Source organism: Dermacentor albipictus, chromosome 5 (assembly GCF_038994185.2).
Source record: "Dermacentor albipictus isolate Rhodes 1998 colony chromosome 5, USDA_Dalb.pri_finalv2, whole genome shotgun sequence".
Taxonomy (NCBI): domain Eukaryota; kingdom Metazoa; phylum Arthropoda; class Arachnida; order Ixodida; family Ixodidae; genus Dermacentor; species Dermacentor albipictus.
The window spans coordinates 94,886,022-95,030,200 of NC_091825.1; the positions used below are offsets into that span (position 1 = coordinate 94,886,022).

Here is a 144,179-nt window from a genome sequence, read left to right on the forward strand (position 1 = left end):
CACATATGCTAGCAATACCTGCCCTCAGTGCGACGATTCAGCCAACTTGGAACACATGCTCTGGCGGAGCTCCTCGTAACGAGGGACAGATCAAGCAGACCAGTCAAGATGGAATACCTCACTGCGAAGTCCCGACTACCACGACCAAGTCTGGGCCATCTAGGGAGCCTAGGATGCGGCGGCCAGGCATGGCCTGCCCGTCCCAACGTGGGACAACCCCGAATATCAATCCCGCATAATCACGCGACAATCCCGTATCTCGGGACTGTCAATAAAGTTTTCCCATCCATCCATCCATCCATGCCAGTGGCGCGATTGTCACCGGGAGTAAGGAAGACCACACATTTTCGCGAGGCCAGAGAGAGAGAATAAACATTTTTATTAGGTAAATGCAGCTAGGGAGAGGCGTCCTCATTCCAGAATGCCTTGAGCTCGGGCCGCGTCCTGGGCCCTCGCAATCAGCCGTTGCTGATCCTCGAGGTCGGAGCTGGCCAAGGCTCTCTCCCAAAGCTCGTTAGTGGGGTAAGGGTTCGGATGATTTAATGGTGCCGCTCTGCAACCCCCTACTATGTGCCTGAGGGACCCGGGCTCTGCGCAGAAGCGGCATTGCGGAGAGAATTTTGTAGGGTCTATGAGGTGATTTCTGGTTGGGTGGGGGAATGTACGAGGGCCGTTTTTTTTTTTCAACCTCCGATCGCTCCGTGCAGGCGCTACGCGGGCAGCAGAAAGCGGACATGCGCTGTAGGCAACTGCGCAGCTCTCGCGCTACACACTCCGCCATTGTTGACATTCAGGCGTCGGCCGGCATTGTGCTACAGCCACGTAAACATGGCTGCCATTATTCTTGCTCCCGCCAAGTGTGAATTGCGAAGTGTTTTTCGTTTTCTACAGGCTGAAGGCCATGGTGCTGCAGAAATCCATCGGAGAATGAGTCGAGTGTATGGGGAAAACTTCATGAGTGATGGTGGTGTGCGTGAATGGTGTCGAAATTTTAAAGATGGACGTAATGATGTGCATGATGAAGGGGGCCAAGGACGCAAATCTGTCGTTTCAGATGACCTGGTTCAACGAGTTGACGGTATGGTTAAAGAAAACCGCAGATTCACTATTACTGCTTTATCTACGGAATTTCCAGAAGTTTCAAGGTCTGTTTTGTACTCTATTGTTACTGAACGGTTACGCTACAAAAAACTTTGTGCACGTTGGGTCCCAAAAATGTTGACGGACGGCCACAAAACTCGACGAATGGCGTCAGCTTTGGAGTTCCTTGAGCGTTATCAGGATGAAGGAGACAACCTTTTGAAATCAACCGTGACTGGGGATGAAACCTGGATTCAATACGACACACCGGAAACAAAACGACAATCACAACAATGGATGCATTCAAATTCACCAAACAAACCAAAGAAATTCAAAAAACCTTCAACAACAGAAATACCATGGCTACTGTGTTTTGGGATCAACAAGGTGTGTTGCTTGTGGAGTTTATGGAGCCCGGAACCACAATCACTGCAGCTGTTTATTGTGAAACTTTACGACGTTTGCGTAGAGCCATTCAGAACAAACGAAGAGGAAAGTTGACCGCTGGAGTTGTTCTGATTCATGACAATGCCCGTCCACACACTGCTGGAGCAACTCAACGGCTTCTCGAACAATTTGGATGGGACATTTTCGATCATCCGCCATACAGTCCAGACTTAGCACCCTGTGACTTTCATCTTTTTCCTGGACTGAAGAAGTGGCTTGGTGGGAAGCGCTTTCAAACCAATGGTGACCTTCAAACCAACGTCAAGGACTACTTGAATTCATTGGCGGCAACTTCTTTTGAAGACGGTATTGCAAAGCTTGTCCACCGATATGACAAATGCCTCAATCTCTTCGGTGATTATGTCAAAAAGTAGCCGTAACTGTACTAATATTTTGGTAGTAAAATTATTGTTTTAGATGAACTTGTCTTTTATTTGTAGCCTATCGGAGGTTGAAAAAAAAACGGCCCTCGTATTAACCTGTAGAGCTCGGAGGAATCGCTCCTGCTCTCTAGGTAGTGACTTGTGTGGGGGTGCATATGTTCTGCGGGTTAGCTTGTAGTGTTGTGTGATGTCTTGGTAAGAGACTAGAAGGTGCATGCGCTCGGGTTCAGATTCCTCGGCGTCGGCTCGGTGGGTCAGATCTCGAGCCACGTGGCTGGCGACCTCGTTGCCAGGAATGCCATGATGAGCTGGTGCCCAGATGATCATGACTGGTCTCGTTGGCGGCTGTTGATTGATGATCCGGAGTGTAGTGGCATGAATTCTGCCGCTAGCAAAGTTGCGGCACGCCTGTTGGGAGTCGGTCACTATGATTTCAACCTCTGTTTGGGAGAGAGCGAGGGCTATGGCCGCTTCCTCGGCTTGGAGGGGATTGTTTCGTGTGAGCGAAATGCTGCTCCGATGTTCTGTGTTGACGACTACCGTGGCTGTTGTGGCTGCGCGTCTGGAGTAAGAAGCCGCGTCAGTGTAGGCTGTAGAGGGTAAAGTTCCGTATCGCTTGTGTATGGCCAGGGCGCGGGCCTCCCTTCGCTCTGCGTGGTGCACTGGGTGCATATTGCGAGGTAGAGGACGTACGGTGATGTTTCTCCGGATGGCATGGGGTAAGCTCACAGTCTGAGGCGGCGGATGGCTCGGAGGGGCAGAGAGCCCCAGGCTTAAGAGAATGGACCTCCCTGCTTCCGTAATCGCCAGCCTTGTTCGCTGACTGGATAAATGTGCCTCGATCAGCTCCTCGGCCGTGTTGTGCACACCTAGTCGTAGTAGGCGTTCTGTGGACGTACTGATTGGCAGACCCATCGCCTGCTTATATGTCTTTCTGATCATTGTGTTGATTTTCTTGAGTTCCGTCTCGTTGAGTAGTGCGTACGGAATAGCGCAAGTTATTCGAGACACGACGAAGGCTTGGACAAGCCGAAGCGTGTCCGCCTCCCCCATGCCTCTTGTCTTGGTTGTTATTCGCCGGATCATGTGCGTAACTTGGGCTGTGTATTCTTAAGCTTTTGAATTAATATTGTATTGGTGCGATCCGACTGGAAAACCATTCCCAATATCTTTACGCTCCGAGACGGAACGATGGTGTGTCCCTCCAGCTGTATGTTGATAGTGGACGAGTCGCATCTGTGCTTCTTTCGCGGTGAGACCAGGAGTAGCTCCGACTTTTGACTTTTGGGGGGCGCAGCTGAGCCCGCATGACTTAGCATAGTCGCTCACCACGTCTGCAGCTTCCTGCAAGCAGTTCTCCATTTCCCCGATGGACCCTGTGGACGACCAGTGAAGTAACGGAACGTAGCCGGCAGGTAGTGGCAGATCAAAGAACGCTTTATTGCTTGGTGTCGTTATTTCATAACGAAACAGAAAAGGTCACATGACTGGACATGATAGCAAGAGTGCGACACGTGTAATCCGTCTTGCTCATGCTATACATCAGCACGCGGGCTTGATAACGCTACATCACGCGTGCTCGATAACACTACATCCCTTCCCCCTAAGCTGGAGTAAGTGAGACGGTCTGGGGGCTTCCGTAGGCGAGTCGAACGACGTGGTGGCTGTTGGTCTTCGGCTTGAGAGCCGACAAGCCGTGCGTCCGAACCTTCATGAGCTGCGGCCCGCTCGGCGCTACACTGAGCTTCGTCGCCGGTGTGGACTTCGCTCGGCTTGCTAGGTGACGAGCCTGTGCCGAGCCGTGGCCGGAGTTGGTCTACGTGGCGCCGCTGCGGTCCCTCCGGTGTTTCCAATGTAACCATGCGTGCTCCCGTCGTGGACACTACTGTCGCCGGCATCCACTTCCGAGCAGACTGAAACTGGCGTGACCATACTTGCCTGCCAGGTTGATACCGTGTTGGTGTTGTTGCTGCTCCTAGAACAGGTTCACCGGAACAATCATTTTCTGCCACCTTTTTGTCTGTCAGTGAAGCTGTCAGCCTGGTTCGGGGACGGAAGCCCAACAGCAGTTCGGCGGGCGATTTTCCCCCTTCCAATGGTGTCGTTCTATAACGAAATAAAATCTTGATTAGTCGCTCCTGCAATGTACCTGCCGGATTCTTCCGAAGCCCTTCCTTTACTGTCCGTACAGCCCGTTCCGCCAAACCATTTGACTGAGGATGGTATGGGGCTGTTCTGATGTGTTTCACTTGGCTTTCCTTCAAGAAACAGGACAGAGTGGCACTTGAAAACTGTGGTCCGTTATCAGACACTAAGCAGTAGGGCAGGCCAAAACGTGCGAAAATACCTTGAAGTACTTGAATGGTCGTTTCCGCTGTGGCGGTCTTCAAAGGTATGGCCTCAATCCACTTCGTCTCGGCATCCACCAACACAAAAACTTGGAAGCCACTGATGGGGCCCGCGAAGTCCATATGCAACCTGTACCATGGTTTGTTGCTCGCCGGCCATGGAGACGGAACTTCCGCAGCCGGCATGGGCCAACATTGTATACACTGAGGGCAGCTCTTAACCAACACTTCGATGTCCCTATCTAGTCCAGGATACCAAAAAAGCGCTCGCGCTGTGCGCTTCATGGCACTGATACCGGGGTGACTTTCGTGCAGTTCCTTTAGCATGCATCGTCGCGCCGCGTCTGGCAGCACTACTCGATGGCCCCGGTAAAGCAGATCGTGACAGGCCGTGAGCTCGTTACGGCGAGAAAAGTACGGCATCAGGTGTTGCTGTGCTACCGATAACTGCCGCGGCCAGCCATGTGTGATCCACCCCCTGATCTGATGCAGCGTATCGTCCGATCGGCTCAGTTCCGCTAAGTGCTGAGCGGAAAGGGTCATGGAATTTAGGCTCCGCGTATAAAGCACGTATTCCATGGGTTCTTGCCCTCCTCGGTCACCTAAGCACGGCAGTGGAAGGCGACTGAGAGCGTCTGCGTTAGCATTTAGCTGTCCTTGGCGGTACTCGAGGTCATAATGGTAAGCCGACAGTAGCCATGCCCATCGTTGAATTCTCGCTGCTGCCATTTGCGGTATCGGCCTCTCCGGGTGAAACAGTCCTGTCAATGGTTAGTGATCCGTCACCAGAGTAAAATGCTTCGCCAACAGGTAATCTCTAAACTTAGTAACGCCGAACACCAAAGCCAATGCTTCTTTCTACAATTGCGAGTAATTCCGCTCAGCAGGTGTCAGTGCCCTCGAACGGAACGATATGGGATAGTCTGTATTCCCAATTCGGTGTGACAGCACCGCGCCAACTCCAACTGGCGAGGCATAGCATTCAAGCCGCAACGGCTTTTCGGGGTCGTAGTGCACGAGCAGTTCCGCTGCCACCATAGCTCGCTTGGCTGCCTGGAAGGCTTTCTCGTGTTCGGCTTTCCATTGCCATCGAACTCCTTTAGCCAGCAGCCTATAGAGTGGGACTAACGTGGTTGCAAGGTTAGGTAAAAACTTGGCGTAATAAGTGAGCAATCCCAAAAAGGATTTTAGCTGGCTCACCGTCTCCGGCCTTGGTGCGTCGGTGATGGCTTCCATATTCTCAGGAGGGCGCAGGCCAGTTGCGTCGATCTTGTGGCCCAGAAACGAAACTTGCTTCTCGCGGAACCTGCATTTGTCACGGTTCAACTTGAGTCCACTGTCGCGCAGCCGCTCGAAGACTTGCCGGAGAGTTGAGTTGTCGTTCTGCTTTTCGGCTATAATGTCATCCAAGTACACCTTGACGCGCGGCAGGCCTTGCAGAACGGACTCGAGGCGGCGCTGGAACAAAGCCGGAGCCGATGCAATTCCGAACGCGAGGCGGTTGTATGCAAACAACCCTTTGTGTGTGTTCAACACGGCCATTTCTCGTGCCTCGTCGTCCAGTGGAAGTTGATTATACGCATGCCGCAAATCCAAAGTGGTGAACAACTCCCCCCCGTACAAAGATGCGAAGATGTCCTCAATTTTCGGTAACGGGTACTGTTCCAGATGTGTCGCCTGATTAACGGTTAGCTTGAAGTCGCCGCACAGTCTAATATCACCGTTTCGCTTCACTACGGGCACGACGGGCGTAGCCCACTCGGAAACTCTCACTGGTGAAAGTACTCCCTCCTGTACTTGGCGGTCAATTTCGGCAGACACCTTTTCCCTAAGCGCGTACGGCACTGGTCGAGCCTTGAGAAAGCGTGGTACAGCGGCCTCCTTTTTGTGTAGTTTCACGGGCGGCCCCTTGCAACACCCCAACTTCTCCTCGAAAATTTCTGGAAATTTAGCCAAAAGTTTCGCTGTCGCTGCGTCGCAGTGAACCACATTTACGCTCTGCGGCGCGCATTCTTCCAGTAGCGGTATGCCAGCACTCCGAAAGGCTTGGATGGTGTTCCGGCCGCACAACAGAGGCCCGTCGCAATCCACTACCACCAGCGAGATGTCTACTTGCGTATTATCGCATTCGACTTTCATGGCCACTCGGCCAAGGACCGGTAGAGGCCCCAGGAAGCATGTCAGCCGCAGTGAAGTTTTCTCCAGTGTCGGCCACCATCCGCGATGGTTTTCGAATACCGTCCTTGGAATTACGCTTATAGTGGATCCTGTATCCACCAACATGCGCAGTTTTCGGCCTTCCCAGATGAAATCCCTTTCGAATGGCCGTGCGGACTCGTTACTACTGTAGCTGTGAGTCACCAAAGCGTAGAGCATTTCTTCTCCGCTTTCGTCACTGCCGTCTAGCTCTTTCACAGCGTACGTGCCTGAGGGGTTAGCGCGACCACTAGAGCACATCCTTGCCAGGTGTCCCTTCCTGCCGCACTTGTAGCACGTCGCTTTCTTGTGTCTGCACACTTCCGAAACATGAATCGAGCCACATCTCGGGCATTGCGTAGCCTCGGTCATGGATCCATGTCCACGTCCGGACTTCTGCGGATTTATCCTGTGCTTCTGTATGAAGTTCGCAGCACCGTTGTCGTTGAACCTCCTCTCCTGCATAGCCCGGACATTTGTTTCTGCGGTTTCCGCTGCTAGAGCGAAAGCTTCGGCCTCTGCCAAGGTCAACTTCTTCTGAGACAACATGTGTCGTCGAGCTTGTTCATCACGGATTCCGCAGACAATCCGATCCCTCAACATGCGATCCAAAAACTTGTCGAAACTGCAATCTTTTGCAAGACGTCTCAGGTCGGTTATGTAGTCCCGTACCTTTTCGCTTTCCGCTTGGTTCCGCATGAAAAAAGCATAGCTTGCTGCTATCTCGTTGACTTGGGGATCGAAGTGGTTGTCCAGGTGCTGTACGACGGCCTCATAGCTCAGGTGGTTCACCGATTCTGACTGGCACTGGCCTTGAAGTACGCGAACCACGTTGTCACTTAGTGGTGACACAAGAAGCGCACGCTGTTTCCCGGGATCTGTGATGCTGTGGCCCTCAAAAAAGGCTTCCAAACGGACCCGGTAAGTGTTCCAGCTACTGGTGGTGTCGTCGAACTCAGGTGGCCTGGACGTCATCGTGCAGCCGGTCCTATCCCATCCTCGTCGCCACTGAAGTAACGGAACGTAGCCGGCGGGTAGTGGCAGATCAAAGGACGCTTTATTGCTTGGTGTCGTTAGTTTTATAACGAAACAGAAAAGGTCACATGACTGGACATGATAGCAAGAGTGCGACACGTGTAATCCGTCTTGCTCATGCTATACATCAGCACGCGGGCTTGATAACGCTACATCACGCGTGCTCGATAACACTACAACCAGATGGTAATGTCGTCAGCATATAGGCCATGCCGGATCCCTGGGATGTTATCGAGGAGCGGCGGTAGGCCTATTAGGGCGATATTGAAAGGGAGAGGGGATAACACTGCGTCCTGTGGTGTGCCGCGCCCGCCCAGTAGGAAGGGGTTTGTGGCTTTGTCCCCGACCTTTAGGATGGCTTTTCTATCTGAGAGGAAATCTCTGATATAGGAGTACGTCCTGGCCCCACAGCCCAGCGCGTTTAGCCTCTGTAAGATTGCTGTGTGCTTGACGTTATCGAACGCCCCTTTAAGATCTAAGGCGAGGATAGCCGTGGGGGAGTTGCGTGTCGCTGGTACAATCACCTCCTCTTTCAGCTGAAGTAGGATGTCTTGAGTTGAGAGGTGTGGACGGAATCCTATCATCGTTGTTGGAAGTTTCCCCGAGTCCTCCAGGAATGGTTGTAACCGATTGAGAACGATGTGCTCTAGGAGCTTTCCTACACACGAAGTGAGGGAGATCGGTCGTAGGTTCTCAATGGCTGGTGGCTTGCCTGGCTTCGGTATCAGACGAACCTCGGCTATTTTCCAGTCCTCGGGAAGGTTTCCTTTCCTCCATATTTCATTAAGATGAGCGGTAAGCTCTAGTAGCGAGGGGCTGTCAAGATTTACGAGTGCCTTATTGGTAATTTGGTCCATTCCCGGGGCTGTGTGGCGTCTCAAGCCCATTATCGCCGCTGTTACCTCATGTAGATGAATGTCCTCATCTAGGAGCTCGTTAGGGGTGCCGGTGTAGGGTGGCAGAGGCTCCGATGGCTGTGTGGGGAAGTACTGGGCTTTGAGAGCCAAAAGGAGGTCCGCCTCATTTCCAGGAAATTGGTGAATTACTCGGGCCATATTGTGGTGGGATTCCGTTTTGCTGATGGCCGGGTTGATTAAATACCTCAATAACTTCCACGTCTTCGAAGTACTCAGTCTTCCTCTCAAGCTGTCGCAGAGGGATAGCCAATTCTCTCGGCATAGCGTGGTAGCGTATTCCGCAGCCTCTTGCGTGAGTAGTGCTATTCGCCTCTTGAGCTTGCGATTTAATCTTTGCCTTTTCCAACGCTTCAGCAGGCTACACCGGGCTTCCCACATGTGGAGCAAGCGGGCGTCGATGCTTGGAGTTGTGGTGGATGTTTCAAGCATTTTGGTGTGCGCCTTCACATCCTTCTGAAGCTAGTGATCCAGTCCTTAATTGACTGAAGCTGTTGGCTCTGTTCGTTCGCAGCTCTTTCTTCTCTTATCTCCCGCAGCTTGGTCCAATCCGTGAGGCGAGCCGTGCCTATCCTGGCTTTGTATTCGAGCCCATGGAGAGTGGTGGCTAGCAGCGCGTGGTCGCTGCCTAGGTACTCCTCCAGATTGGTCCAGCAAGCTTGGGGGATATTTCTGGTGAGGGTTAAGTCGGGGTTCGTGTCTCTTTGAACACTTGTGCCGAGCCTCGTGCTATTCTTTGGATCGGTGACGAGTGTGAGATCCATGGCCAGCGTGAAGGGCTGCCACAGATTCCAAGTTACCGCGCCCTGTCGATCCCGCTGCCTGAATTTGGAGAGCCTGGAAAGTAAGCCTGTGCAGAATGTGCAGCAAGAAGGCAGCGGGGCATTCTTCGTTTCGCGGGAGTCGTGGCGTCGCAAGGCTGTGTATAATTTTAGAGTTCTTCAGCGTTCGCGTGCGAGACAGACTTAATGGTACCGTTCCTGCTGTGCTTTCGAAAAACTGCGTTCTTGAAGTCTGCGCTGTATCGCTGGTTAGGTATTTTTTTGTTATCATCATGGCGTTAGTCATACTCGCCAGCACGACAGAACGTGCGATTTTTTTTAGGCCGTAGAAGAAGCAACGCGCGCTCTCGTGGCCCGAGACCCGTGGTGCGAGCCGGCGCGCGACAGCACTGAATCGGTCGTGATCTTTTCGAAGAACAAACCGGCAAGGTGAAGACAGGCCTCTCCTTCACGGAGAGGAAGCTTGGAGAGCGATGACGGCCACGGCAGCAAAGAAGCCTGTGCTAGTTCAGCTCGACATGGAATCCACCGAGGGCGGTACCAGCCCATGGTTCAACAGGAAGGGCCGCTCGATCGTGGCCATGTTGACATCGGAGCCTGTGAACGCCGACCTGTTCAGCGAGCTGGCGGCCGAAGGCAGCATGGGCGCACTCGTATCCTACCTGGACACGGAGCAGCCCACCGTGGGCAAGGCCACCCTTCTTTTCTACATTCTCCTGGCCCTGGCGCTGGTCATGCTGTTCGTGCTGCTTCCGGTAGCCTTGTTGGCCTTGCGTCGCTACACTTCTGCCGTGGGCCTTTTACCGTGCCTTATCTGCGTGCTGCTGCTTGTTGGTTGCACCGCGATCCAAATCTTTTGCCTCATGTGCATGATAAGCACCTGGAACGGCATGAACGACGGCTTGGGATCCAAGGCACCGGAAGCGTACGAGTGGACATTCGCATTGCTGCGCAACTATACCCAGCTTACTGTGCAGATGCTCAAGGAGGCCAAGGACCCGGACAAGAACCTCGACAAGACCCTGACATCGACCACAAACAGCATCAAGTGGCTCCAGGGAAACGCGACAGCGTGGGAAGACAACTTCGCCGGGTATTCCGCGCTGAAGAGCATGGTCACTGGTCCGCTCGTCTTCCTCCAGATGAGTATGCTTGGCATTGCCGCAGTGACAGCGTTCTCCTCTGCGCTGCTGGGATGCGCCGCCTGGACCCGGCGTACGAAGAGCCTGGTGAAAGGCGGCAATAGCCCCAAGTTCGTGGCGGCTGTGATCGTGGCCAGCGCAGTTTTGCTGCTCGTACACCTCACCATCGCTCTACCGATGATAGCGCGCTGGTTGCCCGCTTGCGTGTTGGCCGACACGTACCTGTGTGCACCGTACCGAGCCGGTTCGTTCGTTGTCATCGACGACGGAGTCGCCCGTGTCTGGCCTCTCAGTAGCAGACCCGATCCGTTCTGCCGGTTGGTGCCTAGCCAAGTCACCACCAAGTGCTCCACCAAGGGCAAGGCGCCGATAAAGAGTCTGCCGGCATGTCCTAGCAAGGCCGGCAAGAAGACTCTTGACGTTCCCGAGGACACCGTGGTGCTAGAGCAAGTTCAGCAGCAGCCTCCGCCACAACCGAAGCCCGCAGTTGCCTCTAAGGCTAAAGATAAGATCATCGGCGACTGCTTTTATCCTTACAAGATCGTCGACACGGACATGACGGCAGTATGCCCGCTGTTCACGGACGACCTGGTTGCCCACTGGACTGCGATGGTAGTGTCCGCTATATTCGGCCTGCTCGGCGCAGTCGCGGCGATCGCGCTCGCCGTTATATATTTGGCCGTCGGCGAAAAGAAGAAGAAAGTTAAGTCTGTCAAGAAGGTTGTCAAAAAGAAACGCATAAAAAGGAAAAAGAAAGAGTCCCCGCCACCTAGTCCGCCCCCGCCTCCTCCACCACCTCCGCCACCGCCTCCTCCGCCCGAGCCTGTGCACATCCAGTTGGAAGTTCCGGAACCAATCCCGGTGCCTGTGCCCGTGAGGCGCCGGCGGCGTCGCCGCAAGCCAGTAGGGCCCGTCATCGTGATGCCGCCGCCAACATGCTCGCACCCGCCCCCACAGTTGCCACTTCCTCCGATGCCAACGCTTATCCCTGCGCCGCTCTTCCTGCCTCCGCCTATGATGGGCACAATGCCGCCGTTCCCGATGGCACCTGCAGCGCTCCCGCCTCCACCAACCGACCCGCCGCCGATACCGCAGATGATGACGAGCTGCTCTGGCGAAAATCAACAGTCGGCCGTCGCCTACACTAACGTCAACGTGTACGGTGGTGGTGCTGGAGGTGGCTTTAGTTCATGGCCGTACGCGCAGACTGCTGTACCTGCAGTCTACCCAACCAGAGCGGGATACGTGGGGGCGATCTCGCCACAACCGGGGCGCACGACTTTGGTGCCGCTGCAGGAATCACCGCATGTGGTGACGCAGACGTCGGTGACACGTCTAGCGGCTGGCAAATCACCGGTGACCACGTCAGCAGTGCCTTAGCGACGTGTTCAAGGTGTCACAAGCGCGACGCAGCCAGTGGTCATGGAGCGCAAGACTTATCTAGTGCAGCAGCGCCTCGCGTGACTGTGCCGGACCGCTTCGGTTCTGGAGAGTACTCAGAGAAAGAGTAGCCGGCGTGTTGCGGTTCTCATAGGCGCGAAGTGATAACGGAGTATTAAACGTGGCGTCACTAGCAGATCACAGAGCCCTCGTTTTTCTCATGACTGATTGCCACGGTTAAAGGCACAAAACATGGTAACTATGAGCAGACGGTGCAACGCGTTTCCTTTCATAGATCTCTGCGGAAGTGTTTAGAGAAGAGAATAAGCTTTGAGGTGTAGACATATATTCTTTTTTTTTGTGACCACCGAGCAGGTATGCATCTGCGATGAACAAGCGAGTGAAAATACAAGTTAATCACGCGCGTAAGTGAATACTGATGTTCTCAGCGTAAAATTTATGATTTTCTGAGCGTGGCTCAGTATCCGATGTTACAACTGACGTTGGGCAAATTCTTTTTGGCAACCAGTCCTTTAGGCATGTCGGCGAGCTCCTCTCAACTGCCATGGTGAGACTGAAGTTCCGTGCTATAGTTTCACCAGAATCTTCGAGATTCTCAATCGTATCAATAAAAAAATCAGGAGGGGCCATTCCACTTTGTGAAGGTGGATGACCAGCGAAGCTGTGGCGCATCACACAGGGTTAGACAAAGTTAAGAGTATTTATTTTCATAATTTGGCAATGGCAGTGACTATATTTTTGTGATTACTGTGGTATACACTGATTGGTTCGGTTACAACCTTAGACAGAATTTAGGTCAAATGTATACAAAATGTATACAAGACCGCTGCTGAGTAGTTGAGTGACTTGGATTGGTGCGCCACTCTAAACCAAAGTTTTCTAGCACAAATTGAGTGAAGAATTTGTTGTTTGGTTTTGAAATGTCCACATTGAAGTATTCAACGATGATCACAGGTCTAGTGGCATTACAGCTAATCTATGCAGAGTCACTCGCATTGTCCTCTTGCGAGTCAAAAGGAGAAATGTGCACACATTGTGTCCTTTGCGTATGTGACAACGCGTCCTGCTCGTGGCTCCATTAGCTGCTCGCAAATGACTTGAACCTTACGGGGCTATGAGCCATTGCTACCGCGGATATGAGCCATTGATGATCACAGATTTTGACATGCCGTTCTCTATGTTGTATGCGTAATTACAAAGAATGTAAGCACTGTTCGTATCACTTTGCCGAGTGTTTGTAGCCTCTGCCTTACGGGATCATGAGCCATTGCATTCTTTTGCTTGCTTAGGGGGGTATAAGTCATTCCTGATGATGATAGTGTTTGCTCGAACACATGAAGATATCACGGAACCCTAGCCATAAACAGAGAGAATAAACATATTTATTGGGTGAATGCAGCTTTGGAGAGGCTTCGCTGTAAAATGTGAAGTGGACATCGAGGTACGCCAAGCGTCTTTGACCATGAAGTAATCATGAAATATTGGCGAAAACCGTGAAGAAAGCTTGTACACTTTAACTACGCCACTTGTTTTCAACGCACAAAGAGTCGAGTATTGCAGCGACTTCTCACTTGATATCCTCACGGCTGAAGGAGCACGGCCCCTTCGTCCACGGAGTAGAATTGAAATTGACGGGTCAATTGCTGGAGCACCGCACTATGGAGCGTCTTTGTTTTCGGCATTTTTCGCGCACTTCATGTAGCGGTGAAGAAGAGTTAGTGAGAGAGAGAGAGAAAATAAAGCGGAAAAGCAGGGAGGTTAACCAGATGGGTACATCTGGTTTGCTACGCTACACTGGGGAGAGAAGGAAAGGAGGGGTAAAGTGATAGCAAAGTATCGGTAAAGAATGAAAGGAGCATAGACATACAATCACAGCTAAATACTGTGACTGTATACCGACCCCTCACAGCACAGTAGCACTTGTAGCACTATAAACATCTGTTCAGGCTACAGCCGCTTCTCCAATTCTGTTGCCCTTAAATAGAGCAAAAGTGCCCTCGTTGCCCTCCGCTGCGATAGCTTGTGATTTCGGCATTCTAAAACAAGTTCCTCTGTTGGAGATCATTGATCGAATCACGCTATCGCGATTGCGAGCGATCGTCTCTGTAAATAGTAGCGATGACAGTCAAAGAGAAGGTGTTGAGTCTCCTCGCTACTAGAGTCATCACTCGAGGCGTCGTCAGTCCATCCGTTTCGGAATGCAAAGGACTTAGTGAAGGCCATGGCACCATTGCTACAGGGAGACCGTCATGTTCAACGCCTCTTCCTCATTTTTAACATTTAATTTAATCTTTGATAATTTAGCGGAATCATCAAAACTTAGAATGATCGCTTAAAAATTATAACGCGTCAGTCTGCCAACTGGTCTTGGTGCTCTGACATGAATTCAAATTCCGGTTACGGCCAAAATAGTGATAATGTTTTCAGTGTAATTGGGATTTCCCGTATCGCGCGTCGCGAATGTGGTGTCACCGGTAGCGCGATTTCCTTTTGGAAATCTATTCGTAATTTGTTTGCACGGGAGGAGGTAGCCCTCCTTGTCTAGTAATGAACTTCTGCGGAACACCAAAACTAGCTTCAGTGTTTTTTGCTCCTGCTTTTAATTTCAGGATACGCAGTTTCATTGCTCGCAACGCTATGCTGAGTGCCAGCGGGGCTATGCCTGCACTAGCGATGAAGAATAAAAAGCGGGAAGGGAAATGGCTGCGGCTTTTAAAGGCGACAGCTTTATTTGGCGCTTCCTGCACCTTCTCGCAAGCGCTACTGCGTTATCACGCTTTCAAAATTAGATTTCATTTAGCCCAGTGCGTCATCCGTACTACCCTTATTTCTGAGTGCTTCTATGTGTGTGTATATATGGTTAAGCTTCTCAGAACAGAAACAGTCCTTCTCTATAATACAGTGCGTTGGAGACAGACCACACTGACGCAAGAAATGTTTACAGCCCAACATTAAAAGAAGCCAAGAGAAAAAGGAAAAAAAAAGAACTTCAGTCGTGGATTAGGAATGACTCTCGTCTAATTCAAAGGAAACGTGTCAAACTTAACCGCAATAGCGGCACCGTCCCCTTTCTTTTTTCTTATAGTGTTCCGGTGTAGGAAGTATTACGAGAGCCAAATACAGAGTCACTAACTTGTGCTCCCTGCCTGCGCTATCTACTCGCGTGTGCGTAATTAGTGGTCGATTTGCATATACATATGCTCCATAGCTCGACCGTTGTTCCGCACACATTACCACCACGTTCACTTCGTTTCCTTTACAACCCCTCCTTTCCTCTCTAAGGGTAGCAGCACAACAGACACTGAAGCTCGCTCGACTGACATCTGTCGATTTCTAACGTCAAATTGTTTTACAGCGAGAGCAAATTGGCCCTCGAGGCTGAGTTTGCTCGGTGCATCCGGTCTGTTCAGCTATGTAGCAGCGTGGGTCTTCAATCCATGATCCTTGCATTGTTTACTGACTACAAGTAATACATCGAAAAAGAAAAGCTTTCTCTATCCTTCAGTCCGTTTTCTGACTGCTTGGGTCATCATCGTCGTTGTCGTTGCCCCTGATTCGACTAGCTTGTCCAGGGTCGCAGTAGCTTAGAGCAACGTTGGAGACCCATGTATGTGTACAAATGTGCTGGTGGGGGGAAGGAGGACAGGAGTAACTGTTCTCAAAGTAAATAAGTTCAATGCTGAAGATCAGTTGAAATCTGCCGCTATTTCTTTCTATCTGCCCAGTTCATTTGTCGACAAAGACCCTGCGTTTTGTGTACGATGGTGTCGCATTCCTGCTACACGAGGCGAAGAAGTCACCAGCAGGCATCTCCTTAGGACATCGGTTCTCTCTGCCTCTGCATGACATGCAAAAGCAAAGAGAACGGCATTGCTCTCACACTCACATGGCGAAAATCTCTGTCCTTATGCCATCCACCGCGTATGCGTGGACACTATAGCATCGTCATCGCAACCACTAAATCCGTCCCTTCATCTCTGTCAGTGTAGTCGCCCCTAGGGCCTTGATCTTTCCAGTGATTATTCTGACAGTGGCTACAGACAGTACCTCCACGGTGTTGGTCTATATACGCCATCGTCGTGGCCTGTCGCTATTTGGTGTCCGTGAGCCCCGGCAAAATTCATTCCTTGACTTGAGAAACCAAAACCAAAAGGCAAGGAAATGAGCCCACACTACGGAAGGTTGAGGCAGAGACAACGGCATCGCTGTCACACTCACATGGCGGAAACCTCTGTCGTCTCAGTCGCCGATGGCGACTGAGATGGCGACTGAGACGATGGCGACTGGGACACTCCAAGCGAATTGTCTCAGTCGCCGATGGCGACTGAGACAATTCGCTTGGAGTGTCCATTTAATTGCTATCGCAAAGAGAAAAGATACAACAGTTTCTTCCAGAAGGCGAAACACTGCAACTGACAGCAAGACTTGACGCTGCGTTTGGGCTTCAGGCGACCAGGTGCGACGCTACACACCCAGCAAAACCCCTCTGCTGTTCAACAGGCATAGTACCATGGCACAACCCGAACGCGCCGCACCGCTGCCGCGATGAGCAGCGCCGGCAGCTCGTTATACCGACATGGCTCCTATGAAACGATTCGATTGAATTAGCTCAACGTTTAATGTCCGTTCCTCTTTGACGGTGTGGCGTCCGCACACTGCTCCTCAGCACAAGCGGTAATATGCGTGCGCTTAAGCACCGTGTCAGCAGCGAAAGCCAGAACGCTGCCCTGCAGCTCCGGCAGAGCTGACTGAGCAGAGCGAGACTAGCTGTGCGATCCACTCGGGCTTTGTCGTATTTGCGGCCAAGCTGAGTGCGCGTCACTGGAGACCTTCTAACCCTACACGCGAGGACCGCGCATTCTCCGTTAATATGAGGACGTCCCGAAGAGACGGCGGAGTGCACAGTCCGTACAAATGCTATCGCAAGATTGTCGGTCACTTAGGCAGCCTCACGTGATTTGAATGCGAAACGAATGCCCGACCACCTTTCCGAACATCTACGCCCCCCCCCCCGGCCACACGCATATATATATATATATATATATATATATATATATATATATATATATATATATATATATATATATATATATATATATATATATATATATGTATATATATATATATATATATGTGTATATATATATATATATATATATATATATATATATATATATATATATATATATATACATATATATATATATATATATGGAATAATTACTCACTGAAGTGACGGCCTCGCATGAGTATTTACAACATCTCATAGTATAGGACACAGTCCAGTTTCGCAGCCTGAGTCCCCTCGCATCACCAAGAGACTGGCGTCTCTCGGATGAGCCATACGACAAGCGGAATCAGTGAAACACGTTAGGGAGATGCATGTGCTTTGTGCATATTAGGTCGCACAAATATACGCATCAATGAAAAGAAAAAGCACGTAACGCCTCCTGAAAGTTTCAGTACACATAGATACAATCAAGAAATGTTTTCCCGACGAAAGGTCATGTGAGAAGATAGGACATAACACACTGGTGTATAAAAATTGTACAATATATAACAATTTCTGCATGAACACAACGTACGACAAGAATTATTAGCATAAAGCAATTAGACTCCATAACGCAATAGTTTAATTGCTTGTCAATGCATGCCTTATGCCATTGGTTTCGTTCATTTCCCGGCGGTGGATAAAGGATTATAGGGTAACAAATTATCATGCGCACAAATCAACAACCATATTGACAAATAAATCAATAAGTAATAAGATAAAGCGACATCTGTTACTTATTATTAAACATATGTTAAAATTATGGGGTTTTACGTGCCAAAACCACTTTCTCATTATGAGGCACGCCGTAGTGGAGGACTCCGGAAATTTTGACCACCTGTGGTTCTTTAACGTGCACCTAAATCTAAGCACACGGGTGTCTTCGCATTTCGCCCCCATCGAAATGCGGCCGCCGTGGCCGGGATTCGATCCCGCAACCTCGTGCTAAGCAGCCCAACACCATAGCCACTGAGCAACCACAGTGGGTAACATTAAACAGATGTCACAGCGACATCTATGACATCCGATTACCCAAGCATCTGTGTAAACTGCGCGTGATATTCAATTGAATAAGATTACTAGACTGTATTAATGAAGGCTGGCATATAGACGACTAGGAGATTTGACGCGCGTAACATCTTACAAGTTAACCTCTCGGTTCGTCATGGTTTTTTTTTATGCGAAGCATATTACGAGGGCTCAACCCAGCTCCTCAGGCGCGGCGGTGACCATGAAATCACGTGACACCGTGACGTCACGACAGAGGAGAAGTGGCTTTGGCTCAACTCTTGCAAGACGGGCTGGGTGGGAATCGAACCAGGGTCTCCGGAGTGTGGGACGGAGACGCTACCACTGAGCCACGAGTACGATGCTTCAAAGCGGTACAAAAGCGCCTCTAGTGAATGCGGTGTTGCCTTAGAAACGAGCTGTTTCTAAGGCTCAGGCGTGCGACGCTTGCTCAGGCGCACATTTCGTTGCCGCGCCGAACGCTGCGTTGCTCGACGCTCACCGCGTCCAATGCGGGGCGCGTAGTCGCTGGCGGGTCGACGGGAACGCTGTCGCGTTCCACTCTTGAAGGCGAAGCAGGGTAACGCATGAGTTGTTTCTTCGTCTAGCCGAACCAAATATAGCCAAGGAACAGCAGTTCACCAGGCTAAACAGTGGTTCAACAACTAAAATAAAGGCTAGTATGCTTCGCATCCTGGGCTTAACCTTAGCTAAGCCACAGCCATTTTTTTTCTCGCCCTCGAGCCTTCTTCAACAGAATAAAAGTTTAGCTAGTTTTGGTGCGTTACTCGAGCATGCCACTCCATGGTCTCGCGGCGACGAAAAGGTGGACGAAGAAGATCACGTGACGATATGCGCGTGGATCCCGCCTGGAAGATCCATGCTCGCGTCCGACACGATCGTCCCTTCACTTCTGATTCTCTGCGGGGATTTGGTCAAGTATCGGGCGGTTTGATTTTCTTTAGTTTTGTTTTGTATTTTCCTCTTATTGAGAGTTCCTAATGTCTCTTTCTTCTCCCGGCCAGAGATCTTTCCTCTGGACGGCTTCGCTTCCCACTAATGACATAGCTATAGAGGCTTTCTTGCGCAGTGGCATTAACAGCGTTCCAGTGGCTCTAGTGCCGACCAATGGGGGATTCATCCGCGTGAAGAATCCCAAGGTGATTCAAGAAGAGCTGCGGAAAGCAACCCCGCATTTCCAAAGCATAACCGAGGTCCGCCAATTTGGCAGAGGGGGCATTCTTTGCTGTTCGCCTGACCAGACCTGCGTGTCCGACCTTCTGAAGTGCGAAATGTTCGCGAACCACCCGGTGAGGCCTTTTATTCCTGCTCATCTAGCTTGCGTTAAGGGTCTAGTACGTGGAGTCGACGCGAGCCTGTGTGCTTCAGAGGTCCTGCAGATGTTCTCCCCGGCAGGTGCCGTCTCCGTCTACCGATGTTCACGCGTTTGTGAGAATCAAAGAACCCCCACAGAGTCGGTTATTGTCACCTTTGCAGGCACAAATAGGCCGTCAGAGATCAAGGCGTGGCCATTAATATACAGGGTGGAAGCAATTTCTCCCCGCCCATTGCAATGCGTTCAATGCTGGCGATACGGCCATAGTTTTAAGGGATGTCGATCAGAGCTTCGGTGCCGCGTTTGCGGAGAAAGCCACGATGGAAAAACGTGTTCCTCTCAGAGCGAACGATGCTGTTTGTGTGAAGGTTCCCACCCTGCGGACTGTGCGCAATGCCCTGCGAGAGACCAAGAGCTCGAAATTCTACAAATTATAGAACGGAAACGGTGTTCGCGTCGTGAAGCTCGTGCACTCTCATTAGAGAAATCATCTGGCTATGCTGCAGCTGCTGCTCGTCACTCAAAAGCCATGGATGCATCTCTTGGTGATGTTGTAGCTGCTGCCGTTGAGAAAGCTATGGCAAAAGCCCTTGACACTTTATTTGTAAACCTGTCAGAGACCATTGGACAAGTTCTCTCCTCTCAGTTGTCGCAAATTTTACATGTTCCTGCTCGTCCAAGTGTTGCCTCTGAAATCACAGTCTCCGATGAGAACATAGAGAAACACGTATCGGCAGAGATCTCGCCTCGCAGTACTGATGCCTCCGAAGCTCCCGCAACTCATGTAGAACATGAGGGCTTTCAGAGTCACGAATCCGGTTCCGATAGCATGGAGACCATGGATTTGGATGCTAGAACTTATAAACGTCGTGCTTCCCCATTCTCCCCGAGGGCTACTACCCTACACAAACTAAAAGCTAAAAAGAGTGAAAATAAGAGCTTATCAAAGGATGATTTCCTAAAGGATAACATTCTACAAACGGCAGTTAACACTGCCGGAATATCGTCAACATAGGAAGCTTGAAAGTACTACAGTGGAACTGTCGTTCCATTTTTGCTGCAGCCGCTGATCTCTTATATCTCTGTGAGGATCTTTCTCCTGATTTGATTATTCTACAAGAAACTTGGTTATCCACAGAAAAGAAATATCATTTAAAGAATTATCGCAGTTTTCGTCTAGATCGTCCTTCTTGTAGAGGGGGATTAGCATTTTTCATCTCAACAAAGATTTGTCATAGAGCTAAAATTAGTCACCAGTCATTCTCCACTGAAAGTGAGATTCTAGCATTGGATGTAACGCTTCATGGATGCGCCCCATTTTCGATAATCAATGCTTATTTCCCTACAGGAGTCCGCAATACAGGCCCTCTTGATGCCGCGATTGCAGCATGCAGAAAGGATATAATCATAGCTGGTGATTTTAATTCTCACCACGTATCATGGGGTTATCGGTCCGACTCTTGTGGTAAACGATTGTTAGACTGGGTTTCGTCAAATAACCTTAATTGTGTAAATTCGAGAACCCCAACTTATGTATCCGGCACATCGCGTTCGGTGTTAGACCTCACTTTTTCCAGTTCGGGCTGTGTAATCTCCTCCTGGTCTGCTATTACCTCGGCCACAAATAGCGACCATCTTCCAATAACTTTTGATATAACGCGCCCAATTAATTTGGTTGAAAAACATGTCCGCACCTATGTTAACTATGCTAAATTTCAAGTTTCGCTGCGATCAGCTTTAGAAAAACAGGTTGGCCGAAATGATGAAGTTAAGGCAGTTAATTTGTGTCAAGTGCTAAGTGACAGTTATAAAAAATGCAAGTTCAGTATGCAGTCAACAAAAGGTGGTACTTATTCTCCATGGTGGAATCCGGACTGTGCACGCGAATATAGAAGAAGAAAGGCAGCCTGGAGAAAGTTACTGTATAATCAATGTCCACGAAATTGGAATGACTATAAGTTTGCTGCAGCTACATTCAGGCAAACAGTTGAAAAAGCGAAAGAAAATTATAACACCAAACATTACAGTTACCTATCGCAGTCTAGTAATAAAAAAGCCCTATTTCGATTTCTACGGTCTAAAAAGATTGTTTCAGCCCCAGTTAATGTAGAGTCAGTCAGCTTAACTTCCACTGAATTGGTGCAGTCACTGGAGGATATTGCAAAAGGCTTAGAGCACCGATTCACGTCGCTTCGCCCCTATCATATACCGGCACCTGAACCAGCTAATGAGTACGTAACGGTCACATTAGAAGAATTAATGAGAGAGGTAAAGATGCTGCCAGCTTCAGCCCCAGGCCCTGATGGCATAACTACAGCAATGATAAAAGTATTATTCGAATTGTATCCCCAGGATTTGCTTAATTTTATAAATTACTCGATTAAGAATGCATGGATTCATCCAGATTGGAAGGTTGCCAAAATAATTCCACTACTCAAAAAGCCAGGCGATGGATATTCAATAGACAACATTAGACCTATTTCCCTGACCTCAAATCTGGTAAAGTTAATCGAGAGAGTTCTTTATGGTCACGTTGATAGATGGATAGGCGAGAACCAAATATTAAATGATTCTCAAATAGGATTCAGGCCCGGCTGCTCAATTTGGTGTGCTCATGTTGACTTGGAGAGTAGAATCCAACTCGCTCGCCGCAACAACCAGTATGCGGCCCTAGTGACATTAGACATTGCGAAGGCGTATGACAGTGTCGACCACAGCACTTTAATCAATAGTCTCAATAGTGTGAATCTTCCACAGTATATAATTGCATGGATTCAAAATTTCCTAAGCGGACGAACGTTTTATTGTTATCGAAACGGTGTTTCATCTAAAAGTTACAAACAGACAAGGGGCGTCCCTCAAGGTGCAGTACTTTCCCCAGTACTATTCAATATTCTACTAAATCACATCCCGACACATCATGACGTACAGGTATACGTATACGCTGATGATATCGCATTTTTCACGGTATCGAATGATATACATAGCCTATATAAAACTTTGCAGTCGTATCTGAATCAGATTGAAACTTGGCTAAAAGGAATACAAATGTCGCTAAATGTCAACAAAAGTGCGATCCTTGTCTTTCCCTTGAGTTTTCCTATCCGAATAACACTGTCATATGGCCAGGAGATTATTCCGCAGGTACATTCTTTAAAATATCTGGGCATGATTTACACCGAAAAGCTAAATTGGCAGACACACATAGAATACATCGCATCTAAGGGAGCACGCGCTCTTGGTTTATTACGAAGAGTCTGCAGCAGTCGTTTTGGAATGCGCAGGGAGACCTTGCTGATGATTTATTGTATGTATGTCCGCCCCATTCTAGAGTTTGGATGCGTGTTATTTTCAGGAGGTCCTACGTATAAGTTACGTCCTCTGGTTCTTTTAGAACGCGAATCACTACGTCTGTGTCTCGGCCTTCCAAAATTTGTAGCAAATAATATCTTATATCATGAAACTCACCTGCCTTCTCTTCAAACTCGATTTCGTATACTGACAGTCCAAACATTTCTAAACATCTATGCCTCTCCCCAGAGACGCTCCTACTATATTTTTACTCGAGAACCAACTGCATTCTTTGAGAATCAATGGCCCAGACTGCACTGTCCCCAGGTTGTTTTTGTGCAGAAACTATTACAGCCATTACAAATATCAATCCGTGATGTGGCTTTTCAAAATTTACCTACTTCGACAGTAAGTGTTGAATTTGGCGATATATTTCCCAATAACGCTAAGCTTCTACCTATTCGATACCTAAAAGGTTTATTAGATGACCACCTTGAAAACCTCCAAATAAATGCAGTAATAGCCACAGATGCTTCTGTCAGTGAAGAGAAGGCCGGAGTGGGCATTTTTTCGACATCATTAAATTGGTCTTTCTCTCTTCGACTACCCGATTTTACGCCAATATTTCAAGCAGAGTTATTGGCAATCATCCTCGCTCTACGCAAACTTCCGACATCTATTTCTTCAGCCGTAATCTTAACTGACTCCTTGTCTGTTTGCTCCGCTTTATCTGTGCCCAATTCAAGTATCATTCTCCAAGAATTTCATTCACTGGTTCCCCAACATTTACGCCTCATCCACCTGGTATGGGTGCCAGGGCACGTGGGGCTCACTTTAAACGAGTCAGCAGACGCACTAGCAGCGGCATCTCTTAAAGGCCCGGTACTGAGGATCTTAAAACCCTCAGCATACGTCACTTCTGCAAGATTTAAAAAATTTTCCATCCAAGAAGAACATGCCAAATCATGTGTATTAGATAACGTCGATTTTCAGCACCTTAGATTTCCTTGGCACAGCGGGTGGTGTGCAACAAGAAAATTTGAAGTTTCATTTACGCGTCTGCGTTGCCGAATACCACGGCTTAATTTCTATTCTCACAGGTCTGGTTTAGCACCTTCTCCTAAATGTTTTTACTGCAATGAACCCGAAACTATGGATCATTTTTTTATTGAGTGTCGTAGATTCAACGTGCATAGAAAACGACTTCTAGAAGGTCCCTTCCGCCAACTTGGATTAGCCATCACGCTACCTATCATTCTGTCTCTGGGGGCGTCGGCACTAGGACACTGTAATAGGAACGTATGTGATGCCATATATAATTTTATAATGGAAACAAGGAGACTTCCATGCTAAATTTACGGTTTTATTTTCCAAAACAAGAAACCAAAAATATGAACTTCTAAGCTTAAGAAACTATATCATGAAAATTATTATTAACGATTAGAATTAATTTAATATCACATTTTCATTAAAAAAATTCCTATTTAGGTATTCATTCTTTTTCAACCCACTGCCGCCCGATTCATGGCCAATCCCCCGTAGTGGGTTGTGCTACATCTACAGGCTCCAAACCAAACCAAACCAAACCGCCTGGCTTTGTCGCCGTCGCCATCGCAGCGTTCGAATGTTGTCCGCGGTCATGGCGTTCCAGCGGTCCAGTCTGTCCTCCGCGGGGCGTCTTCCAACCAACCGGCTGCTCGTACACGCAGCGACCAATCGCGGGCGACTACTTGGACGTGCAAGACCGAAGCCCATCGCCTTACGAGCACTGCTGCCGGCTGCTCACCGCATCCCGCCGTATGCTGCCTGCGGGTCCGCTCCGCTAGGCCAGCACCCACGTCGTCGCCACCTTGCTGCACCTGGCCCGCTTCCCAGCCACGGCGCACGTCATGGACCACTCGTCTCGGCTGCCGGACGAGCTCACCAAACCCGGCACGTCCACCTGGGGGAAGGAAATGGCCGTTCCCCCAGCGTATGCGGCTGATGGTGGGAAGGGTAGCACCAGCGCAGCGTGGGCAGAACCATGGTGTTGACGCCGGTGAGGTGGCTCTCGAGCGGGCATTCCACCTTACTCGAAGAAGTGACGCCACCTCTTCAGCCGTTTCTGGCCTCGTCCTCCTCAAAGGATGACTGACCGCTGCAGCTGGTGCGCCGACAATGGCCTGCGTCTTCCGGATGGCCTGAGACGAGAGCTAAGGTGGACGCTTCGTCGCCGGCGAAGCTTTCGCCCTCTTCATCAGTCTTGTCGTCGTAGGCGCCGCTGTTGTCATCGCGAAATCTGCCGCGTTATTTGTGTCACTCACGGGATTCATTCAGCGCGCCACCAACGCATTCATAATCATTATTTCTGTCGTTTTTCGCTGTGCCTACGCGTTCAATCAAGCGCGCAATTTTGTTCGTTAGCGTTTACCTGCGTTCGTGTCCAGTGAACACGAAAGCGTGATCCGTTTCCAATTTTTAAGTGCTAAAGTAATTAAATATGTTGAAAATAGCCTATTGCGTCTTCATTTCGCAAGTTGGAATTACGCTGCTATCAAGTAGAACTTATAGCCGAAACATCCTCCTGCGCAGTTGCACGCATGCGCAGCAGAGCGAGGCTGCCCGCATGACATCTTGGCGGTATTGACGAGCCGGCCATGCTCGCGAATTATCCACTAGGTGGCCACGCCTTGTAACGTGACGTTAGTGTTCCTGTATATGCTATATGTTCCCACAGGGAGCATATAGAGGAACACTAAAGCGTCGTATTGTGTCCCTGAAAAGAATAATTTAAAGCGGTAAGAATTGCTATAGCCATCGCTTCTGCACTTTCGTTGAAGAGGATAGAGCGGAGATGACTGCCACAAAGATGGCTGCGTGAAGAACGCAAATGAACGTATACCACAATGACGATATTGTAAGCATCGTGGCGGGTGCATTAATTCGTCATCGCAATTTTCAAAGGCAGTAAGGCGGGCGACCTGAGAAGATATAGACAGTGAATTTCGTTTTAAAAAGGTGTTAACTGAAACTTAATTGCCCAATACTATGTGTGAGTTATACAAACTACATGAGTTGGACTACTCTAGGAGAGAAATTTATTTTGACGAGAAATATAAGTGAGTAATCAACTTATTACCTAAATTGTGCGTATTACCTCTTTAGTTATTTATTTAGAGGCCCATATTGCGAATTGTACAGCTGTTGAGTGAGCAAAGCATTTAACTTGGAACGAAATATAAGTGAGTAATCAACTTATTACCTAACCTCTTTAGTTATTTATCGAGATTTCAATCGCCAGCAGTGATCGCCTTTTTTTACAACATATGAACATGTTCCCGGGAGAAGTTACCTGGTATTTGCCTCACAACCGGCACTCTTTTTTTAAAATTCTATGTGGTCTATTCAAGCTTCCTCGGGTTGTGCTTACGCACAGTCGTTTAGGAAAGTTAAAGGTTACCCTACGATCAATGCAATGTGCTAGTTACATTAGGCGTTGTAACAGGTATAAGTTTGGTTACGTTCTTCCAAATAATGCTGAGCTAATAGCCCGTCAGATTCTTGAATGAGCACCTGGAATATTTTCCCTTCCCACTCGACAGTGTCAACCGGTGGCTTCCAGAAAGATGAGAGACCGGCAATTCGGCAGTTGCTCAGAATTGTTATCACGGAGCTTTGCTGCCCGTATTCCGGATTATACTTCAATTGTTTCCGTTGGATTTATGGTCATTGCTTGGCTGTGTGATGCGTCAGAGAGCCAAGCTATATGTGTCACATACAACCATGCTCGTTGACTGGCCTCGTATTTCTTATGTCGCTACAAAGTACGAATAATTTACTACATCATTAGCTACATTTTTTCATTCCACCTAATGCTAAAAAAAATCGTTTTTGTGGATACCTGAACACTGCAGTGGACTGGCGCTTAGTGACATTACAGACAACTTGCAATATGCTACGCACGCTTGGTGGGCCCGTAGTTTTCCTTAAATAAGAAACCTTGCCCTTCTGGTTGTCGCAAGATTCCGAAGACGACAACAGCTTCATGGTCGCAAAAATGAGCCCCTCCTGCTTAACCGAACTACATACAGTTAGCTTTGCCATGGAATACCTGGTCGCGTCCATCACGACAATGCGAAATATCGATTACCTTCAATGGTGTTCAATACCACAGCTAAACCTTTACTCGAACTATCGAACATTTGTGCGCCATGTGGGGATGCAGGACCACTAAACAATTTCCTCCTCGTTTGCGAATAATTGAATTCAGAAAGAAAGACATGTTTAGAGGAGTCCCTGTCGCCTATTTGTTTTCATCTCTCAGTGTTTCCTACTTTATTTTTCGGTGCGAGCGCCCTTGGTCGTGCCCGAACGGAAGTTTGTCAGATTATGCTTCAGTACACCATTGCTACAAATAGGCTGACATGTTAAACACCTTCTTTTTCCCTCGTTATTAACATTTGATTAGCATCTATTTGTACTCTTGCGGCTTCACCGAAAATTGGCATGATCACTTTTCACGTATTGTTTCGAATTTACAATTATTATTATTATTATTAACAAATATAGGTAATACCAATGGCTAAGTTAGCGGGAACGAGGGATTTCTTTTACGTTTCCGTTGCAAGCCTCAACAAATAATGACTGCTCACAGGCATACCTAAAGTACACCGATCTGTTAATAGAATGGTGAATCGTATTTCACATAGCATCTTATTTACTTTATTTTCTTTGATTTAACCATTCAGTATGCGCCACTGGGTGTTTGCCTGTCCTTGGCCAATCATCCAGAACGGGTATGTCTCACTACAAGAGGCAAACAATCCCTAAGTGGTTGCTCGATATGTGTCCCACTCTCCTGTGCATGCACCTGTCGTCACCATTCCTCCTTCGACAAGTACCGCATGCATCGCCTTCGTCCTTACGACATCACTACGTAGACTTCACACAGCATGCAGCCGCCTGATGTGGAGTTTCCATTTTAGCGCAGCTTGTGAACGAAGCAGTGTATAACACATAAGTATTGCAAGGAGAAAATAAACATTTTGACCTTTGTGGTGGGTATAGATGCACATTCAATGAGAATGCAGGTTTATTTATTTATTTATTTATTTATTTATTTATTTATTTATTTATTTATTTACTTACTTACTTATAGTGGCCCGGAAAGGCACTAGAGAGGGGGTGGGTAGAATAACAGCAAGACAGTAATTAAGACACAGTTATGTCTTACCAGTACTCACCTACGGGGCAGAAACCTGGAGGCTTACGAAAAGGGTTCTACTCAAATTGTGGACGACGCAACGAGCTATGGAAAGAAGAATGATAGGTGTAACGTTAAGGGATAAGAAAAGAGCGGATTGGGTGAGGGAACAAACGCGAGTTAATGACATCTTAGTTGAAATCATGGAAAAAAATCGGCATGGGCAGGACATGTAATGAGGAGGGAAGATAACCGATCGTCATTAAGGGTTGCGGACAGGATACCAAGGGAAGGGAAGCGTAGCAGGGGGCGGCAGAAAGTTAGGTGGGCGGATGAGATTAAGAAGTTTGCAGGGACGGCATGGCCACAATTAGTACATGACCGGGGTTGTTGGAGAAATATGGGAGAGGCCTTTGCCCTGCAGTGGGCGTAACCAGGTGATGATGATGATGATGATGATGATGATATTTGCAAAATCTCAAAAATCAAACAAGCCAAACATATGTACACATACATATACGTATTGCGAGTTTACAATAGTGCATCACACATGTCCGCGGCTCACATAGAGTATGAAATAAGTAATTCGTGAGAGATTCTTTAAACGGTGACACACCTACAATGCTGGCGATGTATGAAGGGAGGCTGCTCCAGTCAGAACTTGTTTTAGGTTTAAGGAATGAAAAAGTAAATTTGTATGGTAATGGGTAGCACCAACCTTGTGCACCTGACTGGTGCGCAGAGATAATTACGAGGGCCGCAAGAAGGATTCTTGTCTGAGTATTGAGTTTTTGAAGTTCATCTTGTGGAAAGCAGAAATTCGAGCTATTTTTCTGCGTTGTTGTAAGTCTTGTAGTTGGAGGGCAGACTTCCTACGTCTAACCGCTAGTGGCAAGGGAGTAATTTGACAAATTAAATCGCAAACCATGGTTTTAGACGCATTCAGCGGCTTCAATTAGGTTACGATGAAAAGGGTCCCACACCGACGACGCATATACTATATTTGGTCGCGCTAATCTCTGGTAAAGTGTCAGTTTTAGGCACGAATGGGCTCGAGAGAACTTTTGTCGTAAGCAGCCGTAAGTGCGATCAGCGTTATTAATGATATAATCAATGTGTGCGTTCCAAAATAACCCATTGTTATGTGTATCCCAAGATATTTGTAACAATTAAGACACTTGTGCTAGAGTAGCCCCGTAATTCATGTTTGTTACAATTAGGTAAGATCACTGGCAAACAGACATAGTTTTACATTTGTTGGTATCCAGACACATTTACCACTTCATGCACCAGTTGTAAACTTTGTCTGGGTCACACTGAAGCGGTAAGATTTACGATTGATCATGCTCTAAATCATAAATAACAAAATCGTCTGCAAACTGTTTCATGGGTCATACAACGCCATCAGAAAGTTCGTTAATGTGAATGAGAAATAATAAATGCCCTAGCACTTTGCCCTGAGGGACACCAGATGTTACACCGCAGGAAGCTCCAACACAATCGTTGACAGTGGCATATTGCTTACGGCTGTTAAGAAAGCACTCGATCCATCTTAGATGCAAGAATTAACATTTAATTTGCTTATCTTAAAAAGTAGTAAATGATATAGCACTTTATCGAAGGCGTTGGCAAACCCAAGAAAAGCTCTATCGATAATAAACCCGTTGTGTAGGGCTGACAGTATACTATTAGTCAAAGAAATGAGCTGTTCAGTTCAGTTCAGTTCAGTTTTATTTCCTTAAAGACACCTTCGCTAGGGGTATTACATAAGGGGTGAGTACAGTTAGTAATGCAAATATAAACACAGGTATACAGAAAAAATTGTACATGGAAGCTACATTTTCGCAAGTGCATAAAAACAGAAATAATAACGCGTGAAAAAGCAGGTTATTGATTAGCCAACAAGGACACATTTTCGAGAAACGATGTCGGGCAAGTGATTGAAGCTACGTGGTGGGGAAGGCCGTTCCAATCTGATGCTGTTCGGGAAAAAAAAAGACGAGGAAAAAGTAGTTGTGTGGGAGCGTGGGCGTAAGACTTGTAATGGGTGCCCAGTTCGTAGCGATATGCGTGCGGGTGGTGTGATATATGGCTCGTGAAATAAGGTACTGTAAAAAAACTTATGAAAGAGGCAAAGGCTAGCAGTAGCGCGGCGACGTGCAAGGGGCTGTAGATCAGATTTTGCTCTTAAGGATGATACGCTTACGTCGTATGAGTAGGAGGAATGGATGTATCTGACGACGCGGTTTTAAAAGGACTCGAGCTCATTAACTAGATAGACTTGATATGGATTCCAGATGGGTTATGCGTATTCAACTTTCGGTCTGATAAGGGATTTGAAAGCTAGGAGTTTTGCGTTCTGCGGGGCGTCACGCAAGTGTCGTCTCATGAAGCCAAAAGTTCTGTTAGCTGATGAAAGTATGTTGGAAATATGAGTACCCCAACTGAGATCACGAGAACGTGTGACGCCCAAGTACTTAAATGATTCTCACAGGAGTAATGTTTTCGAAAACCATGTTGAGCGCCCTTAAAGAAGAGTTAGATTCTATGAAAGCAACAAGGCTTGTGCAAATGGCATGCTCCAGAAGCTTCCTTGGCGCGCTGGTTGGTGATATTGGCCTGTGTGTAAGAGGAAGCTTTAGTTGAGGCCCCAACTTTGACGTGGCCTATTCAGATATATGTAAAACGCAAAAATGTTTTTCTGAGATAACCACTGCACCGATTTTAATGAAATTTGTTTCATTTGAGAGATAAAATTAAATTGTAGTGACTGTTTGAAGCGGAATTTCGCTTTAGGGCTTGAATTTTGTTAAGAAGATTTTCAAAAATTTGAAGAATTGAAATAACAGAAGCACGAGGTTTACAAATTAATAGCTCTGCATCAAGAACAGATATCGCGGTTCAGTAAACAGCATCCATTACATCATTCAAAGCGGACAAACTGGATATGTCAGTTTAGATATTACGTGAATTTGTTACGTTTTGTACTAGGGCTCTGGCAAAGTTGTATTTCCATATTACTATTTCTTTAGATTCATGTGTAACATATCAATATTGTCCACTTTATATGTACTATTAGATGCAATTCACAAAATTGTGATGTCGTTTTTCATTGCTGAGTGAGAGAATTGTAAACTTGATAGTTGCGTTTTCTGAAATGTTAGCCAATTCTTTATTAAAAAACTTGACGACCTAAATCAAACATTCAAAACTAGCAGTCACTATATTTTAAGTTTTTCTTTTAAATGCAACAAACCTCGCCAAATTTGATCAGTGGTTGCCGAGAAAAACGAATTCCCCTTTTACACGTATTTAGATAGGAGCCCCCGGGCTAAAGCTTCCTCTTAAGGACGGAACGAGGGCTACTTGATTTAGCAGCACGTTCTTTCCCACCTTCTAGTCACGTCGAAGTTCGGAGTATTCTAATAGACTGTGTGTATAGGTACATGAAAAAAATATATATGTACAGACGAGTACATCGAAATGTTTTTCAGAAACACTTAGTTAATTTCGTCAGGGCCCGAACTTAAGGATAGCTTCGAATGATTGATTAGTTAAACAATACCAGCTAAATCCACTACAACAGGATACACTGAGATTTAATTGCGCTTCTTCAATAGCGGAATAACAGTGGCGACAGGAAATGACTCCGCGAAGACATCGTTTAAAATCTAGGCAGTCTTCCTTCCGCAGGTAATAACCACTGACATCCGTCAAGGCCGACCATGCCACTTTTGGTGGGATTAACAATACTCCAGAACTTAGACAAGTAATGGACAAGAACTGATCGCAGCATGTCGTTAAAGAAAACGTGTTCGGCTGCCCTCACCGCCTACTAATAAATCCGCGAGATAGTTCGGCATGCCGTACGTTGCAGAGCATGAAAGTAAACAAAATTGCTCGTATCATTGGCAGTTGTAAAGCGCTTATTAAATGCTTTACTAAAGCTTCGCATCGCATATTTCAACATATACGCTGAATCCGCATATTTTCTTTTTTCTTTCACATCGGCGCTGGTTCATCTATTAACTGCGCAGCGAAGCCTCAGCCAGTCATTGTAACAAGTGCTCAAGAAGCTAGGCAAACTGTCATGCAGGACCGGTATTGCTTGCAAAAGTATCGTCAGAAAACCTTTTCAACGCTGATAGAATCTCCGACTGGCAATATTGTGGGTCCGCAGTTCAAGTTTTTGAGAAGCAGTGAGAGCTTCTTGTAGCGATAGTTGTTACTACCACACTCTCCTAAAGTTGTTTTAATGTCAACCTGTGTCCATTAGTAGATGGAATCTCAGAGCCCCTTTGGAGAAAATGTCTAAAACAGTAGGCAAGAAAATTCGTGCGATTTGCGGGAATTTGATCTTCGGACCCACGAGACTGCTCGTGCAGTGTTCCTTATTCATGTACAAAATTCCCACACCGTACTCTAGGACTGCAGCGACGGAAGCAGCGACAAAGTAGCGGCGTAGAGAGTGGACGGGCATTACAGCTATTACCGAAAACGAAACGGAAAATAGACAAAAGAAAAAACAAAATGTCCTTGTTGTTGTTGTCTCAAAACAACGGAATGTCTTTTGCATAACCTCTTAGTTTATCATTTCCTTTTCTTTCTCGCTGTTGAGCTGTCTTCCAAAGAAGAAAATATTTAACAAACTTTGGCGTATTACTCAAGCGTGCTAATTGCCGCTCGCGACGACGAGAAGGTCGACGAAGAAGATCCCGGGCCGACATCTCATGTATTCATAGTTTATTTTACATCTTGGATTATTTGTTTTCCTTTCTTTTTTTTCGAGTTATTTATTTATTAACCAATTTATTTTATTTTATGTATATTGAGTCATATTACCACCCGATTCGTGGCCTATCCCCCTCAGTGGGTTTGTGCCATTACCTGAGGCATCATCATCATCATCATCATCACATGCGCGTGGCTTCTATTACGCTTTCTCCCCGTCGCCATCATGGCGTTCGAATGTTGTCCGCGTTCCTGCTCGGCCAACGGACCAGCCTGTCCTCGGTGGCGCGTCTTCCAACCAACCGGCTGCTCGAGCATACAGCGACCAATGGCGGGCGACTACTTGGACATGCAAGGCCGAAGACGAGCACTGCTTCCGGCTGCTCGCTGCAGCCCGTCCTATGCTGCCTGCAGGCCTGCTCCACTCGGCCAGCACCCCGGTCGTCGCCACCTTGCTGCTCCTGGCCCGCTTCCCAGCCACAGCGCGCGTCATGGACCACTGGTGTCGGCTGCCGGACGAGCTCGCCATCCCCGCCGAGTCCACCTGGCGGAAGGAAGTGGCCATTCCTCCGGCGTAGGCAGCCGACGGCAGCCGGGGTAGCGCCAGTGCAACCTGGGCGTGCCACGGTGTCCACGGCCTCTCGAGTCCCGCGATGCGTGGGAATTCGATCGGACTCGGAAGAGGCGACGCCACCGTCCCCGCAGGTTGTGACCCCGTCTGCCACCGAGGCTGGCTGACCGCTGCAGCAGGGACGACGACGATGGCTTGCGTCCTCTGGGTGGCCTGCGACGTGGACAGAGGTGGACGCTTCGTCGCTGACGATACCTTCGTCATCTTCATCCGTCGCGTCACCGTGGGCGCCGCCGCTGTCGTCGCTCACTCTTGTGCGTCATTTGTGTCATTCGCGGTGCTCGTGCAGCAGTCCACCGACTCGTTCCGAGTCATTCGTGCACTCCTCTGTGCACGGGCGTCACGCAAGCTTTATTGCTCGTTCTTTTTTGTCTACTTTCACACGCATCGCAAAGAAGGGCGCGCTTCGTTTCGAACTGTGAAGCGCTGAAGTAATTAAACTATGTTGAAAAATATTCCGTTGTCTCTGCTTTTTTTCAAGCTGTAATCACACTATTCGCACGCGAACCTTATTGATCACATCTGACCGCTCTCACATCTGATAGCATCTGATCACCGCTGACACATCCCTCGACGCAGTTCGTCATAAGCGCTGAAGCGATGAGAGGCGGTACATTCGACGTTTACGCGGTCGTAGACTGGCTGCAGTAGATTGGCTGAAATTTTCTCTTACGAAGAATTCTAGTGTTACAGCCTTTTGCGAATGCGGGCCCTATAATTTACATTTTTTATGTTATTTCATGCCGCCGCTTCTCCTCCCTTCACAAAATGTTTCTCGTATTTGATGACTCGCAATCTAGGCTTCACTTTATCGACATGAAAGTTACTGCCCTTTGGTGCCTGTCCATTAGGTACAAGGCACGGTTCTAATATAACTTCTCTGCATAAGTTTGAAGCGAATCCACTCGTGTCTAATAGTTTACGTATGTCGACGGATTCGCTGACTTAATTCGGTGGTGTCGACCACGCCGAGAGGGGAGAGGCGATTTCTGCAACCTTCTCCTGCCGCTCTTTTTGCCATCTTCTGATCCTCCAAACAGTGATCTGTTTTTGTGCGTGGTACATCAAGCTGCCCCTGGTCAAGTCAAGCTGTCCTTGGTGTCCAGCTGTCCATTTTCGGAGATTATAGGAGCGAATTAAGATCTCCCAACTCTGTAACTTAAGAGTGGGCTACTGTGACGCAGTGAAGAACCAGAAAGCTTTTCTTATCATTCAATAAATGTATGTTTCATGCCTACTGTGTTGCGGATTAGGCAATAATCGGATGATTTTTTCCAGGTGATAACCGAAACTAAATTTTCCGGACTAATAAAGCGTAAGTGATGTTGAAAGGCGAAATTGCATGTTAACAGGGAACGAATAGCAACGGTAAGAATCGGTAAACATCAATTGAAATCTGCAAGAGAAACGAGATGCAAACAAGCGTGGTCTGGCTTCTCCCCAAATCTACTGCATTCCCACTAGCGGGGGAAATGCCAAGAATCGACTGGAATTGCAAAAGAAATTTAACTCTGTCTGAAGTTTAAGATGATGATGAACTTCTATCATGGCTCGTACCCACTGAGGGGATAGGCCAAGAATCGGATGACAGTAGGTAGCTAATGAAAACTCCTATTCGAAAATGGGAAACGCGAAGTAAAAAAAAAAAGGAACGAAGTAGATTTTGGAATAACTAGACTAGTATGCCAGCGCGAGCAGTCAGACTTACTGAAGAGTGAACTTTTCAAAAGGTTATAATCAAGGAAAGCTAGAATAAATAACGTGCTACTAAAAAGTTTGGAGAAATTTCAGTGAGATGAATGCTGATCTGATAGGTAGAATAAAGCTACAATATAATTAGCAATGTAATAGTTTTGTTTCAGTTAAAACATCGAACACTGCGCAACAAACGTCTCTGTGGCTATAGCCTGGGGTCGAAACCCCAAATGATATTGTTACCGATATACTTAATCCTATTTCAGTTTGCAGGGTGGAACATCGAGTAATATCTTTCTCTGCTTTGCATATCGTCGGCATGATAAAAGTTGTGGTCTGTTGATTCAATTTTCTTACAATTGTGATACAGAGGGGACATCGCCAGACCAGCTCTATCAAAATAGAAATTCAATTGCGGGATGCGACAGCATAATCTGGTGTGCGTGACTTCCAACTGCCGACAAGGACACCGCTGTTTATTCCAGCAAAAACAGAGATGCCAAAAGTCTGGAGATGGTATCAGCGATAATTGCTTAAATCATTTTGTAGGCAAAATCTTCTGTATGTCGATGCAGTGACGTAAGATGTACCTGGTAAAATAGGAATCAAAGGTCCACTTAAAGACGTTTTGGCTAATAAATCTGCCATTTACTTCAAGTATAAACCGCGGTTTCCGGGAATCCTCAGCAAATGAATTATTTGTAATGTTGCTGGAACTAAATTTTGGAACACATTTAAGACAGTCGTATTCATTGCCGAGGAAAACGAAGCACATACCGGCAGACCATACGGAAAACCGCCTGCTTCGTGGACAATCCGCCATAGTGGGTACGCGCCACTGCCTGGGACACAAGACAAGACAAGAATCCGTAATTACGACAGCTGAGGATTGATTCGCGATAAGCTTGCGCAGTGCTAAAACAATCGCCAATAATTCTGTTACGAAAATAGGCGTGCCATCCGGAAGGCGAACCGAAAGGGGCCAACCAGGAGGAGGAGAGAAAATGTCTACGCCAGCCTTCTCGTCTGACAGTGAAGCATCGGTGGCTATTATATTGTTTGTTCCGAGATGAGAAAGGTAACATTGTAATTGCAAATTTAAATATTGGAATGGCATTAATTTAGCCTTTGATGGGAAAATATCGCCCAATTCAATCTGGAAGCTTTTCTTGGATAGACCTCTGCTGGGCGAATACTGTGAATTTACACATTCAGTTGTATTAGCTGCGCCTGTACGAATACGCGCTGAGGGTTGTGTAGCCGCGACCAGTGCATACTAAAAAAAAAATTTACTTGGTTCATTAATGAAAACATATATTGATCTTCTTCGAGGAAACAGACAACGAACCTTATTTTTCTTTGAGGAGAATACTAAATTTTTAGGTACGTTTGGGCAGTTAGAATCCTAAACCTACTTTTTAAACACGGTATTTGCGCTTTCATGTGTATACAGACGGTGTTTGCAACAAACTTAGGGAGTCCAAGGCACAATCGCAGATCTTCCCTTCCGATAGTATCAGAATATTATAATATCATAATAGTTTATAAGCTGGGTTGCCAGAAAACAAGGCGCACCCCAATTCCACGATGGGTCGGGCATACATTTTATATATCATAATTAATGTATGTCTTCGCAACCCATGTCATCGGTTACTGATCTTACGCAATCATCCCAAGGCACAAGTTGCCTTGGACGCGGCTTTTTCAATCTGGCTGTTCCAGTTTATAGTGTCCCATCATACATGATTCCCAGGTATTTTAAGAAAATCACCTGGGGAATGAACTCTTGACGATACAAGAGTGAAGTGTGAGCGGGAACATCTAAAGGAAACAGAAGAAATGCACTTTTAATTTCACCAGAAAACACTAACATTTACGCACGTACGCTAGAGTATTCCAACATGATTAGGTGCGATTTGCGTCACAATAAACGACAAGGCTGTGCACAGGCTAACTGTAATTAACTGGCGACGAAGCGGCTTGAATTACACGGAGGCGAGGAGGAGCTATAGAGACTTATGAAAACAGGTAGCAGTGTAAGAGAGACACGCGTTTAGAGTCTAGACAGAGCAAAATTATCGTACGCGTCAAACTCTAGTTCCACAAAAAATAAAAAATAAAAAAAACGTGAAAAAGAAATTTGTGTAGACGCACGCGAAAAGAAAAAAAAAATAGAGAGATTGATGTAGGCGCAACTGAAGAACGCTTCCTGCGATTAGTGCGATTACGCTAAGAAGCGCATACCCGGGCTTTCGGGGTAACAAATAAGGTTAAGCCCAGGATGCGAAGCATACTAGCCTTTATTTTAACGCCACAGCGTTAAGGAGCTCGTGTCGCAGAAAAGCCGGTGTCGTCGGCGTCGGCTAAGGCGTGCGTCGCTTGCTCAGGCGCACGTTTCGCCATACCCGCCGTGGTTGCTCAGTGGCTATGGTGTTGGGCTGCTGAGCACGAGGTCGCGGGATCGAATCCCGGCCGCGGCGGCCGCATTTCGATGGGGGCGAAATGCGAAAACACCCGTGTACTTAGATTTAGGTGCACGTTAAAGAACCCCAGTCAAAATTTCCGGAGTCCTCCACTACGGCGTGCCTCATAATCAGAAAGTGGTTTTGGCACGTTAAACCCCATAATTACATTATTACATTGTCGCGCCGAACGCTGCGTTGCTCGACGCTCACCGCGTCCGATGCGGGGCGCGTAGTCGCTGCGCCGTAGCCCATTGTCTTACACCCCTTGGCGGGTCGACGGGAACGCTGTCGCGTTCCACTCTTGAAGGCGAAGCTTAAGCGTCCGCTTTGCAGCTGTTATGACGTCATATGGTAGCTACGCGGCCGCGCGCGGCGCAGCAAGGAAGAGCGTGGTTGTGCGGCTAGTATGCTTCGCATAAAAGAAGACATAGAAGTGTGGGTCCACGAGCGCGCGGTTCACGTTCGCATCACGCAGTCGCGAGCCTCGGGAACGTCGAACAGACGCCGGAGTATCTCCCTCTTCCGGCCACGGCATCGATGTGGAGGAATCTTGAAATCGTGGGCTCGCTTCAGTGCGGTTTTCTCAGGCGCGACTTAGCGACCAATCATGGACGACAATTTGGGACAGGAAGACCGCGTTCTCCTCTTCGGCGGGAACTACTATCTGGAGCAGAAGGCTCTCTGCTCTGTAACGCTTTCTGCGGTCGTCTTCCGACTCATAGCACACGCCATGGACTACGTCAAGTGGACGAGTGCTCCAACTTCAGTCACGGCATGCGTCATAGACCATTACTTCTGGCAGCCGGACGAGCGTGTGAACTGCACTTTTCAGGCTCGTGGCACACGTCATGGACCACTGGTTCCAGCTGCTGGACGAGCAAGTTGATCCGTCGTCTTCATCGTGGCACACATCATGGGCTCCGAATTGGCGAGCATGCCAGCGTCAGCCATGGTACCCTCCATGCACCACTAGTTCTGGCAGCCGGACGAGAGTGGGAACTTCAGCTTTCCGAGTCATGGCGCCTGTCGGGGACCACTGGTGATGGCAGCCGGACGAGCACGTTGACCCCTAGTCCTCGTCATGGTACGCGTCAGGGTCTCCGTCAACTCGGCGAGTCTGTAAACCTCAGTCGTGGCGCGCGCAAAGGACCGCTATTACTGGCAGCCAGAGAAGTGCGGCAGCTTCGTACTTCGTGTTCACGGCATACGCCACCAGTGACGGCAGCCAGACGGACGCGCTGGCACCTCGTCCTCGGCCATGGCACACGTCGCGGACTCCGTCAACGTGGCGAGCCTGCCAACCTCAGCCGCGGCACACGCCACTGCATGGTTACAGCATCTGGACGAGCGCGCCGATCTGTGTTCCGATTCAAGGCTCAGGTCAGCAGCCACGGGATTCCGGCGCAAACATTCGTCTTCCAAGCCGTGGCGCATGACATAGACCACTGATTGCGGCAGCATAAGCGGCAGCCTGACTGGTTTGGCAGCGTCGCCTCCTGTACTGGATGCACTGCGCTACAGCCGGAGCCAGTACAGCTTGCGCCAAGCTACGAAGTTGCTGCGCCCGCAGGTTGTCGCCTGTCGTACCTTGCGACGTACGGGACAATGAGCGGATTCAGCAGTGAAGCCAGGCGATCCTGATCTGCCGCCGTTGAGCAGTGTGGCGTCCGCACACTGCTCCTCAGCAGAAGTGGTAATATGCGTGCGCTTAAGCATCGTGCCAGCAGCGGAAGCCAGAACGCTGCCCTGGCTCCGACAGAGCTGACTGAGCAGAGCGAGGCTAGCTGTGCGATCCGCTCGGGCTTTGTCGTATTTGCGGCCGAACCGAGTGCGCGTCACTGGAGACCTTCTAAGCCTACACGCGAGGACCACGCATTCTCCGTTAATATGAGGACGTCCCGAAGAGACGGCGGAGTGCACTGTCCGTACAAATGCTATCGCAAGATTTTCGGTCACTTAGGCACCCTTACGTGATTTGAATGCGAAACGAATGCCCGACCACCTGTCCGAACATCTACCCTCCCCGCCCCCCCCGCACATTCGCACGTATATATATATATGTATATATATACCTGGTATAACTGTTCACTGAAGCGATGGCCTCGTATGAGTATTTACAACATCTCATAGTATAGGAGACAGTTCAGTTTCGCAGCCTGAGTCACCTCGCATCACCAAGAGACTGGCGTCTCTCGGATGAGCCATACGACAAGCGGAATCAGTTAAACACGCTAGGGAGATGCATGTGTTTTGTGCATATTAGGCCGCACAAATATACACATCAATGAAAAAAAAACCAGGTAACGCCCCCTGAAAGTTTCAGTACACATAGATACAATCAAGAAATGTTTTCCTGACGAAAGGTCGTGTGAGAAGATATATAGGACATAACATACTGGTATATAAAAATTGTACAATATGTAATGATTTCTGAACACAACGTACGAAAAGAATTATTAGCATAAAGCAATTTGACTCCATAACGCAATAGTTTAATTGCTTGTCAATGCATGCCTTATGCCATTGGTTTCGTTCATTGCCCGGCGGCGGAAAAAGGATTATAGGGTAACAAATTATCAGGCGCACAAATCAACAACCATATTGACAAATAAATCAATAAGTAATAAGATAAAGCGACGTGTGTGACTTATTATTAAACGGATGTTAAAATTATAGGGTTTTACGTGCCAAAACCACTTTCTCATTATGAGGCACGCCTTAGTGGAGGACCCCGGAAATTTCGAACACCTGGGGTTCTTTAACGTGCACCTAAATATAAGCACACGCGTGTTTTCGCATTTCGCCCCCATCAAAATGCGGCCGCCGTGGCCGGGATTCCATCCCGCAACCTCGTGCTAAGCAGCCCGACATCACAGCCCCTGAGCAACCACGGCGGGTAACATTAAACAGATGCCACAGCGACATCTATGGCATCCATTTACCCAAGCATATGTGTAAACTGGGCGTGATATTCAATTGGATAAATTTACTAGACTGTGTCACTGACTACTTACAGTTAAGATAACTCGTTGCTTTTAATCGCACAATCTTCATCAGTCACAGTCACACCAGTCGTGACTCAGGGCTCGCTGCTTGGACCTCTGTTATTTGTGATTTACATTAACAATGTAGTAAATATTATTAGTAACACCGCCGCCAAGCTGCACCTACACGCCAATGACTGCGACCTATACCGCACTGTTACCAACGCTAATAGCCAACTTGTTTATGTGTTAAAAAAGTCTACGCTACCTACACATAGACTTTCAAAACTTTATTTTTTTACCACTCACAGTTGAAATTCGAAAGAACTTGATGGTTCGCTACGCGCATTGCCTTTTGAAGAGTTCATTGAGCAATTACCTAACCATATCACCTGTTAATCTGTTTGTCTAATCTTATAGTGTCTGTTCTTTTGTTTTGTAGTAAAATCAGCACCCACTCCTGCTGTTTCTCGAAATAGAGACAACAATATGTGTAAATAAGAAAGAAAAAGAAAGTCCCCTTTCACTCTGTGAAGAAGGATGACCAGCGAAGACAGAAGCCCATCGTCCTACGAGCACTGCTGCCAGCAGCTCGCTGCAGCCCGTCATATATATGCTGCCTGCAGGCCTGCTCCACTCGGCCAGCACCCCGGTCGTCGCCCCCTCGCTGCGCTTGCCCCGCTTCCCAGCCACGGCGCACGTCATGGACCACTGGTGTCTGCTGCCGGACGAGCTCGCCATCCCCGCCGAGTCCACCTGGCGGAAGGAAGTGGCCATTCCTCCGGCGTAGGCAGCCGACGGCAGCCGGGGTAGCGCCAGTGCCGCCTGCGCGTGCCACGGTGTCCACGGCGGTGGAGTGCCTCTCGAGTCCCGCGATGCGTGGGAATTCGATCTCACTCGGAGAGGCCACGTCGCCGCCTCCGCAGATCGTGGCCTGTCTGCCTCCGAGGTGGGCTGACCGGTGCAGCTGGCGCGACGACGGTGGCTAGCGTCCTCTGGATGGCCTGCGACGTGGACAGAGGCGGATCCGCTTCGTCACCGACGACACGTTCATCCTCTTCATCAGTCGCGTCACCGTGGGCGCCGCCGATTTCGTCGCACATTGTGCTGAGTCATTCGTCTCGTTTCCGGTGTTCATTCAGCCCTATATCAACGCATTGACAGCCATCCTTGCCCGTCTGTACCCCTGAACCTTGACGCACAATCACGCACGACTTCATGCTCGTTATTGTTTGTCTACTTTTCTACGCATCGAAAAGAAAGGCATGGTTACGTGCGAACTGTGAAGCGCCGAGGTTATTTAACCGTGTTGAAAATATACCGTTGCATCTTTTTTCCTCAAGAAGGAGTCGCGCTGCTTGCAGGCATGTCCTGTGCGTCATCACCGGCATGTCAGACAAACTGTTGGTCGTATAAGCGCTGCAAGGCGAGGCTATCCTCCTGCGTCTCCGCGGTTTCACAGCGGCGATGTTATACAGAGATGGCCATGTTAGCGAACTTTACACTGAGCTGTACGTGGCGCAGTGTGCAACTAAAATGAATAAACTAAAGGCGGCGACAAGGAGTAGAAGGCGTCGTTACCGCACTCTCATCGAAGAGAGTATTTTTGCAACTATTGCTACGGAAAGCGTCACACGAAAGGTGTGAAGCCGACGTCTGTCATATGTGCCAGCTTGTCGTGAGCGCGTTAATTCGCCATTGCAATTTTCAACACTAATAGAGCGGCTGACCTGAGACATGTGGAAACCTGAACTTGTGGAAACAGTGCACTTCGTCTGTGAAGTGCTAGATCGAAGAGGCCAAGTAGATATAATTTATCTAGACTTTAGAAAGGCATTCGATACGGTTAGTCACACGAAACTGTTATTGAAGTTAAGAGTCATGTTAGGTAACTGCAAAGTTGTCCAATGAACCGAAGCTTTTCTAATAAATCGCCGACAGTTCGTTAGTGTTAAAGAAAGCCAGTCTACAAAATGTGAGGTTGTCTCCGGAGTGCCGCAGGGCTCTGTGCTTGGACCCCTGCTCTTCCTTATAGCAATGACCTGATAGCAGACCCATCGATTCAAGTCAAATTATTTGCAGATTGCGTTATTTTCACTGAAGTAACCTCCGCAGCTGACCAACTTAAGCTTAATTCTTACTTAGATCAAGTACATGAATGGTGTAGGAAATGGCAAATGTCCCTGAACTTGGATAAAACTGTATGCATGACAATATCGCACAAACACGCCCCTTTACAATTCAACTACTCCCTATCGGTTACCCCACTAACTCGAGTGACCGAATACAAGTACTTGGGCGTAACTTTGACTGCAAATATTAATTGGACTACCCACATTGACAATATAGTAGGCAAGGCAAATCATAGATTAAGATTTATTCGACGGACTTTCAAACAAGCATCCGCAGAATCCGAGCTTATCGTATACAAAATGCTAGTTCGTCCTATAATGGAATATGCGTGCGAAGTCTGGGATCCGTACGACCAAAAGAAGGCACTAAAATTAGAAGGTGTGCAACGGCGTGTCTTGCGCTTCATTTTTTCAAAATATCGAAAAGACTCGGTGTCACCGCTTTATGAAAAGGCAAGCCTTCATTTACTTAAAACGCGAAGGAAACAGAAAAGGCCTTTTTTACAGCATTATGAATCATATGATTCTGGTAAACAAGGAACGCTACATAACCGAGACAACGTGGCGGGTAGTAAGGGATAAACATTGAAAGTACGTGAAAGAAGGTAGATTTTGTAAGTATTGTTTTAAATATTCTTACTTTTTGCAAACTGTGAGAGATGGGAATAAACTGCCGGAGAGAGTGGTAAGCGCGACAGTCTGCGATAAGTTTCGGGCCCAACTTCAACAATACTCTTCTTAGTTGCGCGTGATCTCAGTTTTTGTTACCCTATAGTGCTGCACTAAGTACCACAAGCTGATGCACTAGGTGTCATGAATTGTTCTGAATATTGTTCGTGTATACCCGATCATATGCACTGATGTGTGTTTAGTGTTTATTGTTGTATAGCATGCAATACGTTATTGTACTCATTCCTATCTTGGCCCTGTAAAGGGCTGATAGTACGTTCAAATAAATAAAAAAATTAAATGAAGGCTGGCATATAGACGACTAGGAAATTTGACGCGCGTAACATCTTACAAGTAAACCTCTCGGTTCATCATGTTTTTTTTTTCTCGCCCTCGCGCCCTCTTCAACGGAACAAAAGTTTAGCTAGTTTTGGTGCATTACTCAAGCATGTTACTCCACGGTTGCAGCGGTGGCGTAGAGGTAGAACACCCGCCTCGCATGCAAGAGGTCCGTGGTTCGAATCCCGGTGCCGGCAATTTTCCACTGGATTAAAAAAAAAATCCGCGTGTTGATAAAATTGCACAAACAGGCCTGGAATGTGACCTCATCCCGGTGACCAGAACCGGTAACGCACTCCCTCACCAGAGCAGGATTGGCCACCCTGGTGCAGTACTTGGCCGCAATCTCCGATATGAACACAACAATCAAACCCCGGCCCTCAGTCCCCAGTCAGACCTGCGACGCAGCAGAGGGTGCTAAGAATCACTGGCTCCGGACAGGCCGCCATTGGAATATGCACCTGGCAACGTTTAATGCTAGAACGTTATCTAGTGAGCCGAGTCTAGCAGTGCTATTGGAAGAATTAGAGGGCAGTAAATGGGATATAATCGGGCTCAGTGAAGTTAGGAGGCCAAAAGAAGCACATACTGTGCTAAAAAGCGGACACGTCTTGTGCTATCGGGGCTTAGCGGAGAGAAGAGAACTAGGAGTCGGATTCCACGGTCTCGCGGCGACGAAAAGGTGGACGAAGATCGCGAGCCGATTTGCGCGTGGATCCCGTCTGGCTTTGTCGCCGTCGCCATCGCAGCGTTCGAATGTTTTCCGCGGTCATGGCGTTCCAGCGGACCAGTCTGTCCTCCGCGGGGCGTCTTCCAACCAACCGGCTGCTCGTACACGCAGCGACCAATCGCGGGCGACTACTTGGACGTGCAAGACCGAAGCCCATCGCCTTACGAGCACTGCTGCCGGCTGCTCACCGCATCCCGCCGTATGCTGCCTGCGGGTCCGCTCCGCTAGGCCAGCACCCATGTCGTCGCCACCTTGCTGCACCTGGCCCGCTTCCCAGCCACGGCGCGCGTCATGGACCACTGGTCTCGGCTGCCGGACGAGCTCGCCGAACCCGGAACGTCCACCTGGGGGAAGGAAATGGCCGTTCCCCCAGCGTATGCGGCTGATGGTGGGAAGGGTAGCACCAGCGCAGCGTGTGCCCCGAACCATGGTGTTGACGCCGGTGAGGTGGCTGTCGAGTGGGCGTTCCACCTTACTCGAAGAAGTGACGCCACCTCTTCAGCCGTTTCTGGCCTCATCCTCCACAAGGGATGACTGACCGCTGCAGCTGGTGCGCCGACAATGGCCTGCGTCTTCCGGATGGCCTGCGACGAGGCCGAAAGGTGGCCGCTTCGTCGCCGACAAAGCTTTCGTCCTCTTCACCAGTCTTGTCGTCGTAGGCGCCGCTGTTGTCATCGCGAAATCTGCCGAGTCATTTGTGTCACTCACGGGATTCATTCAGCGCGCCACCAACGCATTCATAATCATTATTTCTGTCGTTTTTCGCTGTGCCTACGCGTTCAATCAAGCGCGCAATTTTGTTCGTTAGCGTTTACCTGCGTTCGTGTCCAGTGAACACGAAAGCGTGATCCGTTTCCAATTTTTAAGTGCTAAGGTAATTAAATATGTTGAAAATAGCCTATTGCGTCTTCATTTCACAAGCTGGAATTGCGCTGCTAGCAAGCAGATCTTACAGATAACCACCGACACCTCCGCCTGCGCAGTTGCACGCATGTGCAGCAGAGCGAGGCTGCCCGCCTGACATTTTGGCGGTATTGCCGTGCTGGCCACTCTTGCGAAATATCCACTAGGTGGCCAGGCCGTGAAATGTGACATAATGCTCCTGTATATGCCCCCTGCGGGAGCATATAGAGGAACACTAACGTGACGTATTGTGCCCCTAAAAAGAAAAATTGAAGGCTTATCAAGGTTAAGCCCAGTGGATGCAAAGCATCCACTGGGCTTAACCTTAGCGTATCCTTAGCGTTTGGAGGCATCTTGACCGCATACACGCCTGGCGCAAAGACGCTGGCGCGGTTGCGGGCACAGAGACTGACGCGACGGCGGGCGCGCGCCGCTTCATCCCTGGCGTGACGTCACATATCACGTGATGCAGCGATGGTGGCGCCGCCGCCGCGTCGCTCGCGACGGCGCGAACCGAAGCGTGGAGGCCTCCGCCGGGCGACGTCCGACGGCGCGATATGAGGCCCCATCTGCAGCCGGTGTGACGTCATCACGTGACGTCATGTCACGTGACCTACTTGAAGGTCACTTGAAGGTCAATGATGGCCACCGCCGGGAGGCGACCGACGGCGCGATATGAGGCCCCATCTGCAGCCTGTGTGACGTCATCACGTGACGTCATGTCACGTGACCCCACTTCAGCGTCAATGGTGGCCACCGCCGGGCGTCACGCGAAGGCCCGAAACCTACGTTAGTATGCTTCGCATAAAAGTTAAAGCGGTAACAATTGATAGTCATCGCTTCTAAACTTTCTGTAAGAGGATATTGCGGAGATGAAGGTCACAAAGATGGCTACGTGAAGAACGCAAATGAACGCATACCACTATGACGATACTATAAGCATCATGGCAGGCCCAATAATTCGCCATCGCAATTTTTAAAGGCAACAAGGCAGGCGACCTGAGAAGATGAAGATATAGACAGCTTCGTTTTAAAAAAGGTCTTAACTGAAACTTCATTGCCCAATACTATGTATGAGTTATTCAAACTTCGATATCGCCTGTGTCGTATCGCGGAAGGCCTCTACATGAGTTGGACTACTCTAGGAGAGATATGTATTTTGACGAGAAATATAAATGAGTAATCAACTTATTACCTAAATTGTGCGTATTACCTCTTTAGTTATTTATTTAGAGGCACATATTGCGAATTGTACAGCTGTTGAGTGAGCAAAGCATATAACTTGGAACGAGCTCGATCAGAGGATGATACAAGCTTTTGTTTCAAGATTCGATTCCCCAAATGTATAAAAGAATATATTGAGTTAACCCGCCGTGGTTGCTCAGTGGCTATGGTGTTGGGCTGCTGAGCACGAGGTCGCGGGATCGAATCCCGGCCACGGCGGCCGCATTTCGATGGGGGCGAAATGCGAAAACACCCGTGTGCTTAGATTTAGGTGCACGTTAAAGAACCCCAGGTGGTCAAAATTTCCGGAGTCCTCCACTACGGCGTGCCTCATAATCAGAAAGTGGTTTTGGCACGTAAAACCCCAAATATTATTATTATATTAATATATTGAGTTCCACTTATTTTATTGTTGCTATGCATCGAAAAGCGTTATCGAAATAAAAAAAAAGAAAGATTCCGGGAGAGCGCATCCCACGATGAATGTTGATGCTATCTAATGCGGTTAGCATTGAAGCAATGTAACGACGCACGACATTTACAACGACGAAACTTATCGTGTATCAAGCGTGTTTGCAGCCGGGCTACTCTCCCACGCATTCCTTTGGATACGCTGCACACATACTCAGGCCGGATTATCTATATGCTGCGCTTTCTGAATGGTGCATATCTTTGCTCAACGGAAGCGCTCGGGTGCGGCAAGTGCCGGTGTGTCTTGCGAGGCCAACGACATCCTCCTCCTTTTCCTACTATGAGGGAGGTTCGATTCTGCCCGGCATTACGTGGACGCCGCTTGCGGCAGAGACGGGGCTGCGGTATCGACGGTGGTTGATGGCGACTGGTACGTTAAGCGACAGCGTGCTCCACGTGCACGAGGGACGCCTGTACAGCCGAGGATGTTGCAGTAGCGCTCGCTTGTGCGGGTACAAAAGCGGGAGTAATATTATGCGATAACAAATTAGCTATCCGAAATTTTAACAAAGGGAGAATCTCGGAAGGGGCCCTCCAAATTCTACTGAAAAGCTCTCCCAGGAGGGACATAACCTTTATTTGGGTACCGGCCCATAAAGAAGTCCCAGGCAACGAAGCCGCTCACGCGCTCTCCCGAGCACTCTACCACCGGGCAACTCTACAGCAGCCAGTTCCAGGGATAAAAGATAGCATGATCACGTACAGGGAAATTGTCGATCATTACAAAGCCGAAAGAAGAATCTCTCCGCCTCCGCATCGGTCTCTCTCTCTGGAGGACGCTCGCATTTGGCGACGCCTCCAGGGAAACAATTATACATCGCCACATTGGATCAACTTAACACAGACGAGGGACTATAACGACGCCCTCTGCAAAATTTGTAAGCAAAAAGGGACGCTAGACCATATAATATGGGGATGTGCTGGCTCCCCAGGGGCCAAGGAAAACATTGACAGTAGAGAAGCCTGGGAGTCCTTGCTCCAGAGCGAGGCTGAAGACGACCAGCGTCGAGCAATCCGCCTGGCCGTTGAGGCCGTGAAGACTCACCGTCCTCAACGCGCGGGGACTGCTTCGTCCTCCCCCCATACCTACGTGTAGGTTAAGAAACGGGCACCCTAGCTCGGTGGAACAATAAAGTTTTCAATCAATCAATCAGTCAAGAAATTCTGAAGAAGAAGAAGAAACTTCATTAAGAAGAATTGTCCGGCAGTTTCTGTTGTGGTATAGTCTCAGGTGGCGGCTCGAAGTCCTTGGACTTGGGCGGCATCTTCGGTTAGCCGGACGGCCCAGAGCTGGTCTTCCAACTGCGAACTTGTGAGAACACCGACCCACTGACACGTACTCGGTGACCGAAGTTGGCTTGACAGAAGAGCGGCACCTACTTATAGTGTCACATATTTAGCACCGAGATTTTAATCGCCAGCAGTGATCGCCTTTTTCTACAACATATGAACATGTTCCCGGGAGAAGTTACCTGGTATTTGCCTCACAACCGGCACTATGTTTATTTTTATTCTATGTGGTCTAGATTCAAGCTTCCTCGGGTTGTGCTTACGCACAGTCTTTTAGGAAAGTTAAAGGTTACCCTACGATCAATGCAATGTGCCAGTTCCATTAGGCGTTGTAATACGTATAAGTTTGATTACATTCTTTCAAATAATGCTGAGCTAATAGCCCATCAGATTCTTGAATGAGTACCTGGAATATTTTCCCTTCCCACTCGACAGTGTCAACCGGTGGCTTCCAGAAAGATGAGAGACCGGCAATTCGGCAGTTGCTCAGAATTGTTATCACGGAGCTTTGCTGCCCGTATTCCGGATTATACTTCAATTGTTTCCGTTGGATTTATGGTCATTGCTTGGCTGTGTGATGCGTCAGAGAGCCAAGCTATATGTGTCACATACAACCATGCTCGTTGACTGGCCTCGTATTTCTTATGTCGCTACAAAGTACGAATAATTTACTACATCATTAGCTACATTTTTTCATTCCACCTAATGCTAAAAAAAATCGTTTTTGTGGATACCTGAACACTGCAGTGGACTGGCGCTTAGTGACATTACAGACAACTTGCAATATGCTACGCACGCTTGGTGGGCCCGTAGTTTTCCTTAAATAAGAAACCTTGCCCTTCTGGTTGTCGCAAGATTCCGAAGACGACAACAGCTTCATGGTCGCAAAAATGAGCCCCTCCTGCTTAACCGAACTACATACAGTTAGCTTTGCCATGGAATACCTGGTCGCGTCCATCACGACAATGCGAAATATCGATTACCTTCAATGGTGTTCAATACCACAGCTAAACCTTTACTCGAACTATCGAACATTTGTGCGCCATGTGGGGATGCAGGACCACTAAACAATTTCCTCCTCGTTTGCGAATAATTGAATTCAGAAAGAAAGACATGTTTAGAGGAGTCCCTGTCGCCTATTTGTTTTCATCTCTCAGTGTTTCCTACTTTATTTTTCGGTGCGAGCGCCCTTGGTCGTGCCCGAACGGAAGTTTGTCAGATTATGCTTCAGTACACCATTGCTACAAATAGGCTGACATGTTAAACACCTTCTTTTTCCCTCGTTATTAACATTTGATTAGCATCTATTTGTACTCTTGCGGCTTCACCGAAAATTGGCATGATCACTTTTCACGTATTGTTTCGAATTTACAATTATTATTATTATTATTAACAAATATAGGTAATACCAATGGCTAAGTTAGCGGGAACGAGGGATTTCTTTTACGTTTCCGTTGCAAGCCTCAACAAATAATGACCGCTCACAGGCATACCTAAAGTACACCGATCTGTTAATAGAATGGTGAATCGTATTTCACATAGCATCTTATTTACTTTATTTTCTTTGATTTAACCATTCAGTATGCGCCACTGGGTGTTTGCCTGTCCTTGGCCAATCATCCAGAACGGGTATGTCTCACTACAAGAGGCAAACAATCCCTAAGTGGTTGCTCGATATGTGTCCCACTCTCCTGTGCATGCACCTGTCGTCACCATTCCTCCTTCGACAAGTACCGCATGCATCGCCTTCGTCCTTACGACATCACTACGTAGACTTCACACAGCATGCAGCCGCCTGATGTGGAGTTTCCATTTTAGCGCAGCTTGTGAACGAAGCAGTGTATAACACATAAGTATTGCAAGGAGAAAATAAACATTTTGACCTTTGTGGTGGGTATAGATGCACATTCAATGAGAATGCAGGTTTATTTATTTATTTATTTATTTATTTATTTATTTATTTATTTATTTATTTATTTATTTACTTACTTACTTATAGTGGCCCGGAAAGGCACTAGAGAGGGGGTGGGTAGAATAACAGCAAGACAGTAATTAAGACACAGTTATGTCTTACCAGTACTCACCTACGGGGCAGAAACCTGGAGGCTTACGAAAAGGGTTCTACTCAAATTGTGGACGACGCAACGAGCTATGGAAAGAAGAATGATAGGTGTAACGTTAAGGGATAAGAAAAGAGCGGATTGGGTGAGGGAACAAACGCGAGTTAATGACATCTTAGTTGAAATCATGGAAAAAAATCGGCATGGGCAGGACATGTAATGAGGAGGGAAGATAACCGATGGTCATTAAGGGTTGCGGACAGGATACCAAGGGAAGGGAAGCGTAGCAGGGGGCGGCAGAAAGTTAGGTGGGCGGATGAGATTAAGAAGTTTGCAGGGACGGCATGGCCACAATTAGTACATGACCGGGGTTGTTGGAGAAATATGGGAGAGGCCTTTGCCCTGCAGTGGGCGTAACCAGGTGATGATGATGATGATGATGATGATGATGATATTTGCAAAATCTCAAAATTCAAACAAGCCAAACATATGTACACATACATATACGTATTGCGAGTTTACAATAGTGCATCACACATGTCCGCGGCTCACATAGAGTATGAAATAAGTAATTCGTGAGAGATTCTTTAAACGGTGACACACCTACAATGCTGGCGATGTATGAAGGGAGGCTGCTCCAGTCAGAACTTGTTTTAGGTTTAAGGAATGAAAAAGTAAATTTGTTTGGTAATGGGTAGCACCAACCTTGTGCACATGACTGGTGCGCAGAGATAATTACGAGGGCCGGAAGAAATATTCTTGTCTGAGTATTGAGTTTTTGAAGTTCATCTTGTGGAAAGCAGAAATTCGAGCTATTTTTCTGCGTAGTTGTAAGTCTTGTAGTTGCAGGGCAGACTTCCTACGTCTAACCGCTAGTGACAAGGGAGTAATTTGACAAATTAAATCGCAAACCATTGTTTTAGACGCATTCAGCGGCTTCAATTAGGTTACGATGAAAAGGGTCCCACACCGACGACGCATATACTATATTTGGTCGCGCTAATCTCTGGTAAAGTGTCAGTTTTAGGCACGAATGGGCTCGAGAGAAGTTTTGTCGTAAGCAGCCGTAAGTGCGATCAGCGTTATTAATGATATAATCAATGTGTGCGTTCCAAAATAAGTCATTGTTATGTGTATCCCAAGATATTTGTAACAATTAAGACACTTGTGCTAGAGTAGTCCCGTTAATCATGTTTGTTACAAGTAGGTCAGATCACTGGCAAACAGACATAGTTTTACATTTGTTAGTATCGAGACACATTTACCATTTCATGCACCAGTTGTAAACTTTGTCTGGGTCATACTGAAGGGGGAAGCTCTAGGATTGATCATGCTTTAAATTACAAATAACACAATCGTCTGCAAACTGTTTCGTAGGTCATGCAATGCCATCGGAAAGCTCGTTAATGAGAAATAATAAAGGCCCTAACACGTTGCCCTGAGGGACACCAGATGTTACACCGCAGGAAGCTCCAACACAGTCGTTGACAGTGGCATATTGCTTACAGTTGTTAAGAAAGCACTCGATCCATCTTAGATGCAAGGATTAACATTTAATTTGCTTATCTTACAAAGTAGTAAATGATATTGCACTTTATCGAAGGCGTTGGCAAACTCAAGAAAAGCTCTATCGATAATAAATCCGTTGTTTAGGGCTGAAAGTATACTATTAGTGAAACAAAGGAACTGTCTCACAGGAGCAATGTTTTCGAAAGCCATGTTGAGCGTCCTTAAAGAAGAGTTAGATTCTATGAAAGCAACAAGGCTTGTACAAATGGCACGCTCCAGAAGCTTCCATGGCGCGCTGGTTGGTGATATTGGCCTGTATGTTAAGAGGAAGCTTTAGCTGAGGCCCCAACGCCAACGCGGCCTATTCAGATACATGTAAAACGCAAAAATGATTTTTTTTCTGGGATAACCACTGCACCAACTTTAATGAAATTGGTTTCATTTGAGAAATAAAATTAAATTATAGTGACTGTTTGAAGCGGAATTTCGATTTAGGGCTTGAATTTTGTTAGGAAGATCTTCAAAAATTTGAAGTTTTGAAATAACAGAAGCACGAGGTTTACAAATTAATAGCTCTGCATCAAGAACAGATATCGTGGTTCTGTAAACAGCATCCATAAAATCATTCAAAGCGGACAAACTGGATATTTCAGTTTAGATATTACGTGAATTTGTTACGTTTTGTACAAGGGTTCTGCCAAAGTTGTATTTCCATATTACTATTCTTTAGATTCATGTGTAACATATCAATATTGTCCATTTTAGATGTACTATTAGATGCAACTCACAGAATTGTAATATCGTTTTTCATTGCTGAGTGACAGAGTTGTAAACTTGATAGTTGCGTTTTCTGAAATGTTTGCCAATTTTTATTTAAAATTTGACGACCTAAATCAAACATCCGAAACATGCAGTCACTATATTTTAAGTTTTTCCTTTATATGCAACAAACCTCGCCAAATTTGATCAGTGATTGCCGAGAAAAACGAATTCACCTTTTACACGTATTTAGAGGAGCACCCGGGCTAAAGCTTCCTCTTAAAGACGGAACGAGGGCTACTTGATTTAGCAGCACGTTTTTTCCCACCTTCTAGTCATGTCGAAGTTCGGAGTATTCTAATAGACTGTGTGTATAGGTGCATGAAAAAAAATACAGACGAGTACATCGAAATGTGTTTCAGAAACATTTAGTTAATTTCGTCAGGACCCGAACTTAAGGACAGCTTCAAACGATTGATTAGATAAACAATACCAGCTAAATCCACTACAACAGGATACACTGAGATGTAATTGCGCTTCTTCAATAGCGGAATAACAGCGGCGACAGGAAATTACTTCGCGAAGACATCGTTTAAAATCGAGGCAGTCTTTCTTCCGCAGATACCACTGTCACTGACACTGTCACCACTGACATACGTCAAGAGTGACCATGCCAAATTTGGTGGGATTAGCAATACTCCAGAACTCAGACAAGTAACGGACTAGAACAGATCGCAGCATGTCGTTAAAGAAAACGTGTTCGGCTGCCCTCACCGCCTATTAATAAATCAGCGAGATAGTTCGGCATGCCGTACGTTGCAGATGATGAAAGTAAACAAAATTGCTCGTATCATCGGCAGTTGTAAAGCGCCTAATTAAATGCTTTACTAAAGCTTCGCATCGCAGATTTCAACATATATGCTGAATCCGCATATTTTCTTTTTTTTCTTTCACATCGGCGCTGGTTCATCTATTAACTGCGCAGCGAAGCCTCAGCCAGTCGTTGTAACCAGTGCTCAAGAAGCTAGGCAACCTGTCGTGCAGGACCGGTATTGCTTGCAGAAGTATCGTCAGAAAACCTTTTCAACGCTGACAGAATCTCCAACTGGCAATATTGTGGGTTCGCAGTTCAAGTTTTTGAGAGGCAGTGAGAGCTTCTTGTAGCGATAGTTGTTACTACCACACTCTCCTAAAGTTGTTTTAATGTCAACCTGTGTCCATTAGTAGATGGAATCCCAGAGCCCTTTTGGATAAAATCTCTAAAACAGTAGGCAAGAAAATTCGTGTGATTTGCGAGAATTTGATCTTCAAACCCACGAGACTGCTCGTGCAGTGTTCCTTATTTATGTACAAAATTCCCACACCGTACTCTAGGACTGCAGCGACGGAAGCGGCGACAAAGAAGCGGCGAAGAGAGTGAACGGGCATTACAGCTATTACCGAAAACGAAAAAGAAAATCGACAAAAGAAAAAACAAAATGTCCTTGTTGTTGTTGTCTCAAAACAACGGAATGTCTTTTGCATAACCTCTTAGTTTATCATTTCCTTTTCTTTCTCGCTGTTGAGCTGTCTTCCAAAGAAGAAAATATTTAACAAACTTTGGCGTATTACTCAAGCGTGCTAATTGCCGCTCGCGACGACGAGAAGGTCGACGAAGAAGATCCCGGGCCGACATCTCATGTATTCATAGTTTATTTTACATCTTGGATTATTTGTTTTCCTTTCTTTTTTTTCGAGTTATTTATTTATTAACCAATTTATTTTATTTTATGTATATTGAGTCATATTACCACCCGATTCGTGGCCTATCCCCCTCAGTGGGTTTGTGCCATTACCTGAGGCATCATCATCATCATCATCATCATCACATGCGCGTGGCTTCTATTACGCTTTCTCCCCGTCGCCATCGTGGCGTTCGAATGTTGTCCGCGATCCTGTTCGGCCGACGGACCAGCCTGTCCTCGGTGGCGCGCCTTCCAACCAACCGGCTGCTCGAGCATACAGCGACCAATGGCGGGCGACTACTCGGACATGCAAGGCCGAAGACGAGCACTGCTGCCGGCTGCTCGCTGCAGCCCGTCCTATGCTGCCTGCAGGCCTGCTCCACTCGGCCAGCACCCCGGTCGTCGCCACCTTGCTGCACCTGGCCCGCTTCCCAGCCACAGCGCGCGTCATGGACCACTGGTGTCGGCTGCCGGACGAGCTCGCCATCCCCGCCGAGTCCACCTGGCGGAAGGAAGTGGCCATTCCTCCGGCGTAAGCAGCCGACGGCAGCCGGGGTAGCACCAGTGCAGCCTGTGCGTGCCACGGTGTCCACGGCCTCTCGAGTCCCGCGATGCGTGGGAATTCGATCTCACTCGGAGAGGCCACGTCACCGCCTGCACAGATCGTGGCCTGCTGCCTCCGATGGGGGCTGACCGGTGCAGCTGGTGCGACGACGGTGGCTTGCGTCCTCTGGGTGGCCTGCGACGTGGACAGAGGTGGACGCTTCGTCGCTGACGATACCTTCGTCATCTTCATCCGTCGCGTCACCGTGGGCGCCGCCGCTGTCGTCGCTCACTCTTGCGCGTCATTTGTGTCATTAAACTATGTTGAAAAATATTCCGTTGTCTCTGCTTTTTTTCAAGCTGTAATCACATTATTCGCACGCGAACCTTATTGATCACAGCTGACACATCCCTCGTCATAAGCGCTGAAGCGATGAGAGGCAGTACATTCGACGTTTACGCGGTCGTAGACTGGCTGTAGTAGACTGGGTGAAATTTTCTCTTACGATGAATTCTAGTGTAACAGCTTTTTGCTAATACGGGCCCTATAATTTACATTTTTTATGTTATTTCATGCCGTCGCTTCTCCTCCCTCCACAAAATGTTTCGCGTATTTGATGATTAGCAGTCTAGGCTTCACTTTATCGACATGAAAGTTACTGCCCTTTGGTGCCTGTCCATTAGGTACAAGACATGGTTCTAATATAACTGCTCTGCATAAGTTTGAAGCGAATCCACTCGTGTCTAATAGTTTTCGTATGTCGACGGATTCGCTGACTTAATTCGGTGGTGTCGACCACGCCGAGAGGGGAGAGGTGATTTCTGCAACCTTCTCCTGCTGCTCTTTTTGCCATCTTCTGATCCTCCAAACAGTGATCTGTTTTTGTGCGTGGTACATCAAGCTGCTCCTGGTCAAGTCAAGCTGTCCTTGGTGTCAAGCTGTCCCTTCTCGGAGATTATAAGAGCGAATTAAGATCTCCCAACTCTGTCACTTAAGAGTGGGCTACTGTGACGCACTGAAGAACCAGAAAGCTTTTCTTGTCATTCAATAAGTGTATGTTTCATGCCTACTGCATTGCGGATTAGGCAATAATTGGATTATTTTTTTCCAGGTGATATCCGGAACTAAATTTTCAGGACTAATAAAGCGTAAGTGATGTTGAAAGGCGAAATTTCCTGTTGAATGTTAACAGGAAACGAATAGCAATGGTAAGAATCTGTAAACATCAATTGATATCTGCAAGAGAAACGAGATGCAAACAAGCGTGGTCTGGCTTCTCCCCAAATCTACTGCATTCCGACTACCGGGGGAAATGCCAAGAATCGACTGGAATTGCAAAAGAAATTTAACTCTGTCTGAAGTTTAAGATGATGATAATGAACTTCTATCATGGCTCGTACCCACTAAGGGTATATAGGCCAAGAATCGGGTGACAGTAGGTAGCTAATGAAAACTCTTATTCGAAAATGAGAAACGCAAAGTAAAAAAAAACAGAAGATTTTGGAATAACTGGACTAGTACACCAGCGAGCAGTCAGACTAACTGAAGAGTGAACTTTTTAAAAGGTTGTAATCAAGCAGAGCTAGAATAAATAACGTGCTAATAAAAGAATTTGGAGAAATTTCAGTGAAATGAATGCTAATCTGATGGGTAGAATAAAGCTACAATAATTAGCAGGGTAATCGTTGTGTTTCAGTTTAAAAATCGAACACTGCGCAACAAACGTCTCTGTGGCTATAGCCTGGGGTGAGGCCCCAAATGATAATGTTACCAATATACTTAATCCTATTCCAGTTTGCAGGGTGGAACATCGGGTAATATCTTTCTCTGCTTTGAATATCGTCGGCATGATAATAAGTTTTGGTCTATTGATTCAATTTCCTTACAATTGTGGTACAGAGGGGACATCGCCAGACCAGCTCTATGAAAATAGAAATTCAATTGCGGGATGCGACAGCATAATCTGGTGTACGTGACTTCCAACTGCCGACAAGGACACCACTGTTTATTCCATGCAGCAAAAACATAGATGCCGAAAGTCTGGAGATGGTATCAGCGATAATTGCTTAAATCATTTTGTAGGCAAAATCTTCTGTATGTCGATGCAGTGACGCAATATGTCTGGTAAAATAGGAATCAAAGGTCCACTTAAAGACGCTTTGGCTAATAAATCTGCCATTTACTTTAAGTATAAACCGCGGTTTCCGCGAACCCTCAGCAAATTAATTATTTGTAATGTTGTCGGAACTTAATTTTGGAACACATTTAAGACAGTCGTATTCGTTGCCGAGCAAAACGACGCACATACCGGCAGAGAATCCGTAATTACGGCAGCTGAGGATTTATTCGCGATAAGCTTGCACAGTGCTAAAACAATCGCCAATAATTCTGTTACGAAAATAGGCGTGTAATCCGGAAGGCGAATAGAAAGGGACTAACCAGAAGGAGAGAAAATGTGTACGCCAGCCTTCTCGTCTGACGGTGAAGCATCGGTGGCTATTATATTGTTTGTTCCGAGATGAGAAAGGTAACATTGTAATCGGTCATTTAAATATCGGAATGACATTAATTTAGCATTTGATGGGCAAATGTTGCCAAATTCAATCTGGGGACTTTTCTCGGATTGAACTCTGTTGGGTGAATACGTTGAATTTACACATTCAGTGGTATTAGCTGCGCCTGTACGAATACGATCTGAGGGGTGTGTGGTCGCGACCATAGACTATTAAAAAATGTGCTCGGTTCATTAATGAAAACATACATTGATCTTCTTTCAGGAGAATCGTAAATATTTAGGCACGTTTGGACGGTCAGAATGCTGAACCCACTTTTTAAACATGGTATTCGCGCTTCCATATACGGAACGGTGTTTGCAGCGAACTTAGGGATTCCAAGGCACAATCGCAGAGCTTCCTTTCCGATAGTATCAGAGGCTGAATTTCATAAGCTGGGCTGCCAGAAAACAAGACGCACCCAAATTCCACGATGGGTCGGGCATACATTTTATATATCATAATTAATGTATGTCTTCGCAACCCATGTCGTCGGTTACTGATCTTGCGCAACTTTCCCAAGGCACGAGTTGCCTTAGACGCGGCTTTTTCAATCTGGCTTTTACAGTTTATAGTGTCCCATCATACGTGATTCCCAGGTATATAAGAAAATCATCTAGGGAATGAACTCTTGGCGCTACAAGAGTGAAGTGTGAACGGGAATACGTAAAGGAAAGAGAATAAGCGCACTTTTACTGATGTTCCGAGGCATATGTATGTTCTGAATCCAAGTTTCAAGAATACATAAGTAATATTGTAATGATTGATAAAGTGGATGTAGATCTTCATTCGATGCAAAAATAAGAAGTGATGTCATCGGCGTAAACGTGCACATTAATGCCCTGGAGCAAGGAGATGGAGCTTAAAAAATTAATATATTAAATAAAACATGAGATAACACTGGCACTTCTGCTTATACACAGGCGATGAACATCCGCTTTGAAAACAGTAGAATTATCTGTCCCTTAGAAACTCCGAAAGCCATCTCGTGATGTATTTCAGAAGCATGTACTTCTCTAGTTGCTTTATCAGTATGTCACGTCCCACGGGATCATAAGCCTTAGCTAGATCTACGGCGCAGCGCCATCTAGGGTCGGTCACCAATGCTGGGTATTGGCGACGAGCAAGTCGTATGAAACTCTAACGTGCGTACACCATGTCGAGCACCGAGTTCTAAAGTTAGTTTAAGTGGGGCTAAGTATTAAGTTTTCAGAAATGTAGGTCGTCATTCGGCAATTCAAGATTCTTTCTGCTAGTTTAACCAAATTGGATGTGAGAGAAATCGGCCTAATATTATCTAAAGCATATCCACCTCCCTGTTTTTTTTAGGTATCGTAATTACCTTAGCAAGTTTCCGTGTATCCAGGCATTTTTAGAGTAATTTACCATATTCAAAGTTTTTTGCGGGGGCAATTCAAACAGAATCTTTATCAGGGCTGTGGTAATTAACTCCATCTGTACCTAGCTTTGACGAAGGCAGAGAGCGATCAACATCCGCCAGTTCTTCTAATGTGACTTCACTAAAGTCCTCCAGCGGTAATGGTTCAAGGAAACGTGCAATTGCCTCGGTATCTCATCGTGTCATCCTCTTCATTTTCCTAGAGACTGTTCTTACGAGCAGGTGGCATTGTAAAGAAATACATGCGTTCAGACGGAGCAAAGCTATACTAGATATATGCGCTAAACATTAATTCCACCAGAAAACACTTACATTTACGCACGTACGCTAGAGTACTCCTACATGATTAGGTGCTATTTGGGTCACAATAAGCGACGCGGCTGTGCGCAGGCGAACTATATTTAATTGGCGACGAAGCGGCTTGAATTACATGGAGACGAGGAGGAGACTTCTGAAAACAGGTTGCAGCGTAAGGAAGACACGCGTTCAGAGTCTAGACGGAGCAAAATTATAGCACGCGTCAAACTTATAGCTCCACAAGAAAAAAAAACGTGAAATAAGAAAAGATTTGTGTAGACGCACGTGAAAAAAGAAAAGAGAGACACTGATGTAGACGTAATTGAAAAACGCTTCCTGCGAGTAGTGCGCTTACGCTAAAGCGCGCACAACCCGGCTTTCGGGGTAACGAATAGAAGACATCGAAGTGTGGGTCCACGAGCGCGCGGTTCACGTTCGCATCACGCAGTCGCGAGCCTCGGGAACGCCGAACAGACGCCGGAGTATTTCCCTCTTACGGCCACGGCATCGATGTGGAGGAATCTTGAAATCGTGGGCTCGCTTCAGTGCGGTTTTTTCAGGCGCGACTTAGCGACCAATCATGGACGACAACTTGGGAAAGGAAGACCGCGTTCTCCTCTTCGGCGGGGGCTGCCATATGGAGCTGAAGGCGCTCTGCTCTGTAACGCTTTCTGCGGTCGTCTTTCGATTCATAGCACACGTCACAGACTATATGAACTGGGCGAGTGCTCCAACTTCAGTCACGGTATGCGTCATAGACCATTACTTCTGGCAGCCGGACGAGTGTGTGAACTGCACTTTTCAGGCTCGTGGCACACGTCGTGGACCACTGGTTCCAGCAGCTGGACGAGCAAGTTGACCCCTCGTCTTCATCGTGGCACACATCATGGGCTCCGAATTGGCGAGTATGCCAGCATCAGCCATGGTACCCTCCATGCACCACTAGTTCTGGCAGCCGGACGAGTGTGGGAACTTCAGCTTTCCGAGTCATGGCGCCTGTCGGGGACCACTGGTGATGGCAGCCGGACGAGCACGTTGACCCCTAGTCCCCGTCATGGCACGCGTCGGGGACTCCGTCAACTCGGCGAGTCTGTAAACCTCAGTCGTGGCGCGCGCAAAGGACCGCTATTACTGGCAGCCAGAGAAGTGCGGCAGCTTCGTCCTTCATGTTCACGGCATACGTCATTGGCCACTAGCGACGGCAGCCAGACGGACGCGCTGGCACCTCGTCCTCGCCATATGGCACACGTCGCGGACTCCGTCAACGTGGCGAGCCTGCCAACCTCAGTCGCGGCACACGCCACTGCATGGTTACAGCATCTGGACGAGCGCGCCGATCTGTGTTCCGATTCAAGGCTCAGGTCAGCAGCCACGGGATTCCGGCGCAAATTTTCGTCTTCCAAGCCGTGGCACATGACATAGACCACTGATTGCGGCAGCATATGCGGCAGCCATTTTCATTTCATTTCATTTATATACGAGCATATATATTACTTTGTCTCTCTCTCTCTCGTGTTTGTGTGTTTATCAGACTGACTGTTTACGAAATAATCTTTGCATTCTACGCGTTTTCATTTATTCACCACAATTGCAGGTTTCTAAGTTTATACGCCTAACATTATCTAAAGTCCGCCGCCGCCGCCCAAGTTTGGTCAAAATTATCAACTTCTCAAATATTATAATTAGATGAAAAGTGTCAATGGGAAGATTGTAGAGCGACATGAAAAACTCCCGATACAGCTTTCTGTCGCTCAATACGTGCTACATAAAAGTGTTTTTCCGAGCGTGAAAGAAGCTCGCAATTGCACGCGAATTTGCTGCGCGACTGGCCGCTCGAGGCACTTTGCGTGTATTTGCGGGGTTCTTTCACGCTCGGAAAAACACTTTTATGTGCAATGTATTGAGCAACAGAAAGATGTATCGGGAGTTTTTCGTGTCGCTCTACAATTTTCCCATTGACACTTTTCATCTAAATGTGATACTTGAGAAGTTGATTAATTTAGACTAATTATCTGGTTAGGAGGAATGAAAAAATAATAACTTGAGTATCTCCAAGCGACGGCAAACAACATCACCTTGGTTCTGTCCAGCTGCGTGTCATTCGCATATTTTAAACTCTGGCCAAAGTTAGCTAGGACACCCTGTATACCGTATAAACCTCCCAGAAGTAAGTCACCGATGACTCCGATGAAGGCCGGAACGATTATATATATATATGTGTGTGTGTGCGCGCGCACTTTTTTCACATACGTGCAAAAAAAAAGGAAAAAAAAGCGAAGAAAATACTTAATCGAATATAGAAACACGGTACATTGTTATGGGACAGAGCTAACACAAAACTGAAAATAGCCTGCTGAAAAAGTACACGTTTTTTTGAAGGGCTTGATTTCATTAGCGCGCGTGTTTTAAAATTCTGTCCGTACCGTCTTGGACCCTCTATACATAGTAAATGCCGGCACATTCTTCAGAATTCCCCTTTCCTTCGTGTCGATGTGACGTCAGATCGATGGACATTTCAAAACTATTTTGCGGATAGGGCGCCGCGCAAGAGATCGAGAACGGCGCTAGAGCCCTTTAAAGCAGTCCCTGGGCGTTCCCTTCGGGCCATAACGGTCATTCATCATCAGGCGCCGGTAGATCGTTCTTGAAAGAATGCCACGGGAAACGCCTCCAGTTCTTTCGTTCCGCCTCCGAGCCAAAGGAGGCGATGCACTCCCCCCCTCACACACGCCTTTTTTCTTCTTTTCTTTCTTTGGATGGATGGATGGATGGATGCGAAACTTTTTGGATGCGTTTTTTTTTATTCACTCTCTCTAGGCGCCGAGTGTTCGTCTCCGCTAGAAGCTAAAGCAAGTATACGAAAGCAAACACACACGAGTAGGCGTTGACTCGAGGCACGCAGTGCCATCCGGGTGTGGCAGTCCGTCCGCGGGCGCCACTTCTGAAGAAGTCTGGGATTCAACACCGAGAAAGAACTCGGGCCAGTATCCCCAACTGCTTGTTTCTGTTTTCTTCTGTGTGTGTGTGTGTGTGTTGTCTTCGCTTGAAGGAAATCTTCGCAGTCGCGGAACTTTGTCGCCGCGTCCTTGGGAAAGCTACAGTAAGGGGAAATCGCACAAAGAGTCCGGGGAGAGTCCGTTCTTGGCAGATACAAGTCCATATAGTATGCGTTTGGTCTCTGTGCTTATACGTGAAACCATCGTACACTTGAGAAAAGGAACATGTTACCGAGCTGAACGGGTTTGTTGCTGTAGTGCACGTGATGTAATGACTAAATAGCAAAGAAACAACGATAAAGTGATAGAACGGGACAGTGCCGTACGCTACTTCCAACAACGTGATTTTTTTTTTAAACAATGGCACATAATAAACATAGGCCACACGCGGAGTCATCACCCATGCGCAGGGTAGCTAAAGATAGGTGTGTTTACGTATTGCTTATAAGTTATGACAATGAAGCATGATCCGTAACTTCTGCAGCGTTTTTCAGTCGTCCCCTTCTCTCCCTTCCCAGCTTTCTTTCGTGAACTGCTTTCTTGCCTGTTTGGGAAGAAACTAGAGCAGCCGCGAGCCCCACGCCCGCACTCAGATTCCTAGCCTCAACACGGGAAATGCCGCACAGGAGTCTGCTTTCTTCGCAAATCCACGAAAAGGGCGAAGAAAGAGCGGCGGCACATATACCTCCTCCGAGGATTCCCGAAAGGGAAAGGCCGAAGTTTTCGGGAAGAACGGTTCGAGGCGAGGGTCAGAAGGGATCGCGGTGGGGAAAAGCGCGCCCTCGTTTTGCCTCGAAAGGCGACGCAGAGGGAGCGCGCAACCGCCTCGCAGGGGAACGCAGCAGTGGGGGGCGGGGCGCGGGCCTCGGGGAACAGCGAAAGGGAGGCCCGGCGCCCCCCTTTTCTTTCCCCCTGGCCCGAACAGCGCTGCGTGCCGATGACTGAAGAGGAAGGCCCGCTGCGCGCGGTCGGAACATGCCGCCGCGGCCGCTTTCTGCTGCCGTCGGCGCGCGTTCGATCCTGAATTTAGATCGCGGCCCCTCCCCTTCCAGAGACGCGCCTGGCGCGATCTTGCCGCACCCGAAAAAGGCGACGCCTTCGACGTGTGCGCGCCAGCGGGCCTCAATTTAGCTTTCGGCAATTAGCCGCTCATACTTCTTTTCCCGATTCGGGACCGCCTTTCCCGATTCGAGGGGAGTTATAGGAAAAGGCGCGTTGTCCGCCGTTCGCGGTTGCAAAGCGATCGAGACGCTGCAGGAGCCACAGAAGTGCGCGCATGGGGAGGGAGGGGGAGTCCTGCAAGAGACGCGCTTTTGTGGCGAGGAAGTCTGTAAGAAAAGTGGGCGTCGACTGCACAATAAAAATGGAGTTGGAGGAAGGGTGGAGGTGGTACGAAGGAAACCATTAGCAATCAGCCGCAGCGAGCAAATGGATGATCGCACATCGCCACCGCTCCCTCTGAGCGATGCATTTCAACGGTCACTGTTTTAAATTTTGCGATCAGAAACAGTTGAAAAATTGTTCGCGTGCTTTCCCTTTATTCTGTATTTTTTCATAGCAGTAGTCTGAGACGTTCACAGCACAACATTGCCCGTAACAACTGTTACAGTAATTCAAACGAGTAAAGTTCGTCTGGCAAACGGTCTGGAAAAATGGGGCCAATGGAGTCACCGACATCAGCGTTAGGTCCGTTGTTTGCACTACTCGTGCTTACTGCATTTCATAAGTGCATCATATTTTGCTAGATGTATATACCAGTGCTCCGCTGCACACAGCAAAATTTGCCACGTAAGGCACCCGTTGCGAAGCTCCACAGTGCCTCGCAAAGTCCGTGACACTATACTACACTGCAACCAAATTCATTCCCGCCACAGCATGAAAACAATTATCGCTACTTAACTGAACTTTTGGTTGCGAAACCCTTTTTAATGCGTTTACAAGAATATTTGAAAGCAGTGCTGACACATCTTTAACTTCTCATTTTATTTAATTAAATCAAGGTACAAAGCATCGAAACACTAGAAGAAACACTGCCAAGCATCATAGAGCGCCTAAAAAGTTTACCATAAAACTTCCGTCAGAACCCACCTCATAGTAAACGTTGGGCTCATTTCTTGTGCTTCGATGATGTTTTTTGGCCATTTCCTTGACGAGGGGAAAAAATGAAACAAAAATGTAGAAACACGCTGTGCCATCTAGCGCTACCGTCGCAAAGCCCACGCATGTGCGAATATATTACTCGATAAATTTTAAAGGCTTTTCTTTTTCATTGAAGAGCACACATACCAAGTGGAAAATATACAGTGACCCAAGTTGTCCCCACGGTAGGTTTTAAACCCAGCCCAACGCTTTACTAGACTGCGTTGAGATGATTTTGGCCAGACATGTACAATGACCATTTAAATTTCAATGAAAAATTTTAATTTGTTGCCAGAGTTCAGCGGCCGAGGACGACATCGATCTTAGTATTGCGAGAAAGTAATTTGTCTTCACGAAATAAATATAGAAGACCCCAGTCAGTCAGAAACACTTCTCCAAATTTTACCAAATCCACATTTTGGTTAGCTGCCTCGCTGAAAAAGTATTGTGGCTATGGTTCTAAAAATAGTTTACTATATACTGCAGGTCATTAGCTTTGATCCTAGCTAATAACCACGGAGTATCATCCAGTATATGGAGAAAAAGAATAGCAAGAATGAAACATTTCAGAATACCGGCCGAAGTGATTTTTTTTTTCTGCACGTCTATGAGTGCCATTTTCAAATTTTGTAGGCCTGTTGAAATGAAAGTTATTAAAATTTCAGGCAAATACCTTTCCCGTCGTCAACACTAAAAATGCGCAAGAAGGGCTCAAGTTAGGCCCCATTTTAGTAAATTAGCGATACTTTATAAATATTGATTTTAAAGAAAGGCCACCTTCGAATTTCTGAAAAATTTTCCGAATTAAGTGTATTGACTTGAACCAATATTCTCTGGATAATCATGTTGCTTTGTTTTGGAATCACGAAGCGATAAATGTGACCATATAAGTGGGAGCACTGCTGCAACACAACGCCTGGTACTTGCACACTCACTGCTGTTTTTTACTACGTTAATATGCTTCTGGATGGTTCAGAAAGTGTGGATGGACAAATGAGAGTATTTTTGGGTGAAAGCACTCAACATGTTCCTATACAGGAAATCACAACATGTGTGGACACTGCTGCGTAGCAAGGCGTGATAGTGATAAGCAGCATACATGCGTAGACTATGTTGTCTGGCGACGTCAAAGGCAAGAGTACTTAAACAGAGCACTGAATAAACATCGTCATTTTCCTGGTTCTCGACTTGGCATGTGGTTTGATACACAAAAGTGGCAACAAGAAGGGGGGACTCCATGGAAAATTATGATAAGTGATGCGACGTCCCCCAAAGCAACCGCTCACGATCAGCTTGTGATGGCGCCCGACTGGCCGCTGGAGCTTAGCAAAGCAGACAGAGCCTGGGAAACCTACCAGGTTTGGCTGGAAGCGTATTTTGAAGGTAATGATCACCTAGCAACAGTAGGGTGGGCCATTGTCGCATGCATGGACTGGAGTGCTTCCTCCCGATATAGGGCCTTTTTAGGCACATATCCTGTGTTTGATTCATAAGAGCGGAGAGGATCAAAGCACTTTTCTTAGCCAATCGCAAATGTCGTAGCTTGATTGTTGAAGGTGTACAGCACCACTTTCAGTACACCACAATGAGCCAACACCACAATGGGTGAAGCATTGCATCCAGCACGTCCGCAACGCAATGATGATCTGAAAGGAGGAAGTCTAGACAAGGGGCTGTATTTTAAAAAAACTTCTCTCTCTTCAATGCGATGAAAGGCACATTACTCCCAAAATCTGCACCTCATGTCCCACGAGTTGGCTTCACCGCCACACAGTCGTGCCATGCAACAGGGTGACATCACGTACTGAAATGCAATGTGCGAGGCAAAAACCCAAGCTCACAAGAAATGAAATGCTATAGTCACTTTGAGAAGACAAACAGTTACTGAAAATATGCAATTTTACAGATTCAGATACACAGGAGTGAAGACCCCCGTGTATCTGCGATTGCTCTCTTCCACATTAGATCAGCTTGACAGTTCCACACTCACACAAAGCAAAATTCTTGGACATTGGCCTACCCAGGCATCAGCACGAGCAGCTATAAAGCCCTGCTACGTCATATAAAAGAATTAGGATTGTGTGACAAACTGACTGGGTGACAGAATGCATTGTATGGTGTTCATGTATGCAACAATGTGTGACTGTATGGACTTAACAGATTGTGTGAAATTGCTCACACATACTCTAACGTTTCCATTGTTTCTTTTGTCTCTTCTTTGGTACCCTACTCCAGTACAGGGTAGAACTCAAGCTAACCTTCTGCCTTTACTTTTATCTCTCTTGTGCCTTGGTTTAGTGCAGACATAGTGCACGGAAAGCAGCACCAACCTTAATTTGCCAGATGCATTACAAGACAGAAAAGTGTTTATTTTGTACAGATGGAGCATGTTTTGAAGCTAGAGGTTGTGCTGGCTAGAAGCCAGACTGCCTGCCCCGCCTTGAAGGTGGAACTGGTCCACCGCGCATGGGAGGTGTTGAGATGGCAATGTCCAGGTAGTCACCGATCTGGAACCGGCAGGCATTGAGGGTCTTGTTGTCGTCGGAGCCCTTCTGTCCTGAGCAGGTTGTACCAATGTCCCGCATGCGATAGCCCGGACCCCGAACATCTGGGAACACCAGTGCAAAGTCAAAAAAGGTGCCCTTTCGCCGAGCGTCTCGGTTCACTTCTTTGACAAGGCTGGTCAGCTCCTTCAAAGTAGCATCCATCCTGAAACCAAAGCATTCTTTGAGCTTGATGCAAGTAGGGACAATGAATGAACTGTCACCATAACATTCAACAAATTGTTCGTTAAGCTCCACAACCTTATGACCCATTGGATGTGTTAGGTACTGTTCTGCTATTGCTCGGTACATGCCCCACAATGCCACAGATTCAATCTTTCGTAGGATTAGCAATATAATGCTGGAATAAATGCCATGCATTTCAAAGAATATTTGCATGAATAAAACCTAAACACAGCTGTGATGAATTGAGATAAAGTGCAATGTTTACTTTTCCAATGACTGCTCCACTTGTTCATCTCAGCTGGAGTGGCGCTGATAGCAGTGTCCTGACAATCGTTCCTTTTTTTTTATTTACACGGTGCATTTGTGGTAGCTCTTTGAAGCTGACATTTGACAAAGGCGCCTGAGCGCAACAATAGGGAGGTGAAGAAACAGCCAGGTTACATCATTGAGCACTGCTTTCCTCATTCTCACCCAAAAATCTGGGAAGGTTTTTGTGTGTGCTCAATGGCTGGCATTGAGTGCAAGTGATATCATTGTGTGAACGTATCAACTGGGCATTCCTATCATGGTGCATGATCTTGACAATCCATACACAAAAGGAGCATTAAGTTGTCAAGGGGGTACTTTGGACAGAAAGTCAGTGAAATCTTTCTACTATACTCTTCTCAGAATATCTTTTGGTGTTCATGCAGTGCACACTATGGCCTGCTCATAGTTGGAGAACTTGAGCCACCAGCTCTTTAAACTGGAGCGGGAAACCAGCTGGGTGGGGAAGTGTGAAAATGCTGCATGGTGAACCTAAACTAACTGTGTGTTGGGAAACTTACGTGCTACTGTGTTTAGCGAATGCAGTGAAAGAAAGCCCTCGGAGAGCCCTATCACAAGCTATCCAGCGAGGCATAAATGCTGGTAGAGAACAAAACAGCACACGACTCAACGCATACTTTACGAAAGCACATTGTGAACACTGACATAGTTGACAGGAACTCTGTTGAGTCTATCGCAACTTTCAAAAGAGTTTTCAACTCTCCCGAGAGTCGTGGCCAGTATTTTGCAAAAGTAGTCGACATGCAATCACACGGTGCCTCGCAAAAACGTCCCTGAAATGAAGATGCCACTCGAAAGGTGTCACAAGGCTGGCGAAAAGAAGCGAGTAGTAATTAGTGAGCTTGGATTTTCAGTTGTGTAAGAGACTCGGAGCTCCCACGTTTTGACAAGCTGTGCCACATGCACTAGAGGTAGAACTGTGGACACATTAAATCCCTTGCTCGCTTTTAGCTGTTTAACATTAACACAGTGCTGTGAACGGAACATCTGTAACATACTAAACTTGTATGCCTCAGAGCACTTCAGACTGTAACAAACTTGACGGAGTCGGAATTGCCGCAAAATTGGAGAATGGAAGCAGTTTCAAACGGCGCATGTCCGCGGTTGAAGCGGCGCAAAGGCCACGTTCTCGCGAGGCACAGATGTCGCAGCTTTCGGAACTCACCATGTGTAAATCTGCAGCTCGTTGCTGGGCACGTTGCCTCTGGAGTACTCGCTCATGGAATGATGCCTGGAGTTGTTGAGGAACACTCGTAGCAGCAACGGGCACGTCTGCACACAAAAGAAAACGGCACTGAACTCGCGAGACAAGTCGCACCGCTCGCCTCGTTATATCAGAAACAGCGATTGGCCGGCGAGCACATAAATTTGATGTTCGGGTGCTACGAGACGGTTTCCAAGCACTCATATGACCTTTCAGCGACATTACTAACCTTTTCTCGGTCAATTGGCTTCTCATTTTCATTCTTCTCTTCAACGACGGACTCCATACCGATACCGTAAACCATAGAATAAAGAACGCCGTAAACAATGGCGACTGCGCCGGTACCCTTGTTGCCTGCATTGACACTTCGACGCGTTCACGACGCGTTTTACGAGCTGCTTCTTGCGTTATAAATAAACTACTTACTGCAGCTGAACATCGAAATTTTAAGCTAAATTTAATGCTTTTTTTTAACTTGAGAAGTCGTAATAAAAATGGAACAAATGTGCGGCCAGGCTGAAACAGCGCTCGCGCTCGCTTCATGTGCTTGAAAGGCATGGCGGTGTCCTGCGCGTCGTGAAGTCTATTTTTGTGCATTCTGAGCGCCTTTAGTTTTTCGAGCTCAATTAAGCATTGAAATAGCGAGGCTGTAAACATAGCTGCGCGTCTTGCTCGTACGCTTGTGGTTGTGCCTTCGCTTTGCGTTTTTCCCGGTTGTCTGTGCGTGCGCTACTCTCTTCGGGTGCAGCTAGTCAACTGACCCTCAACGACTGGTCAGCTGAGCGATTTGCGTTTACAAACCCCGTCCCGACAGACGTCTCTGGAGGAAAGCGCCTGCTCGCCACAAAGCCTCATCGTGCACTGTTGTATCCTGTCCGAGTTGTGATGGAAACCGAAGTACAAAGAGCCGACGAACTCTTCGGCACCGAAGAAGACCCGCGAGATGCGAAAGCGGTCGTTCCTAATTTGGTAAGGCGTTGCATTTCGGGCTGCTTTTAACGCGTAACGTGCGACTCGGTGTCGTTGATAATCTCACTGCGTCGCAAGTGTGACCTTCCACGCGTATCCCTCGTTACTCAGTGGAGTGGATAAGAAGCTTTAGCTTGTGAACTCTCGTTTACTGGCGGTCTCAGCTGTCCTAAGCATATCGGCGACGTGACAGCCAATAATTCAGGTTTATTTAAGTACGTCAATGGAGAGCTTCACAAAGTGGTTTACCAGCCCTAAATAAGAAGACGCAACATAACATTTTCGACCATTTAACGGAGACAAGAACAGTAATTGGCAGCAGCACACTTCAGTTTTACTTCTATTACGATTGTTTGGTTTCTAATTGATTAAGATGTCGCTTGGAAGCCCTGCGTTAGAAAACGGGGCATATTTTCATCCTTTTATTTGACTGTGTGGAAATAAATCTGTTAGTATCTTCCTGTATTGTTTTGGCTAGCTTACATGAGCTTCTTTGCACACATTGTGTTTTAATAAACTCCTCAATAGTGTATGAAACATTTTATTTATTTTATTTATTTATTTAAACATACCTTACAGAGCCCAACTGGGGCATTGATTAGGGGGGCGGGGGGGGGGGCGATGCCTGAAATTTATACATAGCAATCATGAGTGAAAACACCTAATGTAAACAAAGTAGATGATGTAAGCATAGTATCCGCTATTGATGTGAAAGGGAACAATTAACATAAACAGTAAATACATTTGTAAAAATACAGCTAGCATTTTAATAGCGAGTACGCAATTAAGATACCCTAACACTACAAGCAAGCTTATCATTTAAACACCCACATACACAACATCACCTGGCGCAAAATACACAACGGCATCAATGAGAGAGTAAGCTTGCTTAAACACTGTTAAATGGCCAGAAAAAGGAACAAAAGCAGATAAATCAAGTATGACAACCATCAAGTGAGCCTGCGCTATATGAAAGTTAAATTAGAACTGTGTGAAAAAGAAAGAAAAAAAGCGGTTGGTATGATCATATTGTTACGTAAGAAGACGCAAATGAAAAGCTATATACAAGTATATTTACAACGTAATACGCCGCACTTGGCCAAGAGGCAACAGCCCGCGCTAGCCTCCTATCGTTGTCGTCGTCTTCGTACTGCTCGCCTCTTCGTCATCGGTAATACTATTCCGTAGCACTACCCCCGCCGGCAAAAGCGCCGTCCCGGAGCGACTAAAGGCCGGACTTGGAAACAGTGTAGTAGGCCTTGAGCCTACTGACGTGCACGACATCACTAGGTGCCACAGTAGATGACGAGGTTGAGCTCACAGGGGCAATTTCGTACGTCACAGGTGTCACCTGGCGCAGCACGCGGTAGGGCCCTGTGTATCGCGAAAGGAGCTTCTCTGAAAGTCCGACGTGACGGGAGGGCGACCAGAGGAGCACGAGCGCACCAGGCGAAAACTGTACGTCACGGTGGCGGGCGTTGTACTGACGCTGCTGAGTGGTTTGCGAGTCCGTCAGTCGAGCACGGGCAAGCTGGCGTGCATGGTCGGCGAGAGCGATGGCGTCGCGCGCATACTCGCTTGTTGAGAGCGAAGCAGGAGGAAGTGCCGTGTCAAGGGGCAAGGTCGGTTCGCGACCGTAGAGCAGATAAAAGGGAGAAAATCCGGCGGTGTCGTGCCGGGAAGAATTATAAGCGAATGTGACGTAAGGAAGGGCAATGTCCCAGTCGCGGTGGTCCTTGGAAACGTACTTTGACAGCATGTCGGTAAGAGTACGGTTTAACCGCTCTGTCAGGCCATTGGTTTGAGGATGGTATGAGGTAGTCAGCTTGTGTTGAGTGGAGCAGGAACGTACAATGTCGGCGATAACTTTCGAGAGGAAGTTACGACCACGGTCAGTGAGAAGCTGTCGCGGGGCGCCATGAAGTAAGATAATGTCACGCAAGAGAAAGTCCGCGACGTCAGTGGCGCAACTGGTAGGGAGAGCCCGCGTGATAGCGTATCGGGTGGCGTAATCAGTTGCGACGGCTACCCATTTGTTCCCAGAGGATGACGTGGGAAAGGGACCGAGGAGGTCTAATCCAACACGAAAGAACGGTTCCACAGGGACAGTGATCGGCTGGAGATGACCGGCAGGTAGCACCTGAGGTGTTTTCCGACGCTGGCAGGTATCGCAGGCAGCAACATACTGTCGGACGGAGCGAGCGAGACCAGGCCAATAGAAGCGGCGGCGGACGCGGTCGTAGGTGCGGGTTACGCCAAGATGTCCTGCAGTAGGTGCGTCATGCGTCTCAAAGAGCACAGTCTGTCGTAGATGTTTTGGCACGACAAGAAGAAGATCAGATCTGTCAGGAAGGAAGTTCCTTCGGTACAGAATGCCGCCCTGGAGGACATATCGGCGAACGGATGCGTCGGTAGGTGTAGAGCACAGACGCTCGATGAGTACTCGCAGCGATAGGTCTCGGTACTGCTCATCGGCGATGGTAGCGAAGGCAGACACAGAGAAAATGCCGTCGGCGGTACTACTGTCAGCGTCGTCAGGCTCGTCTACCGGGTAGCGAGACAGGCAGTCAGCGTCCTTGTGTAGTCGGCCAGATTTGTAGGTGACAGTGAACGAATATTCTTGGAGGCGTAAGGCCCAGCGACCAAGTCTTCCTGAAAGGTCTTTCAATGAGCATAACCAACAAAGCGCGTGATGGTCTGTGATAACGGAAACGGGTCGGCCATATAAGTATGGGCGGAACTTCGCAACCGCCCAAACTAGGGCCAGACACTCACGCTCAGTGATGGAATAGTTGCGCTCCGCGGGTGAGAGGAGCCTGCTGGCATAAGCGATAACACGGTCGTTGCCGCGCTGGCGTTGTGCCAGTACTGCGCCAATTCCGTGACCTCTGGCATCAGTACGAACTTCAGTAGGCGCAGAAGGATCGAAATGGGCCAGAACGGGAGGCGTTGTGAGAACGTCGATGAGATGCGAGAATGCAGATGCCTCGTTATCGCCCCACTGGAAAGGGGCGTCTTTTTTCAAAAGCTCGGTTAGTGGTCGTGCGATGGCCGCGAAATTTTTCACGAAACGGCGGAAGTAGGAACAAAGGCCGATGAAGCTGCGCACATCCTTGACACACTTCGGAACAGGAAAGTGCGTAACAGCATGGATCTTGCCTGGGTCCGGTTGCACTCCGTTCGCGTCAACGAGATGCCCAAGGACGGTAATCTGGCGACGGCCGAATTGGCACTTCGATGCGTTGAGTTGCAGACCGGCTCGCCGAAAAACGTCCAGGACTGCCGAGAGGCGCTCGAGGTGCGTAGCGAACGTTGGAGAGAATACTATGACGTCGTCCAAGTAGCACAGGCATATGGACCATTTGAAACCATGAAGAAGGGAGTCCATCATGCGTTCAAAAGTGGCAGGAGCGTTACATAGACCAAACGGCATCACTTTGAATTGATAAAGACCGTCCGGAGTTACAAAAGCAGTCTTGTCACGGTCGAGATCGTCCACAGCAATCTGCCAGTAGCCGGAGCGGAGGTCAATAGAAGAGAAGTAGCGAGCACCATGGAGGCAGTCAAGGGCGTCATCGATCCGAGGTAGGGGATACACGTCCTTTTTGGTAACCCTGTTAAGGTTCCGGTAATCCACGCAAAAGCGCCATGAGCCATCCTTCTTTTTTACCAGTACAACCGGTGACGCCCATGGACTACATGACGGTTCTATGATGTTATTGGCAAGCATTTTGCGAACTTCAGCGTGAATAACTTGACGCTCAACCGGTGACACTCGATACGGGCGGCGATGAATAGGTGGGGCATCGCCGGTATTAATGCGATGTTTAACAGTTGTAGTTTGGGCCAAAGGACGATCGTGAAAGTCAAAAATATCGTTGTAGGAAAACAGAACGCGGTAGAGCTCACGAGCGTGCTCGGACGGCATGTCGGGCGCAATCATTTTCTGTAAGGCGGCGATGGTGCAAGTTGTCGACTGAGATGGTAGAGGAGGATCGGCTGAATGGCTGTCTACCTCAATAGATGCTATTGAGTGATCTTCGAATGAGCAAAGCTGGGCCAGAGACATCCCGCGTGGCAGCACTTGTGTCGTCAAGCCAAAATTGACCACGGGCAGGCAGACGCAATTAGCCGTAATAGATAAAACGGTATGAGGTACCGTGATCCCGTGTGTAAGGAGGACGTCTTGTATAGGAGCCGCGATATAGTGACCGTCGGGCACTGGTGGGGATGACACTAGGTCAACGTAAGTCAGTGCCGTAGGTGGCAAGCGAACAAAGTCGACGGAACTGAGGCGACTGGGGTGTGGTTCAGCGGGATCCAGAACAGGCAGGTCAAGGCGGAGAGTACTGGCGGAACAATCAATTAGAGCAGAATGTGCGGAGAGGAAGTCTAAGCCGAGGATGATGTCATGGGGACAGTGGGCGATGACCGTGAATAGCACGACTGTTGAGCGATCGGCGAAGGAGACGCGGGCGGCACACATACCAATTACGGGGGCTGTTCCGCCATCGGCGACACGGACAACAAGCGTCGTGGCGGGCGTGATTATTTTTTTCAGGCAGGTACGAAAGTCCGCGCTCATTACCGACAAATGCGCCCCAGTGTCTATAAGAGCAGATACAGGAACACCGTCGACTTGCACGTCAAGAAGGTTCAGATGAGTGGGCAACGTCATTGGAGGATTTGGCGGCGTAGGGAGCAATGCAGCGTCACCTCGAGGCGCTGCATCATTCAGTTTTCCGGCTGGGAGCGGCGTCCGAAGGGAGTCGGCGAAAAGGAGCGACGGGGCTGGGGAGAGCGAGATTGTCGTCCTTGGGGCGAAGGTGAACGAGAATAGGGGCGGTTCGGCGTAGGAGAGTCGGTGGCAGCATTATCGGAGCGTGCGGCATAAGGACGAGAAGGGCCACCCGAGGGGCAAGAATAGGCAGTATAAGCAGACCGGGTCGGGGAAGTCCAGCGACTTCGACAGTGCCGAGAAATGTGCCCGATGCGACGGCAGTGAAAACAAATGGGCTTGTCGTCAGCAGTGCGCCATTCAGCTGGGTTGCGGAAACGTGGTGGGTAAGACGATGCGGGACGGGGCGGAATCGAAGAAGCCGGATGGGTATCGGGGTGATGGGCCGAGCAGATGGTGTGAAGGCCCATGTTTTCGAACTCCTGGCGGACAACTGCCTGGATCAGGGAAACCGTGACTGCCGGTGCGTTGGTGGGGCTGGAGTCGAAGGCAGCCGGATAGGCGGCCTCAATCTCACGCCGAACGATCTTGGTAATATCGCCGGTGTTGTTGGGACGAGGAGCGTCGGCACAGGAAGAAGTCGCTGGGGTGTTGGGCAAACGGGCAAACTGCTGATCGATACGTCTGCTTTTAGCGAGTTCCAGGCGGCGGCACTCTTTGATAACAGCATCCACCGTCGAGACGTTGTTGAACACGAGCAAGTTGAAGGCGTCATCGGCAATGCCTTTGAGGATGTGGGATACCTTGTCTGACTCAGGCATGTGTGCATCAACTTTGCGGCACAGAGCCAGGACATCCTGAATGTACGTGACATAGGGCTCTGTTGACGTCTGCACACGGCCGGAAAGCGCCTTCTGCGCGGCAAGTTTGTGACCGTAGGGGTTGCCGAACAAGTCTCGGAGCTTTTGCTTGAACGAATCCCAACTGGTGAGCTCCTCTTCGTGCGTCCGAAACCAAACTCGAGGTGTGCCACCGAGGTAAAAGACTACGTTGGCGAGCATGATAGTAGGGTCCCACCGGTTATTGCGGCTGACGTGTTCGTACAGGCTGATCCAGTCGTCGACGTCGTCCCCATCTTTGCCCGAGAATACGCCAGGATCACGAGGAGCAGGGAGAGAGATGTAGGTCGTCGAAGTGGCAGGAGGGGTCGGAGGCGGCTGAGTCGAATTGTCGTCGCCGGGAGCCATGAAGCTAGGCTCGACGTACCGTCCACTGCGAAGCTCCGTGACGAGGTACAGGGAACGTCCACCTCCACCAGATATGTTACGTAAGAAGACGCAAATGAAAAGCTATATACAAGTATATTTACAACGTAATACGCCGCACTTGGCCAAGAGGCAACAGCCCGCGCTAGCCTCCTATCGTTGTCGTCGTCTTCGTACTGCTCGCCTCTTCGTCATCGGTAATACTATTCCGTAGCAATATATTAATTTTTAGTTGAGAAATAATTGTTAAAATGATCACCGAATTAAGAGACAGTATTTTGAGACACCGATCTGGAAGGTCATTTCATAATCAGATAGTTCGTGGAAGGGCCAATGAGTTAAAAACATCAGTATTTCTGTACATGCACACGAAGCTAATGTTATTGTGTAATCTGTGTGATGACCAATTGGAAGGTTAAAATGAACAGACAGTGGCCTAGTACTGTGAGCAAATTTGTGAAATTGTGTTAATTGGGCAGTGTCATGACGTACAGGTAATGGCTGAAGTGAAAGATCTAGTTTAATTTTTGTTATGCTTGATTGAAAGCTGTAGTTACTTGTAAATGGACTGGCCCTGTTTGAATAGCCTCTAGCATATCAATTAAATAATGATATTGAGGGTGCCAGATGGCACAAGCAAATTCAAGTTTAGCACAAACTGAAGCCAAATAGGCTTGTTTTGTGTATACCTGAAGGAGATTTACATAGGTTAATAGGTTACGGCATAAGTAGCCTAATAGACTGGAAGCATTAGCACAGATACAGATGTGTGAGGACCAAGAAAGATTTGAGCTTAGGTTAACACCTGGGTACCTGTTTTCTGTGGCTATAGTCACCGTGTTGTTACCAATTTGATAAATATAGTCAACAATGCTTTCTATTCAAATTATTCACTCACAGGTAACATGTTTACCCCTGTTGCTACCCTCTGGCATTGTGCAGTACGTAACATGAGGGCAGCATTTAAAGAACAGCATGGCTTTCAGTAGTACAAAGATGAATGCTTGTGACTATAATTGTAGAGGGAACCACAGCCAGAGCCATAGATAAGGTAAACAGTATACAGTTCAATCCAAGAACCCGTCGTGTTTAGTTGTTTGGTAATTACGCAAGGCTTCACTAAATAACTTTTCCCTTTCACCTCAGGTGTTATGTAAACACCCTGTGTTATCATATGTGATCTTCAATAGATGATTTGCATTGACGTTATCGGGGCCGCTATCTCATTGTACTTTTATGTCGAGAAGCTGTGTAATCAGTGAATGGGACGGAAAAACAGGCATGTCTTGCACTGAGCAAAAAATATATAACACTGATAACTATGAGAAATATGGTCATCGTCAGAGACCAAAACAATCTATGCTTGATGATATGGTGCACTGCAATCTTTGTGGCTGCCATTTCTGAATATTAGCACAATGAGAAGCTGTGTCATTGATGTCACCTGCATACTATCTGTGAAACTATGTTATATGCAACAATGCCTTCGTTAAAGAAATATATATCATATCCTGCAGGTTAAAAAGGCCCTGAACCACCTCTCAGGCTTGGTGAAATAACATAGTCCATGGGTAACTGTGCTGCTGTGAACATCTCAGCCAAGTTTTGCTGTCGTACACGGTGTGTGGAGCTCACAAGTGGATCACGAAGTCACCTTTCTCTCAAATGCTGTGTTTTCAACTGAATGCCCTGTCCTCACTCTCTTCTAGACGCAATATTTCGTCATTTCGTTAGACAGCTGCTATTGGCTGATGGCTGACATGAAGCTGCAGTCGGCTACATGGCATAGATAACTGCGGCCGCCGCGAGGTGACGCCATAAGTCCACTGGCTAAGCACACTGCGGCACGCTGAGGAAAACCACGTTTGGCTTATGTTTAGCACGTTGTAGGGGCCAAAGGCGGAAGTTGTGGCATCTACGTTAACATCCCAAATTAAATTAGAAACTGTGTGTCACGGGGACATTCAGAAGGCAGAGCATTGTGGGCATGCCCCACTGGGCCATAGCCTTCGCAGTGCAAGGCATTGAACAAGGAACGGGAGCACAGCAGTGGTCGTGCTTCTGCTGTGCTTCTGCTGAATGCATTAAAGTACTTTTTGTAGCAAAGTATTTCTGAAATAGCCTATTTTCACTTCCAATGTCTTTCTCCACTTCGATAAAAAGTGGTTCAGGGATTCTTTAAGTAAATGAGGCACTAAAGCATTGGCCGAAATCGTCTAGACTGATATTTGTTATAAGCATATATTTATTAAATGTTGAAATCTGCAAGAAACATGTTACGTTTACTTCTTTCACCAGATAATTTGTTATATCTTTGTTATAGTATTGAGGTTTGATTCTACTACAAGTATACAAGTGACTAGCTGCAACTTCTTGAACATGAATATAAAGAATTACGAAGTTATTGCACACATGATAAAATCAATTGCTCATAGCAAATTATGTTTCCATGAATGAAGTGTGTCTTCATGAAAGCTGTGCAATATATGCGTTTTCCTTTTTGCATTGTGCACAAAGGACGCAAGCCCAGAGGATTTGCCAAAGCAGCAGGAAGACCCAGCCGCTGGTGACAGCTGCCCAGCTGGGTGCATCGCAGTGCCTTCAGAAGCTGAAGTCGTAGCCAATGGAGAGCTTGACCCCTCTCACCCTGACTCTCCTACCGCCGAGATTTCGGAACCTACAGAGGCCATTGCCGCTGAAGAGAGGCCCGAGTCCCGTGCTTCAGAAGACGAACCAGTACCTCCTATTGTCTTCGAGAGGGACCCCGATGTCATCAAGCTCATGGACTCGTTCGGTGGCAAGGCGAAGGAGATGAAGGCAGCCATAATGGAGACGCTGAACAGCAGGCTAGCGTGTGGAGACAGCTCGAACAAGGCTACTGCGTCGTCGTTCGAGGAAGAGGCAGCCAATAAACTAAGTTTGCTCAAACAGGTGCGTTGGGTGCCATAGTATGTTTCCCCCCTTTCAGCTCACTCTACTAGTCTCTTGTGTAGGGTGCATTGAGAATGAGAGTAAGTTGCAGAGGCAACCTCTTGGGATAGTCAAATGTTGGACAAGTTGCCGTTTCATACTGTAGCAAAATGGTGTGACATACAAAGGACAAAGGAAAGGCCCACTGATACGGTCACTTCCAAACTGTTGAAAACATAGGGCCTCATGACACAATGTTAAATGCACTAATCATCCAATGTTAAACAAGCAAAAAGGCATTCTTTTTTTCTTCTTTCATTGTAGGTACATAGATAATGTATTACGGACAAGCCCAAGCAAGGCTATTTGTCAGTCAATGAAGTAGTCTGTTATGTGTTATCATTATTGTTGTTATTATTACTATTATTTCATGCAGGTTATTCAGAAGAATGCAGTGGAAGCCGCGCAGACGTCTAAGTCCGTCGAACAGACAAGCACTCCTCCGTCCTCGTCATCTCCCGTACCACGAAAAGAGTCCTGTGTTGCAGCAGCGCGCAAGAGTCCGTCCCCGATGCCAGAGACTGTTCGGTCTGAGAAGTCACCGTCCCCTGCCACTGTGTCGCCCAAGTGCTGCACACCGCCCGATAGCATTGCACATTGCGACAAGAAGGTGGCTCAGTCGACTGCAACCACAGAGAACACTGTGAGTAGTGAAACTTATGGTGCCAAGTTGAAACCTTGTTCTCCACTTCTTTTCACAGTGATTGCTGTCAAAGGTCCTTTTTCCAGTTTGCATAGTGTCTATTGGCAGTATAATTGTCTAATGTCGTGTTTCTTCTGCAGTAGCCCCTGGAAAAGAAAATTTTCTTTCCACTTAGTACTGTACTCAAGTCTACAATGTGAGAGCTGTTGTGCTTATCCATGTTGTCATAGTTCTGAAATTGTCACTCTTGTCGATGGGCCAGGTACTGCAGTTTTGATTGACACTAAAAAAGGCTTTCCTTTTAATGGACCTCTAAAACTTTATTGGCCTCTAATGACTGTGACTATGATTAGCAACTAGAAGAGAGTTAGTAAGTTTGTAGTAGGATGTTTTGCAACATAGATGAGCTATGGTACACTTAAATGTTGCATATAGTAGTACAGAGTAGTTGTCAACTCCAGACGGTGACTGTCTTGCTAAATCATATTGCGCAAGTAAAATACTATGGGGTACTTTAGGCAACTTGGGTAAAAGGAAACATAATTGTTACATTGATCATAACTGTGGTCTTAAAAACTTTGTTTTGGCATTGCATGATGTGTGATCCGCTACAGCAATGCATCGGTGCCTATGCATTTACCAAAGCCCAAGCGAATGAGTGTGAAGGTAAAGGTCAATGAATCGGCCATTGCACTATGCTAAAACACTTCCTACATGTCCGTAACACACTACCCCGAGGGGCAAAATGTAAGCATCACATTAGTGACGGTGACTTTGGACTGCATTTTATTGCTTCGCCCGTCCACTTTGCATTGTCCTGTGCGGGCGTGCATTTTCAGAAAAAATTTGCTTCATTGCTGTTGGGTAGAAAACAGTATGTTTACCACTCCATGTGGACCTATGTTGCAAGGCCTAATGAAATGGAAAACTATGCAAACGTTTGTGTAGCGCTTGACAATACTAAACCTGTGTATCTGTAATATAACCCAAGGACGAGACAACATTCTATTGCACACTGTGTGGTGTACAAGGAGCACGTGGTGGTGTTTTAGTATGCCTCATAGCTCTTGCTGCACTGTCACTCGATTTTGAGCTGGAGTATAGAGGTTCCCGCAGAGTTTAACCTCAGTGTCCTCGCAAGTGTCTAAGCAAGGATTACTAATTAAGTTCAAATTTTGATGTGTTTGCTAAAAAGTTCTGCTGTTAAAGAATATACTGCATGAAACATTGATCTTAAGGATACTTGAGTATGAAGTGCAAAACAGCTGCTTACTTTGGTGCCCCTGACACATTTTCCCTTTATTTTGCATGCTTGGAACGTGAGCACCATCAGCTTACCTTTGGTGTTCCAACTTTGTTGAGCTTGCATGTTGGAGCTTCTTTTCTATGTAAAGGCATGCAGCAAAATTTCAGACAGCATTAAAAAAAGCTTCGTTTTTTGTTAGTGTAGATACAGATCAGCCTCTGCCTCAAAATTTTGTGTTTTAAACACAAGTGGATGTGTTGCAAAGAGCTTGCAAAAGTATGCACTTTTGGTGCTGAAACTCAAAGAAATGACTCCATTACTGCTTACCAGAAGTGACGCACAACTGATAGCATTGAGAACCAGCCCCTCCCCAGGCATAAGGGTGTGACGGTGAGATCAGCATGCTTGCATGGTTGCGGTATCTCCGTTGTGGGATCTCCGAACACACATCGTTTACCATGAGATGTATGTTCCATCTGCTATGGTGCCCTTCAAAGCCTTGTAACTAGGTAATTATACTAGCTCTGTGTCTTCTTGAAGGTTACTTCAATTGTGTAGACTTCTCATAACAAACTTAGCTGAAGTGAACTTTTGTTACAGTTGGCTTTTCATCCCTGCATAATTATGACAAGCTATTGGTAAAACTTTGTTACATTATATTTATGTGAAAGATGCTGTGGCTTTAAGAACTATGGGATGAATAGTTTGCTCTTATATAATAATATGAATGCCATCTGACTGCAGATAATACATACTTCCATTTCATTGTATACGAGGGTCAAGCACTAAATTCAATATTGGCAGTAAAGAAAATGCACAGCAAAAGTCTGCATCTGTGCAAGTGCAAAATTTTACCATCAATAATTCAGTGATCTAGCTGGAAAAATGGTTTATACGTGTCTGCCTTCTCTACACGACACCCAATATTTCTACAACACTGCCCAAAGAGCCTCTGCTAGCATCAGCTAACAGCATTTAGGGCTTTCTGTTTGTTTCACACATTGCAGGTGTACTTGCGTGGTGCAAAGTGTAGTGATGTTGGTGACGTCGCTATTGCTTTTAGACCCAGCCAAGGAGCCCGTGCTGTGGTGGCATGAGACGATCGCCACTCCGCAAACTCGGTGCTCAAGAGGCCAACAGCACCGCTGCTGCAAAACGGAAAGGCGAGCGTGCCGTCGGTAAGCTGGGGCTACTCGAATGCTCGTTTTTACTGTTGAATCAAGGGCAGCATGTGTGAGAAGTGGTTTTCAGTGTGGTGCATGCATACTGCAGGTTTCAAATTGAGTTGAACTGGTCAATTTATTTGACCAAACTTAATTTACCAGACTATCTACATTGCTCCATTTCTTAGTAATCAGGCAATGTCGCGGTAGCTACATAAGCAGTGCGATCATAGATGTCTCATTCCGCACATTTTTCAGTGCAGTTGTTCTAAATCAGCTATGCTTTCTGCGAAATAACTACTCCGTGTATATTATGACTGCAACTTGTGGTCGTAAGGATGTTTCAATGAAATATTTGTATGTCTTTGTGCTTCCATTATGCAACATACAATGCTTTGGTTGTGAATGCGGGCTGTGCACTGTGGCCAATGGCCACAGGAACATGCCACTGCACTCGTTTGGTGTTTATGAATGAGACCTTGACGCTGGGTTTCAGTACAGAAGGCCATAACTTGCTTATAATATAGTCGTCAACCTCAAGTTGAAGTTCCATGGCTCGGGACTTGATCTCAGTGAGATACAGTTGCAAGCTCTCAGTGAAATAAAGCTTTCAATGAAATTGTTGAGGAAGCGCATTAGCAGCAATGCGTTGGTACTTCTAATCGCTAATGAGGCTCTGAAGTTGTGGGGGTCTTGTATCTCACAGGGGTACCGACCACTGCGGTTTCGAGCTTAGTGAGCCATGGGGTAGTGTGAATCGTCGCTTCTCATAACCTAAATCACTGTTATGCATGCACTCGGGCTGCATAAAGGCGGGGCGGGGCACCAAGCATTATGTGTGCAGAAAAACACAGTATCGCCCCAAGTTAGAGGAAACCATTTGTCTTCGGCGACACCAAACACTGCACAGACGTCCAGTCCCGGGCCGGCGCGGGAATCAAAGGGCTCCTGCGCAAAAGAAAAATTGGACATTTCTGTGGACCGAGAACTGCCAGATAAAAACAAAGAAATCATGAACAGCTTTGTCTTTCATATCAAGTCTAGGGATGCAGTTTCCTGAAATTTTTGAGTGGGATGAAAATAACAGGTTTACCCTTTCTTCCAGGAAATTTTGGAAAAACTTGAAACTCCACTAAAAATAGCTTGTATTTATTATTCAAGCAATAAAAAATAATTATCCTTAAACACATGCGATATTCGGGCAGGCAAAGTGACGGCAATCGAATGAACGCCTTCTTCCCTTCTACGATAGATTGCTAATCTGACAACTCAGAAAAAGCTCACTCAGCGCTCGAGTCACTCTCTTTGGACACACTCGCATTAGAATCGATTGCGGCTGCTTCCACATTCAAATTTGGTTGTACGAAGTTGCGTTTCGGAACATGTTTACTTGTGAGCCTGTTGCAAAGCTTGGTAAGAACATTCGCAAACAAGGAGCTGTCTCATTCGCAACTGGTAAATTACGATGGTATCTGCAGCAGCCTAGATGCTATAGGTGTCAGTGGCTGATCATTGCAAAGGCCTTGCCACAAGGTTGTCATTTCCATGTGCCTTGCGAAGTCCCAGATACCGTTCCTGGACCAAACTACAGGGGGCGTCCTGTATTCCACTACGTTTGAAAGCTGCATTATGTTTTCAAAATGAAACTGAAAGCATGTAATGAAAACACTTGAAAACTGTACTGCCATTTCCATGTTGTTGTCACTGCTTCTATAATTGTATGCTGCACAGCAGAGAATCGGAAGTATAACTGTACATTGGAAGTTCTAATGGTTTTTTTTTTTTCACTCTTTCTGTGCTGAAAAAAAAATGTTCTTTCCTAATCCTCCCAGTTTCTTCCCCTTCCCTTACACTTCTAACAAAGACTGTGCTGTATTTTTGCACGTATAACCCTCACCAAAATTTAATAAGATTTAACAGTAAAGTGGGAGTACAGGTTATATGCGAATTTCGGCTTGAAGTGTGGCTTCAGGGCAGTGCATGCCATGCTGCCATGTTGCCACGTCTCAAGACAAAGTTCTCCACCATTCAAAAGTTTCGTTATCTCCTAGGGAATCCTATCTTTTCCTCGCCTCTGTGTATTGAAGCTCCCTTCTTTTATGGTCGCCCATTCTCCTCCATTTTATGGGTCACTATTATGCGTTTAGTAGTTAGCGGAGCTCCTTTAGTCTGCGCGATGCGCTTTGTGATGCAGTGGTGAGCCAAACCACCACTGGGATTGCTGGTACGGTCGCGTTTGCTCTGTTGCCGTTGCCAACGCAAGGGCTTCTCCATCCACGCTGTTATCCGCTGTCGTGTGAGTGCTAGCTGCGAAGTGATCAGATTCACGTCATATATCATGTGACTGATTCGTCCGCAATAACGTCTGGTGTGTGAATCCAGCTTTGTCAGCATTGCTGAAAAATGGGGGGTACAGAGCTGCTGGCCGATGATGTGACATATTAAATTGTGCATCTGCAAATGGAGACTGTTTTTGCAAATATTTGAGCAGTGTTGTGTGCAGTTACTTCTGCGGGATATACGCGGGGATATTCTTTCTTTCTTTCCGGGCTGTTGTAATTGGAGGTGGGGATTATATGCGGTGGCAGGTTATATGCGCAAAAATATGGTGCTTGATCTATTTGCTTACTATTAATTCTGTTAATTCAGGGCTTGTAGTTCCATGCCTGTAGTTCCTGCCTATTTTCATAATGTCGTATTTTTCACCTGCTGATCTTGCATCGCAGTTCTTCCTAAACTTGAAGGTAATTTATTCATTTAAATGGGCATAGATTAACAAGAAATGTCGATCACATCATTAATCTGTTATCATCCATTGGTCACCATATTCAAGTCGTACGTGTTACCGAAATGGTACGTGAAAGCGACAGAGGCTTATTCAAGTTTCCCCTCTTATGTTTTGTTACAATATTGTCCTTGAAATAAGTGTCCATGGTGGTGCAGCCACTTCCACGCCAAATTGCCTACAATATCACATATGATGACCTAACGTTAAATTTTGCCAATTGTAAATCTGTGTGTACCGTACTTCATGAACCTCATCTTTTTCATAGCAAATTTTGTTGTTGCATGTATTTATCGCTCACCATCAACATCAGCTACTCAGTTGTGTCGGTTCTGCTTAGATTTAGGTGATGCACTGCACAATTTGTTATTAGGAGGGAATTGAGTCATCACTTCAAGAGGCATCAACATTAAGCTTCTTGACCGTTAGTGCACACGTTACAGGTGATGTCGAAAACATGGCATTTGTGACGTGTTTCTGGCTCTTACAATCGCTTCCGATGCTTGCAGCCATGAAAACCGTAGCCTTTGAGATCTGTTTTTGTTACCCAGAGAGAGCAGTCGCTGGTGCATGGATTTGAACACCGCCTATTGAATACAACTGTTGCACTGTTGTACTCAATAGCATGTGCTCTCATGTCGTTTATGGCTATGGTCATGAGCTCCTCATATACATACCACCTTATCCTTCAGTTCGTGGAGATGCCACTATCATAAATCACATATCAGGATATCTCATTACTTCCCCTGACGCTGGTGTTATCGAGGTGTTACCAGCGGGTGTTAGCAACCATTACCCTGCATTTGCACAATAAATGTTTTTTAGTGAGCAAAACAGGAATAGGTACTTCAGGAGCTGCTTCACTAATTTGGTGTTTCATTGTGAATAAGTGGGGGAATGGAACAGCTTTTATATTTCAATTTTTGCTTGCATCATCGGTCACATAGGTACAAGCTTAACTGCTATAAATTTGCACCAGACATTCAACTACAGTAGCCCAGATGCTTTTGAGAATGTTTGGAGCCATTGTAGAAAAAAAAAAAAAAACAGCAACGAAATGTGTGCCATTTCACCCTTTGTATTGGGAGTAGTGGGACATACATTGGAGCCATGGGACGGGTGCATCCAGCCATAAAACGTAGCTCAGCCTTATGTGCAGGTAAGTCAAAACTGAACAAAAACAAGGACCTCAGTCTTTGGTTTCCCCTGTCACTTGTCACTCTCGCAGCAATGTATTTGCTTTACACTGAACATAGGTCCAGACAGGTGGGTAAGAAGAATGTTCGTGTTTCTCTTCCTTTCATGATCTTCACCATTATATCCATGCCATCAGCACTCTTGGCGTTGCTTTTTTGAAAGATGACTGATGTTTTGCCAAAAAATCATGCAAGCACAATTGCTGAAAAGTAAGTGTTCTTTTAACCTTCACTGGGGCATCTTGAAACTCGTTTGCTGGGGGGGCTCTGCAGGTCATTGTTAGGGAGGACTAAATTGCATTTCAGCTTGGTGTATTCCGAAATCAAGTGAACGGACTTGTCACTCTATGTGCTAGCTGTATCTTAAATGCCTTTCTCTGCCACGATTCTTGGGCCAGTTCGTTTATCCTTTTGTATACAGGCTTATATAACATAATTGTGCTCTAAAATGGCTTTAGGAGTGTGCTATAAGCAAGCAGTAAGTAGCCAATTATAGCGGGTAAATGTGTGATTAATGTAACTAAAATGTGTAGCACAGTTAACCCTTTGAGGATCGATTTTTTACACCATATGCGACCTCCCAGGGTTGATTTTTTATTGCAGATTCCAATTCTTAGGGAGTTATTTCGAAAAAAATTTACCGTAATTTTTCTAGGGTGATCGTAAAGTGAGAAAAATATATTTTGCGTTGGTATATATGTACTCTTCATTCATGAATACTAACAACAATAAAAAATAAAATAAACTTATAAGAATTGAAAATTTGATGCATTGTTATAGTTCAAGGCTTTGAAAATGCGCACACGAGAATAATTTCGCAAGACTCAAATGTTCCTGCTTTTAGGCTAATATGTACATCCATAGCGTAATCGAACTGCGTAGGTGTGCGCACTCAAAAAAACTGTGGTTGTATGCCCGTCAAAAAAGCAAAACATGTGACCAAATTCCGCTAATCTTCATCTTATCGCCAACCAGAGGCAAGTAGTTTTCGCGAGTATCAAAAAAAAAAAGAACAAGAAAGCAACGAAAACGCGTGCACAGCAGCATCCTTCCTATGCGCACCCCCGTGAGCACTAAACGATCGAGAAACAAGCGGTTGCCCTTTGACCGATTAGTAACGAGATAGCCATCAGTTCTGCAAGCGCAAGAAGCCGAAACTGCCTCCGGAACAAAACCCAAACCGCCACCGTTCCGCGTGCACTCCAGTGCGCGAGGGGTATTATATAGACGTGCGGAAGCAAACTAGCGCTAAAACAAACCATGCAACTAAAACCGAGAGAGGGAGGCATGCGAAAAAAATTCCCTGTATTCCCACATAGTGGCAGCACATGACAGAAAAGAAAAAGTTAGGAAATTGGCACACTTTTTAAACATACAGACGGCGCCCAAAATATACGGAATCGGCCATTTTGGAATTTCTTCGCAGCGCCGTATATTTGTGTCATTGACCCTCAAAGGGAGTGGAGCAGGTGTCTTGCTCCTCCCTGTATTGTGCGATCCCATTCCACTTAAGTACACAGGGCAGGGCGAAATCACTTTTCATATTGAAGAGCCATTGAATAAGCTTAAGAGCACAGTGGCAGAAAACACTCAAGAAATGCAAGTCTGAAAGATTACTGTTCATTTGCACGTCTGCCCTGCTGTTTTGACTTCAGAGTAGTCACCACAAAACTTCTAGTTACTTTGTGTAGTCAAAAAAGCCATTTTCCATTCACCTGCCTATCTCCACAATGATGCAGCCACAGGTTACGATAGAAACCACAAACACAGTGGCAGTATCTCTGACGTACTTCCGTAATGTGTAGCTCAAACAGTGCTTAAGACATTTGAACTGTCCTTCTCCTTCAACCGTCCCACTCCTCCCATCTCTCCCTTCATGTTATTGAACAGTGTGACTGGTTTTCAGATAAGGAGCATGACAATGCCAAAATTGCTTACGTAAAATTTCCGTTGCCATTGTCAATGCATTTACAGCTGCCATGTCATTAGCACCATTCAAAAGTAAGTATTTTGCCACAGTTGAACCATTCTTGGCCGTAAATCTTCTTAAATATCTACAGAAAAGGATAATTTATATAGCAGGGCAAAAAGGGCAACCATTCAATGTGAATTTCTTGGTTGCATAGGTTATTTTCTGAGGTTAGTTTCTCATGTTCTAGGTCAGTTGGTGCATTGTTTAGTACTGCTAAACTTTGATATAACGAACTTCAGTATAACAAAATTCTTGATGTAATGAAGCATTTCATGTTTTATATCCTACTGTCCATAGAACACCATGTATCTTGAACTTCAATATAACTAATTGTGTCTATACACAGTTTCAATATAACGAAATTTCATTGTCACCGTGAAGAAATGCCAAGGCAATAAATGGAAACTGCCGTGGGTACAGATGGTCAAATGGTTGAATTACATGCATGCATCTGCTTGCAAACGCACCTCTCAAATAGTATGCCACCCATCATACAGCGATCGCCATGGCGGAGAAGCATGACAGCAAGACCATGCTTTCGTATAAAGTCTAAGTACGATAAGATCCTACCACACCCTGCGTGCTTTGCGTATGCTGTGTGTGTGCTAGGAAAAGTGTACGAGGTTGAGCTGCAAAGGATGGTGACTTGGTGTGTGCCGTCTTTGCACTTGTGCAAGGGAAAGCACACGAAGCGTTTGCTCCCCTCTGCCTGCGCTTTTCATGATAGCGTCATCCCACTGCGGGTGACATTATCAGCCATGGTAGCGGAGTGGATGCGAAAGCCTCACAGATTATGCTTCGTACCGCAGATTCGAAGATGTCAACACGGCATGAAACTTCTTTTGGTGGCCACCTCTCAAATGGAACAAAATGAATTTTTTTCTCATTAAATTAGTTCTTTTTTCAATAGCTCGATAAGTCAGAAATTTTTGTGGTCCCTTCTTTGTAAAGAATATCCCGCAAATGACTGTACTTATTTGAATAAAAGGTCATATTTTATTTAATGGAACACTTTGTCAATTTTAGCTGTTTCATTATATTGAGGTTTAGCATAACTGCATTTCAGCTTCTGGCTCCTGCATCCAGATGAAAATAGATAGAGCACAGGAGCTGTTACATAGGATATGTGCGAGTATGCTGTATGGTACTGCTTATGATTGCTCAGACAATAAGGCTATAGATAACATTGTTGGTGTTGTATGCTTTTCTGATTTATTCCTACTGGTGATATTTATATTGCAATTGCTTTTTTTTTTCAAATTGCCACAGAAAAATAAATATCAAGCCTAAACCGTTCATAAAAACAAACTTTGTAAGTTGCCACATATGTATAGCAACTCCAGTAAAAACTTTTGAGAATGTTGTAGATACTCTTTTTGAAAACATGTTTGAAACCTTTGCGGTGTTTGGTGAAAAAATGTTTTGCAGAAGAGCAGATTTTGAGAGTGACAATGCCTGGTTGCGTGGTGGGCAAACGATTGTCTATAAGTGCGTGTGTCGAGTCCGAGTGGTTTACAAGGAAGATTGTAAGGGAACATCAACCTAGCTGTTTTCCTTTATTGTTTGTGTGTGGATATGTTGTTATCAAGCATAAGTTAGGGTAGCTCATCTGTTGCTCGACATTTATTAAAAATAAAACGGACAGCAGGCCCTTGTAGTAATTATAAATTTTCTTCGTGCTTTATGTAGAAGGGATCACACACAATGCATGTGTATTAGCGTTTAGGTAAAGTAAATCTAGGCACGAAGCTTTATGTCTAGTGGAGCAGTCTTGGGTTTGTGTTTTAACAGTCAGCGTTTACATGTAGCAAATGCGCAAGTGGCAGCGATGCAAGTGGACTACAACAGATTTTTAGTAAATGTCACACTCAGATACTTGTAGTCTTCAAATTCCTTTTTTCTTATTCATGTGCCGTTAATGTGGTGTGAAAATTTGATTGTTTGTTTCTTGTTTGTGACAAGAAGCAGTACTGTTCTGTCAGAGTTAAGCTTCATGGACCAGGATGCGCACCATTTTCATGATTCTTCTAAACTAATGTTAAGACTACTTCGATACTCGTGGTGGATTATCTTTCTATGCTATAACAGTCATCCATGAGTAACCAGATATGTGCATCAGTACAAACTTGTTGCATGATACTATTGATATATAATAGGCAAAGAATCAGACTGAAGGAGCTTCCTTGGGGTGCATCAGAGGAAATCAGTAATAGCACAAAGACAACACCATTTATGTCCAGAAATTGCGTTATATTACTTAAATATGATTTGGGACCTAACATTTGCAGCTTTTTTTAAGAATTTGCCATGCGAAATGCTATCAAATAAAATGCTTTGCTAAAGTCAAGAAGCAGCAGATTGACTTGACCAGAAACGTCCAGTGTGAGGAGCTTTGTCAGGAAATGCTACTACTAATTGTGTTGACTGTAAAAACCTTCGTGAAAACCGTGCATGAACTCTAAAAGTACCTTGTTAGGTTTAGAAGAGTGACCTAATGTGGGATTATATGCTATGAAGGTTTACAACATGAAGTTAAAAATATCAGACAATATATTTATATATATTTTTTAATGAAGTGGTCTCCTTTCTTATGAACAGCAACCACACAAGCAACATGCCAGTCATCCAGTACTGCTCCACTGTTCATAAAAGGTCAGTCAAGACATGAGACACTGGCTTGGCATACCGGTGCAGGAAGACGTAGGGACATTTTCTAGGCCTCCGGGCGATTTCTCTTTCTCCTTTAATAGAAGAGCGAACAGACTTTATGGTGTTATTTCTGGGTGCATCGGGACAATGAAGCTTGGCTCTGCATGTTGTCATCAGTCAAGAAAACTGAATGGAAAATACTCATTCAATAAATTAGCGATATGCATAGGGTTAGTTACCAAAGTGCAGTTGCGATAATTTTTGTTTTAGTATGGTTTCTTTCGCTGCCCATATAATACTAAGTCTCCATACCAGTCTTAATAAATTAACGCAGTGTCAAGGAAGAGTACTTATTTGTTTTTTTTGTGCAGCTGACGACACTTGTGACAGATTATTTCAAGACAATGAATATGCTCTGCATAGGCGGTCATTCTCTTATTAGCGCATTTTAAATGACACGTGGAAAATATGTAGTGGTCACTGTTACAATTTGCTGTGGCTGCATTTATTGTAAGTGGCGGAACCCCCTTGGTATACCAACCATACTTGCTGCTGGCTTGATGATCATGTCATTGTTCACTGTGGTCGATGGCAGCACAGCTACAAATGTTTTGTATGTCTGTCCACCCACTGGCTTAAACTGCAGCTGTGAATAGCTTGCATAGGAATAAATGATTCAATGCACGACGAGACCATTTGCATACAACCTTTTGTAGTGCACCAGCATCATTAGTGAAAGAAAGTCAAGTTCCCAAAGTCTGTCTAGGATGGATTAATCATCAGCACGAAAAAAAAATCCCTTATGATCTTTACCGAATTTGCAGATTTAGTACTGATGTCAGCAACAGTGCATGTGTACAGTACTAATTTATGGTCAGATATACGCTCATCATTGACACGTCATAATTACAGAGTTCTGTGTTACAGAACCAGATCTAGTATTGAGCCACCATCATCTATCATATGAGTTGGTTTAAGCACAACTTATCTAAGTTGCATGCAAGCATAAGAATGGGCTACCATGTAATCCAGGGCCGGTACAAAATAGCAATTTCTTTGTCTTGATTCTGCGGCACTCTTATCTACCATTCATGACCGTCAGATCCCATTGATAACGCTGGCAGAGCGCTGCTCTGACCACTCACAAAACGCGACACGGAATGACATTGAAATATAATTGTTAAGTTATCCCAGTTCAGGCATTGATGCACTCCGCCAGTCAACCATAGGCAAGTTAAAAGCGCCTGCCATGGTAACCTTTCCATAACTTCTGCTGTCATATGATCTAGCAGCCTTGAAAGAAATCCTGGAGGCAATGACAAAGCGATGTACTGCACTCACTGTGACAGCGGGGCCCAGCTGTGTACTTCTAAAAAACAGGTGTTCGTGATTGTCTGCGGTGAGGTGATGACAATGTTTCTCAGTAGAACAGCATCGTTCCCTCTCTGTGACTCTCCATCTAGCCTAAACATTGGCGGTATCCCACTATCAGCATGTCATCAATGTCATCATGTAGCCATGTTTCAGTTATATAACTGAAAGTATGCGTAAGTCTGTGATTGGAAACCTCCCATTTCCTTTGCTATGTCCCAGTCGACATCCCCAAATTCTGTTGACCTGCTTTGCTTCATTATTTTACTGTTACCACAGCACAGCACCTTTCATGGCAAGTTCACTGCAAATTTTTTATTGTTATAGAATTCACTGCTTACAGGTGTCCATTCAGTCATTCAAAAGGGAACTTAGTCATACTTGTTATTGAATAGGTCATTCGAAATATTATTTGTACTACCTACAGCTTGTTGTTTAATATTGTAATGTGTTTATTTATTTTTTGCTGTATAGTTCCTCGTATGACTAGCTTTTTCTGAATACATTGATAATGTTAATTGTAGCTTTTTTTCTTACGCATTTATTAACAGAAGGTCTCACTTTCAGTCTTTTGACTGTAAATCGTTGTTATGTATATTATGTCTTCTTTGTAACATTATGTTTGTAAATATAAAAATTGGAATTGAAGCTTACTTGTCTGACACAAATTGCAGGCTTTGCTCGGCTACTGTTGCATCGCTGACTTAAAAAAAATCGGATAGAGCTCCTAGTTGTACAGATTTGTAGATTTTTGTTTTGTGGCTTCAGTACTACATACTGTGCAGACCAGACACCTTCTCTGCAAATGTTGCATGTTACTGACACGTTCACATTCGGTTACTATGGTGGGGTGTGGAGATATCCAAATCTAATTTTCTCGCAGCACCTGGTGGTCCATTATAACTCCTATTTTAAGGGCAGCTAAAAACAAACAAGAAAGGCTGTTGAAGCTTCAAAAAGCCTTTGGTGGGGCATCACTTGGGCTGCCGTCTAGCTACAGCATGTAAGGCAGAATTCCAAAAGCTGACATTGTGTAATGCAGACTAACAGTGCATTGAAAACATCACAGCAGTGACATATCTCAGTTGCTTTTTTAGTAGTAGTATGGCGTTTGTGATTGCCTTTTGTTATTCCGAGGGAGCCATCACTGGTATTTTGATTTGGCCACCACCTGTACAAAAGTATTAACATGTGGTCTTTGCTAGACTGTAATAGAAATGGCCCAAATGTGTGAAAGAGCATTATAGTTTGAGCGCAAAAATTCTGAAGCACCAACTCCCACTTTCTCCACTAGTGACCAGTCTTTTTTCCACCAAGGAAAGGCAAATAGGTTTTTCAAAGAACAACCCCTTCTATGTGTTTGCAGAGAATGTGCTGAAAATCCTGGAGCCCCACGAAACAGCTGAGGAGAAGCTCGGCGCCTTGTTCCAGCACTACCTGGGCTTCCAGGAAGGCACCTGGCAGCTGCAGGCAGCTGTGCAGAAGGCCGAGCGGCAGGTGATTGTGTTTGCATTCCTCCCGTCAGCTCTCTGCTCCAGTGCGCAACAATAGCGAAGGAGAGTCCTGAAGAGAAATGGGTTAGAGTTGGAGTAGCGACACATACTAGATGTTTTTAAAACAAGTGGCTATCTTTGTCTCTTTTGCCTGTTTTTATGGGCGGTGGTTGGTGGTCAAAGGCTGGGTTTTCACTGGTGATACAAAGGCACCAGTCCAAAGGGTGCATGCTCTGATGCAACCAAGCTGTAGACCACGTTCGTCACCGGAAGCCAGCTGTAGTAGTTATTTGACACGCACTTCATGTCCACCTATACTGATGCTACAGATGCACTGGTTAGCAGCTCTGTTCTCTGTGGAATTACACAAAGAAAGAACAAATGCTACCTAAATATGTTCAATGCAACAGATATACGTCTTCAAGGGTGTCATTCCTTTAACCCTTTAAGGGTCACTGCTGCACATGTATGGCAGCAGAAACAAATCCCAAGTGCTCATGACCGTACATGAACGGTGGCAGGGGAAAGCTTGGAAAAAAAAAATGTGCCTTTTTGGAACAAAGCACCATCTAGCGTTGCTCAGGAGGTGCCGCAACCTACTGTGACTTCTAGAACAAATTCTTAATATGCTGCTGTTCCTCGTCTTCCGAAAACTCAGTTGTTTTTTTTCCTCTGTGGTGGCTGCAACCGCGGTGGTTTGGGACTATTCCAGCTTCACCTAGTTTACGGCTGCATGCTCTGTAGTAACTGACGCCCGGACAGCAGATAAGCCAGTAAGAAAAGAACAGTTTTTTCTAGAGGGCTTTCTTTAATTAGATGAAGCGGCGTCCTTATCTGTGCTCTAGGGGGTCAATACGATAACAGCGCAAACTTCATTGCTTCGCTGGTACGTCACCGCACGACGTCACTAATGCGGAATTGCATGCTCATGCCCCTGTTTGTGTACATTATAATCCGCACTTTCACTTGTGTTGTTTTGAGTTACGGTTGTTGGGAAGACTGATTTCTGTCTCATTTCTTATTGCCCAAAGCATCGCCACGAGGTACTCACCCGTATAACTCCCCCGTAGGCGTGTATTATACTTCGTTGATAGAAGGGCACCCACAAACCGGTGATGCTGCCACGTGCCTCTCCCTTTGCAAGATGTGCGAGAACTGGTAGAGTCTTGTTTAACGATTTAACAATTGATTACTTCAAGTTTCTCATTTGCTTTGTTTCTCTGATGAGAATGCACCACTGAATTTGCTCGTGGGTGCTCGCATGGCATGCCTCGCTATCACTATGGCTGCTTCTCCCTGGGGCTTTGCTCTCTAACATGCTACTTCACTTTACATTTTCCTGGTCCCTCTTCATTCGATAGGACATAGTTTGGAATCCGCAGCATTGCCATGTTTGCTGGCATCACAGTCTCGGCGCAATACGTGATAAATGTGTCAAATAAGATGGAAAGTTTCAAAAGACGAGCCGTAGCTGTGTCAAACTAGTCTAAAACAATAAGTTCTGTGAATTTTATTACATTCTTAAGATAAATTATTTATGCTGGTTTGCCCACCTATTCAACAGTAAACCATGCAAGAAAAGTTCACACGTTAAAAAAATTTCTCGCTTTGTTGTCCCCTAAAAAACTGTTTGTTTGGCTTTGCCAAAATAGTTCACTCTGAAGCATTGAAATCTGCACTAAAGCAATGTGACACTGCAGGTACACATTTCCAGAAAAAATCTTACCTTTGAAGGATAATAAAGTGTTAGCTTTCTAGAAGCATTCAGCTTATAAACGCCAGAAAACGGTTAAGGTCTTGAAGAGATGTGGTTTGTGCGTGTATGTGCAGGTGCGGCAGCTGTCGAGAGAGAAGGAGCAGCTGCAGTCTGACTGCAACCGGGCCCTGCTGGCCAAGAGCAAGCTGGAGAGCCTTTGCCGCGAACTTCAGAAGCAGGCCCGAGCAGTGAAGGTGGGCAGACTTTCTGGTCAGCGTTGCCATCTTTGCTTGTGTATACAGTAGACTCCCGTCAGAATGAACCTGATTAAGCAGAATTTTCAGATATGAGGAATGCTGTATAAACGTTTGGTGTGCTTCTGTGTGTGGGAGAGTTGCTCTTTAAAGGGCCCCTCACCAGGTCTGGCGATTTTGAGGTGACAAGGGCAGAGCATACAATGCGTGCCAACGATCGTGTTTGCAAAGAATTACATCGCTACGCGCCGCGGAAAGGTCTGAAATTTCAATCCAAACGCCGTTTTCCCTTGCGGCCACTGCACGCCAAGCCAGACAGTGATGTACTCGCGTCCCTGTGCCCACATACTTGGGTCTGCAGTGGGACGTCGCTCGTGGTGACACGTGACTTCGAGAATTATTCAAGGCACCATCTCTTATTTGTGCGATCTGTTGCTTGAATTGACGAATTGAAGTTTAGAGAAATAATAAAACACACAAACGCAATGTCTGCGTGTTTTTTTTTGTTTTACTTTGCACCGAAGCAAGAGAGATGTACTTTCGCTTTGTCTGCTTGTTCTCACGGTTGTGCAGTCATGTGCGCAGGTATTGAAACTGTGCCATTTTCTACCGTGTTGCAGCGCGTGATCATGCTCTGCGACCTGCTTGTTCTGCCTCAGTATTTGTGTAGCACTGAATTATACCGCTAGTCATGTGTCCTTGTGCACAGTGCGCAAAACCGTGCGCTGGCAAACAAGAAAACAGCTCACGCACGACGCTGTCAGCGGAAGTGCGTAGTGCTGAAAAAAAAAAAGAAAAAAACGAAGGTGCAGCCTGTGATGTATGTGTCACGTGATCCTCGAGCTCTGGTATTGGAGAACTCGGGGAAGGAATTTTTCTTGCGGAGGCTAGAGGAGCGAGTGGAGAGAGCGTCTTGCTTGACAGTGGAGCCTGCCTGCTGAAATCATGGGTTCGCGTCACTGAAATATTTATATCTCGGCTATCAATGAGCTGACTTGAAAAATTTTTTTCGGCAGAACGCTCCCTAGAGGACATGTAACAACTTGCAACGTATGACCAAAATGTGCTGTGGGGCCTGGTGAGGGGCCCTTTAATCCGCAAATGGCACCTGCTTCATTGTGACCTCGTAAGCTTAGACAAAATAAACTGAGCGTTGGGTTGACGTACAGTATGCGACACTTCGAAAGAAAACTTTGCTTTAAAGTGGTACAGCATCCACATCTGTCCATCCTGTCTGTGTCCATTGTTCAAGTGCTGTAGTGGCTGTGTCAAAGCAACTGGACGAAATGCATGCTCTGTTCACCTCCTTGCAAGGATAAATGGCTACACGGGGCCTAATACCGCATACCACCCTAGAGAGAGCTGCCTGCCTTATGTGTGTTGTCTTTACAAACATGTCCTCAGGACGAATGCATGATGCGCATCCGGGACGAGGAGGAGAAGCGCCGGGAAGTGGCCTCCAAGTTCCAGACAACCCTGATGGACATCACGGCTGTGCTGGAGGAGAACCAGGCACGCAGTGTGCAGCTGCGTGAGGAGAACTTCCAGCTGGCGCAGAGGCTGAAGGGCGTCATTGACCACTACGACCTCTGGGAGAAGGCCAGTGGCTTTCATGTTTTAGTGCCCTTGGTTTGTGGATTAAAGGCTGACTGCAAAGAAATTTCACATTGGTTGGTTAAATTGGTTCTGAATAAGCATGTGTACATACTGTACAAGTAATACAATTAAATCCAGGTATAATGAACTCGGATAAAGCAAACTGTTGTCTATATTGAACATGAAAAGCTCACTGAACAATACTCATGTGAAATAACTCCCTCATAATGAATATTAGATATATATATATATATATATATATATATATTAAACATGGGGTATCCGCTCCCACTGCCAAAAGACACTTGCATGTTGCCGCACATCTCTCATGATGGTTCAAGGTAGTTGTTTTTCGTGTGACCTATAGTTCCAACAGCATCGAGAACAACATTCTTAACGATGCTAATAAACAGCCAATGCATGGGTAAAATTGCTATAAGTCAAAGTAAAAGGCAAAAATTGCTGCTTACTATGCTTAATTTTGTTTTCAATAAATGAATTTCTTCGTAGCACTCGGAACCTATAAAATACTTCGTTACACAGGGCACTTTTTTGTAGGAATTAGGCACCACCTCACTCCCGATAGAGCAGGCTGAGCATGCTCAGCAAAATGAAACCTTAATTTACCATCAGTTTAAGAGATAGTGAAATAAGTCGCAAATTTCTTTCTACGCACTTCCTCCGACGGAATGTTTAAGTGCAGCCGACATTATCTCATCGAGGTTCACTCTTGCATCGTGGTGAAACCTGCGAACGATGCAAGGTACAGCTTCAGGGTGTCGAATGCTGTCATTTCCAGCATTGTTGTTTAAAAAATTTTCGTTCTTCAGGCTCTTCATCACTGTTGCCTTCGTCAACGTTTGCCTCATTCCCATCCTTGTTGGCTTTGACGACATCATCGGTCATCAGTTCCGAACGACTTCTGTCATTATCACTCTTGGTATATTTCACAGCTGCCACACCTGCTGCTGTTTTGGATCAAATGGCATATCAGTTGATATAATAAGGAAAGGCAAGATATTACCTATTTGTCCTAATTTAGTTCTGTTGTTTTGGCTTACATTGTAGGTGAACCAGTTAGCTGTTCCATTGGCCATCGAACTGGTATGAACATAGAACTTGTTGGGGTGGACATACAGAAGAAACCCATCCCAGTTGGGTTTTCCCAGTACATGTGTTGCATTGGTTCACATGATAACACGCAATGATAGGGTGCTGCATTATTAAAATTCAGTGCAGCTCTTCTGATTTAGTTTAATATTATAAAGTGACTGTTACAGTGCAATGTGGCTCTTATCTTCGTTGGTGGGAGTGGATCTCAATAGCTGCTGTGCCAGTGGGCCATTGTTACTGGCGTAAGCATAAGCAAAGGGATAAGCTGAAATACAGTCATGGATGATTGAAATATGGATACGTGAGGGCTAACTAGAATACATTTTGCTATTTCTGCTTTCCCCAACATGGCCAATGTCAGCATGGTTTCATCTTGTATGCTTAGTGTGAGAGCTCTCTCTCCTTTGATACCTCAATATAAGCAGCCATTTGCGGTCTTGCTCCTGAGTTACTTGCAGAAGGCGTTCTACTTTGTAATTTCTTGTTCGCATTTAATTTGTCTGTGGCTGTGCATGGTGACTTATCGGCAGTTGCTTTGGCTTGGTGGCTATGGTATTCAGGTCCTGTGCACTAAGTTGTAGTTGCCAAATTTCATTGCAGGCAGAATGTGAAAACAAATATGGGCCAAGACATTGCACATTTCAGTTTCCCAGAGTACTAAAAGAACAGCCTTACCATGAGCAGAGGCTTGGAGGGCGTAATAGCTAAAAACCATTTGCAATGCCACCTTGGAGTTCTTTCTCACGTGAGCTCATCACAATGTCACTGATAAAGGTCATCTTGCATTGTAGAGAAACCAAAAACTCGGCCTAGGTCCTCCTAGTACAGTCGAATCTTGTTAATTCGAACAATCGAACAAGCTTAATTCGAATTTACAGTTTATTTAAACTGACGCTGGGGTCCCGTCAAAGTTTTGTGTATTCCAATGGGCAAAAACGACCGGTAATTCGAACGTGCAAGCATTTGCGATGGTTAATTCGAACATTCCACGTTCCGATAATGCTCTCAGCAGCGCACCAAATCACACGGCGGCACCTTTGACCAGCATTGCTCTGACCTCGCCATAGAGCAAAGGTTTAGGAGAAACCCCTCAACTCCATACGGGGGGGGGGGAATAAATAAAGAAAGAAAAACTTTAGTGGCAATCTTAACCTCTCTCAAGTGGTAAAGTCGCTGTTTCTGCGTCACGTCGTAATGCCCCAGCCACACTAGCAGCAAAGCGCAAGCCGCCAGAGAGATAGGTCCTGGGCCGATTTTTCAGGGCTCGCCGCGGCGGCAAGCGAGCCGAGGGCGGAGGAGACCAATAAGAGTAGCCCCTACAGTCACATACGCGCTGGAAACTGGTATCGTGTGGACCCTCCCGGCCACTCTATTCGTACTCACGTCTGGTTCAGCTGGACCGCTTGTTTCGCACTATCGTCTGCTTGCGTCTGCTCTTGCCCACACTTGCTTTGGTTGTCTTGGTTGGTATCGTTCGTGCTTGTTCTTTTACAATCACAAGTCTGAACCAAGACGTCCCGATGGAAAGGTTGTTGGAGACAGTGCGCCATATTCGATTCTGTATGACAAGGCAGACCATGAATACAAGGACACGAAGGCGACACCCAGTGCCTCATTCTCCTTGTCTTTACAGCGCGGCAACAGAAGGGAGCACACCAACATGTCTATGATCAACAGCAATGACTTTGTCATCTTGATAAGACATGACTCGCATTAAGAATGTAGTACGAAAAAGGTAAACACAGTGCTGACCTGTCAGCAGACCAAGGAAAAACACAAGCACGCAGAGGGAAGCAGCAGTAGAGGCCCAGTCCTGGCCTTGGCAACTCCGCTGCTTCTGTGGTAGTAAGCGGCAGAGGTAATTAGAGCCATCCAGCAAGCTGGCGAGAAAGCAGATCCTCTTCTCTCCAGCCCTTGCTCGCAACTACCCTCCCCTCTCCCTCCTTTTCAGCTCCCTCGTAACTTCCCCATCTTCGACGGTCTCCGCGCCGATGCCACCAGTCCCGCTGGCCTGGCTGAAGTTTCATTTTCTGCCGTTATCAAGAAGCGAGCGTTGGTCGGCATGGGCAGTTTCATGGTTCTCGCTCGCTGTGTGCTTGCGCGCCGCGATAGTTCGCAACTTCCACCATTTGTTTATCATGATATGGTGCATGAATATTTCATAAACAAGTCCTCCTTTTAATTCGAACAAAATTTTGGGCCCCTTCGAGTTCGAATTATCGAGATTGGACTGTACTAACTCTTTCTGCGTAAAAATAGCCCATATATGTGAAGGCGACATGAAATCCCTTACATAGCAGTAATGCCTCAGGTGCTTTGGCTTAGATGCGAAAGGTCAAGAAAGAGCTGTTTGTCCACCACCGTCTCTTGTGATAACCAAGACTTTTCTTGGGAATTTGATTGATTGAAATAATAGCTGTATGGTTCTGAAGAAAATATTCTACTCCCAAATATTCTATTCCCAGTGAACACAGAGAAAGTGAAAAAAAGAAGTGAGGCCTTCTGTGCAGATGAAGAAAAGCTGTACATTCTTAGTGGCCTCCCGAAGAAGGCTCCAGTATTATTTTTTTTTTCCCCTTTACTGAGTAGTTAGCAGTGAGTGACAGATATCTTAATAGGTCATTCTACGATGAACTTGTGAATGCAAAGTTTGTAGAGCACATTTTAAAAGGTCAATCTCGGTTGTTTGCGATGTCTATCATTTATGTAGTCCTTTGTTCGCATTTGAAAGAAAGCCAGCAAAAATTTTGATTCACGAGCGCAGGCCACTTCCATACAACAGCTACTCTTTTCTTTTTTTAATTGCTAAAGAAAGGCGCTATACCTACAGTAACGTGTCGCAAATAACACAAAGTGATGTCTTTGTACATATTCTATAAACCTCTATTGACATTGTGGCTATAGAATTGGTTATCCAAAAGTTTGTTACTTATTCACTACTAATCACCAATAGAAACACAAAGAACTATGGCGCACCTAAGCAATTCTTATGATGTGTAAATGCAAGAGCATTGCATGTCGCTGAGTGCGTCGCTGAATTATGTCGCTGTGTCCGACATAGAGATCCTTCTCAGTGGATCCCAGGCACCGACCATCGGGAACGCTGACGGTTTTCCAAGCTGCCTTATCATGGCAAAGACGATCTGTTTATTATTGTGCCAGTAGCACACTGTTTTCGGGGCACCAGCCATGAATTCCAAGTCGAGCTTGACTGCTTGCTTCATAAACGCCGGGTTGTTGAGATGTGTGCACATTACTTTCTGTAGCATAGCTGCATCTTCTGTTGTTTCAGAACATCGCATTCATGGACGTGCTGACTGTGAACTGCATCACCCACATGACCATGTACAGAACATGGCATGCCGTTGCTCTGCGCCAGTCCTGCCGCCTGCATTCGCTCACCACGATGGTGCCTGTTATTGCTTTGGCTTCAGGTTTCAACTCTGGTGCGTCAGGTAGATCTGTGGGAATGCTAATTCCTCAGCGTGGATGTTGTGGACAATGCTGAGCGGTGTCTTGTTCTCAGCAGGTGCATGTGCCAGGATCCTATGCTCATCAACTATCGTAGTCTGCTGACCCAGTGACATCGTCATTGCATACTGTTACGGATCATTAACATTTGTGTCCAAGTAATCTGCCTCTTCTTCGGTTGGCATGGTTTCTGCGTTGTTGCATATTTCATCCACCGCCCCCATATCCAGCTTTATGCTGTAGTACTTGTACAGAGGTGTACTCATCAAGTAGGTGGGCCACATGATCAAATCCACCTTCTTTGCCATTCCCTGCTAGTATGGAGTCTTATACATTTTCCGATGCTTGAAATGTACATTGACTGCTCGGTCGTTCTCTAAGCAATTCGGAAGCGTGGCGGCAGTTTTGTTAACATTCAATGGAACGTTCACTACTGGCCCTTTGATTCTCAATTGACTTTTCGTGTGATATAGCAATCTGCAGATCTGCATAAATGGGACACCGAATGCCGCTAACCTTTCAGAAATTTCGTTGAGCTTCGACAGGTGTGATGGCCGCACTGGGCAGCTGTAGCCATTGGACTTTCAGAAGTTGGGAATTTTCAGCTGCTTCATGCTCACCAAGCACGTCTAGCACATTGCGATACTCTTGACATCCTCATTGGGAAACTCCTTTGCGAGAAGTTGGGGGCATCGTTCTTGTGCAGGTGTGACGTCTGTTCTAAGCCACAGTCTATCGCAAATGTTGAAAACACTTCCCAACAGATTGTCTATACACGTTTTGACGCATTGCTTCGTTGCTGCTGCGTGCTTCGCAATCCTGACTTTGCAGAGTTCCCACTGCTGTTGTCGCTGTTGCTCCGCTTCTCGCTGCCTCCGTTGCCGCCTTGCTCTCTACACCGCTGTGTTCGCCGCTTGTCTCCTCGTCGGGGACTTGGGGAGTGCAAGTTGCCTCGCTGCAGCTCACCGTGCTTGCTCTGCAGCCTCTCATTCTGCCTTTTGCGTTGTTGGGGACTTGGGTGATGAATGTTGTTTCACTGCAGTAGCTTGCTTCGCATGTCTCACTGCGTTGCGATGGTCTCGTGCTTCGTCGGCAGTGAACTCCATAGCGCCGGCAGTGGCGCCACTCCTATCATGCTCCATCTAGTGAATCACGTGCCAGGCAGAGCCCAATCACATGCACAGCCTCGGAGATATTCATTACTGTCACCTGTTGCAACAGTGGTGCAACGCAACGGTAGTACGGTGATTAGTGCACTTGGCTATGGAGTGGTTGCAGTGGATCAGAGGATCGAAGCCTTACATGGGCCACATTTTTAAAAATTTATTTATATGAAGATGGTGTAATCTGCGCGCCGTTTTTCTGCCACCGCCTTTCTGCTAGGCCTTTCTGATGATAGTGGAGTTGCACAATGACCCAACTAATGCTCTCGCATTAAATGCTGGAGGCTTCTTTAATAGGTCGCTAACAGCATGCAGTTGATGTCATCTGCACGGAGGCTTTGCTTTTGTTTCTTTAACTTTCTATGCGTTATCTGGGACACTCGGCATAAGTGTTAGCTGGGTTTCCAGGAATTTATGTCTCTCTAACACTCATTTTCCTTTTTCTTGCAGAACATAGATGCTGTTCTTCAGCAGAAGGAGCTGCAAGCGCAGGTGGCCACGACACACCTGGCCAAGGCGCAAGCGCAGTTGCAGGCAGAGAGGCGGGCATTCATTACCGAGAAGCAACTGGTGAGAAATGGCCACACAGCTTGTCAGATACTAGCCCCCACAAAAAGCCCAAACACCATTCATACACATCAAGGGAAATTAGAGCAACTCATTCAACTTTATTTTTGGCCACAGAGAGTAGATTCAAACGAATTTAAGCAATCAGATGTTATTTATGTGGTGCCCCTTATGTAATACAGTTAAACCTCCATATAACAAATCCGGATATAAACTGTTTAAGTATAAAATATTTCTCGCAGATATAATTGTGTAGAGAATATATATTTACAACAAATATTAGATATAACAAAGGTATTTTTGTGTTTCTATTTGCGGCTCTAAAACGAGCTGTTAATAAACATTAAAACATTTTTTAATATCTGACAGCGGGTGCCGTCAATGTAGCCGGCACTGTCTTCAGCTGGGTCAACGCTGCCTGTTACAGTCTTAGCGGCTCGAAAAAAATAGTTTATCCTCTTTTGCGCGGTGTTCCACTTGAATGTGATGATGCTTACTTCAATTTCAGTCAGTGTCGTATCATCACGCTGTACACTGATAACATCATCAATGCTCACATGGACTCTAAGCTTGTAGGCTGGGGAGGCGCTGGCTCTTCATTCTCAGGGTCAGAATCGTCCGAATGCATCATCACTTGACGGATAATTTCAACTTGCTTGATGGTTGCGGCTTTCTTTTCCATCGTCACTCTATGATAGGGTTTTACGCGCTTCGAAGCCATGGGCAAAGATGATGAAGGCGTAGTTGACGCCATGCTGTCAGTGGCAAATCCGCTCGATGAAAAGCACAGCGTGAAACAGCAGGAAGCTTCTTAGTAAACATTGAAGAGAGTGCACAGCAGCACAACACGATCACACGACCTATCACAAAGCTAACCAAACAACATGTGGACAAACACAAAAGGCTATGGCCGTAGCTACAGCTTGCTACGGCTACCAACGGATTGGCTTGCAAGAGCACTGATTAGAGGTTTCGATACGATACAGTGGCCACGGTGCTTCCTCTGGCTAGTGATCTGTGTGAGAGCGGGTGTTCGAGGCTACAAGATAATCAAAATGGCAGTAATCGATGCTGCTTCAGACCTTTGGTTAGGAGTAAAAAGTAAGGAGAATCGGACTGCGAAGGGTTTAAGCATCTGAAATTTCAGACGTTTTTGTACATTGGCTCTGTAGGGTCAGTGACGGTGCCACGAAGGAGTCCGAATTATCAGGCACATCCGAAAAATCGGGCATCCAGAAAATCGGGCGTTTGACTGGAGTCGGAACCCCCCATAGTCCCTCCTTATCTGAACACACCCTGTGCGCAACAAAAATGATATGTTGGTCTTAGTGAGGTTGAATAAATGTATACAGGAAACTAGATTAGTGTATGCCTTGTTGAGAACCACTTATGCATAGACCTGGGTCTTCAGCAAATTTCTTAAAATGAGGCTTTCTTTACCTCTTTTCCCCACTTTGTGAGTGCTGACTGATGTCTTACACATCAGGGCATTTGCGGAGATAGCGTAAACTGAGACGCCCCGAGCCAGCAGGTGATGTAAGCATATATAGAGGAGTGCGCAGATATCAAAATTTTCGAGAACAAATTCAATGCGAATATACTTACACTTTATGAATTTAAATTGAGAAACATAAACAAGTAGGGAACGATGCATTTTGGAAAAATAGATGGCTTCCACCAAAAGGCTTTCGAAAGGCTTAGAAATGCATCACTGTCAGATCAGCTGTTTGAAGTCTTGTCTTCCATTTTCACTGAACCAGATGAAAAGAAGCAAGACATATCCGTTTGAGATTCTGCGCTGTAAGGCCCTTCCTTTGTCTCTTGCTGTGTGCAGGTACTGAAGCAGGTGTGCGACTCGCAGCGGCAGCAAGAGGAGTTGGCAGCACGAGAGTGTCACCTACGGGAGGAGCTGTCAACTCACGCCAGCAAGTACGAGGAGTTCCAGGGGGCCCTGGTGCAGAGCAACCAGCTGTTCCGCAATTTCAAACAGGACATGGAAAAGGTAATGCTACCACTTCCACTCAGTGACTGCTGGTTCCTAGTCATGGTGGTTGCATTCTTATAAAGAAAGGGGCAGTACCTATGATAGAAGTTTTAGTGAGAAGTCTATGCAATTACAACAAGCAATAAGCACTCTGGACCCAACAATATTGTTAACCTTTTCAGTGCTACTGATACATTCTGCACTCTCTCCAGTCGCATGTGTGCAGCAACACGAAGCTGGCAAGCTTCTAGGTGGTTCGGCCATCTGTTGTATATTTGTAAAAGCATGTTTTCGTGTCTTCCTGGATTTGCTCAGTCTGGGTTTTTGTTAGCGCACTGTGGGACGCGCCCCTTTGTGGGCATGGTTGCGCCGCGTGGAGCACGGATCCGCCATTGGAGTGGGGGCTGCCGGATTTTGTGCATCGCTACTGCAACAATTCTCTGTTCAAATAGTTGCTCCATATTACCAGAACAACTCTTTCATGTTTCTGACATCTGTAGTACAGTTATAGCAGGTTTCTTTTCTTTTTTTAAAAATATTGACCCTGACACAGTGGCGCTATCACGGAAGCGTCAGAATGAAACTAGGTAGGAGATAGAAAATGAAGATAGGAATGTGAGGACCATACTAAGAGTTGCTTTTGTCGTTATCGGTGTCATATTTTCTAGGGGTGTGAGGTACTCGAATATCACCGAATTGAACGGTAAACAAACGAATCATTTGATTTGCGGATTGAATATCTACTATTCAGTTTTCTCAAATATTTTGTATGTTCAATGCAGAGACCCGTGCTATGCCTCATCTCGTGTGCACCACGTTGTCCTTCGTGCTCAATGCCATGCAAAAAAGCAGTTCACTTTGTTTTCAGCACAAAAGAAGCACCAAGCATACCTCAAACAGGACAACCATGCTATCTTATCATTTTTCGGAAACACTGCTGCCCATCAGCGTGTTTGAGGCACTGAAATCTGGCACTGAGAATATTTGAGGGTGCCAACAAAGCATACAATGGGACATACACGTCAATAGCAGGATACAGACAGCGTACAGTCGCCAACCAATAATTCAGACTCGAAGGGGGCTGCCAGAACATACGAATAAACAGGTGTCCAAAATACTGAATTCTTCCAAAATACCGGATTCACTCAAAATTAAGTTACCTAATTCCACAAGTGACCAGAAAAGGTGTTCCATATTCTCAGGTCATCACTTTCGGAGATATAGTGAAACCTCGTAAACAGTAGTTGGCCGGAGCTCGGAAAAAGTTGGTTTTAAACGTTAGTACTGCTTAACCGAAATGCGTGAGATCGTCGACTTACTTGTCAAAAATGAAACTACAAGAGAGTACAGTGAAAGGACAGAAAACATGCAGTATTTATTCACTTTGCGCGACAAAAGTAGGTTATTTTCATCTGATGCTGCGGCGAGCTAGCAGCGACGGCGGCAGCCTCAACCTCGCTCAAGCTATGAGCCAGCTTTTCTGCCAACCCCCTCTTCTTGGCAAACACTCGCATGAGGCTGACGTAATGCGCAGCATCTGCCACTGTCCGGCCTGAATCGCCTGTGCTAACGTGTTAACTGATACGTATGCAATAAGCTGGTATGGTTTATGCAGATGCAAAACGCAATATGTTCAATGGCCACTGAGTCGGGGATTTGACTTTACTACATTTAAAACAAAACTACAGTTAAGTGGGTACGGTTTAATGAGGTTTTACTGTACCTTCAATTTTACGCGACTATAGCACAAGATGCATCGTCGTCTGGGAGCGATGGCATCCTTGACACAGTACGAAACGCGCTATCTTTCGTGAGATTAGTGCAAGACGCATCACCGTCTGCGAGCGGCAGCATTCTTGGCCCATTGCCAAGCATGCCATTTTATCCCTTGGTGGAAACGCTGCCGCCCGTCAGCGCGTTCGATGTAAATCACTTGAAATATAGTGAAAGTATCTTTTGAAAGTGATGGTTCATAAATACGACCCAAATTGTCAATGTGTATTGCTTGCGCACGCACATATGCTTGCCCTTGGCCTAGACATTCCCTGGCCGTGATTTCTTAGCGATGCCTTTTATGCTATTCCTTTCGACGCTTTTTGCGCATTGTCAGGGGTCAGAGCAATGCTCCGCAAGCATTATCACCGGGATGGGCCAGTCATGAAGAGCGGATAATAAATTATAAGAGTGGCATAGAATCGAGTGGAAGGCATCGCTGCACCATTGCGGCCAGTATCTCAGCCATAGTCGTGCTGTCACTACAGGTAGATGAAAGCACAGTCAATGCACGCGCCGAATTCTCATCGGCGACTACTAAATTAACTAGGTTTCACTAGTTTCAGTGTCACGGAGAGCCGGCGACATAGCCCATGATAATGTCGGTGACGTCTCAAAACAGAATATCGCTATTTCTGCTTGTTTCATTGGCTTATTGGCACACAGCCATGCAATCAAAGCCCTAATTATTGCGCAGTGCTCTGTGAAGTGTCTGAAATTCGATTATCCTTACACATTAAGTCTATGGGGCTAGTGGCAGGGCCGTCTGAATAATCAAGCGTGTCCAAATAATCAGTCATTGACTATTATCCAGAGCCCTCCCTTCCAACAAACTGTGTACATTTTAGGTATTAAAACGCTATCAGTAATTATTACTGACACTGTTAAGTTTCTCACATTTTTGGGTGCTTCTCGAAGTGACCATTAGCATGTAGCAAAAAAGAGGACAGCCACATTCTTACACACTGTTCTTAGTTCTGCTTGGCAGCTGACATTGTGACTTCACATTGTAAGGCTTTCGGACATTCTGTTTGCTTAGAACAGCCACTTTTATATCTCTAGGTGTTATGGTCAGTGAGTGCCACAGCACAATCTTCTGAAGATGGCTATGTAGAGTGCTCAGATGCTTTTCCTTTCCTACTTTGCAGATGTCGAAGAAGATCAAGAAGCTGGAGAAGGAAACAGTGCAGTGGAAGTCTCGCTGGGAAGCCAGCAATAAAGCCCTTGCAGACATCACAGCAGAAGTGAGCCTGCAGTCCACAATCATTCATTTATGCACAACCCCCCTCTTCCCCCTTCTTGTTTGGCCCCCACCGTAATTGACGCTTATGTTCCTGTTCATACTCGTGTACACTCACACCCTTCGTCAGTCAATTTCTATTTCAACCACGTAAATTGAGTGCGAAGCGAGTACAGGTCAGTGTAGACGAGAGTGAGCATGCTGACCTATTCTTGTCAGTCACTCTTGCTGAGAAACTGACTGCTACATAGTCTTTTTGTCATGTTATTTGAGCTTCATTCAGCGAACCCTCTGAAACCCACCACCACACACACAATTTTAATACCCATATCTAAAGGGTCCTTTGTGGTAATGTTAGTGTTAAAAATATCAAGGTAAACTGTGTGTTCATTCAACCAGTAGTAAAATTCTTGATTCAGTAAGGTGTGGCTTTAGGCGAGTTGGTTCCGAGTTATTCCAGTAAAAGCGCTTTAATTTGAATTCTGTGGGAATGCTACGAAAATTCAAATTATACAAAATCCGAAGTAATAAAAGTAAAAAAAAATCACTCGGCTAAGGCACGTGTATATTCCGACGTAGCGTGAGCGTGCGCATACGCTACGGCACGTTGGTGAGAACAACAACGTATGTAGTTCGAAGCACTGGTGCAGCCAGCCTAACCGGACGCGGCCAGTGCAGTCCTGCGAAGGCATGGTTCGGAGAAAAAAAAGGTGCCCACGCCGCTTCGTCGATAGTCACAGACAGCCATTCAAAGCGGCGTGCGGGTTGGGGATCATTATGCGCATGCTTCGAAGAGAGCAACACTAGGGTACAGCGCGCGTCTAAAGGGGACGGCATTTCGGCTGACGCTGCGCAAGCGACGTAGTGTGACTAGCTGTGAGTAACCAGCACTGAAAACGTCGGGACTATTAATGTGCCTTTGCGCAGTAAATGGGAACTTTTGTACTCACAAATGAGTGACAACAGTACAAAACAGGCCTTCGTTTGCAGCCCGAAGTAATTGTCTTGTTTCGTGAATTTTGTTCTCTAAAAAAATTATTTTGGTATAAAATAAGCTTTCCTACGCCGAAGCACTGAGCCACTGGAGTTGTTTTTCGACAAGTCATTATCAGGCAAGTTACCAAACTCATTGTCTTTTTTGCAAGGTATCGGAGAGAAACTGCACTGAGAATTTGTTTCCTCATTTATTTTTGCAGTCTTTTTCCATTCGGATGCACAAAATATGAATTTCTCATTTTAGTGGCAAAATTCGGACCATGAAGGGTTAAGCTGTTTTGCCTCATTCACATTTACTGGAAATAATCTCCCCCTAAAGTGATCGGCCGATAATGTGGCCCCAGCTGTCATGGACGGTGCATTAGAATATATCAGCCAGGTTGATGTTTCATTCTGTGAAACATGTCAGCACACGGTGGCCCGCGAGTGTACCATCGCAATGGCTGTCTTGCATCAATATAGCTAACTTGAAGACATGCAGGAATAAAGAAAGCATCATGGTTTACGTGTCTATGTCTAACACCAGAACCAGCTTAAAGGAATCTATTGCTGCATTTGTGTTTGCAAGTTTAACAAGTGACAAAAGAAAGAAGACACCGATTAAGTGCTAACTCACAGCTAAATTTTATTCGGAGAAGATGGCATGCACATAATGAAGCTATAGATATGGGGATTTCCTTTTTATGAGAAAGCTTCAAATGGCCCATTGAGCGAAACAGCCAGTGTATGTCGTCTGGAGCAGCGAAACGGCACGTAAATTCCTATTAGCTGCGGTGCCACGTCACAAGTGCGCCTTGATGGAGCAGAGCGGGTGAAAGGGAACACCTGCTGCCACGCCAGGTGTTGCGTGAGGGTAGAGGGCATCACCGCAGCGCCACCCTCGCTCTCAGAAGCTGGCACGTGGTCTGTACCTCTCTCTCACCCCCACTGGGCTTAGCTGCTCCATGCACTTGCTGGCCTTGGTGGCCGCTGCTGCTTCCTTGGTCTCTCGTCGCGCAGGACATCGGTGGCATGCGACGCTTGCGCCGCATGCTGCTGCTGCTTGCTGGCTCGGGCAGCACATACTGCTATGGTGCATTACTTCACGCACAAAACTCGAAGGATCGCTCAGCGGCGTTCGATTGGACATTAATGCTTTTGCATTCACAACTCATAAGTGCTTAGGTGTCCTCGCATTGTTCTTCAGGACAATATATATGCAGATCCACGCACTGTGGGAATTGATGTAAGCGAAGCTTTGTCTTCTGTTTGCATTCATTGATGTTATTTGTCGGTGATGTTGAGGGCATACGACAGTCGTGACGTGATTTGAAATGTTACCTTGCCTGCACCGCTCATATTTGTTGTTGTTGCTCCGGCCGACACTCTTGTGAGCCTCCGTCTCCTCTGCACTAAGTGCACACCATTCTGGGTTGTAACATTGTAACTCACAGAACTGCCTTCTCTCTCTGTATTTCCTCTCCGACATTTTCTCCACCTCCTTCCTCTACTGTCATCACTGTTGTGGGTGAGCACAGAGACAAGTGCGGCAGCTCCTGCACTGCATTTCTGGGGGATCGCACCTAATGACGGCGTCCAGGGGGCATTGTGCATCATGTGATGCAGCGTAAATGGTGACACGAGCTTCTCGGGTCATCTTTCCTTTGCGCCACCCTCCTGTCATGTATTACCGCGATAGCGTCAAGGGCCCAGTGTCACAGAAAATCTGCAAAAATCATTCTGAACCACAACCAGGCAGGCCCTCCACATGGCTCATATCTTGTCTTACATTCTTTACAAGGGTATTCCTCGGAATTTTGAGAATGACAGCTCATGAACAAATGTCATGAAACAATACACAAACAGCGCATGCCTTTTATGCTTTTGTGACATGACCACGTCTCAACCACGTCCCGACGCAGCCAGGGTTAGCGGCGTGCAGGACAGTAGCAGCAGTAGTGGGAAAGTCAAAGAAAGAGGCAAAGAAAGCTTCACTTTAAAAGTTCGCTTGTGGCAGATGCCGTAATTGTAGTCCTTCAGCTGGATTTGTCGGAAGTAGCAGACATTATTTGTCTGAGAAAACTCAATGCATAATTGGATAATTAGCAAAACATACTTTATTGTTAACTTTCTAATTAATTACATTATGGCACATATTTCGATTAACGAACAGTAGCCGGTGATTTCTTTGTAGTGTCTATATACCTGTGATGCGTTATGGGACACCTGTACAAACATGTATGTACTTCGTGGCAAGGCATTAGGTGCAGAATTACATAGAGTTTGTGGCAATGAAAACATAGACAGAGAGCTGTCTTTCACTATGTGTGTACCTTTCATTTTTCATGAACAGAAGCACGGCAGAGACAAGGAACTGGTGGCTGCGCAACAGCGGGTCATCACATTGGAGAAGCTCTGCCGTGCACTTCAGCTAGAAAGGAACGAGCTCAGCCTGAAGGTCAAGGGACTTGGGGGACCTTGCATCGACGGTGCCACAGGTATGTTCTAGTTTTCAGTGGTCCAGGTAGTTCAGTGAATGTGGACAATGTAATGCTTGCCAGAATCAAAGCACTATCACTTCTGTGCTCAGTGACGTGTAGAGGACTATGCAGCACTGTGGTGGAACATCGGAATGTACTCTAAATACAGTTAAACCTCGATATAAGAAAGTCAGCGAAATTGGCAATTTGCTTCGTTATATTGAAATCTTCTTACATTGAAATTCAACCTTTTATGCAAATAAGTACAGTCACCGATAGATCTTTCTTACAAGGGGCCACACAATTTTCCAAATTATCTGGCAATCAGAAAAGGCTGATTTTGATAAGAAAAAAAACATCATTCTTTAAAATTTGAGTCTGTGACGACAGACACGGTTTCATGCCACATTGCCTATGTGTTCACATTGGTGATACGAAGCAAAGCCAGTCATGCTACCACGTTCACCTCGCCATTGTGGCTCACCCACACTGAAACAACACCATCATGAAAAGTGCCAGCAGTGGGGAGCAAATGCTTCGTCTACCGCTCCCTTCGACGCGCAGGGAGATAGTGCACAGGATGCAGCACCATCTCAGGATGCCTATTCTTTGCACACGTGGCAGATTACATCTCAGGAAGGGAGTGTGGGCTGTGCATGGGCTCAACTCCATGGCCACGCTAGAAAAGGAGACCTGCCCCTACTTTCTCCCCCCACCCCTTGCACGTGCTTGATTACATTATCTCAAGGTCACTTCCTCCCCCTCTCCCACCGCCTTTCCTCTTACTTGTGCGGGAAGGCGGTGCTCGTCAAGCCATCATTCTTCTACACCTTTGCAAACTTTCACTCACACCTGAAGCATACTGCGCCCAGGGCGTAATAAGATCTTATGGCATTCGGACTGCCGCTGGCGTAGCAGATGGAAAGGCCTGCACACACAGACACTGCCAGCATCTTCTGCACTGAGGAGAAGAAGAAGCTAATGTGCACATGAAGCTTAACTGTCTCGCTCAAGAGGAGATTGCACTGGCGAGCCAACGTAGACATTAGAGCATCATGAGTGCCCTGGGGAAGAAGGCAAGAATGCGCACTCAAAGGCTAACGTCCGGGCTTTCGTGGTTGTGGGCCTCCTAGGCATTTTTCAACAGTTGCGGGTGGCTTGGCATACATATTTGAAACGTCCGGGCTTTTACCGTGGCTTTCACGGCGTGACACAAATTGTTCATCGCACAGGGCAGTTGTAATAGATTGCCTACCAGGGAGAGAGATCCCGATGGGCAGGGGCTGCATCCGCTGCCCAAATGAATTACACTGAGGCAGAGTCGCAGGCGGTTGTCCCACAGCTTGTGTCCGGTAGATGGTCGGCGAACTTCGTACGATAGGTGTTTCGTTCCGTGTCGAGAACACCACTGAATTCCTTGTGAAGTCAAGCTGCATCCAGTCTCGGGTTCACGGCAGGCATCATTCAGAGCCACACCGAAAATGCAACCACTCGGCTGGCATGCATAAGACATATTCTCACTAAGTTCCAGCAGGCTTACATCCCCATTTAAATGTCACCACTAATCTACCAAAATAAAGCAGCAGCACTAAAATCTCACCCATGAATTAGTCTCACTGTAAAACACTTCTTTTAAATTTCTAAATACTTATTTTTCTACAAGGCAGGGCGCCAGCATAGGAGACGGTCGGTTTTGGAGAACGAAATTGGCTGCTCTTGCGGAACGTTGAGGGCCGTAACCCATCTCTATAATTCAATAATTCAACCGGAACTTGCAAGGTTGCATAACAATTTAGGTAATAACAGTCTGCAAATGCTCTCTTTCTCGGTGATGCTGTGAGCCTGTTCGCGATGGCATGGTCCATTTATGATTCGTAAAGAGACCGGGGTGCTTCTCCTCTATGCCTCCTACCTGGCACATCACTACGGCCCTGCCTCATGCAGTAGCATCTCCCTGACATGCGTACTCAGAGTAATTCTGTGATCTGAGTACGCGATTGGTTGTGTTTACTCTCACTAGGGCATTAAAAGCCCATTCATTTTTCTTGTTACAGAAAATAATGTTTCCGTGTGCCATCCAGTGCCTTGCAGCTTTGAATGTCAAGCTTGCATGGCACAGACGACTTAGCACCGAATCGCCTCGCTCAAAGTGACACATTCCTGCTGTACATTCATAACATATACTGGCTCTGTGCTTAGCCTTGGCCCTTGCCTCGGCTGGTGATTCATGTGTGCTATGCAAACTTTCCACTATGTGATGCGCACCCTTCACTATGACTGGGTCGTCTATGAGCCACTAAAGGCGCTCTGTAGGGATGCGTGCTAACTTTACTGATGCTTCCGTTTGGTTCGCTGGCTTGTCTACACATTGACGTGTCTCACACGTGCCCACAGATTCCTCTAAATCGTGAACCAACTAGTGTCTCTAGCACCTGGCTGCTCGGAACAAGGGCTATGCGACAAGTGTAGCATGATCTGATGAAAGGCCTGAGGCGCAATGAGGTGATCTAACTCCGATTCGTTGCAGTCTCCATGCTTTCGCTCCACCTTTCTCTTAAAGGGTTGCATTTTCGGTGCAACTGCAGGTTATATCACATTGGATGATTTTTAGGCTAAAATGCGCAGTTTCCTTGGCCAATAGGGCGGAACTACTGATCTCTAGCCTATTTAGGCTGTCTAATGTGGGTGCAGTGACGAACTCTGTCGACTCGTCTACCGGTTTCTTTTCGGGTGCCCTCTTTAGTGTTTCCTGCTGTAGCGCTGCATCAAGGTTACGGCCGTTACGCACCTTCGCGGTTCCGAGGCTGTGTGGCTCCATCTCGCGGTATTATTACTATCTACATTGTGCTCTATCACAGAGGTGCTACTGATCTCAGATTGCCAGGCCTCTGGTGCATCATCTGTATTTGTACTCACTCCTACTGCTTTCACAGCGATGTCATTAAGGTATTAATGCGGAGGCTCTCACAAGCTCCACGCACTGTACGTATGACGCATGTTTGCCGCTTGAAACTGTCGTTTCAAGTACTGCCTTTGCGAGGTTGACTTGCTTCAACATGTGGGTGCTTTCGATCTTAGCCCACCGAACTCCTGATTTGTTTGTGTCACTTGTAGCCATCCATTCCTAACATACAGCCATTTCAGCGAGCGCAGAAGTGTTTGACAGAGCTGCGCTCGCGACTTCGTACTCTTTTTGTTTCACATGCTCGGGGTCTTCATGCTCTTGTTCTTTGCAGTGCTAGTCCTGTCTGACTTCTTCAGTCTCTTTGTCCAGGGTTTCTATTTCCTTGCGACTTTCTTCCTTCATGAGTCCCACTCCCAGAATTATCTTTCCAAAGTATTTGATCGTTGTTCAGTCACTTTTGCTTTTGAAAATGATTTCATGAATAGCGACAACGGTCATATCTTCCTCTACGTCTACATCCAGCTTCCAACCCAATTGCAGCAGCCTTCTTCTGCACCGGGCGCCTTGCTGCCCAAACGTGCTGCTTTCGAGGGAGCCAGACAGAGGATAAGTTCACGACATAACAATGAACAAAGCAGTTCAATTACATTGTTACGAACTAAACACCTCTACAAGCTTCATGACGGAAAGCGACACAAACACACTAACTTGTTCTGAAGACTGAAGTCCATCGACAGGGGCATCTTTTATAGCATCATTGGAATGCCCTTGAATATGGTGCATGTATTAGAAATGTATGCAGTGAAATCCCAATAATGGCTCTGTTTGTCCCGGAAAAGTACTATGTGTGCTAACAAAGGAAAACCCCCGTGAATTCGAATGGTTATTTTGAACAAAGTTTCTCACTATCATGGACTACCTTTCGGGCAAACCAGAGCCAACGGCGAAGGTTCGATGCGTTGCTGGTTACTGTAGTATTGCATGCCTTAAAACTCACAAGGAAAGAGGGGTGCAAAAAGCTGAGACTGAATTGGAGGGAGCTGAGTGGTGCTGGCTTAAAAGGAGCAGGAAGGAATCACCAGCATGGCACGCTGATCATGTTACCGAGCCCTCCCGCCATCCCTCCTAGTGCTTGTTTGATCATGCCACCTCCAACATTGGGCAGGCGGGAGGACAGCACGCATCAAGCCACCCTTCTCAGTGCACCTTCGCAAATATTCCCTCACGCCCACAGCAAGTGGCACACGAGGGGCTGTCTTATCGCATTTGGACATTATATGGAAAGTTGGCTTCTTCCTGCACATGTCGTTGTGCGCTGATGGAAGAAAGACAAAACGTTTTCAGTGCAAGCCAGTGTCGCTTTTAGTTGTGCATGCTGTACCAAACAATTGATCAGGCACTATATTAAAAGGGGTTCATCTTAATTCGAACTCTGTTTCACTAATATAAATTTCCAATTCCCTCAGAGTTCCATATAAGCAGCTTCTGCTGTACTGTACTTGCCACCCCTAAATTAAATCGGTATCACTGTCTGGTGCTCTTTTGCTTCTTTATTTGCAGCATAATTTGCAGCCCCCAGCTGTGATATCTTCGGTTCAATGATGTTATTTGTTGCGTTTCTTGCTACCTATGTTTTATATTATAGCTTGAGTCTGCCCTGCTCATCAAAGTAGCTTGTTGGGAGAGTTGGTGTATAATATTTCATTATAGAATACCAGCAAATGGTAAGGAAACCAGAAAAAGACCGTGAAGAAGACCCTTCACATTCCTTTGTCTGTGCTTTCCTCACTCTTTTTTCTGGTTTTCTTCTCGTTTGCTGGCATTCCACTGCGTAAATCTGCCCTGTTGTGGTGAATTTGTTTTTGTGTTAGTCTGGGCCCGTAACACGGTGACGGGTCCTCTGAAGTTTTTGTAGGAAAGGCATATGGTGCTCATCACTACCTTTCGTTGTGGCTCGCGACAAAACATTTAGCTTCAAGCATTCCTGCGTAACCATTGTAAACTACCCATCGTACTGTATACCTACTAATGATTGCACTCATTTTTAATATGTGAGCAATTGAGAGAGCGTAAGTGTGAGCCTAAGTGAATTTGAGTGAGTGTAATTGCACATTAGTTGATGCACCAAAAAAATATTTAAGTATGACTGAGTGCTCGCAAACTTTGCTGAGCTGTCTGGTTACCATATTTTCTCTGGAGCTTTGCCCGTGATCAAAAATAGTAGCAAGAATGGTCTGCTGTGACAAAACTTCGGTTTCACGTAAACGCTAGTTCAATATTTCATTCTGGAGTTGTGGTGCAAAGACAAAAAAGAACAAATAATCTAACAATACAGAAGCCATACTCAAGCTAAGTTAGCAAAGAGTCATTCAGCATGGTCAGTAGTCTTCAATCTCTTTTCAATGCTTCGCCATTATCACCGCAAAGTACTCCAAGCTCATCGCCTTTTAGTACAAAGATTCATGTAAAAATACCACAGCGCACTGTTGTTTGAGAAAATTGCATCAAATAAATTTTGGAATTTAACATCCCCCTCACCCCCTCTTCCCCCCAAAAGAAACACAGGAGCTATGATACACATCATAATGGGTACCTTCAGATTGATTTCGGCCATCTAGTGTTCTTTAATGTGCACCTTAATCTAAGTATAGGAGAGTTATGGTATTCCCCACTTGTCATAAAGCAGAAGTCGCATTTGGGACGAACGGCTGCTGAAGCACCGAGGCGGGTCTTGAGGCAAGAAATGCTGATTGCGACAGAAGTGCCATCTTATTTCCTGTCGGCAAACTAGTCTGTGCATGGGATATAATGGCAAAAGCATGGGGGGCACTGTTCTCAAACAGTCAGATTTGATGATGTGATCATTTTGGGAGCTTCCATTTGACTTGGCACCTGACGCATCAGCATCTACAGCGAGAGCGTTCCTGGCATTATGCCAAGACAGTATGTTAGGCACTGTATGAAGAATGCTGTTGGTCGTATACACTTCCGCATCGTCCGGTGCCGAGTTATGCGAAATTGGCAAAAGTGATCACGATCCCCCTAAAAAACAAGAATTCAGGAATACTGTTCCAAACAGGCACTGCGATTGGTTACGTGCATTTTTTTATTGTTATGGCCAAAGATGCCAAGTGCAAAGTATTGTGGTAACTGAACATGTGCATAAAAGCAGCTCTAGAAACACATGCTTAGCTATCAATGAATGGGATTGTATGCATTGCATTATTAAACTTGACAAGTTCTTATCTTTCGCCTCTCTGTCTCTCTTTCCAGAAAACTCTGGTTCTACAACGGCTGTGAATGAGTCAACAGAAGGATAACTCGTTTAGTTGGGAATCATAGAAGTACAAAGCTCACACAGGCCTTACTTCCAGTTTTTTTTTTCTATTCATTTTAGCTATCAGAAAAGACATAGACACAAAGCGCTGCAGTCAGGGATTGAGTATAAAAAATGTGGCAGCATGCCTTCAGCCACTTACATTATTTAAGTGTCGTGTACTGAATGGTTAGTAAACAACAGCGCACAAGGATTTCTGGAAAAGAAATTAAACGTGTGCCTGTGATACAGGCGTTCAGAAATGCTGTACTGTTGTCTGATTGTGGAATGTCACATTGAATGTGTGCCTGGGTACCAGATAGAACTTCTATTTATAAACTGTTACGAGTATTTCTAATGCTATGCTAGCTTTATATTTCCATACCTCCCAACCTGTGAACATTAACATTCACAAGATCCCGCGAATGTGACACTGCAGGTAAGGGTAAAGATTGATGGCACACATTTTGTTTTTGAAACTTGCCCCATTCACACACCTTTTTGAGAAATACACACCCACTCTATTAACGAGGATTTACCTTAAAACTCGGTACACGAGCAGCAGTAAACTTGGGGCAACAATGACTGATAAGCAACATATTGCTTTTGGATCACAGTGACTTTTCAGCCATTCGGCTATTGCTGATAATTTCGTCTGCTTCAGGAACTTGTTTGTAAACTTGCTCAAAGCAAGTACACTGTCAGATTTAAGAAATCTTGGGGCCCAGTGCTAAATTTGCCTTGGGGTCCCAGTGATGGTGATTATGATGATGACTACGATCACGGTGGCTGGTTAAAGTGTCAAATGTTGTGACTTACAGGCTTTGCCTGCTGTTTTCAATTGTCAGATAAAAAGTTACATGCCTATGAACTAAATATCAGGGCATCTTGCGTATTGATATAACTTCTGTAACATTTCTGCTTTGAGAAAATGTTTCTTTGCTTGGTGCTAGGTTATCAAGTACTTATTGTCTGACAGCCACGTCGCTATCAATTAACTGTATAGTGACATATCTGCAAACTGCTCCATCGCCATCACTTGGAAAAAGGAGAGCCACATGTTATAAAGACCAAAATTTTAGTTATATATCTGGACACTTAAACTGTTCTGCATACGACACACGAGAGGAGAATACCAGAAAGCGCCTGTACGGTTTTATCTTTAACCCCAGAACAGGATTAGAGGTTTAGAGCGTCTGCACTTCTGACCAGCACTCCATGACTTGATGCTGGAGACAATGCAACTTTTCACAAGCGTCACCATTCAAAGAAGATGACCATAAAGAGTAGGATCGTGATGCATATGTTGTTCACGTAAAAAAAAAATGTTTTTTTTTTGGAGAATGTGAAAAAACATAAGTAAATTTCACATCAAAAATTTGTGATGCAGCTTTTGTGGCTATTGAACTCAGATGGTGCTTCATAAAAAGAAATATTCCTCAGCAAGTCCTGTTCGAGGTACATATGGCTATGAATTTCAGTGTTCTCTCCCCAAAAGTGGAGCACAAGTGTTGGAGCCAAGGCTCCAACACTTGTAACATATTACCCGGAAATGAACAGACTGACTGAACAAATAAATCATGTCCTTACAGAGGTGTTGTCTATGTAGGTTTCAGCAGACCATCGCGATTGGGACAGCACTTTGCCCTACGTGAAATTTGCGTACCATTCATTGTGTTGTGATACCACCGGTGTCTCGCCTTTCTACCTCTTGTTTGGGCACCATCTCGCTCTGCCTTTTGACACCCTGCTACCATCGGTGTCGTGTCACACCATGGAATATGGCCATGATGCCGTTGGTTGGGCTCGTATGGCTCACCAGATTGCCTATGATCGACTTTCAGTGGCTCAGACATCATAAAAGATGCGCTACGACAGTCGCTACCAGAATCATCAGTTCTCTCCCAGAAATCTCATTCTTCTGTGGACTCGCAAGTCGCAATGTTGGCCTGTCTGAAAAACTGATATCACAATATACTGGGTCCTACCGGGTATTGTGACAATTGAGTGACTTAAATTACTAAATTGCCCTTGTTGAAGACACGTTGCCCTCATCCCAGCTACAAACTGAAGTCATCCACGTGTGCCATTTAAAACCATACTTTTCATCTAGTTTGCTATCATTCTAACATGCACTAGGGCGGCGTTCCAGTCCCTGGGGGTTTCGTTATAGTGCATTTGGACAAGACCGTGCGCGCAAGGGAAACGAAGAGGAAGTGGTAGAACTGTCTGCTGGAGCTGTGACCTTTGTACCAGCCTGCACGTTTACCACTAACTTTTCCCTGTGTAAATAGTTGTATATAGTATGTTTGTGCATTGGGCTTTCTCTTCATAACAATACCTTGCCCCTTAGCCATAGCTGTCATTTTTGTAACCTGATTGCCAGAGTACCTTTACATGGACAGTGCTTGTTCCCAAAGCATGTCTCAAGTAGATTATGTGCATCTGCTGAAGAGACATGAGCTGAACACTTCAGCCATTAGACACTGTCTTTAGATGGTAGACTTCATACCCAAGTGATAGCAGGCGTTAGGGTAAGCCAGCTTGAAGTCTGCAAAGAGCTATTGCTACATGCCTTCTGCAGAAGTCGTACAGGTGGTGCAAGCTTCATAAAAGGTGTAATTGCAAAAATATGGAGTCGCACTAATAGGAAAAGGATGCTGCCTTCAAAAAAAAGAAGAAGAAGCGTCTACATGATGTTCCGTGCTGATGGAGTGTCCACAGGTCTCGTAGAGAAATATACAGTGAGGAGCAAAGAACACTAACGTGGAGCTTAGAGTGGTTTAGGGGCCCTCTGAAAGCACTTAGAATGGCTGTCGTTGATAGGTATAAGTATTGTCTACTAGGTGCAGCACTCGTAGCTGTTTTGATTTATGACGTCTGCAAAACAATGCACAATGTTGGCTACATTCTGAAACACTGCAATTGCTGCACAGATTATATACACATTACTGAGTGTTCTGCCACTGCTGAACTTAACCGGCTCACATGCACGTGTTCAAGCAAGTGAGGCTTTCTTCACAAATCTCGAGCTACAAAGTTGGGGCTACAAGCCTTGCACAAGTAAATGTGGCATAAGTCAAACCCAGTTTTATAACAAACAGCATGATTGAATGCTATTAGTTCGATATATGGAGTAGTCTAATATAACCGAACCCGCTTATAACAAACTTAAGCACCAAATTCGTTATACGTGATGTTGTTGGAAACTTTGTCGGAAAGTGGCAAGACTTGCCACTTTGTCATCATATTGCAGGATGGAGTCGTGGTATGCAAGCACACAGAAATGTATACACAGCCAAAGCTGTGAGATCAGTTACAGCAGCACGATTCGCAAATGCAAACAAAGGAAGCATGGAGGATGCGGAAAAGTTTGTAGGCTGCCTTCTCCCATCACCCGATGCCCGAAGCTTTTCTAAGACGTGATAGGTCCACAGCTGCTAGCACATGGTTATTCATGTGGTAGGCAGCTGCCGAATAGGGGTGCTGCAAAGCAAGGCTGGCTGAAGGCGCGGCTGGGCAGTGCGGCTTCATGGAGACTACTTGGAGCCGGCGGAGGAGCGCGTTTGCAGCTCTTTTGTGACAGATCACATGCACTCAAAGTTCGATACATCCAATGTCCGGTTCGTTATAAAATAAATGCATTTTACATGCATAATGATAGGAGAACTTCGAGTGTTCAATAGAATATTTCGCTCTATCCGAGTTCGTTATATTTGGGTTTGACTGTACTGCGACGTAAAGGTTCTGATTTATGCATTACAAGGACAATCTCTACAGGCATATAGCAATGTCACAAAGTTATGCAGAGTTCTCGCTATGGCCAACAGTGTCAAAAATTTTTAAGAGTTCGAATAAAAGCAAGTAGAATTCTTCTAAGCAGGACATCTGCAAGACAAGCTGGTGAGAACAGCCGCCAAGTCAATGTATATAGTCTGTTGCTCTGGTATTACACTCCTGATTCATACTTGGCAGGCAAGGCTGCGAAATTGATGCTAGTGTGGTCATACAAGTCTGTCTTGGTGCGTTCTTGCAGTTATTTTTTATCTGCAACACTTTTCTGCAGAATAACTACTACATCTGTTATAACTTGTGGACTTAAGGTTGCATGAAATTGCATATTATTTAAGAATGTTTGTGCTACATACTATGCTTTCGTCATGAGCACAAGCAGTACGGTGTGGCCACTTGCCGCAGGAACGTGTCGCTCTGCTCGTTCAGTGGTAAATAGTTTCACATCTGTGGAGCCGTCTGTGTAATAATTACGTCATATTTTGTGATATAGAAGCATTTATCAGCTCACATAACACACACTTATGTCCTTTATATGTGACACACAATTTTTTATCATGAATGCGAGCTATGAGAGGAGTCTCTCTAGCCTTTGTGGCATTGCTTGGCATGTATGAAACAGTGATTCTAGGATTTCGAAGAGAAGGCTTTGCATACACAACTGCCTGTTGGTCAGCAAACTTATTAGTGAGTTGAATCACTGAGACAAGTCTTGCGAGCTTGAATTGATACGACATAGGACCTCTTCGATCATTTGTCCCCGACAGTCCCAGGCTGCCCGAGGTGGTGCTTTCAGCCAATGAGCATTGCATATGCAGCGTCTCGGGCAGTCCTGGACACTCTGGCACGACAAATCGAAGAGGCCCGTTGACCCTCGGTGAGGTTGAGTGTTTCCGTCTCGGCAAGCTCCAGAGAATCTGAAATATGATGACGGTGGCAGTATAGTAGCTGCAGGCAAGTTTGGCCTGGCAATCCTACACTCCCAATGGCTGCAGTCTAGGCTCGAATTGTCACCTGAAATGCTCAAGTCGTATCCTCATAAAGCAAAAGTCATGGCCCCTGAATTCTGGATACATTTAGAAAATCCCGCATGATCTTGGAAAGAACCCCCTGTTATTCAGGGCGAACACTGAAAGAACTACAGTACGACCAGAAGAACTCTTGGAAACTTCTGGACTATGCTGAGAGGCTCCCCCGTAGCAGAAGACGCACTGCCTGCAGTGCCATGCACAAGCAAGCAGGGCACACAGGACGTGCCCAGTAGCAAGATTGCTTTTACTCAGTTCAGCACTATGCCTAGCGCACAGTTTGAAGCATTTATTTGCCTTGGGAGCACTAAAAATAGCGTTCAGTGCACATGCACCAGTGTCATAAGCACAATCAACGATCAACGTTTTGCACAGTCGAGCACTGTGGTACTGTGCACAAGGCATGAGCAATAAAAAGCCGTCGCTGTTTGTCAGCACCCAGTGCAAGTAATGAAAGACAATACAGCCAAGGTGGAACAGTTGGCATGCTGAGCTTGAACAGGCTGGTTCGACCCACCGTGGTTGCTTCGTGGCTATGGTGTTGGGCTGCTACGCATAAGGTCGCGAGATCCTGACCACAGCGGCTACATTTTGATGAAGGCGAAATGTGAAAATGCCTGTGTACTTAGATTTAGGTGCACATTAAGGAACCCGGTCTGTATTTCCGGAGTCCCCCACTACGGCGTGTTCGTAATCAGATTGTAGCTTGGGCAAGTAAAATCCCATAATTTAATTTTTTTAACAGGCTTGTTCGACGAGAGGTAAGGTCTCATCTTTTTTTTTTTTATGTAATGTTTGCACTGGGATCGTGATGAACAAATGCATGAATGAACATGACTAGCGTAAATCCCAGCTCGAAACTGCTGTTGACAGTGAGAAAAAAGTAGGTGTGATCCTTCCGTGAAAACTACATATCTTTTTCAGGAAACAAAGTGTTGCATGCTCGTGCATGGAAGTCCCCCCCCCATCTTGAAGATTCCGAAAAGAGTTTTCCGTTTCCGTACAGTTGCTTGACAACAATCAAAGCATACATATCTTGTGCCTCTTTCTATGAAAGGGTCCTGCAACACCTGTCAGGAAAACTGCAGCTGTTGGTTTTAAAGGTCATTTCCCCACGAAATATTTTCCAATAACTTGAGTGGAAGAGCAGTTAGATTGAACTGGGTTTGCTGTGTCAGTCCTTCAGTTATGTTGATGAATAGGAGGATGCATGCATTGCAAAGAAGTTGTTGAGAATGGTGTCCACTGTGAGAGCAAGCTGCTGTTGCAATAAAGGAGTTCAGCACCAAAGGAATTGCTGAAGTTTCAACTTTTTTTAAATGCACTTTGTATGAATAGTTATCAGCAATCGAACACTAACTGTCATGACGTTGTAGACCTCCCCTAGTTTTTTCAGAATGTGTCAAGCTATGCCCGTCACTGCACTGAGCTTCGACATTGGCTGGATTTCCGAGATTATGTGGCAGGACCCTCCAATCACATAGGCTAGTGTTGATGCAGAGGTACTGTTCTACATCACCAGGTGTCACCACTGCACTGTCAGTCGCAAGACTTCTAGGTAATGTTAATTTGGGATGCACAGGAAAATCTGGCCAATGGCCATCGTGTGTGGATTACATAAAAAGTGCCGGGGATTTTTCATAATGTTGAGGATAAAAGCAGGCAGTCTTTAAATTACACAAAAGGCTCCCTTTACACGAGTACAGGAATAAATTATGCTCAGATGTTCCCGACAGGTTTATTTACCATGTTCAAAAAAGATTTGCAAAGCATCTTAAAAGTATGTGTGCTAGCATATGAGCAGACCCTGGTCTTGCATGATACAGCAGAGAGGCTTCCTCCTTGCAAATCTGAGGTTTGTGCAAGTTTGACTCAGCAGTAACTGCTAATTGGTGACTACGTTTGAACCTAAGCTTACTTGAGTAGAAGTGGGCCTGACTTGCATGCAGTGCCCAATTTTGACAACTGTTAATAAGTATCTATGCAAGTAAGTGTGTGAGCGCAAGTTATGGCCGTCCTGTGTGCATGAAACATGTTTTCCATGAGGCCCAATAAAGCCTAGGCGAGAACGGGCAAATGGCATATTGATTCATATAAAAGCAAGGTGCAAGTTGAATTTATCCTAAATTGTGAAGCCATATAAATATCACCTATGCTGCCCCTTACTGCACTTCAAACAAATACTTTTAGGTATCTTGACAGCATTACCGTTAAAATTTGCGAACATGTCAAGGTTCTAAAATCGGCTAGCTCTTGGCTTGCTCCTCCAAAATGTGCAAGTGCCTGTCAGAATTCACCACAAGGAAATAAACTAGGATATAGCAAGAGTTTGAATTCCTTCAAGTGTGACGTGCTGTATTTTTTTGCAAGTGGCAAGACTATTGTTGCCAAGCTTGAGAATATGAATCTTTAAATACAGGTAGTTTGTAGAATGTATCTCAGTAAGGTACACTCGTCAATCGTGCCGAATATATGACAGACCTGTCAACTTGGCCAAGGAGGCGGTCAAACCAGCACGAGTGCTCTAAGCTGGCACTAACAATCGGAAATCTCAATACGTGTAGTGCGCATTATGCATATGAAAATCGTGGTGCATCTGAGCAAAGGTGAGAACTGACAACGCAATTGCGCGAAGCTGGTTCGTCAAGTGGTCGTGGGCATCGTAGCATTCTACAGACGCACGTGAAGACCACGTGCTAAGCTTATGCGTTATAGAAATGACGCCATTGATGATCCAACGGCCCGCCTCCATGACTTATGCAGATCGCACATTCAAAACTAAGAAACTGATGCGAATGGCTCGTCAGAACCCATCGCAGCACCAGTACGAGCAAGGTACAAAGGTTACCGTCAACAGCCGCTTTATTCCACTGTGAACCGCACACAGTTTATATGATGCCGATCTTGTTGGCCACATCCAGCGCGTCGTAGTCAGGCGCCAACCTCACGTACGCCTTCTTCTGTCCGTCGGGCCGGATAAGCGTGTTCACGTTGGCGACATCGATGTCGTACAGCTTCTTGACGGCTGTCTTGATCTGGTGCTTGTTGGCCCGCAGGTGGACGATGAACACGAGCGTGTTGTTGTCCTCAATCTTCTTCATCGCAGACTCGGTCGTCAGCGGGTGCTTGATGATGGAGAACTGATCAAGTCGGGTCCTGGTCGGGACGCTACGGCGGGGGTACTTGGGTTCGCGGCGCAGCGACAGGGTCTTAGGCCGGCGGAACTTGACTGATGTGCGGATCTTCTTCTGGCGCGTGCCGTGCGTTCCCTTGACGACCTTCTTGCGCACCGCCATCGCCTTGGCGCGGGCCTTGGCCTGACCTGCGGCATCCTTCTTCTTCGCTGCCTGCTGCTTCTTGTCAGCACCCGCCTTTTTGTCACCAGGCTTGGACGCCGCCGGCTTGGAAGGGGCTTTCGATGCTGACGCTGCAGCACCGGCGGGTTTTTTGGCTGGGGCGGCTGCGGCGGCGGGCTTCTTCTTTTCCTCGGGCTTTTCAGCCTTTGCAGCAGCGGCTGCTGGCGGTTTCTTACCCTTCGGTGGCATGTTTAAGAACGGACACGCGTAGCAAAGGACTCTGCCTCACACGTGTCTAATACAGAAAGGATAAGCCTAGCAAAGAGAGCCAGCAGGTGGCGCAAAATAGAAAGGTACCGCAGAAAGTAACTTTTTTATATATACAAAAAATTAAATATCTTGTATCGATAATAATTTTTATTGCAAAATAATTATTGCTTATATATTAGCCTTAATAATAATGTCTTAAATGTAATTTTTAACATTGCTTGTATTTAATTTGCGTGTGGTTCAGCCAATCAGAGATCCTTGCTCTCGCAGGCGCGAGCTTGCCATTTTAGTGCATGTTGGGATAGCTCCTTTTCATGGCTGCCTTCTAGGATGGTATGTTGTGCAAATTTTCAATCTCCGTAAATCCGACCTTGATCTAAATTTTATGCTCAATTGTCGTGTTTGGTAGTAAAAAGAGACATCGCTCTTTCATATCAGTTTGTCATTGTGGTCACTTCTTGCTTAATTTTCCTTGAAATCTGGAGCCGCTGTCAGGCAGACCATACAAGATCCTGACTGGGACCATGTTCACGTTGTCCACTTTTGTTGCCGGTTTTTATTTTTTAGATTGCCCTTCGATCGCGTGTTGTGTGCACTTGTTACTGACGAATGTGACCTTTTGCAGGCGCGGGGACCTAAGAAGCACCTCAAGCGTTTAAACGCGCCGAAATCATGGATGCTGGACAAGCTCGGTGGAGTTTTTGTAAGTAGCAGTTCCTTTGCGGGCGGCAGTATTGCGAATGTTGCCTCAAACGCCTTTTTCGTTGGCTGACACTAATAAAAGAAAACATGATCTTGACGTTAACGTTACACTTTTGTCTCTTTGAGGCTTGGAACGCACGACGGTTGCGGCGGTTCACATTGGGACAGGCACGCGAGTTTTGCACATTTGGGCAGGCTTGAGTAAACTGACGCGTCTAATCAATGTAGGATTCAGGCAAAAGCAATTTCAAACAGCGCATAACGCAGTCAGTAGAAGATTCCACGCGAATCTGATGGGACAAGCCATTTGCCTTCACAGCACACTGTCGTAATGCGCAGTACAGGCCTTAATGAAGCATCGGTATGGCACTCGGGGAGCACGCTAAATAGCAGTTCGTTTTACCTACGATCAGCCATAGATCTCGAGCACATGTTCCAGAGCACTTCCTGGTTTGGAAATGTTACTGATAGAACAAATGTTTTCTTGTGCACCTTTGCGTGGATGTTCGGTAGACTGATTTGTCGCCACAGGTATTGCATGGAATTGACAGGTGGCGACAGCCGTAGATTACTGGCCACTGACGGTCACCCATTTCACTTGTGCGAAATTGCGAATTTTTGTGAGCTAAATGTGTATTAGTGGGACACTGCATAGTATCGACACGCACGGGAGTAGGCCAATTTGATTTACTTGCACTTAATGACATCCCCTGCACCTGCTGGAAAGGTAATGCAAGGCTGGTGCGGTAGGGCCAAGCCAGCTATGCACAAGCACAGGACTGGCACCAAGTTGCAACAACCTATGCTAACGGCTGAATATGGCCACATGCTGAAATAGCCCGTTCATGTGCTTGACCCTAGGCTCCCCGGCCCAGCACTGGACCCCACAAGCTGCGGGAGTCCTTGCCGCTCATCATCATGCTGAGGAATCGACTCAAGTATGCTCTGACGGGCGCTGAGGTTAAGAAGATTGTCAAGCAGCGCCTCATCAAGGTGGACGGCAAGGTCCGCACCGACACAAACTACCCCGCTGGATTCATGGGTGAGTATTGCTGCCTGTATGGGCCACTCCCCTTATAGTATGTTTAATATATAACAGACAACATTACAAAGGCCAGAGAGACTTCTTTCCCAGCTCACATCTGCAACCAAAGAATTGTGCACTTCATACGAAAGACAAACGTGTAGGCACGCCCCACGTAGTTCCATTTAAAATTGTCTGATACTGTGAGGTTGCAAACTATGACCTATTGTATGAAAGATGTTGAAGATCTGGTCCTATTTACCACCAAACGAGTGGAGTGACATGTTTTGCGACTGGCAGCTGCAGCGCATCGCCTGCGCTTTTACCAAAACATAGTACGACTGGAAACAAATGTGCACAAGAAACAGAAGATTTGACGCAGACTTGCATCCATAGGTTTCGATAGTATATGAAGTACCGTAAAATTCCAAGCAAGTGCCCCCCCTATGGTGAAAGATAGCCAACAAAGTTTTCGTCGGTTGCAGACCGAAATTCAAGGGCTGTCGGCCTCGAATCCGGCGGCCAACAAGCTAGGCCTATACCGTCTCCCAGTGATCGCAGGCTCGCCTGGCTTCCTTATTCGCTTCCGTTGGCATCGGTAAAATCATATGTATTGCAATTTAAGCCCGAAGTGATGTGTAAACATGCTGACCAACATGGGTGCTTCGTTATGAGCTGCATGTGGTCGTGCCCCAAGCGCCGCTGGTCTCCGATTCGATGGCCCAGTGAGCTAGGCCTGCCGGCTCCTAGTCATCAGCGACTGTAAACGGAGCCGACACTGTGGATGTAGCCTTGTGGAAACACGTCTACACTGCTTGCATAGTCGTGCTTACCTTGGCATCTTGTTTACCAGAGATCTGTACAAGAATATTTGTCCTCACTTTATTTGCGAAGTCATTCTGAGCATCCGTGCAGTGGTGCCAGTTTTGGGCGGAGCTATGTGCCGCTTGCTCATTCCTACCATGTCTGCTGAATCAACATATGCAGCAAGTCTGACTCTGACGCGTTGTATGACAGCTCGCATACAAAATTGCACCTTGTCTTGCGCTCACCCTACTTACTCGATTCTAATGCGCCCACTATTGTAACACACACTCGCTTGCTGTGACCTAAAAAAAAGTTCCTGGACTGTATTGCACACCTTTCTTTCATACAGAAATACAACTTTCTCTCATTTGAAAAAACATTTACTAAATGAAAGTCGCAGTTTCACCCGAAAGGTGAAGCATCGATAGTGATAGCAAATTAGTAGACAGTCACACGAAAAGTACGGATTTGTCGGCTGTACGAACCTTGAAACATTCGCTTATGAACTAAATTAACAAGCATGGTGTCCCATGCACACAAGCAAATATGAACACGCTTCACTCAATGACCATGGAAACTCCATCAAAGCGCTGGAGTGCGGAGGTGCAGTAGCAATAACAAGCGAATTGACTTTGTGCAACCTCTCGCACAAACTACTGTATTTACTCGCGTAATGATCGCACCCCAAACTTGCTGCAGCGATATGTTGCGTGCCAAGTCTAGCTAATGATGATCGTGCTTACCATCTGTCGAATGCCACACGAATGACTCTTGAAGACATGCCAAGTGGTCTGCGCACACCAAACATTCTTAGGAACATGCGCCATTTCATTTCATTAATCACTTTCCGCACTTCCATGAAAAAAAAAGTACAACTAAACTTGCCTTGGCTTTATTATTTGTAGGCTTCATAATGGTTTTGGTCAAGAACAACAAAAAAAAGCACCTTTCGATTCTTCTCGTCTGCACTCGTGGGCATGCAACAAATAGCGAGCGACGATAGTGGCCGCGTTTACGCTGACACGTTAGCAGTGTACCTTATTCACATGCTGACGCTCGTAACACTGCTAAGACATTCGCCCACCCTTAGCGGAAATGTGCCGTATTAGGATAGTAATAAAGACAAAATGCTGCAGTTTCCGCAGCATGCTCGCCATGTGTTTCTATGTTACTGGCAGCTAAGCGCGTCCACTTCTGTTTCTGTAACCCCAAAGTGGACATGGCTACGTTATTTTCGCACACTTGCTGATATTTAAGATATTATTCATTACTGATACGGAAGAAACTGTTTCAATGTGCATAATGTACTCGCGAGAAGAAAAATTGCATTCGGCTTGCTCTGCCGGCCTCCATTTTTGTTTTGGTTCCCGCAGTGTTCAGTGGCAGCTGCAGGCTTATTGACCTGTTGTCATCTAGGAGAAAACTCTGGATGAAAAAAACAAAATTTTTTTGCCTTGTTATTTCGCGGGAAATTTAACCCGCGTTTTGACCGCACCCCTGAATTTTCGTCAATTTTTTTGACAAAAAGGTGCCATCATTTGCGAGTAAATACGGTAAGCAACGAAGGCACAGCGCGGTTCACCCAGATGCGTTGACTGTCTTCATCGCAGGGGCCACACGGCTGCGCCGTATGCAGCAGCCGCCGGAGTAAAACGCCTCTCCTGTTTGCGGTAGTCCCGCATGGAAATTTCGAGAGCTCCAAATGCCTTTTAATGCAGCCTGATATCAGTCAGTCTCCACACACAGTCACTTTTCTTGTAATTGTGGCATCGTGATGAACTCTACGTGTCTTTGCAGTCGGCACTTCCATGCTGGTAGAGCAAACAAAGAGAATGGGAAGATGGAACGGTGGACTAACCTAAGCACACATAATATAGCACATGGAGGACGCTGCAGCCATAGAGTTCCATACAGTAATTGCTAGAGGGAGCTCTGGTGTTAGTGTCTTTGGGAGCTGCAATGGGAGCGGTTGAGCAAGCATGGGGATTATGGGAAGTACATGGATTTACCTAAACTTCGCCCTTCTGGCTTCAAACGGCTTGGTGACTGTAAACTCGTCATTTTCAACAACGTACTGCGTAATAAATAAATGTTATTAAAATTGTGCAAATGCGGGATTAAAACACAGGACTGCTAGCACAGAAACCTGATATTGAGACCATTACGCCACGGACGCAGGCATGCCAATGCCTTGAGATACTTGGCGCATTTTGATTTGGCCACATCAACAAGCCCAGTTGTTGCAATTAGTAGGGGTTGTGCGTGTTTGGAGGTGTGCTTTTTTCTATTCATTTTATTTAGTTTTACACAGATCATCCCTCTGATCGCCATACACCTGCAGTTGAGGCAGATGGTATTGGTAACACTACGCACATAGAATGAAGGAATGATTATCTCCAGCCTATCTTAGGTTTTCTGCAGGACTGAAGAAATAGGTGCCTGTAAAATGTGGCTTTGAATTCTGAGCCAGATTTTTTCTTTTTACTGGTGTGACCTGTATATTGGGCTGGCACCATCCAAAGCCCTGGCATGTGCCTGCACTGCCTGTCTGGGGTCCAACAATGTGCCTAAACTGCACATACACCCATAGAGTTTACAGTAGGAGGCAGAGCCTCGGATGGCTGCTTCATATGATGCCTCTGTGGGAACATTGGATTTGGCCAGAGTGCTCTCGTGTCTGTAGTGATACCGAGCACACAACAAAATGTTGATGCAAAAGCTGCTTGGTTTTCTCGCGGTTGGGGACTACTGGTTTAACAAGACTGCTATGTTGGTTTCAAGGAGGCATCACTATAACCACTGCTGCGTCATCTACTTACGCTGTTTAACACAGCATCATTTGCATAATACACAACTAACATGGGAGAGAAATGAACCTTTTTGAGCAAGTAATTTTTATGCCGCCGCATTGAGTTGCACAATAGGCACCGTAGCCTATGAGTCGCATGAAAGCCTGTCTCAAAAAGCGACGCATTGTGATATAGTCAAACCCACTTTTGATACCGGTTTTAACAATATATCGGTTATAAATGAGAAGCTGCTGCACCGTCAACTTTTGTATGTTTTCCATGGTGAAATAACCCGCTTACAATGCCCTATGCTGCATTATTGGTTAAAACGAAGACTGGCTGCTGGGTGTCCCATACGAAAAGTAGTGAAATAAGAAATCCTTGAAAAGAAAAATTTGAGCCGCGCTGCATGACGGGCCGCTGCTCCAACAGCCGCCACGAGCTCATTTTCCGGCCATGTCAGTGCGACTCTGTCGTTGCCCTTCCACCCCTCCGAACATGAGTGGGCTGCGCCGCTTGCAGATTGCTCACATATTGCCCGCATATTACTTGCTGGCTCCTCATTCACTGCAGTCCTGCAAACAGCATAATCGTGCGCATTCATCTTTGTTGGTTGCGTTGAAATCGTTCCTGGCCACGCGATTTCTCAGCCTCGCTTAACTCACTGCCAGAATGGAAGGTGGCTGATCCGTCTGCAGATCATCGTCAGTGCACGATGTTGCCGGTGAAAAGAAAGTGCACGGCTATAGGATTAGAAATTAAGTACTGTATTTACTCACATAATCGCACTTGCGTAATAATTGCACCCCTGAATTTTGTCGTCGAAATTAGATTAAAAAAAAAAATTTCCCGTCTAATGATTGCACCCCGAACTTCCCGCAGCAATATGTCGTGTGCCAAGTCTAGGTACTATCGATCGCGCTTACCATTTGTTGAATGCTACGCGAACAACTCTTCAAGACAAACCAAGCGGTCTGCACGTACCAAACATTCTTAAAGGGACACTAAATGTTACCAGAAACTCGGGTTAAAGTGGTAGAGCAATGTTCTAGAACGTCTAAGGCGTCAATTTAATCGCGAACAGAGCTTTAGTAACCGAGAAATTGAGGTAAATGCATGACACGATTTGAGACCCCCCAGCGACATTCCGGTACTAGCCCGATGACGAAAGGACTCCTCATAATTTGTGTTACTAATACTCAACTACTCGTATTAAAAATATCATTTCATTCGATTATAAGACGGAAAAAAATGCTACTTGTCTACGTCTATTCGATTCTAAGAAAAAATAACATTTTGACGTTGCCCTTCAGTAATATGGGTGTTCGAAAGGTTTCGTTTTTGCTCGACTCCGCGCTGCACACGCTTTGGAGTTTCAGTACTTTCGTTATCGCGTCGTGCTGTGAGGGTTCTGCTGGCTCGCGAAACTTTCATTTGGAACAAGCATCGAGAATGCCACGCCCATGTGATGTCGTGGGAAGCCCTCGTTGCTTTCCCGCTACGAAGAGCCGGTGTCGAGGCCGCCGTCGTAGTACGCAACGACGCCGGCAGTGCGAGCCCTCAGCAGCAGGTCGCACTCGTCCGTGCTCAAATCGCTGAAGTTGAGCCCACCATCGCGAGCCAATCTGTCGGTGTCAGGGTCCATTGCGACGAGCGTCGAAGTTTGCGTCATAGAATGAAGTACCAGCTTATGGGCGTATTGCGCTGGAGTTTGAGGTATTGTAGCGGCGCCTGGTGGCGGTGCGGGAAACGACATCTGAGTCATGCCAGCTTGGCAGTGCCGAAGCACGTTTCTAGGCCGAGTTTTGCGTCGATTCACACTTTTTATGCCCTGTTGGGAGTGCGAAAAGGCTCACAGACCACGCTGTGAGCTCGCCGCAGCCTATAGTTTAACGAAAATGGACTCTTCGTGTGCCGTGGGACGTAATTCGTTTCTCCTTCCGCTAGCCACCATACTCCCGCTTTCGCTCTGCTGTCGGCTCTGTTTCTGGCCGCACGTTTGCGTTTTGCGCAGAAAAGCCGTAGCGCCGTCTGCGGACGCCATTCTGCTCACTGATGGCGCAACGTCACTATGAGACCATGATGTCAGTGCTCCTCGATCGGAGGGCGGGCGATTTGAACTGCGCTAGAGGTACGCGGACGCTTTAGAACACATTTTCTCTTAAAATAAGTCTCTCCTTGGCACGAAACAAGCGTTTCGAGGTTTCTGTGATGGTATTTCAACAGTCCACGTTGACTTAATAGTAACCTTTAGTGTCCCTTTAAGCAGATGCCTCATTTCATTACTTCCATCACTTTCCGCACTTCCATAAAAAGAAGCTGCCACCAAACTTGCCTTTATTGTGTGTAGGCTTTATAATGGTTGTGGTGAACAGCAACAAAAAAGACCCCTTTCGATTCTTCTCATCTGCACTCCTGGGCACGCAATAAATCGCGAGCGGCTACGATAATAGCCACGTATACACTGATACGTTAAAAGTGTACGCTATTCATACGCTGACGCTTGTAACACAGCTAAGATATTCACCCACCCTTAGCGGAAATGTGCCGTATTAGGAGAGTAGCGACGACAGATGCCGCAGTTTCCGCAGCATGCCGGCCATGTGTTTCTGTGTCACTGGCAGCTAAACGCGCCCATCTGTTTCTTTCCCCTCAAAGTGGACGTGGCTACGTTATTGCTGCAAACTTGCCGATATTAATGTTATTTATTACTGATACGGAAGAAACTGTTTCAATGCATGTGATGTACTTGCAAGAAGGAAAAAAAACGTGTTCGGCTTGCTCCGCCGGCCGCCATTTTTGTTGTGGTGTCCCGCAGCAAATGCGGGGCGAAAAAAAGTTATTTCTTTTCGCAGGAAATTTAACCCACATCATCATCGCACCCCTGATTTTGCGTCAATTTTTCTGACAATAAAGTGAGATCATTATGCGAGTAAATACGGTACTTCTAACCGATGAGGCGATCGTCGCGAGCGTGCTTGCATCAGATACCGACGACTGCAGCTATGATGCCTTAGGGCAGGCTGCCTCAACATTGTCCTCCAGGAGGTGCGGCAGAATATTCAGTCCCTCCCGGGCTTAGTTTTCGTGAAGAACCTTCCGCTGCACTACGTGGAGTGCCTGCATGCCTTGGAGAAGGATGTCTGCAAGCTTCTTGTAAAGCGTTCGAGGCTGAGGACATCCGCTTTTTTCGTGCAAGCCAGTGAGAAGCATGTGTACGTGGCGAGCTGCAATTAAAAGGCCCCCTTTGGGGCCACAAAAGCGCAGAAGGGAGGAACCTTTGTCCTGCAGCGGTCATAAATATAGGCTGATGGCGGTAACCTCTACAACTAGGTTGTACTAAGACTGAACAAGTGTCATGCCACGGTGGCTAAGCAAGAGGTATAAAAATTTCACTTACATCCGTACATCTTTTTAAAAAAGCACGAGAGCAGAGTTGCTTTTTAGGAATGCAGTGGCGTGATAGGCTTTGATGTGTGAGCGGGCTTGTGATGCCGGCCTGATAAAAGGGCAGCCTGGAGACTCAATGGCGGGCCTTTGTGCAGACGTGGTGACCATTGAGAAGACCGGCGAGTTCTTCCGGCTGCTGTACGATGTGAAGGGCCGCTTCATCCTGCACCGCATCACCCCTGAGGAGGCCAAGTACAAGTTGTGCCGTGTCAAGCGGGTCCAGGTGGGCCCCAAGGGAGTGCCTTTCCTCACCACCCATGACGCGCGCACCATCCGGTATCCCGACCCCCTCATCAAGGTCAACGACACCGTCAAGGTGGACCTGGCCACTGGCAAGATAGACGACTACATCAAGTTCGATTCCGGTCAGTATGCTTGTCGGGTATGCAAAGTGCATGCTGGACGCAGGAAACTACTGCATGCCTGAGGTGCACAGAAAAAGGCATTGCACTGCACCCGTATAGTTATCGTTGTGGTAGTGTTTGTTACGACTGTGTTTGGTACGAGATGCATAGGCGTCTCCAAAGATGGGTTTGTGTTTGAGGATTAAAGTGAGAAATTGATTTGTTGTCAGTGATGCTAGAAGGCTTCCAGGAAAAGCTTTCCTGAGTGTTCTAACTCGTCTAGGGCACAGCTATAGAGTTGGTATCATTGGATATCTTGGATTGTGCAAAAGCTGAGGAACTAGTGTTTAGCAAATTCTAGAAGGGTTCCAGGAAAAGCTTTCCTGATTCTCGTATAGGGCACAGCTATAGAGTTGTTATCATTGGATATCTTGGATTGTGCAAAAGCCACTGATACCCAGTATATAGCAAAAGCTGAGGAACTAGTGTTTAGCAAACGTTTCTAGTAAATGCAGCAGATGCATGAACTGGACGAAAATGGGCCACATATTTGAAATAAGCACATAGTACAATGTAAGGAGTTTTCAGTAGTAGAACCTAATAAATATGTGTTTATATATATGTCTAGGTGCACAGCGATACTGTAGTTGATGATGAGGGACACGAAAGAGCGTCTAAATCGCCTCTGACTAGTAAGGCATATTCTTTCCAAACTATTTTCATTTGCTTGGAGTTCCACATGCATCATTCTTGGGCTTTAATGCCAGCTATAGACGCGGCTTGTAATCATGGTGGAAAGAAAAAAATGGAGCAAATCAGGCCTTTGCAAGGCAACCTCCTCAGTTGCCAGTCTCTCCCACTCGAGCAATTTAACCTGGGGAACAGTACGCTGTACGTACTTTGGTCTGTGGCGGGTCTGAGTGTAGCTGGCCACTGGGTGTGACGTTGCTTTCTGCTTGCGTATCTCACACCCATAGTTCTCAGCCTGAATACATGAAAACATTAGGTCTGTTCGATTCGCCTGCACCTCCTAAACCAGTTCACAAGGCACCCTGCAATTCATTTCAGCAGTTCAGCAATGGTGCACTCAGAAACAAGTGCCATTAATTTCAATTTGCAGTGCTGGTTCACGATCTTGCTACACTCTCTGCTGTATGTGCCTACTTGGTGCGTACGTACAGGTGTGAAGCAGCAGTACAGATGACACTGCACATGGCACTAGCACCGTTGAAACCCTGCTTATTTGTGCCTCTGTGCAAGTGCAGGGCGTATTTATGCCTCGGAAGCCAATCATACCTGCGATTTGGGACCTCAAATTTATGCACGTGGTGTGCATTAGAAAATAACGTGACTCCTGCACCTCTGCATTCATTTTGAGTGTCACGTTGTGTCTGCACCGCAGTAATCAAGCTGCACAATTTTCTCATGCACCATCGTGAACTGGTTCAGAGTAGTGCAACAAAAATTGTCACTTGCGGTGAGAACCTTTTCTCTAGAGCGTATGCACAATTAGCGGCACATCACAACTCCAGAGTTGCACTGCAGATGACGAGCAGGCGACGAGCCCAGCACAGGGCAACTAGAAACGACTGCTTGCCATCACATGCTTGAGTGCTTTTCCCATTTATTTTTGAATGGGACTAGCACTGCTGAGTGACACTCTCCCCTTTCTTTCATGCTTGCGCTAGAATTGTTTGCATTTCATGCATTGGCGGTCGCAATCGAAGCCACGGTTTCCCTTCTAAATGGAAGCTGTGGTCAAGCGCAGACCAAAAGCAGTGGCTTCCGACGGTCGCACTACATCGCTCGTACTCGGTGTAGGGCATTACCATGAGAACCCAACATTGCTTATTGATCAGCCTGCCTGTCTGGTTAAAGTTTGCACTGCAAATTATGCTCGGAGAAACCTGCCTAAAATCCTGGATAATCATAATTGGGAGTTCAAAATATTGAATCCCTCAGAAGATGTCCTTATTTCGCAAGTAGTCAAGAAAGTCTGACAGTGCATTACTATGTGCATGCATTATGTGTGTGTGGGCTGGCTCAGTCGGTATTTTGACTTGTTATGCTGTCGTTGCAAGTAGGTGAAAGTCTGTATGTGCCCAGAATATATCGTAAAAACCGGACTACAGATCGGACCGGAATATAGGTCGATCCCCCAACAAATTAAAAAAATATTTTTCAGTGGCAAAAGTACTGAAAGGAATCTTGAAACAAATGCAACTCGGCTGGTTGCACAATGTTTACAGTACTTCTTTAAATGCTGCTCACATGTGCACCTGGCCAAGTTTTTAACAGTATTGCGCGACCATCGACCTGCGGGCTTGTCAGCACCTTATTAACGGCGCTGAGCGGCGAAACAAACGAGATATGTGCATGTGCACACATGCGCTTACTTATGCTGTTTCGCTGCTCCATGCCGTGATGATGAGGTGCTGACAAACACGCGGATTGATGGTCACGCGATACTGTTAAAAATCGGCCGGGTGTACAGCACACAGAAGTGCGCAAGTGCTACTCTGAATCAGAGCAACGGCTTTCACCGGACTTGTCCGAACTAGTCGGATGATGAGTGCTTCTTGCTGCACAGTCCGTAGGTGCGCACAATCTCTACCGCTTTCAAACAGATGCATTGGCAGTCACAGGCAGCGACCTTACACGCAGCTCCCAGACGAACTCCGCAACCTTGTCTTTCAGTTCTGCTGTCCGCGCTGCGATCCGCCCGCAGAATGACGTTTTCTTTTGGTTGCTGTACGTTGCTTTTGCCTCCACCACTGCCGAATGCTCTTTTCGGATACTCCAAATTCGCGTTGTGCCTCCAAGTTGCCCTGGGCTTCCGCGTACTCAAACGCCTTTTTCTTGTGGGCGACGGTGAATTGACGTCGGCTTCCGCTCATATTGACACAAAAATGTGAAAAAAGCAGCCTTTAACCAGTACAGTGAAACCTCGTTAAACCGTAAGCCCAGACCACACGTACGCTTGCGGACGCGCGCAAGCTCGCGTTCATGCGCCCACGCATGCGCAGACGGTGTGGCATGGCTCGTACGCGTCGAAACGCGGCGTGATCTCGGAGAACAGCTCCTCCCTGTTATCGCGCTTGGGTTGCCTCGCGTCTGCGCGCCTGGCTACGCAGCTACGGCGCAGAACGTTCTACTCTCAGTGAAGCAGATTTATATCATGCAAGAAAGTGGTTCCTCTTTCCTTTTTTGTGCTGCTGTAACAGCTGTAAAAATATTACAATTTGTTTATATAAATTGAAGCATTTTGAAACACTGTCGATAACGAAGTACGAAGTGGTGCCTACCAAGGCGTCTGTGAGTGAGCCCAGTGAGCGCGCGCTGTCGTGCGGCAGGCGCTAGGTGCGCGGATGCGAGCTTACGCGTGTCCGCAAGCGTACGTGTGGTCTCGGCTGTAGTTGTCCGAAGCTCGGAAAAAGTACGTACTAAACGGTAGTATTGTTTAACCGAATAGCACGAGATCTCCCACTTACCTGTCGAAAACGAAACTCAGAGAGAGTGCGATGAAAGGGGAAAAAAAACATGCAGTATTTATTCACTTCGCGCGACAAAAGTGTTATTTTCGTTTTATGCCGCCGCGGCCTGACACGACGACGACAGCGGCCTCAAACTTATTGAAGCTACATGCCAGCTTTTCAGGCAGCCCCCTCTTCTCAGCAAACACTCGCATGGCAGATTCCTCGTTGGTGTTGCATATTCTCCGTGCATGTGCGCAGTAGTGCTGCAGAAGTCCTGGGGGCGCCTTTTTCATTGCCGGGTACCGGAGTTTGGAATAGAGTTGCGTTATCGCGCCCCTGTTCTCGTTGCGACGATTGCATTCATGAGGCTGACGTAACGCGCAGCTTCTGCCTCTGTCGGGCCTGAGTTGCCCGTGCTGTCGCTTTCTGTGTCCTCATCACTGTCGCTAGTCAACACTTCGGCAACAACACAGGCACCGATGGCGAAAAGTCGAACCTCGTAGCCGACATGTCTTCGTGGTCGCAGCAGCGCTGCCGAGCAACTTCTCATTCCAAATGCCACACACCGTAGTCAACAGCAGAACCCTGTTGCGTACCAGCGCCGACTTTGTGTCACGTTCAATAGCATGGACGATGTCTAATTTTTCTTCTATGCTGAGCACCCGGTGTATTTTTTTATCCGAGCTTCGGAACGACGCGAGTCCTCGCTTGCACGACTCCATACTGCTCTCTGGCATGGCGTCGAAATGATGATGTTGTTGTGGCTTCACGCGCAACCGCACAGGGTGCTTGGAGGCCGTTGTTCCGATCTCTGAGGCTTGTTGTTCTGCTGGGCTGCCCGATGGAGACGGCGCACTGCTGTGTTTGCACAACGAAAAGTTGAAACGCTACGTTTTAATCGATGCGTACGCGATAAGCTGGTACGGTTTATGCGGATACGAAACACATTAAGTTCAATGGCCGCTGAGTCAAGGATTTGACTTTACTACTTTTAAAACGAAACTACTGTTTAAGCGTGTACAGTTGAACGAGGTTTTCCTGTATAACTTTGTGACAATGGAAACACACAATGATGGTGCCACAAGTTTGCCGCGCTGCTGCTGATGGCGAAGGCGGTTGTTTACTTCATCCGCCCATTGTTGCAAGACTTCCATAGTTTTTCCGCCAATGTCTGGTATATAAGACGAGGGTCGACTTTTCGCAATTTTTTTTTGTTTTTAAGTTCAACCTATATTCCAGTTTTTACGGTATCCCCCACGCTCCGATAGCCAAGTGACCGTGGGACTCTTGAAGCGGTCGTTTTCTAGCACTTCACCGCTCTAGTTGGTGCAGACTTTCTTGTGCAGGTAATTTACATTGCTCACATGTAACATTAGGTCGCATCACTCTACTGTGATTTGGCCATTGTGTCAATCCAGCTTTATTAGCGTTGTCAAAGGGGGAGGGGGGGTGCTTATCGAAGCTACGTGGACTGGAGATTTTTGCAAGGATTTTAGCATTGTTTTATGCAGTTATTTCTGTGTATTTTTTCTTGTTTTTTACTTGCTTTGTTTTTCTTTCCGGGTTGTCATAATGTGGGGTCCTGGTTATGAGGGAAAATAAGGTGCTTCGACAAGTCCTGTGTGCTTGATATCTGTGGCCAAAGAAGTACAAAGGGCGATGATGCGCTGCTTTCATTAATGGAAGCTCAAATCCCGTCTGTGAAGGTAAAGTCTGCCTGTCGTGCTCTCTTTTTTACAAATGTGAGGGCATGCTATATTTTTCTTTTATGCATTGGTGGCATGTTACATTCAGTGCACTTTTATTTTCTTCTTCTTATGTCTGCGAAGATCAGGCGCACCTTGTAATCGGGTAAATATGGTATTCAAATGTTGAGCATACATCTGCGAAGGGATGATGCTTAGCTCCATTCGACAAGCTTTAAAATGTGTTGCTAATTCAAGGCTATTGGTGAATACAGTTGCGAATTTAAGCTAAAGCACGTCTCTTGGTTTTGTGTGTTACAGGAAACATGTGCATGGTGACTGGTGGCCACAACTTGGGTCGTGTTGGCATCATCACCTCTCGGGAGCGGCACCCTGGTTCATTCGACATTGTCCATGTCAAGGATTCTCAGGGTCACTCGTTTGCCACCAGGTGTGTCTTGGGAGCATAGTTATTCCATGTCCCTTAGTTTTAGTGAAGTTGACTTTTTTGCTGTGGTAGCGGGTCTTTCACAGCATGTATAATGCTTGGCAACTTAAGGATAGTACACGCATATGCTACGCAGCATGGTCTAGTTTTGATGTTCGACATGCAAAACATTTTGCGACTTCCTACATGAGAAGACACTTCACCCCAAGCCATTTTTCATGTTTGCTAAGCCAGGAAATGTTCTAGCCAAAGAAAAGCTAAAGCAAGTTTCATGCAATTTCTATTAAAATGCAATGTAGGTGCTTTTATTTTCTTCCTCAGTTACTTGAAATTGTAACGAATTGTAAAATTCCAGTCCTACAATGCTGTGACAACTCATTTTGCACAATGTGTACAAATCTTGATGTGGCGCAAGTCTCTTAAATCATTGAGTGTGTATTCGAAGTTGTGCCAACCTCTGACCAATTGAATTTAGTAATGCGAGTTTGCTGTGTGAATACCATGCTATGAGGAGAACATTATTGCTTTTTGTGATACCCTGATCGCATGATTGGTCTTACTGAGCATGGTTTCATACAGCAATTGCTGTGCGCACCAGATGGTGCCTATGTGCGAGTGTGGTTAAATCTGGTGCATTGTATTTTTGTGCAGGTTGAACTACATCTTTGTGATTGGCAAGAGCACGAAGCCCTACATCTCGCTGCCTCGAGGCAAGGGTATCAAGCTTACCGTCGCTGAAGAGCGTGACCGGCGTCTTCAGCTCAAGGCCCAGCACTGAGCCAATAAATAGACTTGACGCCTCCCTGCCATTCTTTGTACAGTGGAGCAATTTGTGTGTTCTTTGCGCAATGATGCGTTTCCTGAGGGGATCCCGTTCCTCTCTTCTGTGCTGCCACTGAATACAGTAGAATCTCGACGGTATCATCACCCTTGACACAAATTTTGGAATGGTACAAACTTTTCACAAGTCCTGGTCCAAGTCCATTTGTTAACCTGCTAAAGTGCGGATGTTGCAAACTGCCTTTCAGGTCACGGCAGACAATACCTGCTTAAAGGGACACTAAAGCGAAACAATAAATCGGTTTAGACTAATGAAGCATTGTTTGAGAACCCTGCAGACAGTCATTTCAAAAAAATTGTTTGATTATTAGAAGAGAAAATGAAGGTCCAAGTATCAGTATTTGAATTTCACGCCGAAACCCCAGCGCCGGTACGTCGGGGATTCCAAAGTATGTTTTCACATTTGGGCCGCATTGGCTGAATAAAGGTTCCCAAAACTTGCCATGTTTAATATTTGGTTCTTTTAGAACACAATGTAATATATCTGTACTGCTATATATAATTAGTAGGCCCTAGAAGATGCCATCAAAATCCAAGTGCAGTTTATCTGGCTTACCGAACGTCTTATCGTTGTAAGAGTGGTGTCTTTGGTGTTGTAGAACGGTAATTTACTGATGCAGAAGAAATCATTTTTCACTTTAGTGTCCCTTTAATGATCCCCGGCGTGGCAGTAGCACCAGGCACAGGCTGGCTGAGTGGTCGTGCCGATGCACCCGTCTCATCCGTGTTGCCAAGGTGATCCACGTCGCTCTGCCATGACTTCGCCCTGCGAGTATCCCCTTCCCCCAAAAGAAAAAGCTTTCGCTTTGGTTGCCTTCTTCGTTTTATTTACATTTCTGTCCTAACCTTGGCTTTCTTTTGCAGTATCATGCGGCTTGTGGGTGCCTTGCAAATTTATCAGAAGCTGCAATTGCTTGCGCCCAATCTTCCTGTGTCGGCAAGGTCGGTGGCATTAGCTTCTGTGGGTAGGCTTTTTTGTTCCAAGCCTTCCATCTTTGGTGCCTGATGCTTTTCAACCGTCAGATTGCGCAGTATGAAGTAGCTTTGCCGCCACAAAGAAAACAGATTGTCCTTATCACCATTGGGCAGCAGCTAGGACACGCCAGTCCTTCAATGCTATTGAAAAGCATTGAATGACTGGACACGCTCTTGATAATCAGGCAGATCTTGGAATAGAACATGCAAATGTGCAAAACAAGTGTGCCATGCGACTACACTAACAAAATGCAATGATTTCTCCTTGAAATGCCTTTTTTTCTGTGTTAAATCATCATCAGCCTATTTTATGTTCACTGCAGGACGAAGGCCTCTCCCTGCGATCTTCAATCGCCCCTGTCCTGCGCCAACCAATTCCAAGTAGCACCCACACATTTCCCAATTTCGTCGCACCACCTAGTCTTCTGCTGTCCTGTACTGCGCTTCCCTTCTCTTGGTACCCATTCTGTCACCCTAATGGTCCAATAGTTATCTGTGCATTGCGTGATCTGCCCAGTGCCATTTATTTCTCTTAATATCAATTCGAATATCATCTATACCAGTTTGCGAAATGTGACTTTGAAGCTCTGATCTCGTGTAAATGATGATGCTAAGATAGCACTGCATTGCAACTGCCACAAGAACATGAAAATCATTTGTGCTATACGGTGCATTATGAATGTTTTATACATGTGCATTTGCGTAATATGCTGACTAGCTACAAATGTGAACTGGAGCTCTTATGGGGTAGTTGCGAAAAAAAAAGCTAAATAAGTAAGTTGTATGGTCTGTCGTGCGTCTTGGGGCACGCTTGTACACAATCTTGGTAAATTTGCGTTGCTTAATGGCGAACACCATGCTTGTAACGTTAAAATATATTTCACATGTGCACCATGTCCGGTTATCAGAGTGGTAGTGGCATGCTAACAAACATGCTGCTTGCCTATGTGAAACCTCGACCAGATATATCCAATAGCAGCTGTAATCGCGCAAATTTGCACTCCACGTACTCTATATTCTGCACACCCCCGCCATACAACATTGGACTTTTGCAGCTGCAAAATGCCAACCGAGGATTTAAAGTTTGTTTTAATTCTGCAATAGTGGTTGTAAAGGGTCGGAGAACACGAGGACAGAAATTGGGTTTGCGGTAATGACGCATGTCCCAACTTGCACAGATTGACTCTGAAAACTAGATGGCGTTACTGGTCAGTTCCCTGGTCTTAGGTTCACACAATGCAATACCTGTGGTTGAAAGGATGCTGCCATGGCTGCAGATTGTGCTGGCAAACTGTATTTGGGGGTTGGTCTTCAACACAAAGTTGGTGGCAAGACTACGTTGCCAGAGCTGAACGACATGGATAATGTGGAAGACGTGGGTTTGGCTCCCACTTGCAGGAAGTTGCTTTTTCATCCACTGTCATTCCTCTTTTTTAATTTTGAATTTAAAGAAAAACTTTATTCTATGCTTTCTCTGGCTTCATTGGCTGCTTGTAGTTGTGACCATTTGCATTTCACAAAATACGTTTTAATACCAATGCATTCAAATTTTTTAATGCATTCTTGTATAAGTCGCCATAACACTCGGGCTTCATAATGGGCCAATCAGTTTGGTTTTCATGTATGTAATAAACAACATGCTTGTGAAGTAAGCAAAGCTGATTTCTGCAGAGATATACAATTTCGCTTACAATTTCGCGTGCCAGATTAATGGTACATAATGACAAAAGTATACCATTAAATGTATTGAAGCGGTCTGCGTTGGACGCATGAAAGAAGACGAAGGAAGGTGCTAGGGGAGAAGTGAGAAGGAAGAAGTTGGAATAAAATGGCGGACGACACCCGTCTCACTTAGATGATGTCATTTCTGTTGCCGTTCTAGTTAGGAACGCTACATTTTGGCGCAGCCGACAGTTTTCGAGGACCAGCGATGCGGGTGACGTTTTTCGTCGACCAGGCGTCATCAGAGTCTGTTGTGTTCACCCGATACCAAGTGCACGGTGAGCCAGCAACGGACCTTCCTCTTGAAGTTAGTTCTACCGCGCTGATCAACGTGGTACTGCAACAAGCTGCAATCAGCCGCCAAGCCCTCGTGCAAACAGGATCGGTGACAGTGAATCTACAACTGCAGACACTGAGCGAACTCGTTCTGGAACCCATACGACGTGGCACCCTCAAAGAGGACACGCCTGCCGGGAAGGTGAGCCTAGACTTGAGTGTTA

At 46.3% G+C, this 144,179-nt stretch overlaps 4 protein-coding genes and 1 long non-coding RNA gene across 7 annotated transcripts; 3 read left to right on the top strand and 2 right to left on the bottom strand.

Annotated features, from left to right (window-relative positions):
- Positions 1-59,157: 59,157 nt before the first annotated feature.
- On the top strand, positions 59,158-60,209 carry LOC135918625 (uncharacterized). Its single transcript, XR_010569710.1, has 2 exons — positions 59,158-59,448; positions 59,509-60,209. It is a non-coding gene; the product is annotated as an uncharacterized lncRNA (long non-coding RNA).
- A 5,977-nt stretch (positions 60,210-66,186) lies between these two features.
- Positions 66,187-68,483, bottom strand: Bin1 (histone deacetylase complex subunit SAP18). Its single transcript, XM_065452279.1, has 3 exons — positions 68,328-68,483; positions 68,060-68,166; positions 66,187-66,547 (listed from the first exon to the last, which is right to left on the bottom strand). Exons 1-3 carry the CDS (start codon positions 68,400-68,402, stop codon positions 66,253-66,255), a joined length of 477 nt encoding a protein of 158 aa, XP_065308351.1. The 5' UTR covers positions 68,403-68,483; the 3' UTR covers positions 66,187-66,252.
- A 135-nt stretch (positions 68,484-68,618) lies between these two features.
- LOC135918646 (alpha-taxilin-like) lies at positions 68,619-117,294 on the top strand. 3 transcript variants are annotated; one of them, XM_065452277.2, is made up of 14 exons: positions 68,619-69,067; positions 77,528-77,941; positions 78,357-78,623; positions 80,933-81,047; positions 86,988-87,014; positions 89,584-89,637; positions 92,372-92,502; positions 94,329-94,448; positions 95,853-96,047; positions 102,242-102,361; positions 104,193-104,360; positions 107,264-107,359; positions 110,684-110,828; positions 116,989-117,294. In XM_065452277.2, exons 1-14 carry the CDS (start codon positions 68,984-68,986, stop codon positions 117,033-117,035), a joined length of 1,983 nt encoding a protein of 660 aa, XP_065308349.1. In that variant the 5' UTR covers positions 68,619-68,983; the 3' UTR covers positions 117,036-117,294. The 3 variants fall into 3 exon arrangements, with proteins under 3 accessions (XP_065308349.1, XP_070394719.1, XP_070394720.1); XM_070538618.1 differs by lacking the exon at positions 86,988-87,014; XM_070538619.1 differs by lacking the exons at positions 86,988-87,014; positions 89,584-89,637.
- A 7,401-nt stretch (positions 117,295-124,695) lies between these two features.
- Positions 124,696-125,477, bottom strand: RpL23A (ribosomal protein L23A). The gene has a single exon (XM_065452275.2). It carries the CDS (start codon positions 125,394-125,396, stop codon positions 124,740-124,742), a length of 657 nt encoding a protein of 218 aa, XP_065308347.1. The 5' UTR covers positions 125,397-125,477; the 3' UTR covers positions 124,696-124,739.
- A 201-nt stretch (positions 125,478-125,678) lies between these two features.
- On the top strand, positions 125,679-140,967 carry RpS4 (ribosomal protein S4). Its single transcript, XM_065452274.2, has 6 exons — positions 125,679-125,750; positions 126,043-126,120; positions 126,981-127,161; positions 134,285-134,554; positions 140,016-140,145; positions 140,794-140,967. The coding sequence occupies exons 1-6, from the start codon at positions 125,748-125,750 to the stop codon at positions 140,918-140,920; spliced, it is 789 nt and encodes a 262-aa protein (XP_065308346.1). The 5' UTR covers positions 125,679-125,747; the 3' UTR covers positions 140,921-140,967.
- Positions 140,968-144,179: the final 3,212 nt, after the last annotated feature.

What these genes read in the sequence shown, in the direction of transcription:
- LOC135918646 (XM_065452277.2), top strand. Translation starts at nt 68,984, where the DNA reads ATGGAAACCGAAGTACAAAGAGCCGACGAACTCTTCGGCACCGAAGAA. An exon ending in AGCAGGCCCGAGCAGTGAAG is followed by an intron (nt 94,449 to 95,852) that starts GTGGGCAGACTT and finishes ACATGTCCTCAG; the next exon opens with GACGAATGCATGATGCGCAT. An exon ending in TCAAACAGGACATGGAAAAG is followed by an intron (nt 104,361 to 107,263) that starts GTAATGCTACCA and finishes CCTACTTTGCAG; the next exon opens with ATGTCGAAGAAGATCAAGAA.
- RpS4 (XM_065452274.2), top strand. An exon ending in ACAAGCTCGGTGGAGTTTTT is followed by an intron (nt 126,121 to 126,980) that starts GTAAGTAGCAGT and finishes GCTTGACCCTAG; the next exon opens with GCTCCCCGGCCCAGCACTGG. An exon ending in GGTCACTCGTTTGCCACCAG is followed by an intron (nt 140,146 to 140,793) that starts GTGTGTCTTGGG and finishes ATTTTTGTGCAG; the next exon opens with GTTGAACTACATCTTTGTGA.
- RpL23A (XM_065452275.2), bottom strand. Translation starts at nt 125,396, where the DNA reads ATGCCACCGAAGGGTAAGAAACCGCCAGCAGCCGCTGCTGCAAAGGCT.
- Bin1 (XM_065452279.1), bottom strand. Translation starts at nt 68,402, where the DNA reads ATGGTTTACGGTATCGGTATGGAGTCCGTCGTTGAAGAGAAGAATGAA. An exon ending in AGCCAATTGACCGAGAAAAG is followed by an intron (nt 68,167 to 68,327) that starts GTTAGTAATGTC and finishes TTTTGTGTGCAG; the next exon opens with ACGTGCCCGTTGCTGCTACG. An exon ending in GAGCTGCAGATTTACACATG is followed by an intron (nt 66,548 to 68,059) that starts GTGAGTTCCGAA and finishes CTTTGGTTTCAG; the next exon opens with GATGGATGCTACTTTGAAGG.